The 144,179-nt window shown below is 41.6% G+C and overlaps 3 protein-coding genes across 9 annotated transcripts; all 3 read right to left on the bottom strand.

The window, feature by feature from the left end:
• Positions 1-9,496: 9,496 nt before the first annotated feature.
• Positions 9,497-55,850, bottom strand: lrrc4ba (leucine rich repeat containing 4Ba). 2 transcript variants are annotated; one of them, XM_086290024.1, is made up of 3 exons: positions 55,748-55,850; positions 21,121-21,658; positions 9,497-12,411 (listed from the first exon to the last, which is right to left on the bottom strand). In XM_086290024.1, exons 2-3 carry the CDS (start codon positions 21,364-21,366, stop codon positions 10,465-10,467), a joined length of 2,193 nt encoding a protein of 730 aa, XP_086146150.1. In that variant the 5' UTR covers positions 21,367-21,658; positions 55,748-55,850; the 3' UTR covers positions 9,497-10,464. The 2 variants fall into 2 exon arrangements, with proteins under 2 accessions (XP_086146150.1, XP_086146149.1); XM_086290023.1 differs by lacking the exon at positions 55,748-55,850 and adding an exon at positions 53,688-53,943.
• Positions 55,851-63,594: 7,744 nt separating this feature from the next.
• med25 (mediator complex subunit 25) lies at positions 63,595-96,935 on the bottom strand. Of its 6 annotated transcripts, none has more exons than XM_086290019.1 (20): positions 96,776-96,934; positions 94,603-94,752; positions 94,476-94,521; positions 94,121-94,245; positions 93,924-94,022; positions 92,958-93,078; positions 92,640-92,796; positions 90,420-90,544; positions 90,198-90,270; positions 89,744-89,976; positions 86,854-86,946; positions 82,910-82,995; positions 82,765-82,822; positions 82,561-82,668; positions 81,779-81,955; positions 70,667-70,777; positions 70,375-70,446; positions 68,750-68,920; positions 68,542-68,662; positions 63,595-65,836 (listed from the first exon to the last, which is right to left on the bottom strand). In XM_086290019.1, the coding sequence occupies exons 2-20, from the start codon at positions 94,746-94,748 to the stop codon at positions 65,733-65,735; spliced, it is 2,226 nt and encodes a 741-aa protein (XP_086146145.1). In that variant the 5' UTR covers positions 94,749-94,752; positions 96,776-96,934; the 3' UTR covers positions 63,595-65,732. The 6 variants fall into 6 exon arrangements, with proteins under 6 accessions (XP_086146145.1, XP_086146142.1, XP_086146143.1 ...); XM_086290016.1 differs by having other exon boundaries at positions 70,667-70,780; positions 96,776-96,931; XM_086290017.1 differs by lacking the exon at positions 96,776-96,934 and adding an exon at positions 96,196-96,465 and having other exon boundaries at positions 70,667-70,780.
• Positions 96,936-103,780: 6,845 nt separating this feature from the next.
• syt3 (synaptotagmin III) lies at positions 103,781-143,584 on the bottom strand. The gene is made up of 13 exons (XM_086290015.1): positions 143,311-143,584; positions 135,171-135,478; positions 132,760-133,168; positions 126,196-126,591; positions 123,736-123,838; positions 123,111-123,287; positions 118,046-118,172; positions 113,576-113,794; positions 111,227-111,347; positions 109,812-109,983; positions 108,989-109,118; positions 106,140-106,233; positions 103,781-105,662 (listed from the first exon to the last, which is right to left on the bottom strand). The coding sequence occupies exons 3-12, from the start codon at positions 132,902-132,904 to the stop codon at positions 106,144-106,146; spliced, it is 1,680 nt and encodes a 559-aa protein (XP_086146141.1). The 5' UTR covers positions 132,905-133,168; positions 135,171-135,478; positions 143,311-143,584; the 3' UTR covers positions 103,781-105,662; positions 106,140-106,143.
• Between the last annotated feature and the right edge of the window lie 595 nt (positions 143,585-144,179).

The following is a 144,179-nucleotide window of genomic DNA, read 5'->3' as shown; positions in this document are numbered from 1 at the left end:
GGCCAATTTATTAGACTTGATTTTTCCACAAGGGAAACACCAAGTCAAGTTTTCACACTGGATGCTGTCTTGCATGTTCGAATGATACAATATTTAAAGGTTTTCCCTTCAAAGCTGTGTTAACGGATTTACTTTACTGACTCTAAGGAATGTTGGTCTTTTGATTTTGCTGGTCAGTGCACCACTTTGATTCCAAAAACGATTTGATGGCTTGTTGCGAAGTTTTTTTATAAGGTTCTATGGTCCCAGTGATGGATAGGAATATGTTTTTTTATCCCTTGGCAACACCATGAAGTGCACATCGTAGTGCACATCGTAGTTTAAGGTAAAATGTCTTAAACAAAAAGTGCCAGCATAACATTTCATTTTTGCAGCTATGCTATGCAGGCAGTCTTCAATGCACGTGCAAATTTTAGTTTAAATTTGGCGAACGCTAACCACAACTGTGCACTTTGCCTGCACGTTGCTTGCTGCAAACCACTGAAAATAATGAGTGTCAGATCAGAGCGCAGGCAGGTGCTAGATCCTGTCCGAAAGCACCTTAACAGATCTGCTACCTTGGCTCAAAATTATCATGTTTTTTTAAATATACATGTTGCTGTGCAAGCACGATTTTAGCACTGCAACTTGCAAGACCCAAGACCCATCAAGTCTTTGATCTATTAGCCATCTCCAGCAGAGAATCATTGATTATGTTTCATTCCTGATTACATTATTGAACACGTTTTAAACCTGGACATTTAGAGAACTGTTCAATGCCCCAGCTAGAACACTGAACATTCTTTTTGAGGAAAGAGACATATATGCATGTTATCTGTTTTCTCGGATTAATTGTGCTCAGATCTCGACAGATTTGCGGCAATATTTAGTGAAAAATATCTTTTCAGAACTTTCATCCATAGTTTTTCTCAAATGATTATCTGGTCCAGGGCTGCAAAGCTGTTTTAGTCATAGGACAAGAGGCAGTATGCCCGTCTGTCACATACAATCACATCTTCACCCAGTTTAAAATCACTATTTAAACTAACATCAGTGTCGTGGGGCGATCGTGGCTCAAGGGTGTTCGTCTTGTAATCGGAAGGTTGCCGGTTCGAGCCCTGGCTCGGACAGTCTCGGTCATTGTGTCCTTGGGCAAGACACTTCACCTACCGCCTACTGGTGATGGCCAGAGGGGCCGTTGGCGCGATATGGCAGGCTCGCCTCTGTCAGTCTGCCCCAGGGCAGCTGTGGCTACAATTGTAGCTGCCATCACCAGTGTGTGAATATGAGAGTGAATGAATAGTGGTATTGTAAAGCGCTTTGAGGGGTCCCAAAAAGCGCTATATAAATGCAATCCATTATTATTATTATTATTCTTGGAACGCAGCTGGAGTATCTAGAGAGAACCCACGCAGGAGGGACATATGCAAACTCAGAGTACTTTGGAGTTTTGAGTCCCCAGTTTGGACCTTCTTGCGGTGCTTCATCATTGCACCACTGTGGATGGATGGATAGCACCAGACCTTGGTGCTTTTCTTGTCCACTGTCAGGCAGATAGCCACAAGAATTATGATATTAAAATTGTTTATGATAGACTTTATTTCACAAACATGACAGGAGAATCAGTATCACAGTAAAGCGGATTAAACCTAACACACCCCTACACCCATAATCTGCACCCATACACGCAAACGCACATATAAACGCACACAAATATTGTAAGCCAATAATTGTAACCCTGAGTCAGTACTATTCAGAAGCTGACCTCTTGGCAATCCCCCAGCCAGCACGAGCTAAGTGTTCACCGCAGGCTAAACAACATCCCACAGAACAACACACGCAGACATGCACCCACGTGAACACAAAGACACACAGGCATACAAGCAGACGTAGGGCGCAGGCGTAGGTCAGCAGCTCGGGTCACAATACACACCCTGCAGCCAGCCGGTCCACAGCCTCAGTGTCAAATCAGGTTTAACACAGTGACACAATCTCTTGGAAACACACTGCTGCAGCACGCTGAGGGGAAAAAAATGATGCTGACTGAAGGAAAATAACAGCGACATGGAAGAACACACACATTAAGAATTCACATGAATTCATTCACACATATGCGAGGCAAAATAACCTGCGGAAACAACATTTGTTACTCTAATGATGTGGCACACATGGTCTTCCACTTTTTTTTTCCTGTCTCACTGATTTTCATTAATAGACCTACAGTCATAAATAAGCAACACGATCTCACATTGCAATTTGTGAAAAAACGTTATTTTTATTTCATAAATTTCTCAGTATGGCACATGAACAGAGATCGAATGTTCTGAAAAAGATTTGGCACGGAACCTTGAAGCAGAACAAATCCACCGTTCTCCACACGCACCATCTCTCTCTCACACACACACACGCACGCGCACACACCCCTGTGACATGTTCCTTCAGTGTTAATATGCACATCTGTGGTTATAACAGGTTAAAACACAGTCTTAAAAACAATCACAAGAACAACCATAGTCAATATTGCAGAAGAAAAGCTGAAGAGAAACAAAGAAGCAGATGGAGGCCATGTTTAATTGAACAGAGGGAAGGAAATATCAGAAGCCTTGGTTTGTTGTGGGTTTGTTTTCCATTTTCCTGAGAGAGGATCGGAGTGGTGCAGGGGGCTAACCTGGAGCACGACTGCACGTGTACTTGTTTATGTATGGGAGGATTAAGGGGTTAATGCAGAATCACAACATCTAGCTGCAGGGGGGGTGGAAAATGGCAGTAGGAGAAGGTGGGTGGGGTGAAACACCAAATATGAGGTAGATAGAGAAGAGCGGAGGAGGAGAACAGAAGGGTTAAGGGGATGAGAAGCATGAGGGGAAGAAAGGGGGATAATGTAAGACGTACTCCTGTGAGCAAGCAAGCATACGAGTGTGTGTGTGTGTGTGTGTGACTCAGAGGGAGAGAGAGGGGGGAGAGGCTGTGACTGAGGCTTTAGCTACATTTCTTAAGGAGAGGGTGAGAAAAGGCAGAGAAGCAGGAGAAGTCAGCCATGCTCCTCCTCTGCCTCCCTTGGGTCGGGGACAGAAAGGAGTCATTTCCCCTCTGGCGCTGGGTGACATATAAGCACCACAGCGGCCCTTCCTCCTTCATGTCTTTATCTCTGCCGCACACAATTACACAAACACGGATACCGTGCGCACTCGAGTGCACACAAGCACGCACGCAGCCCACTCGGACGTATGCATAAATATGCATACTTATGCCACTCATGCGGCTATTACACAAGCGCACACTGAGCTGGAGCCTTACACTGGTGCACACACATGCAAACACACTCGCACATGTAGAGTAAAAAAACTGTACAGATATGGAGTGACAGGATGTCTCTCATTGTCAGCTTTCATTCCTCCTGTCATCCTCGTCCCTTTGCAGTCTATCTCTCCTTTCGCTTTCTCTATTTCTGTCTACTCTGTCCTCCCTCGTCACTCTGTTTCCTTTGGGCTCAGAGGGTGGGGAAGCCAGAGGCGACAGAAGCTGTTGCGTGGTAAGCAGGCTCTAGCGAATGTGGCACTGGCATGACGGGATGCACAGAAAACGCCGCAGCTTGAGCACAATCGAGGCCACTGCGGTGCCCGTCGAACGTCGCTCGTAGCCGTTCTCGAGCATCAGGGTTAAAAATATAACTTGAAAGGTTGGTGTCACATAGACTGCGAGCAGAAATGAGAGCAGACATGAAATGAGGGTACTAAGGGCCAGACCGGATAAATAAATCAGCACCAATGAGAGAAGCAGCATGCCTCACTGGCTGACATGAGGGGGTGGAGACAAAAAAGGGTAAAGAAAAATCAATATCTCCAGTAAAAGTTTATTTCATATTGATGACTGTTTACAACCGCTTCATCTTTTTCTAAACTTGAGAGGATGAACCAGGTCTGATTCAAAGCTCAGCCGGGGAAGCCTTAACTGGGTCAGTGCTGATTTCTACTCTAGTTTCACCTCTCCGAGACCAGACACCGTCTGACTTGACACTGAGTTGACATCCAGTGAGGGTTTGACCTCATGTCCTCTGGGGGCTCTGTTGCCTCAGTAGACAGATAAGCGGTTAGACAACTCCATTATCAAACCACCAGCCTACATACATATGGCTGTCGCTATCTCCTCCCTGCCCCCCATAAGGTGCTCCAACCAGACCTGAATTTACACTTCAAAGCATTGAAATGTACTCCGTGGCCCCTGCCCAGCTTCAAACAAACATCACACACACACACACCAGAGTGCGAATATGATGCCGAGCCAAGGCTCCCAGAAACAGTAAATCTGGAAGCTAGACTGCTGTGGATAGCAGGGAATATGCGTTTGGAAACTTAACTGTAAGCATGTCCGCTGAGAGGAGCACAGCTGCTAGGTCAGCACATCCTTTAATAGTTACGAGCTTGTTCAGGCCACAACACAAGTCCCCGAGTCGGCGCTCATCACAAAACAGGAGGGGAGTTTTCCACAGCGCTCGAGGGCATGAAGTCTCTCCAGAAGTTTCCAAATCCCAACACGAGCCACAACATCCCAGATTGTTCTCAAAACACAAATCTGCATTTGAAAGTGCAATATGGTCGCTGTCAGATGAAAACCTTCCACAGCCCCAAATGTCAGCTTTTCAGGATCTAAGAAAGAACGGGCCTCTTTTGTGGAGTTCTGAAAAGGTTTCACTTCCAAAACGGCCTGTAGCGTCTAAGAACAAATACTAAAATATAATCACTCCACTGATGTTCAAAACTGCAGTTGGAAGGTTTTCACACGACAACACTGATATTCTCCTTTATGAAGCATTCATGAGAAGCTCTGTGTTAAGCAGTGCTCCAGCTTTATGATTCCCATTAATCGGTACTTTACAATTACATGGGCTGTGAGCGTGTCCCATTTTGCTATTCACAGCAACTCTGTGGATTTTTCTCAGTTTTCCTCTGAGCTGCAGCTCAGCGGCCCTCTGACCCACAGCTGAGTGACACAGAGGAGATAGTCATCCGGGATGAAACACCACTCATCACTCTCACGTCACGGCCCACACACTCTGACAGCCCTCTCTGACTCCACACAGCTCAAAGCTCACAAGACGGCCAAAATGGACATCTTGCGCCCGGCGCCATTGTTTCCAAGGCAACAAGGAAATAAGCCATGCGCTAATGTCCCAGTCGCTCTCAAATTACGGACACCTTCACAGGATGTAAAACACACACGTGTGGACTGAAGCATGATGGCAGCAGTTCAGAGGTTTGCATTAACCTTCGCTGCACTCAGCTGCAAATTGTTTAAGAAAGCTGCACCTCAATCAATAAATCACTCCTTCAGTCAGTGTCAAGAGGGCACGCGTGCCCTGGTGTGTGTGTGTGTGTGTGTGTGTGTGCACGTGGTTCTTAAATGTATAAGTACCCAAGTGCACGGTCAGGTTTGAAAAGTGGCTGCAGAGCAGGGTTTTCACAGTGATGACACAGAAAAAATGTCTTTGCACATCTCATCTCAAGCTCTGGCAGGAAAAAGAGCATCGCAGTGACAAAAAAAGTTCCTCAGTTCTCTCATAATGTGACTGAACACAGTGACCCGGGCATCTGAAAACTGGTGCCATCAAATCGGCCTTAGACCAGTGTGACGGCGATAAAGCCAGCATAGCGAGACAGGGCTGCTGCTGTTGGGATGGTGGAGTGGAACGGTGTGGGGGGGCTGGCTCGGTGACACAGTGGCACACAAAACACTGCTGCACTTATTAGAATCGCAGCACTCATCATGTGAGGAGACAAGCTGCAACATTTGGCTCCCGTGGACCGTCTTGATGACCGTGTGAAAAATAATAGCTATAACGATGCATATAAATTACAACCCGTTTGATGCTTCTGGCCTCTGCAATGTGGAGAAAATTAGCACTGGTGACTGCACATGCATCATTGACACCCTGTGTATCAATAATGCATTGAGTTCGGCTGTCACTTCTCTGCTATTTTTAAAGGGGGGGGGGGGGGGGGGGGGTGATAAAAAGAAATGAGGCAGCGTGGTGCTCACACGGGGCTTGTAGTGCTGAGGTTAACATGTGTGCGGGGCTGCCCTCGGGGACAGGCCCTGTTTTCAAACAGTGCTGGTCGCAACAAGCGGCAGATTGAACCAGTGTCCTCCCATCTGCAACTACGCAAACCTCACCCACCGCAAGCGAGCTGCCCAAAAATCACTTCATGTGCAGCATTACTGTTATGACTAGTCACATCACCGTCAAGGTGATTAACCACAAAACAGCCACTGAAAATGCACATTAAAAATCACTTAAGCTTCGCCAACAGGCGTTTCCCTGAGCCAGGGCGAAACAATAAAAATAAATGGCACAATCCAAAACGCTAACCTTCATTAGCTGGCTAAAAGTGTGAGGTAAACATAAATTGCTGCTCATCTTGACCCTTGACCCCGAACTTGACAGGGAGCTAAAAAGACGATGAGGATTTGGTGAAAGAGGAGGTCGCCTCGATCGAGAGGACGCTTCATCACTCTTAGTATGCAGAGAAAGAGAGACAGAGAAGGGGGGGGGGGCTGCTTACGCAAAAAATAAATAAAAAAATGTATTTTTACTTTAAGTGTCAGTGAGAGGATCACAAAAGTTGCCTGAAGCAGAGGGAGACAGACAGATCTGGTTTAAACTGGGGATTTAAAATGGAGGTCTGACCGCCCCTCCACCCTCTTCCCCTCTTTACACAACCGAGCTAGCAAAAGCCCACCTGAGCACGCACGCACCTGTGCAGGAGCGCACACACCGAGCAGCGCTGCATCAACAATGGTGTAACATCTCTTGCCATAAACAGCGTACCGCTTCAAATGTCCTGATTTCCTTGCCTTACACAACAGTACAACGGGCATTTTATAATCCAGAGCTGCACATGCACTAAACGCACTCAAGCTTGGACTCACACGCGCACATATTCTGGTGATTTTCACCTATTCCCCGAATGGGTGAATGAGCGGGTCCCTTCCTGCACAGTAAACACAGCATTTCCATTAGATTGTTGGGAGTGTGTTCAGTGCTCTGTGACTCAGACACTGCAGCACTGTGACTGTGTGTCTCCAGCTCAACCGCTGCTCTCTCTCTAACACCGAGCCTCAATAACATGGCCTCTGGTTTGTGCCACTTCACAGGAGCTATAGGGGCTACGCAGCGCTTTCCAAAGTGGCGAGCTACCACAGGCGATAGGCAGGGCACGCAGTATTTGAAGAATTAGGGGGGAAATAGATTTTGTAACAGTCCTTGCTTTCAGCCACAAACCTGGCGCGCGCACACACACACCACACTCTTACCCACCAGCATGCCCACATGATAATTTCACTGTTATTTGCACACACAGAGGCAGATGAATATGTAAATAACTTGTGAGCAGAATATGGATCCCTTGTGCTTGGGAAGGAATATGTTAATGAGAGATGCAGGGTATGAGTGTTAATCACAAGTGCTGGGTGCATAAATGTGTGGTGGCCTATGCAAATTAAACACATAGGGGAGAGTGGCATGTAAATCGTATGATTCACTAAGAGAAAGTCAGCGGCGTGAGAAGTATAGTTGCTGGTGTAAACAAATCAAACACATTAACGAGGAACATTACCGGGGTGAATTACTTGGCATGGAAAAAAAGAAGAGGAGTTCTATACCCTCTGCTCTCGTCTGTTTAGCATTCGAAACCCAAATCAAGACGCTGTGATAAGGGCTGTCGCAGCAGCAACAGTTGCCAGGGAAACCTGATGGCAAGATGCTGAGGGTTGGAGGGTGGAGGGAGTTTTATGTGAGGACATGGGCACAATGCTCAGGTTGATTTGCTACCACTGAAGGAACACTGGCCGGCTCGTCGAGATATGGCACCTCAAAAGGAACGAGACGGACAGGAGAGGGGGAGGGCGACCGGCTGCCTTACGAGGAGCCGATGCTGACGGCGTTTGGCGCATTAGTCTGAGGGTGTAGTCATGGCAACGAGGTGTTGACATAGCGCAATCGCACTCTGAGCACTGTGATGGTGATGACATTCACGAAAAGTACAGAGCGAGTGTGATTGAGCTTGTAAACCGGAGCAGGGCCTTTCCTGTCCCCCTGTGCAGAAAATAAAAGGACCCAGTGCTGACCATTTCACATTCGCTATGTCTCATCTCAAGAAGAGCCAAAGGGACACAAACAGTGATACTACAAATAAAGTTGATTGTAACATAAAGGAGAAAAAAAATATATAGCCACCAAATTTCACAGACTTCCACTGCCATTTTATGTGCCAGTTTTTTTTTTTAATTTTAAAAGTGACCTCTGCTAACAGAACATCTCTCATAATTATAACCAGTGTAATTAGCTAATTATAATAACAATAACAATATTACAATAAAGATAACACTTGATTTAAAAATAAAACAAAAAAAATCAAACTAGATAAAAACCCAAAATGAAAAACACTTATCATAATAGTTTTGTTTCCTTTTTTTTTTAAAAGAGATCTATAAGGTTCTATATTTTTTTTCATTTAATTGTACTTTTTCTTTAGAAAAAAAGTTCCCCCCATCTCTGTTTCCTGTACTGCACGTCACTTCCTTCCTCTTCACTGAACGAGCATCGCTTACCTTTAGAAATGCTTGGCAATGCCTGTCGTCCATTTAGTAGTTCCCTGCTGCCATGAAATCCACGCACACACGATAACACTGAGATACAGTTGCGAGATAATCCTCTGCAAAGATGCAGTCTTCGTCAAAGGTTCGTGTCCTGTCTTTAACGTGTGACAAACATGAGGGTTCCTGACTGCTTGAGACAGTTGGAGGAGTTGGTGAGAACTGGACTGAGGAAGCCATTTAGAGGGGGCCAAGTTATTTCCTGCTGATGCATGTGGAGTAGTGGCACGCCGTCCCGCTGCTGTTCATTAGCCGAAGTCCAACAGGATCAGTCATAAACAACTTCAGCGTCATATACAAATGAAAAAAAGTACTTTTCAGTTATTTGTAGGCACAAGTAGTAATAATAATAGTCGCATGAATGCTAATAATGATAACATAATCCCTTGGATAAATCTCAAATGATCGGCTGAAATCAAATCTGGAGACGTCTGTAGAGCATGCTAAATCAGCATGTGCAACATTTTGTGTCATTTCATGTGCTAATCATTAAACGTTCATTATGACAAATAAAGCTAAACCTTGTTATCATTATTACCGTTCCGATTATTATTATTAACACTCCCGCTAGGCTGTAGCTGTACCAAACGATGGAGAGCCGTTGTCGTATTTCGTATTTTCGCAGTAGAGCATAAACACGTCCCTTCTCCGGTGACCCTGTTTATGTGAATGCGACAGGAGAGGGGAAAACACGCTCTGTGGCTACAAAAAAGTCAAGACCAAAATAAATTCACTCAAACATTTTGTCTGTTTTGCTTTTTTTCGTTGTTTTTTTTTCCCCCACTCTCCCACGTGTCCTTATGCGGCACAGTCAGTGGCCATTTTGTTCCAAGTTGAGGGAAGTAGTAAGGGGGAGGGGGGGGGGGGGAGGGCAGTGGGGTGGGGGGCACTAAAACAACTGTGTGTGTTTTTCTTTTTAATATATTCTTCAGACGTCGTAGTTTTTAGTCAGAAGCTTGATAAAGATTCTTTATAATTTACTTCTTTGAATGAAAATATATTTACGGTATATATAATATGTACTTTAGTCCTTTTTTTTAATACATCGCTCTTTGTCCTTCATGCCACGGGGTTTCTCTCCTCCCATGATAGCCCACTCTGTTGCTTTCTTCCCTCAAAGAAGACAGTAGCCAGTAAAGTGTGAAAGGGAAAAAAGTGAGAAAGTGAGAGAGAAGTGAAACCACTCGGAAAAAACAATTGCTGTTGTTTTCTCTCCCTGCAAAGTACTAGTCTGTGTTCTGAACAGTATCGCTGCTCTGCTCTGTATTTTAGTGCTTCCTGGAAACCTGGGACAGCACTGCTCACCCAAATCATTGTTTGTTATTCGGAGTCTCTGCCAAACACTAATCTGAAAACATGTTCAGTAGCCAATATTATGTCTCCCTCTAAATATATACACTGAGTGTGTCTGGAAATATACGAAGCTATCTGTAAAAAACATACAGGCTGTTGTTCATAGCTGTCCACTGGGTGAAAAGAGTTGGCTTGATCTTGGACTTTGGCAAAGACTATAGCGGGTTGCGCACATGATTGTGATTTTTGTGGTGATCGTTCCATGTGTTGGTGTCTGACTTAGTGTAAAATTATGTTCAGATGCTATTTGTGGGACTGATCAGATGCAGTACTGTCTCCTTCAGTCTTCCTATCTGCTTCTACCTGCCAAGATTGACAATACAAAGCAGCAACTACGAGAAATTTCATCTTTTTTTTCTGAAACCCGTCCACGAGGACGGTATAGGCTACAGTCAGTTCAAATATTCGCGTACTTTCTATATCACTGTCACTATCCAGCATCCCTTTCCTCTTACCTCATACTTCTACCCTCACTTTCACTCAGATTTGAGTCTCTTGCACATTTTCCTTGGAGCCACTCTTAAAAAGTAGTGGCTCGTTCTGGCCTTTCCCCATCAGGCCTTTCAGAGAATTGTGGAGACCCAGTTGAGGAAGGGGCACTGGGGAGGGCAGAGTGCCACCTGTCGGTGTTCCCCCACCAGTGGAGGTTGGAATCTGGGAACAGGATATGTTCTGTGACTGAGAGCATGGTGAGGGGTTGTTATTGTTGTTGAGGCCCACAGATCCTGTGCCCAGGCCCAGGCCCATCATGTTGTTGTTGAAGTGATGAGTTTTGTAGTAGTGGTTGAGGTGCTCCGATCGAGCCAGGTTGGGCAAGTTGACTATCTCTGGGTGGTGCAGCCTGAGGCTCTGGGTACCTCCAATTCCACTGCTTCCGCTCTGTGTCACGGTGGCTCCGCCTGAGATGCCGCTGCCCCGACCACTGGCCCCAGCGCCGAGCTCATCCTCCACATTGATGATCTCGATGGCACGTGCAGGGCCGTGATGTTTGTGCAGCTGGTGCTGCTTCCTAAGCTTGTAGAACACCACCAGCATCACGGCTGCCATGAAGGTTATGGCTACGAAGCAGCCAATGATGATCTTGGTGGTCTTCATCACATCATCCATTAAGGTAGCGTCTGTGATGGGCTCAGTGAAGGTGGGTCGAGTGGCGCGGGGAGAGGAGGAGGACCAGCTGATAGGCAGAGAGGAGTCTGTGGTAGCAACACCGTCTGGCCACAAATCAGAGGGAGTGGGGCCAGGTGGAACACGGATGAAGGTCTCATTGATGGCAACCAACGCATAATCATTACCTCCAACAGTATCCACAGTTTCCACAGTAACTGTTGTAAAATAGGTGTAATTGACACTAACATCAGCAGCAGTAACGTTGAGGACAGCGGTTGCAGTGGTATTTCCAGCAGCGTTAGTCACCATGCAGGTGTACTGGCCCGTGTCTCGCAGGGTTACATTGGTGAAGTTGAGCGTGCCATCGTGCAGGACCGATATCCGCACGCGGTAGGAGCCGTGGGTCATGAGAGTGCCATTAGGGGTGATCCAGTTGACGGATGTTGTGGATGTGCTCGTTCGACACTTCAGCTCGGCAGCCATACCCTCGGTGACATTGAGGTCTGTAGGTGGCTCCACAATGACGGGCGCATAGCAGGTGAAGTGGCTTTGGTCAAGCTCTCCAATGTATTTGCCTTTTAAGAATGGTGGAGCATGGCAACGAGCGCAGCAGGTGGTGTTGCTCGGCACCGTCTCTTTTAACCACCAACTAAGCCAAAGCACATCGCAGTTGCACACCCAGGGGTTGTGGTTAAGGTGTACCCTCTCTAGCTGGTGAAGGGGTGTGAAGAGATCGTGGGGCAAGGAGTGGAGGGAATTATGGGATAAGTTGAGCTCTTCCAGGTTTTTCAGGTCATCAAAGGCATTGCGCTCAATGACGGAAACCTGTGAGTGCATTAGCCACAGCTTGCGAAGAGAGACCAAGCCTTGGAAGGAGCCGGGACGGATGATCTCCAGCCTATTTCCTGACAGCTCCAGCTCTTCCAAGCGCACAAGAGCTGTTAGTTTGGGAATGTCTTTCAGCCCACACATGCCCAAGTTTAGGTACCGCAGATTGATGAGGCCAACAAAAGCTGCGTCTGAGATGAAATCCAACTTCTTGAGCTCACCCAGGTCCAGGCGACGTAGCGAGGGCACACGGTGGAAGGCATAGCCTGGCAGAGTCTCGATGGGGTTGTTGCGCAGCCACAGCTCCCGCAGCTTGCTGAGGTACTCAAAGGCATGTGATGGCACCAGCGTGAGGCGGTTGTCAAAAAGCTCCAGCGTGTTGAGGTTGGGCAGGCCATTGAATGCTCCAACTTCAATCTGACGTATCTGATTCTTGGACAGCTGGAGGATTTCAAGGTGCCTCAAGTGCTTGAATGTGTCCGACTTGATAACCTGGAAGGACAAGTAATGATAAAGTTACTGCAAAACATGTAGGATTATTAATGGAGCTTACTGAAAGAAAGGTATCTGAACAAAATGAAAAAAAGGAAGCTGTGTTTTACAGCAGCTATTTAAAACAAACTCGATTACACCTTTCATAATAACAAACCAAATACACTTATAAAATGTTAATTTGGCTGTCATGCATTAGTTCTCAATGAGAATGAAGATCAATAACAGCTTCCCTAAATGTTTAATTTGCTTTTTTATTTATTAAAGAATACCAAATGATATAAAACCTTTAGCAGACATGCAGCACTAATACTGACATTGTTTATTGTTTATTGTTTGTTTTTTTCCTTTTAGGGACAATGCACATTAATCAAGATTACTGTAATGTGTCAGTGTTTTCATTTTACAACTATTAAATTAATCTTTTAAAATATTTTAACTTATACAGAGAAGATTTTAAATGATTGTCAAACAATACCAAACAGCCATTTAACCAAAAAATGTCTCATTATATTACACATGACAATGGCAGAAAGGACACAGTGAGACAAAATAGAAAAAAACAAAACCAAAACAAAACACAAGCACGCAGCAACTAAGTGTGATAGCAGCTCTGGTTTCTTCTCTTGTGGTTATTTTAAGGTCTAAGATTACTTGCAGACTGTTATGCTCATTCCCACCTGCACATTTTTATCCTTGGATTTTGTCAGAATGCACTGATAGTTAAAAGTTAAAAGTTCATTTTAGCGCTCTCCCTTTAAGCTAAATCTCTTCCGATTTGCTTGTTCTCAAAAACAGGTGGGCTGGACCTCTGTTCCCATGGTCAGAGGGATGAGTCCGAGATGGCTGTATTACACATCGGAAGTGACTGGTTTATATAGTTGCATTAATACATTTAAAGTTGGATGTCTAGGCTTGTTCCTGCAAATATGATACACAGAGAATCAGGTGAGCAGTGAATAAACCTCTCCCCCTGAGCCTACAGGTAGAATCAGAGAAGGTGGAGGGGTTAAAAGAGCCTGCAGCAATGCAGGGGAGCAATGGCACTGACAAGTCAGAGGGAGAGATGCAGAATTTTTCAGATTAAATAGACAGATAAATTCCCGTGACAGATTGGTGATCTGTCCCCCATTGTAGCTTGAATAGTCTCTGGTCACCCCACGATCCTGAATTGGATAAGCTGAAAAGGATGGATGGATGGATGGCAAAACTGGAACAATGTGTTTGATTTCACAAGAGGAAAGTGAGTGGTTGATGGTAAGTATGTATCCATCAGTGATATCCACTCTCAGTGACATCATGCAGAGCCTAGAGTAGAAAAAAACTGCCTGAGCCTGAACATTGAGAGCAGCTTGAATCCTGATCTTTGGGGTCACGGGAATTACTTATTACTTAGTACTTATTTTGACCTCATTACTTGAAATTTTTCTCCGTATAACATGAGGATCCACCAACAGTATGTGACAGTATATATTTTCCAGACAACAATAAAAAGCGTAATCGGCCCCTTTGCTGGATGTTCCAAAAAAGGAGAAAATCCTATTGCGACGGCTGAGTGGCCAAAGAATATTTTCTTCCCTGAAAGACAAATGTCTTCTTTAATTCTGCATTCTGTTATTCTTATGTGTTAATCTGTTTCCAACATGTAATTAAATTATGTTAATCTGTTCTTAGCAAATAATCTTTGGAATTTGGAGATGGTCTAGTTTTTGTAATGTTACAAATCAGTGCGAAAACAAACACACAAAGCAAAGCAAAACAAAAAGAAAAAACATTGCTAATGAATGACTTACGGGCTAAATGTATGTTTAAGTAAAGAAGCCATACATTTAAATAAAAATGTATTTTTCTCCTAATACTGATAACTGCTGACCCTCAGTGATTCCTGCTGCTGTCTGCATTTGAGAATGACTCCCTCTGACTATGGAGATAAACATGATCAAATTAAGGGTTTCCCTGGCCTCCACGTTAGACTTTCTCTTAAAACAATATGCATTTGAGTAATGGAGTTACACTGAGTGCTCTGATTTACAATCAGAGGTTGTAAATAGCAGGGATACAATAAAGCTTAAGTCAACAACTTTGGCTAACACCCACTGAGAATACAAATCTTTAGGACAATTCTGGACTGAAAAGATGGTGGATATCCCACCCACGTCCTCAAAAACTCAATCAACAGCCAACACCAACGAACATATGAGCCAAATGTGTTCACATACTAGAGGTTCATGATAGGGCAAGCTGTGAGGCTGCACCTGCTGTCTTTGTAAAGGCGTCATTGTGAAGCCATAATTCAGTAGACTCACCCAAAGTATGTGACAATGAGTGAATCTGCACAAGAGGTAGTTTATTGAAACTAAAGCAACAAACATCAAATGTACTTCATGCCCAGCGAACCAGCTTTTAAAGCCTGAAATGCCCAGATGAGCTGCATTACCTGACGACCCTCCCATGTCAGACTATTGTCAGTAAAAGGAGGCAGGGACTCCCATGGAGATAGTTGGAGGTACGTCACATTGCATGGAGGCAGTATAAGCTTTTAAAGCTTTATCCTGGGCAAAAATATCAGACTTTTTAAGCTTCAAAAGATCTGATTTAACTAGTGACTCTATATTAGCCAAGAAATTTCTCTCCCTATTCACCAACAATTTAAGGAAGATACTGAGGCGTTCCAAAACCAGCTGAGAGACATAATCTCCCCAGCTTGCCATGGGTTTCCCCCAGGATCTTCTCCCACTAGGAAATGCCCCCAAACTCTCAACTAGGAAGCATCCAGGAGCTTAGACTGCTGCCCGCAGGACCCGGACCTGGTTGAGCTGTAGAAAAGATGGATTGATGGAACGGTGGATGGATGGATTCTGCACATGTAGTTTCACAATTGCTCTGTTTCCCATTCATTTAGAAAATAATTGCCAATTGGACGGCTATGGAATTGCAAGACTTGCTTCTAAAAGGACTGTTTTTGCCATTTAAGTTGGGGTCAAATACACCCAGTGACCAAAATAAAGTTTTAGGAATTTGATCAGTAGCCCACATTATGACTACAGCACAGCTCAACTTGTACTGATGAAAAATGGCAAAAAAAAAAATGGTCACTTTTAATTAGTAGTTTCATGCTTCATTCGACAATATATCACATGACAAAAAGCAGTTAAACTCTTGACTTTTCATTAAATCTGAAAGCACTGTGGTAAATTTACTGTAAACCCAACCCTGTCTTAACCCTGACCATATTTCAGCGCTTGCTGCAGACACAAAAGTGCTTTTCACACCGTTGTTACCGTGAGACTCAGGGGGCTTGCTACTGACACATTATAATCCCTTGCTAATAAGCTGATTATCAGTGTTGGACTACAGTATTCGCATAAAGTGTCACGACAAACCACAAAGGAACTATGAAATTAAATTAATACATTTTTACTAAATTTGGTGTGACAAACAAAAAGAGATGATTTTGTCTGCAGGAAGACATGAATCTGAACTCTATGGGTGCCACGGGCCCTGGACAGAGCACAGTAGCATTGGTGTGGTCCAACTGGAGCTCATTTGGCGTGAAGTCAAAGACACACAGTTTAGTGAGCGCGACTAAAAGCCCCTTAAATCTCTGACTGTTTGAGATATGTGCAGCCAAAGCCCTCAGTGAGGCACACAGAGGCTCCTGGAGTCAGGCCATTGCTTCTTCTGTATGTAGAGCAGGAGCGGGGGGAGAGGAAGAGGGGAGTTGATAGGCAAAAGGAGGGAGGGGGCGAAAAGGGAGGGGTGAGGATGTTAAGAGGGGGTGGGAGCTGTCAAGGCTTTACTCTGAGGGTACTCAGTGAAGGAAAAAATAAGCCAGAGAATCTAGGATGCCTTCAGGTGTTAAAACATTTTTAGATTTTTAATCATTTCAAGTGGGGCTGCAGGATACAACAAGCCGAATCCAAATTTTGTAGGCTAAAAACAAAACGCAACAAATACTCTTCTTATTTCCTTATTTTTTTCTCCCCTTTCATGTTAACAGCATCTCTTAAAGCCTCACGTACCAAATCAAGTGGCGTGATGTCCCATTTCTGCTCCGTTAACGTCACATAAAGTTTAATAAGATGTTTTCTCCGAGGAATAGAGAATATCAGGCTGCTCGGTCCAATGTACAGAGCAATTTGACATTATAAGAGATGCACTGGACAATTTTAACAACGTTTAGGATACTCGTTGCTTTTCATTAGAGGAGATAAAATGTTGTGGAAATGAATTTAAAACCACAAAAGAACAAGGCACTGTCAGGAACATGAGGATGGATCCAGCTACATCAAATGCTGCAGCAAAGACTAAAATCAACCCACTCGGTTTATAAATTTAGAGATTCATGTGCTTTGTATCGATGGTCTGTGGTTAAATGATCTTCCCCTGCAGCTGTAAAGCCACAAATGCTGTCTAGGGACTCGAGATAAATTGGTAATGCATACAAAAGGCAGCTCAGTGTCATGGAAATCTGCCTTGCTTTCAATTCATAAAATATTCCCTCAGTTCACTAGAGGCTTAAGTGTATTTTTCTACCATTATAGCCGCTTACTTTCTTGTCTTTTCTTAGAAATAAAGTTTCCAAGAGAGAACCTGTATCAACAAGTTAATCCTAACATCCACAACTGCAAACGCAAATGTTCGCTCTGATAGCGGGCAAAAAATGCAAACACAAGTGTTAAAGACACATAAGTGTGCTGGTGTCTGTGTATGTGTTGATTTTTAGATGTGTGCATTATGATGTGAAAATCCTCAATCTGCTATACAAGATGCGACTGTGCTATATCATGCAAATATCTCCTTTCATAATAAAAGAAATAAATGAGTTTGTAGAGAAGTGTCAATAGGTTATTTGCTGAAAAGAAATGCTGAAAATGTGGCGTATTTCAAATGCCAGAATGAGTGTTTTCTCTGTGCATTGATTGTAAAAAAGAGAATGAACCATGACCTCCAATCAATTAGTGTTATAGGAAAAATGACTGGCAGTCAGCACCTTCAGAAATTACATCATGCATCATGATGCAGCTTATGATGCTTACAGAAATAAACTGCATGTATTGTATGCTTTTCTTTTTAGCAGTTTATGTGTGAATATTTGTGTCATATTCCAGAGTTTCCCACACACAGACTTTACTTTTTTTTATTAATCTCAGAGAACAACATCATCTGCAGTATATTACTATTAGTATATGTTATTGGACATCCCTTCACTCTTGTTTGGAAAATCCAGTCATTATTAGCCAGCTAGCTCCAGCCCTCCCCCTTTTGTGTTTCCCCATTAGCTTAATGGCTAGGTGACTGGATCACTATTGTGAAGATCTACTATATAGTTTAGCTGCGTGAATCCTTCCTCTCTCACTCTGGTAGACTCCAATGGCTCGTTCTTGGACTGCAGATTGCCGTGGTAGTCCTTGTTCTTGAGCTGAACTGTATTCAATCTACAACCTGTAACAGATAGTGAACCGCTTCCTCTGCTGCCACCCAAAGGTAACCGAAGCAGAACAATCAGTATCAGTTGGGGGATGTGAGAGTCCTTTGAGAAGCAGCTGATTACTAATACATGATACCTTTTGGTAACTGAGATTCATAACAACAACAAAAGAAAGACTTTTTTTATTGTTGCCATTTTTTATAGCACTATAACTACTATAGGTAGCATATTAGTTCCTTGTTGTAGTGGTTAACACATTCCCCTTTACATCTGAAGGATACTGGGTTCCAGACTGGCCGGAGACAGAAACCCAGCCTCAGGGAATTAAAAGCTGGTGCTCTTTTTATGCCAATCCCAACCATTTCTCGATTCCCTGGCACAGCCCTCCCAAGACAAGTAAAATTTGGAAAATCTGGAGTAAAATCCAGAAAATCCAGAAAAAATCCAGATCAAAAATTTGAATCTATCTGCTGTGTCTCCCATGAGCAGGTACTTTTCTAGGTACTGCAATTCTTTTGAGAAGTGAAAGGGGAGGCATGTAGCTACAAGTGTTCTAGTCTACCTATATACTGTATGCTAAAGAAGGAGGCCCATTAAAAAACCATGTGAAACACAGAAGAATTCCCATAGCACCTCAAAATCCCTATGTGGGAGAGGGCGACCAGTGTAGCTGTTGCAATTGCTCTGTCATAACTCATTGATAAGAAAGTGATGATTTATCCTGATTTATCCTTATCTATCCTGCTTTGCAGTCCAAGGAGGAAATCTTCCAATTTTGCAAGAAATTTGGAACTAGTACAAACAAGCCACTGGTACAAACTACTAAATATCCAGTATTGTTAAATCCTACTGTTCATCCGTCATAACATACTTAGCAATTAAAATATTTGCAAAGGAACAACTTATAAACTGTTGTTTAGCTCACACGCCTGCTTTTGAGTGCACATGTACAGGGCTGTGGAAACGTGTTTGCCCCTTTTCTTATTTCTTATTTTCCTTCCATATTTGCTACTGTTTCAGGTCACCAAACAAATTTTATTATTGGACAAAAGCAATATAGAAAATGCAGGTTTTTAATTATTATTTCATTTATTTCATTTGACTAGAAAAGCTACCCAACCCTAGCTGGCTCAGGTTAACACATTTTTCTGGAGTTCAGTTTCCTTAGACACATCCAGGCCTGATTACTTCCACACCTGCTCTTAAACACTTAAAAAGGACTTGTCCGACAAAATGAAGCAGGCTAAAAGATCTGAAAAAGCAACGATCTAAAGAAACTCAGGGACAGGTGAGAAACAAAGCCATTGACATCTATCAGCCTGGAAAGGGTTGCAAACTATTTCTTAGGCCTTGGTACTCCAGTGAACCAGAGTGAGAGCCATTATCCACAACTGGAGAAAACCTGGAACAGTGGGGAACCCTCTCAGAAGTGAGTGACCTACTAAAATTACTTCAGGAGACAGAAGAACTCAGAGCAACATCTAAAGAAATGCAGGCCTTACTAGTTGGTTATTTAAGGTTAAGGTTATTTATTAAACAAGAAGAAAGAGGCTGGGCAAAAATGACATCAATAGGAGACTATCCGATTGTTCAGTCTGACGTCACTAGCCGTGTCTGGGTCTAAACTCCGCTGCAGGTCCATATATCAAACGATCACTATGGCATTACTGAGAGTTGAAAAACTGTCTAAAGTCTTTCATCTTTAATAAAATGATCAGCGTTCTGCTCTACCAGGTGTAACAATTGAGTTTAACATTCCAGGCATCCATGAAAACGGAATTTATGACATTTAACGGAGTTAGAAGTTAGCAGGGAGTTAGCTCGCTAGCTTCTATCTAACTACAATATAGCATGTCCTGACTGCGGAGTTTTGGAAACAAATTCAAACGTACAGCTCTGTTATCACTTCCAACATAAATGAAGACAGAAAACTAAACAGCAGTGACGTTTGTAGGGTTACTGAAGTTTGGCTAGCTGGTATATAATGATGTGCTACGTGACTGCTAGCGACACAGCTATGTTAGCATAATATAAACAAGCTAACTTTTTTTCCACTCGATAAAAGTTAACGTGAGTGTTCTCGGTGGTCAGGAACAAATGTAATCGCATGGCAGGATGCTGTAAAAGGACCAAACTTCAGCCAGGAGAACAACTGAGATAATCCATCCACAATACGAGGTTAGTCATTCATATACTGCTGCATGGGCTGGGCTGTAGTTACATCCTAAGGTTTTAAAAACTGAGCTTAAATAAATGATTAGTGGTAATAAAAGCCGAGGGAGGTCAACAGGGATCACTGACTGTTTTAGGAGCTTTTTGAGATCAAATAGAAGAAAATACATAACATTAAACATGTTAACAACACAAAAGCCATATTAAACGCAGACTACTTTAGGCCCGGAAGTAGGATTCGTCGCGTCATCACTGAACAACCGGATAGGAGAGTTCCAAGCTGAAAACCACTGCTGACCAAACAGAACACAAAGGCTCATCTTCATTCTGCAGACAAATGAGACAAAAGTTAAACTTTTTGGAAGGTTTGAGTCCTGTTTCATCTGGGATTAAACTAACACAGCATCACATGAAAAGAGCGTCATAGCAACATTCAAACACGGTGATGGTAATGTGATGGTCTGAGGCTGCTTAGCTGCTTCAGGACCTGAAAAACTTGTTGCAATTGATGGAACCATGAATTCTAGCCTCTACCAAAAATCCACTTGTGTTATGTAGGACAATAAAACGCACCGAAACACACCGACAAGCATCTCTGAATAGCTCAAAATAAAAATGTAGTTTTTGGAGTGGATTAGTCAGAGTCTGGACTTAAATCTGACTGAGATACTTTGGCTTGACCTTAAACAGGCCTTTCATGCTCTACAACTCTCCAATGTAGCAGAAATGAAACAATTCTGCAAAGAAGAGCGAGTCAAAATTCTTCTACAATGATGAAAGAAACACTTGACTGCAGTTCTTGCTGCCAAAAGGACACAACCAGTTATTAATTTTAGGGAGCAATTGCTTTTTCATATAAGCCCAGTTGGGGTTGAATAGTTTTTTCTCTTAGTAAATGAAATCATAATTTTAAAAATGCGTCTTGTATTTACTCTTTGTCTAATTTCAAAATTGGTTTAATGATCTGAAAAATGTAAGTGTGACAAATATAAAGGAAAAAAAACTTCACAACACTAACATCATCATCTCAGTGAATAAAAACATTAGTCATGCTTAGCTCTGCAATGCAGACTGAAATGATTTGACCTCCGTCCACCATTATTTACCTGTATTGAGTTCTCCTGCAGGTTGAGGTATCGCGTGTTGACTGATATGCTTTCTGGCACCTCCTCCAGGTTTTGCCTGGTGCAGATGACTCGGCTGGCCTGGTTGGAGCAGGTGCAGAGGGAGGGGCAGGTGGAGGCGGCTCCCACTAACTCCGGCCCAGGGAGGAGGAGCCGCAGCAGCAGCTGGGCCAATAGAAAGAGGAAGGGGGAGGGGCCGGGAAGGCAGGTCAGCGTGGCGATGCGCATGGCAACTGGGACATGACCCTGCTCTTTAATCCGAAGGTACAGGTGAGGTGACTCCACACTGGTGGATCTGTTAGAAAAGGTTTGCTTTCCCTTTGGTCCTCCAGTGGCAATTTGTTCTTTCTAATTCCGCATGCTCTGAGATGTTTCGTGTCCTCTGTCGAGCTCTGTGTTTTTCCCTCTTGTTTTTTGAACATAGAAATATGCAGATAAACAGATGTTATTCCCTTTTTTTCTGGTGCTGTCGGGGGATTCGAGTGAGGCTTTTTGTGAAGTGAGAAGAACCCAGGAGTTACTGTGAAGAACAAAAGAGAGAGAGACAAAGAGAAGAAGAGAGAGAGCAGATATTAAAGACAGTAGACAGACTACACTTTGTGTTTTTACCAATAGACAACGAACAGAACAAATAATGGGTAGGCAGCTACGATATAGCTTATCATGGGAGGGATTGTCAAAAAATCTTTCAGAAGCATTAGAACTTCTGTGTCACTGCTCATATCAAATCCCACATAATCCCTGAGCAGACATTTTGTCAGAAATCAAATCCTTACACACAGGGCAGATGGAAGCTGATTCTGTAATTAATGTTACGAGGTGGAGGTGTGGAGATACGGAAACAAACAATGTGAAGTGGGACAATCAGGTATTTTGGTTTTTAAAGGATTGCATTTTGTAAATCAATAAATCAGAAAGAAATTAGTTCTTGAAACATTGGCATAACCGCTGTAAACAGATAAGCAGTGTCACACAAAATCGTACTGAAACAGCATGGAAACGGTGCAGTTTTGCTTTTGAGGTTTTCCTGTGCAGATTTCAACTGCTCAAAAGTTTAGTTAGAAGAACACTCAGAGAAGAAGTGATCTTTGTACACTTGTTTCATGTTTAAAAGAATAAGATCTGTCGCCAAATAAACACGACAACTGTTGAATGCTGTGTTTGGGTGACAAATGTCACTTGCCTGAAATGTAATTCAGGAAAATGAGTTTTGTTGATTTGATGCAATACAGCGCTGAAAATATTAAAGCCTTGAAAGACAATGACATGGATCATTTTGTGCAACTTAAAGTTACACTTGTGAAGAAATGCATATGAATTCTGCACACGTGTTGTCAGCTCGACATGGGTCAGAACTCTTCACTGTGTAAAACTAAGCTCACCTGTATTTACACATCTGAAAAGGAGTAGTTGAACCAAAATCATTTTTATTTAAGGAAAAAGAAAGAAAACCTCAAAGACGTGGCAATGGTGGTGAAGAAGAACTCCCTTTTAACAGGATGAAATCTCTAGCAGTATGTGGGTCAGAGAAGGACACCCATATGTACTGACTAGTTTGGGTTGAGTGGAAAAAGACCCTCAAACAATTTACAGGACAAAACATAAACTACATGATAGTATATTTAGAAGTATATTATGGCTTTTACATTGCTTCAGAAATGGTAGTTTCAGTGGGTAGGAAAATTGTCAGTTTGGTAGGTCGAAGATAAACACAGCGGCATTAACAAATGGTTTGTAAAGTCACGTTCAGACGCCTCAATTTCTTTCTTTTTTTAGTTAAAACAGGTGCATGTTTTCTAAAATGGTCATCTCCATCCATCTTTTATATACAGTCTTTGGTTTGTAGACTTTTTTGACTGTTCAGGGGATTACCTGAATTATTAAAAGTAAGTTATTTAAAATCCATCTAAATTAAACCCAATTAAACCTGCAGTTATATCAATACTTCCAACATAAGGAACAAATTAGTAAACAAAATAGTTTCCATATCAGAAAGGAATTACATATGCAAGAATGTATGCATGGTTAGTCAGATTGAAGAATTTCCACTTAAAATCTCAAAGCTGTGATATTAACTACAATAATCTAATTATTAAAACGCTGTGGAACATACACAATACACCATTCTCTGCATCAACTGCAATATTTCTGCTGTCTACAGAGTGAATAACAATGTTGGGTTTTACAGGAAATGTGTGATTTGTAGGAGCAAAAGAGACAAAAAGCACAACATTTTGCAAAGGTAGACGTCAGAAAGAATGAAAAACAAGATCTAGGGAGCGGTGGGGTTTCTGGGACATTTGGTCTTAATTCTGAGAAGCATTAATAACACCACTAGTGTGAGATAGAGCCTTCCAGTCATCTCTGCTGTGGTCTCATTTGTTAGCACTAATTATTCCAAGGTATAACAAATAATACGACAATGATATATTGATGTTTGAACATGAACACTTACCACCTTTAATTAAAGTTATCCAGACCTTGAAAACAAACTGAAATCAGTAAGCGCTTTTTTTTGTTTTGTTGCAGTAGCACAGACACAGAGGTGGGACTAAAATGCGGCCGTTCAAGTCCGAGATGCAGAGCGCCTCTGTATCCCTCCCTGCAAGCTGTTTAGAACCTGAATAACCTTAAATAAGGGCATCCAGCAATCTTAGATATTAATGATGATAGTTGTAATGATGGGACTTTGACACGCAAACTCATTTGACACGCTGAGCATCCTCACTTGGCACAGTAAGAAAGGAGATGTTGGGGGGAGCAGAGAATGAGAAGGAGAGGAGGATTATTAATCTGATAGATGACTGTATGGCTGCAGGCAGAGAAGGGAATTATCAACACTACAGTAATAGATGAATACTGAACAGCTGCAGAGAGAGGGCCGGAGAAAGAGAGACAGAAAGGAAGAAAGAGATCGAGACGGAGACAGATGGAGGGAAGGGTGAGTGAAAGGGATGATGAGGGATAAAGACCCAGAGAGAGGTATAAATAGTGGGAAGAGCAGAAAAGAGATGAGTTGTTAAAAAAAAGAGAAGATAAAAAAGTGGAAGAGGGAAAATAGGGAGGAAGAAAAGAAGAGACATTAATATTAATCATCTCTCACTCACCAAGAGAGGGAGAAAGAGAGAGAGAGAGGAGAGAAGGGAGGAAGGCTCAATAGAGAGATGAATATAAAGCAGACAGAGATGGAGGGAGGGGAATGACAACACAGAGACGCATATAAAACAGAGTGAAGGAGAGATGGAGGCAAAAGACAATACAGAGGGATGAATTTGAAACAGGTGGAGATGTAGAGGAAGAGATGGAGGGACAGAGCGGGAGGTTTCTCCTGAGTGCCAGGGGAGTGGGAGGAGAGGCAGGCTTGGACTGGCTGGGCCAAGATTGATCAATAATGCGTGTGCTCAAGTTCAATGACATTAAAACACACACAAGGACACGATGACAAATCATATCAGCAGCAGTGGCGGCGGTGTCTCTGGTCAGAAAGAACAGGGCACCAGCGGTGGCAGCGAAAGCAACAGTCCCACTCGTCTGCAGCTGCTCGTCATCAGCCGATGGATGAAGAGGAACTCGCAGTGCTATTTCTGGACCAGCTCTCACCTTTCTACGTATTTTAATTTCCAGCTACCTTTTTTTCCCCTCTCCTTTTGGCGAGATTTAAGTGCCAGAGCTATTTCAGGTAGACGGCATCAGAGCAGGGTGGAAAGGTGCAAAAGGGGGGGGAGAAAGAAAGAGCGCAAGGGGGAGAGCCGGGGGTGACTGGGGCTGAGGTTAAGATGCTAGCTCAGATGTTGGGTCCATCGAGGAGAATGAGGCTGCTTGAAGCTGACAGCTGGTTAGAGGCTGGTTGATTGTATTCTGCCTCACCGCTGTCACTTTCCACATGTTACAATAGTCTCTAACTGTAACCCTCCCTCCTTATCTTCACTCTCCTCTTCCTCTCTCTATCTCCCCTGATATCTTCTTCCTCCTATCTCCCATCTCATTCTCTAAAAGTGGGAACACTCTCTTCCTCTTTGCAAACTCTTTCACATTCATCCCCCCTCCCTTCCCAGCTGCCTCACACCTCCCCTCCACCCTCTCCTTCTCCTCCTCTACCCTACTACTACATATTTCCTGGACCTCCACCCCTCTCCCCCCTCTTCCCCCCCCCGTGTGGCACACTGTAGTGTCCAGTGGCGGGGGTAAACGCTGCACTGACCCCACAGTTTGATGAAAGATTAACCTGCTACAATGATGCATATTAACCCTTAACCCCCACTCTTTCTCTTTCCAAACACAAACACACTGCAGCTTCCTCCCCCCACTCCCCCACTCCTTTTGCTCTCTCATTCCTCTCGCTGCATTCAAATCTTAGCCAACAGAGTTACCATGGTTACCTATTCACCACAGTCTCCCACTCCGTCCAGCTGTATCCCACCGATTCCACATCCACCCCGCTCCACCTCCCCGTCCTCCCTCATTAGCACCCTATACACACGTATACAAATGGCATGGACCAAGCGTGAGCGCAAATGACATCAACGCTGCACAAACCACGAGGTAGGGTAACGGCAGGCTGCTACCGTTTGTAGCAGCGATGTCGATACAGTTTCCTTCGTCCAGCGAGTCGCCACAAATGTCAAGCAACCACAAATCACAAGAACAAAGGTCAGGGCCGTTTTTCCCTGAGAGCGATGACGTAGTGGCACATTAACAGGTGCATAAATCGCATTCATACGCAAAGAAAACAACTTTTTGGAATTTTTAAGGCACATACAGCCTGTTTTCCCAAGCAGCTTCTCACATGCACACATTACTGTAGTTACACAGATCTTTTTTTTCTTCTTATAAGATTTTTTAAATGTTCTTAGAATAATACTAAATAAAGCTACTACAATTAACATGTTTTAAATCATTGCTGATCACATGACAACTTGAATCTATTTGTTCATAATGAAGAACCTGCAGAAATCTATCATGCAGCTCCCCACTCCCCCTGAGCTCAGAGACATTTTAGATTTACTTTATTTAGGTTTGCTGTCACTCCTCTGATAGCTTGTTATTTGTCCACAAAGGGCAGCTTACATTAAAAAATACTTTAACATGCCCACTGTAAATCATCTGCTCAGCACAGTCAGTTAATGCAGTTTTAAGATTTGAACTCTAGTTTTAGGGACTTTAACCATCCATCCATTTCCTTAACTGCTTATCCAGCTGAGGTCACAGTCAGCTGGAGCCTATCCTAACTGACATCGGGCACACCCTGGACATTATGCGTGTCCATCACAGGGCTAACGCAGACAGACAGACGATCATTCACGCTCACATTTATATCTTCGGACCAAGTCTGAATCACCAATTAATCTAACATGCATGTCTTTGGACTGTGGGAGGAAGCTGGAGAATCCAGAGGAAACCCACGCGGGCAAAGGGAGAAAGAAATCTAGCAAAACTGCCAAATAATTCTGGTGGACGTTTAAAAAAATGATCATAAGTTATAGCTCTGTGTTTTCAGTATGGTTTTTATTTTTATTTAGTTTTTCACTCCTTTAAATTCCAGTTCAGCTTCCAGAATGGTTTTGCTCATTTCAGTCTAGTTTTTATTATTTAAAAAATGCCAAGTTTTAGTTTCTGTTTCAGTTTTTTATCTTTTCAGTTATTATGAAGGGAGTATTTGACAGAAGCTAACAGTTTAATTTTCAATTTTCACATAATATTGAAATGGATGGAAGTGGATCACTGGAACGTCAGGTAAAATAATTTCACTTTTTTGGGTCATAATACATCACAGGTATTCCTTCAGTATTCTCTTTAAATTCCCCCCGAGCTACAAAGAGCTGATATATTTGATTTTATTGGTATATTCTGTTCGCACAAAACTTTGATTTTATCAAATAAACCCTGACACCATTCTACACTTAAAGGATTTCCCACATTTCATTTCTCAGTAATTTAAAGTAAAGTTGTGTGCATCTGCACACTCTATGCTTGCCCACTATGAATTTTTAATGCCCGACTTGCTAGAGGCTCTGTAGAGTTGAAAAGGTCAAAAGACCCCCATCTTGATGCTTTTGATCCTCGCTGCAATCATGTATCCTGTGAACCTTATTTCATAAAGACTTGTGACAGCTTCTAAATTTTGGGTAATTGAGTTTGAATAATTTTACTCTCCACTTCATCTCCGTCTGGTTCTTTCCCCCATCAGATCGAATCCTCGAGGAAAGAAGCAGAAAAGGGAGTGAAGCGTTCCCCTTTTTTCACCACGAGAAACGTGTGATCTTTAGTAGTGTATACTGACCAATAATGGACTGTTGCTCTAAGTGATATAAGAAGAAAGAGACAGGATGAAAGACAACCAGAAAGATGCGCTGACAGTCGAACAAGCAGCAAGTCGGACAGACAGGAGCACACTCCTTCTCTGCAGAACCCTGTCTGCACATCAGCATGGAGGCCCATCAATAATGACTCGGCACACACCAAGATGGCAGCTCATGCAGCCACGAGGAAAAAAAAAGAAAAGAGGAAAGCTCATCATGTTGGTTGTGTGCTGTGGGAATAGAGCTATGACCTTTCCTGATCGCTGTGACATCTTGCCAAACGGGGTTGTGCCTGTGAGGCTTTAAGACAGTGGAAAATCTGCTCTCACACACCCCAATTTCTGAGGCAAGGAAGTAATTTTAAATAATAACCTGAATCTGATTTTATTCCAAGCTGCAGAGAGCAAATTTATTTACCTTAAACCTGCAATGCTGTTATCATTTCAGGGACGGTATGCTTCATGGCTGCCGCCGATTCAGTCAATTTAATGAATCAATCTAATCAATTTACCTTTTATTAAAATTCAGTTAGCCGTCTAAGATGTCTGAGATGATGAATATGACAAAGCTTTTTTAATCAATGCACATATTGATCAGCTACACTGCCTGAATCTTTTAATCTGAACTGAATTCATTGACCGGATTCCCCAGAAAGCAGTTTCGTTTTTGTCGTTATTTTGTGTCCAGGGCTCTCCTGTAACTCAGTTCATAGGCTTTATCACCCTGAGAAAAACACAACTGTAAGAAAAATTGGCTTCTTCTATCTGAATTACATCAATATCACCCTCGTAACCTACAACAGAACACAATGATTTCAGTAAAAATTTGTAGATTTTGCAGCACACAAGACTGTCTGCAAACAGGAAAAATGCTTGTAGTCTAATTGCTAACAACTGGCTCTGAGTTAGTGATCTGGGGTGATGAGGGCAAGAGTAGACATCCAAATGCACCTCTTGTCTCATTTACTCCTTCTTTCTCCTCTAACTTTTAGTTTCTGCCAACAGGGCAGAGTGGAGGTCCCTCACAAAAGGACACAAGTCTTGGCACCCCGAGGCATCGCTAGGGGGCGAAGTCTCTGGGGGGGAAAGCAAAGTCTTTGTGCAACAGAGGATCATCCCCTCTCGCCCTCATCTTTTCGAAGAGTCTTTTGAGCTCCGTTTTTAAGACATGCTGGTCAACTCACTGGGTTTCTTCTTTTCTCCCATGACAATACAGCTTCAAAGAGAATGTGACTGATAACAGTGTTTTGTTTAACACCCAAGACTAAATACTTTTGCAATGTAATAAATACATATTTAAATTACAATGAGCTAAGATTTAGGAACAAATATAATTAAATTGGTTTATCATAAAGCAGGCCATCACTGCTGACACCTTAAACAGTACAGTGGCCTGGATTACAGTTTGGGAATCACTAAGATATTTCTTGGAACTTGATGTTCTTAAGATCTGGTTTAAAATATTCTTTAAACTCACGCATCCTTTCTTTAAAGTGTAATAAGTTGTGGAAGTTATTATTCCAAAATAGCACTCCGACACATTGCATTTTTTCAGCTTGTTTCCTAGGTTTCCAAAGCTGCAACCTTTGAGATTAAAAAATGAAGACAAAGCAGAAGCTGACAATGGCTCCAAAAGCGACTCAGTCCTCACAGACTCTCACGTTAAAATGTTCTCAGCATGTTTGTTTACAGCAGAAACAAACATGTTGCGAGCGTAGTATGAAAAAATATTTGTGTTCACTATTTCCAATTTCCCATGTCTTGTTATCTGTAGGACTATCAATTTTCAATGTATTAAGGCTTTAAGGTATGTTTAATTAAGGGCTTCAGCTACTATCTGTCTGCTAGGCTTGAACTTAGCTAATTTCTGTCACTAATCTCGACTATCTCACTGCATTCGTGGTGTCAGTGCTGTTTTGCTATTTGACAAATTATCCAGCTTGCTGTGCAACAGTCTATCCAAAATGTGTGAATGTTTTCAAGTCTTATTTTTTTCAACCATTCTCTTCCACTTATCTGAGAGGCGGGGTACACCCTGGATGGATCGCCAGTCTATCACAGGGCTACACAGACAGACAGACAACCGTTCACACTTCCATTCACATTTAGGCGCAATTTTGAACCATAAATTAACCTAATCCCACTAACTGCATGTCTTTGGACTGAGGAAGCCAGAGCACCCGGAGAGAACTCACACAAACACGGGGAGAACATGCAAACGCCTCACAGAAAGGACCCAGCCATATGGTGAAGTCTCAGGCCATTCATGCTGTGAGGCAACAGTGCTAACCATACTATCATATCATATTTGCATTAATTAGAAGGTTTCTGTGTCTTTCTGAGGTACCTTTCAAGCTACATATGCTAATTAGGGTTAGCCGCTAGCTTGGCACCGCCCAAAATGCCACACGCCAGGCTTCACAATGAAGGCACCATCTTATACTATAAACTTAATGGAGGTTTTTTCCTGTTGAAAAGGAGGTTTTTCTTCCCACTGTCCCCAAGTGCTTCCTCATACGGGGATGTTTGATGGTTGTTGTTTTTTTTATCTTGTTTGCTTTTCGTGTTTGTTTAATATTGTTTAGGGATAAAACTGACATTTCACTAGCTGGGACTGCATCCTCGTTTTAGGTTTGAAAGCATTTCTAGTAGATAATGGCATGGCTTGAATGTGAATTGAGGCTGCGGTTTGGGGAAGGCCTCAGAGGGGACTAGCAGCGGCTCACGGGCCAGGCAGGCCCCCATTTGCTAAAGAGAAGTGAATGAATAGAAAAAGGGGAGGGCGGATAGGCCACGAAAATGAGAACGAACAGCTAGTAGAACCGGTCGGGGTCATATATACGTAGAGAACCAGAAGGGGCGTGTGTGAAGGTGTTTTCTCGCTCCTTATTGGAGATGCTACATAAATACAATTGCACTGAATTAAAATGAATTGCCTCACCAACTAGTATTATATGGAGGGTTGATATTAGCTTGGCTTTCTTTTTTTTGACAGATTGGTTCAGAGTTGGCGACTCTGATGTTGGAAAACTGCAATACTGTAGTCATCAAAGTTTAGATAGCTGTTGCTGCAGAGTCAGTAAATCCTTCCAGTCTGTGGGGCTGTCTGCTTCTTATGCCACAGTGTCTTTCTTGTTATTTCTAAACATTTAATACAAGCTGCCTATGACTATTTGGAAGGTTCGGAGGTCTTAAAATGCAACTGCCAGGTTCTGCTGACTAACAAAAGCAGCTAAATGAAACTGTCTTTCAATAAATAATACATACTGTGCAGATTAATCAGTTACTGCTTTCAAATTACTGTCTGTAATTAATATAAAGTCACTTATTGAAGCTGTTTGAATTTAAAAATGTGTGAATTAGCGTGTAAAGTAGTCAAAATCCAGTCTTTCACAAGTGAGTGCATGCAGCATCCAGCTGTCTACCAGAGAGACGTGGCAGTTTTCTCATCATATAGATGTGATTTGACCAGGAGACAAATGTCTAAATACCAGATCAGCTCAATCATAATTTCTTAAAGTGACTCAGATATCCAAAAGAGGCCGGCCCCTCCAGTGAACTGCAACACACAGCGCCAAACCAAATCAGTCTCATCTCACTGCGTCTTATTAGAAGGGAATATGACAGATTGCAATACAATCAAGTAGGAGGCTGGAGCGAGGTCTTCACTTTCCTAGACGATCGTTTCTTCAGGCCTAGGCGGGTCGAGGCCGTGCTGGTCTATCGCAAGTGTGATCTCTGTGCTGCACAGCTCATAAGAAGCAGACAAATTTAGGATGTGATAAATCAGCGCTAATATGATTACCCCCAGTGTCTGCTGGTTAACATAAAACAACCACTAAATTTTCACTTAGCAGGCACTTCTCACTCAGCCTGCATTGTCTTGTTTATCCCGACCAAGGAAAGCAACTCGTGCAGAAAAGCATCCGAGTATACAGAGGTCAATCTAAATATAAACCGTACCGCCAAAGTAAAACGACAACAAAAAAAGAGTTACAATATTAAAAATCTGAATGCGGGGAAACACATTTCACTTGTTTCAGCAGCCAGCCATAATGTCAAATGGTAATCCCGCCACAGAGACAGTTTCACCATAATCAGCCCATTATAATCCCATCCAGACCTTCCACAGTCTGCTACCAACCAGCATTAATTTTTAGCCCAGTCTGTTCATGTTCATCTAGCCTCATTTTTCCTTCACTCCCAGCCCCGCTTTGGTCCCAGGGTAGTCTATCACACTTAAAGCTTACCCTCTTCACAGGCACTTATACACATTTAAAGCATTTGACTAACTGCCAGGCAAAATTGACTTTGGGATGAAAGACCAGGGGGCTTTTAAAAAAATGAAAGGGGGAATTCTGCATCAGGACACAGGAGCACTGATTTAATGGAAAACAAAAAAAAGAAGGGGGAGCGGGACTGAGAGAGAGAGTTTTATTCCGCAGAAGTAGCCGAGTCACGCACAGGGCTTTCTCTTTTTAATGATGGAGCAGGGGGGTTGGGTATGGGAATATGGGGCTATGACAGAAGGTACTTGTGAATAGTTTTTAAATGGTGGGGGCGCTGAGGGGGTGATGCTGCTGTGTTACATTGTGCTGGATGGGAGAGAGGAAGCCCCATGCTCTCCCACTTCCTTCCTTCTGTCGGCCTCATCCACTGTGTTTACCCTCCCACCCTCTGGCAATGAAAGAAAGCCGGACGAGCACTGGCCTTGCTTGAAGCCCTGACGTCACTTGCCCACACACACACACAAACTGTAAGGAGTGTGACTAATAGCATACTAACGCCCTTTGTGTTGTCTCTGTTATACCTGATTCATGTCTGGCTCCCAGGGGAAGGAGGCCCCTGGGTTATTGAAATATTCAGAGACGTTAGATGTTAGTACAGGTGAATCAATTAAACCAGTCAATAAATCCCCCATCCCCTCAACAGGGACTTAAGGACAGGGGTGTATTACAGCACTATGCTACATTCAAGCAAAAACACCACCATTCTATACTGTATTGAGTTTTTACTCCCTGATATTGCATGTAATGATTTCGGCTTATGGAGCAACATATTCGAATTAGATTGAGTCAATACGTGTTTGATAGCAGATATCATTAAATGGCTGGTATGTTGTAATAGGAGAGAAGGGAGACTGTGAGTGGGAGAGAAGGTGGAGAATTTGGTTTCGAGAGCAAATTCCTATTATCACAGATGAAACAAGCCCAAAGCACGCTGAAGCTGAGATATGCATCTGCAAAGACAAACATGGAAGTACATTCATTGTCATCCCGAGATATCTTATCAGTCCTTATGAGGTAAACGGAATTAATGTCAAAGGACTTCTTTATGCTTTACAGTCAAATTCAAATCATTTCTCGGCTTGCTAGCTAATCATAATGTACTCCTGTTTAATTAACCCCTTAATGAGGAGTGGGCAGTATATAGGGGTCGCTTATCTTATTTGGGATTTCATGTTTTAATTATCACCAAATAGAATCATGGTAGCTAACTGTGTAAGAGAAACAGATAGAAATCAAAGAAAGATCCAAAACTATAAAATATAACCTGACTATATGTATGTCCTCTGCTTAGTTTCACTTAGACTGTCAGATTTTGATTAATAAAAAAAACCAAAAAACTAAGAGGTCTAGGAAATTTGTAGTCGAAGGGTGTGGAGGGGGTATATTTGCTGTTTTTGAAATTTGCTTAGTTCCACTGATTTCTCAGGTTTGGATGAGTTGGTAAAAATAACAAAGTGCAGGGAAAAAAGTAATTTTTGGCATTTAAATGTCTCTGTGAATTCAGACAGAATTCACAGAGACACCCATGGTTAGCACTGTTGTCCACCCATTATACTGAGTCTAAACCCACTTTACCTCAGTTTCGATCCCCTAGGTGGGGTTCGTTACAGCCCAGATACCACAAATGGTTCTGGTATGGACAGGAATCAGGGAAACTAACAGTAAATCCCTTGCCTGCAGGTTGGACTGACAGTAATCGTGGCTCACGAGTTGGCAGTTTGTCTTGTAATCGGAAGGTTGCCGGTTCGAGCCCCAGCTTGGACAGCCTTGGTCGTTGTGTCCTTGGGCAAGACACTTCACCTACCGCCTACTGGTGATGGCCAGAGGGGCCGATGGCGCGATATGGCAGCCTTGCTTCTGTCAGTCTGCCCCAGGGCAGCTGTGGCTACAACTGTAGCTTGCCTCTACCAGTGTGTGAATGCGAGAGTGAATGAATAGTGGAGTTGTACAGTGCTTTGAGGTTCTCGAAAAGCGCTATATAAATGCAATCCATTATTATTATTTAAAAAAAAGAAGCAACCCTAGACAACTCTTTAGCACAAAAAGTTTAGTTTAGTTTAGTTTAGTGAACCTAAGGGCAGGATAAATAATGTACAAAACACACCCTTATTAACACAAATGATATCACAGTTATTTAAGCAAATCCAATACACCTCTCAAATTTATGTGTTAATTGCAATTAAAAATAGTGCGTTAAAAAATAACACATTTAATCACACTTTGCATTCCAAGCAAAGGGGAACTTTTGTCAATGCACGACTTCCTGGTATACCGATTTTACCGATGCACCCATCAGAGCTACAAAGAATCAGAACAAAGCGTATTGCTAGGACTGATCAGAGGCAAGTTTAATTTCAAAAGACTACCCAACAGAAGCCTTGATAAAAGTGTGATTTTGTGCAAACTGTGCAAAAAAGGAGTTGGCATACCATCGAAGCACTTCAACCTTACGTCACCATCTAAATGCAAAACATGTTGCAGCGAGCACAGAAACTGTGGGAACTGTTAGCGCTAGCAGTGCCAGTTCGGCAGCCCAAATAACTGGCTTCAGGACCAAAATTAGTAAGTCAACATTGGACAAACTTACAAATTCTCTCGCAAAATGGATTGCTCTGGACTGTAGACCACTATCAGTGGTAGAAGATTGAAGCAAGCAAAATTAGATGCATTACAGACAGCCCTGCTAATATGGAGGAACTACACCAGGAGCAAACAAGACTGGGGCAAGAGAAAGAACCAATCATACAGGATGTTTCCACAAAGTAGAATTCAACGCTGGATATGGTTTCTCGTCTACTAAAGAATCAAGAGGCTGTTTTTGCTGCTTTAGACAAACAAAAGCACAAACTCCATCAGAGCTGGTAATACTCCAAAAGCTGGCAACTGTTCTTGAGCAATGCAGGTAAATAAAACTATTTCTAACTTATTGTTACTGTTTCTTCAAAAAGCTATATGGTTGAGTTATTGTGTAGATTAATAATTACTTTCTTGAACTGTCTACTACAGATTTGTGGTTTTACCTGCTTTCTGCCATCTGCATCACATCATGGAGATCTCCAATGATGACTCAAACTACATGGTGAAATCCAAGACTGCTTTCACAAAGGACATAGCCCAACGTATAGCACCTCCAGTTTTTTCAGCAGTCTGTGCTGCTAGGCGGTAAGCTTGTTGCAATTCAGTTTAATTATGTATCTGTGATCCGTCAAGCATCTTTGTGTCTCATCCTTGAATGTGAAACAGATGTCCATGGGCAACAGGGCCTCTCTACCAAACATACGCAAGTAGGGTGAGTACCCAGTTGCTTCATTCTGTGTGCAATTGTACACGTGTGCTACATGACTGATGGAATGATTACACATGTATTTCTTCTTGGGATCCAAGGTTGCCACAATGGAAAGTAACGTCCGGTTAAATCTCTCCGGCTGTGGATCTCCTTGGGGATGATAAAGGGTTGTCCGGGATTTCAGATTCCTTACACTCTTAGAAGATCTTGAATCAGCTTACTCTCGAAATCATGTCCCTGGTCCAAATGTATTCATGCCGGAAGTCTGTCGAGAACATTGATTAGTCTCTGCTCATGTTCTTCCAAAGTCCTTCCAAACACTGTCAAATCTTCAAGGTACACTATTACCTTAATCATGTGCATGTCTCCCACCGCTTTGTCCATTACCCTTTGAAAGGTTGCAGGAGCTCCTGTTATCCCCTGGGGAATCCTCTCAAACTGAAAGAATCCCAAAGACATTTGAAAGCAATTTTCTCCTTGTCCTCTTCGGCCATGAAAATTTGGTACTATCCACTTTGCAAATCCAAGACTGAGAACCACCTGCTTCCAGATAAACAGTCCAAAACCTCATCAGTACGAGGAACTGTGTATTGAATAGTACAGGAATAGTTCTGCGATTCAAGGCTCGATAGTCCACACACATGTGCAACCGCCCCGTTTTCTTTCGTGCCAGGACAATGGGGGAAGCATAGGGACTCCTTCATTTTTTTTATTATTCCTGCTGCCAGAAGTCCTTGAAGGTGGTTGTGTAAGTCATCTAAATCAGCTGGGGCGACACGATGGGACCGCTCTCAAAAGCAGGTATGGTCAGCCAGACGGATGTGGTGTTGCACTCCTTTAGCCAAACCCACATCCCATTCATCCGTCGAGAAAACTTTACCTCTCTCTGCAAGTTTCTGCCTAAGCCTCTGTTTCTATTCAGCTAGAATCAATATTTACTTAAAAACTTTGTTCACACATCATTTGAGATATAAAAAAAAATTAAATTAGATTACATTACAAAAAGATTAAAAGCTCATTAATATTTCTGTAGTGGCGAATTTCTGTCCCAAGCTTTGAAAAAATAATTCTTCCCCTTCTTAATGTGAGCTGTCCAGGTTTATTTCTGACTCATACATACAAACAAAGCTATCATATCACAATGTCATAGTCAAAAAACTGTTTGCTGCAACAGCGCACATTTCCAATGCTGTGCTGGCTCATTCTATTCCACTACCACACGTACGGCATACAGTGCTCATCTTACCCAACACAAATTAAACACACAGTATATATTTTCCTCATAACATCTTATACAAATCAAACATGTAACACAATAAACCAAACAGTACCGAAAATATTCTTCTATGGATTGGCTCTAACAATTTCCATCGTCAAATAATAAAACTGATTTCTGGTTTAACTAAATACACAAGGCAGTATTAATTTTGACCCGTTTTCATTTTCACTCCTGTTATTTGTGTTCCAGTTGAGTTACATTTATTTAACCTTTGTCCTTAGCTGAGCTTTTTAACATGCAATGGGTTAAAAAAAAATACAGTTTTCATTCTCATATAATACAGAACACACAAAATATAAAAACTACAATAAATACACAAAACAGGGTACACTGTTTTAAATATATCTCTGAAAAGTAATACTTTAATTTATTAATAGATAAAACAGCTACAGTCCTACTTTGCTCTTCGACAACCCCTAACCTTTGCAGGGAAAGAGCTCATATCTGTAATTAATATGATTGCCTTTTATTGTCTAAATTTAGGTGTGTAGAGTGATATTTTATAGTTGTCATGCTTCAAGTCACTCTGTTACTGTCTTTAGCAATATCTAAGATAAACGCCTTGCAGGCAGCCTGTTGTTACATTTAAGGACTAATTTTAAAGACGCACACACACAAATGAATAAGACTCTCAAAGCTAAGTAGGCTGTATTTTTTTAAGATGTGACAATGATGCCACTGAAGAGGCTTTTCAGAGCCTGACTGCATCAGAATAGGAGTTGTAATAAATATGACATTTTTATAATATCAATGGTAGTGAATTCACTTTTTATGTCTTATAATGTCTTGTTTCCACTTGAGCTAAACTGTAATTTTGTGCTCTTTGGCGTAACCTACAGAAGGTCAATAGAGCTTATGGTGGTGTGATAAACTATTAATTAGACAATAATAATCCCCCCACCCCCCCAAACCCATTTTCTCCCTATTCAATAAACTCCTTAATGTGATCTCATGACAGGACATGCAGTCTGAGATGATGTTACGCTCTCGCAATTTGGTGTAGTTTGCTGCAATAAATGATTCCGTTTGGTTATCGGAGTATTATTACAATAAGCGCTTATTTTTAGAAAAGAGCATAAAAGCCTGATTAGGTTATTCTTAAACTGGAGCATTCAGCGTTCCACATTTTAATCACCACTCATCCTTGTCAAATAGGATATACTGCAGCCCCCTCTGCACCACATCCGTCTCCTACCTCGCCCTCCTACTCAAAATGTCCAAAGACACGGTGTTACTCTCATTAGGATGCTGAATGCAGAGAGGAGCCCTGATCTATTCAGAATTGCTCCTACAAGAGCGGGGACCTCCTCCCCTTCAGAGGGGGCATAGAGCTCCAGATTAAAAGTCACTGTGTTCACCACCCTGCTAAAGCACTCCCATTAACAGACATTACATTACCTACCCCACATGTTCAAATCTCTAACTGGGGGCTTCATACCACTTGTCATTACATGCTGGGATAAAAGTCTTTTTAATGTTAACATCGTCACATTCACTACGCCACCTCCCTACTTAAAATGAAATCCACTTATTACTGTCCGTTCTGTGGCGCTGCCTAGTCGGGACGCCGATTTTGTGAACAATTAATCCGTATTTAAGGTTGTTAAGTGTGTTGATACACTGAATTCCTGCGCGCTGAGGGGAGAAGCCAAAGCCAGCAGCTAATCAAAATGTCTCTCAGCGATTTACAGAGCAATGCAAACTGCACTTTTTTTTTTCCTTTGGAGGGGTAGGTGGGGGGGGTTACACTAAAACCTTTTCCCAGTGTTTCTGAGCTGAGCGTTAGTTGCTCCCAGCTGTTTTGGAGAGGAGGACTTGGTTCAGCATTTCTGGGTTTCACGCTGCCCTCGCTTTCCTTTTTTTGTCGTTTTTTTAGCTCAGTGTAGAATTTCTTGCAGGAGGTCACACTAAAGCATGTCAACTCTGGCTCCATGTGGCTGTTTATGTGTGTGACATTTCTGTGATGGGGTCAGACTATGCCGTGTTCAGTGCGTGTATCATCATACTTTTTTGGTCAGTGTACAATGTGCATGAGCAAAGTTGAACTGGTTTCTTTAAAAGAAACAAAGTTGTAGTACATCTGGAACACTGTATCCGTTGCTCACTCTTAACAAATATAATAAACAGAATACTGGCACTTATAATAAATATTGTTTTTTGTATTTTTATTTATGCATGAGTTACTGCCATCATCAGCTCAATCCAAAAAACAATAATGTGCCATTTTGCTGAAACAAACATTAATCATTGCATCTGCGTGCCCTGGATTGAAGTCAATGAAAAAAAGTAATCCTCAAAAAGTAAAAGGTACTATGTCATTTACAATTAAAAGTTAGGTTCAAACAAACACAAAGGGAAGTTTTGCTCTTTGTTGCTTGCACTATAGTCCAACAGTCAGCTGGTGGAGGCACTGAAAGATCTGACAGAGTGTTTGGAAATTTGTCAGCATGAACTGACCACCAAATTGGATGGGTGTGTTTGGATGAGTATGAGGTCTGTGTGCGATAGAGGTGGAATATTTCCAACTGAAGCAGACATGTTTCCATGATGCACAAATTGATACTGGTTCACGTCTTTATATGCATCATGTGAACATTTTTGGTCCCAGCATACTATATCGGAAATTTCTTTTTAAATATGTATATGTGTGAAGGTGTATGCTGTATTATAATTGGGACATGTGAATAAATATAATTATAAGCGTTTTGTAAAGACAGACAATACAGAATAAAACTGTGACCACAATCTATAAAACAACTGAGCAAAACACGTTATTTCTCTCAGGCATCAGATGGATAACCATAATATGGGAATAGAAATAAATTGTTAACCTCTTAACATCCACTAGCTCACCAGTGAACCATGTAGGGCAAAGGTGGACAATTATTTTTTGCAAGAAGCCTCATGAGAAACTGTGACCATTATGGAGGTCCACACCAACAACTTTTTACAGATATAAAATTATTATTGACCAGAACTGAGTCTATCTTATTGGTGCAGCCTTCCACAACAGTCCCAGTTTTTATGTGACCCCTTGGGCAAATTAATTGTCCACCCCTAAAGTAAGGGAGGGTTAGAGTTGCATTTTAGCCACATGCTAAACAAAAAAAGATCCAGAAACTATACAATTCTACCTTTTAAATCAGATTTCTAACACAGATTTTTTACAGGTTTTTTTTTTTACATCTACAAGACTGAATATGCTAAACAGATTTTTAAAAACTGAAATAAAGGGGTAGATGTAGAGCTGGGCGATATAAGATTTTTTCATATCACGATATGTTTTTTTCATTTCAGGCGATAACGATATCTATCACGATATAAGCCAAATAACTATATTTGTAAGATTTAAATGTGCCGTTGCTCACAAGTAAAATGTGAAATAATCAGCAGCTTGTTTTTATTTATATATTTATTTCCCATAATAAGTTCAACAGGGTAGATGTACTTAAGGAACATGAGACTTTTTCAGATAAATAAAGGCAAATATTGCAAACTACACAAAAGGCAGCCGCTAAAGCGTTTAAGTTTCAAAATAGAACAAACGAAACAGACTAAATTGTCAATTCCACTTAGAAACAAAATATTAATTCTAAAAATAAATCTTAGTTTGTTTTACAGAAGAACAGACAAAATTGACTAACTTTTGTCAATATCAAGTAAACTGAGAACTAAAAGGAAATTCTCAATCTCTCCTTGTTGTATAGCTTAGCTTTTCAAACAGTTTTAACAGTTACTTTAGTCTGACAAAAGCCGAATGACGAATTAGCGCTTCCAGTCAGAGACTGAGGCTACGTCCACACGTACACGGGTATTTTTGAAAACGGAGATTTTCCGTTTTCGTTTTAAAAAATAATCCCGTCCACACATAAAGGCAGAAATGAAGGAAAACGGTGCTATGAACATGCCAAAGCAGCAGGTGGCGCTAGATTCCTAACCGTGCAGAAATGTTGGCCAATCAGAAGTCTAGAAGCCTCGGTGGGAAAAAGTAAACAAAGCTGGGGCATAGAAGCAGAACCGAGTCGTATATGTGGAGGGACAGTAACTGTGTGTATATGTAAGCATTTAAACACTGCAGAGAGTAGAATAACAGTAACAGTATTGTAGAAATTCATTTCACCGAAACAATAACGTGGTGCACAGTGTGACGTCAAAAAATGCGCACACCTTTGACGCTGCGTTTTCTCCGTTTTTCTAGTCCACACGTAAATGCAAAAACTGAGTTTTCAAAAATCTTCGTTTTCAGTGACCAAAAACGCCGTTTACGTGTGGACGAAAGGTGCAAACGCATAGAAAAATCTGCGTTTTCAAAAATACCCGGGTACGTGTGGACGTAGCTCATGCACCAGTTTATTGTATTTCCAGACTTGCTTTCGGCACAATTTACAGTGCACGCTACTCTGTTTTTTGTCAGACTTGAAATAGCCGAAATACCTTCACACTACGGAACTTCTATGGCTCTTCCATTCGACAATCTCTCCGGCATTGGAACCATCATCTGTTTTCTCTTCAGTAACCTTCGGTCACGCTCGGTTGATTTTTCTAGTCGGCACACTCATTTCCTCCATTACCCGGGCGGTACGGTGGCTGACCGCTTCCCAAACAAATACACGTGTGCGGCTTGGCACTTGTGCTGTACGTAACAAGTCACGTGACGTGACGCTGCGGCTGTGATTGGTTCGGCTCTGCGCTACGTAATTTGGATTGGCTGCTCTTTTTTTTTTTTTTTTTTTAAGAGGACAAGAGCGGCGAGGTCTATCGCGATAGTTAAATTTTTCTATCGAGAAAAGGTTATATCGCGATACATATCGTTATCGTTCTATCGCCCAGCTCTAGGTAGATGTAAACCTAACCGTATCACCATCACAAACTCTGGGGTCACTGGTGACCAGGTGGAGGTTAAGAGTTTAAAATGGATAACAGGAAACAATTCAGTGATTTTTTTTTTTAACAGAAATGTGTTTGTATCCCATTTTAGGTGGAGGTACCATTGAAATGTAAGGAAATACACTTTATGGACAACTGAATATAGGATTGTCAAATAAATCGATACAATTGATACAAATTACTATTGGATTCGATGCTCATTTGCAACAGTATCAATACCAACAGGCAGGCACACAGCCCCTCCCCTCACTAGCAGCTGAACACATGAGCAGCAGTCACCACACTGACCGACACGTTTTGAGACAATGTGAGAGGTCAGCATAGCTCCAGTTTCAACAATGTTAAACTCATAAGTGTTAAGCTGGCAGGAGCAACATTAGCCATCTGTTATAATTCGTTATCATTAAGGCAGCAGTTAGCAGCTACAGCTAATAACAAAACCATAATGTTAATGTGGGAGCCAGGAAGCAAACATTATCAGTCCAGCCCATAGATTATGTTAATTTAACAGGATAACATAATTATTTGAGTCTAAAAGGTGTAACTTTCCTCTTAAAGTCCCAGATAGATGCTGTCAACCAACAACTAGAAAGAAACAGTGGCAGCCTACCTTGACAACTCCATGTGAGCAGCAAAGAAAATCATCTGACGTCAGTTTGAGTGTTTGAAATTTTGCCTCTTTTTCATATTTTAAATTTTGTTGTTTTTGGTACTGAAAATGGTTTTGAAATTGGGTTTGAAATTCTAGTATCGTGACAACACTATCCTCTTACACACGGAGTTGCTAGCGCAGTTATCTTTCACTCCTCCATAATTACATGTTCAGCTAAAGATGAATTGATGCTGGTTTGTTACAGTTATTACAGGGGTGTAATCTGCCTGTCATAACTTAGATTACCATGTGTAATTCTTGCTCTGTATTATTGTCATTTTCTAAAATAATCCACTGATTTTTCGTAGCCCTCTATTTGCTTTGCTGGTTTATGTAACAGGATGCATCTGTTAGGGAACAAAAATATTTTTATCTGGATACAAATGGAGATGACTATTTGTTTTTCTTCATTGACACTTCTCAATTTATTGCATTAAAGTGGGTGTTCTGCAATCACTTGTGATAATAGTGACGTGCAGCAGTTGGCTGTCACAGTCACATTATGCTTTTATCATTATGATTCTTAGTTTGGACTAAATACAGACGCTGCAGTTTGGCAATAAATTGTAATATCTGACATTTTTTGAGGTTTTAACAAGAACCTGAAGGCATCAAGTTTATCTATGTTTCATAGGAGTCTACATTTAGTACTGCATTACTGCTCATGAAAATTATATAATTTATATATTTTTCACATCACACTGAAGTCGCGTCAAACTAATGTGCATAATGTCTTTCAGCATGAGGCTTGGCAAGTATAAGTACTCCTCTAATATTTGGGATATTTTTTGTTTGGCAGTTTTACAGATTTGTTGCTCTTAATATTTAACTGTTAACACTCCTTTATCCCTAAAAGTCGACCTTTTTCTGCATATGAACATGGTCAAATTTGCAAATAATGAGGTGAGCGTATGTATAAGTAACAGTTGGTGCTGAAATTTCAGACTGCTCCAAACATTTCGTTTGAAACCATTTTTTTCTGCTAGTTGATGTTTTTAATTTCATTGAGCCAAAGGTCCCTAAAATAGTCACATCAGGCACACATCTGGTTGTGAGCACACAACCCCCATCCACCTGATGTTTATGAGGCACAGCCAATCAGAAGAAGGACAAATTAAAGGGAGAGGATGTAGGATAAATAATGATCATTCTGAACTGTGAATCATGCAAAAGTACTCTTAGTACAGTAGTGAAGTCTTTAAAAACAATGGAGCTGGACATGCTTGCGGGCATTATATATGTTAAAGTCTTCTGTTGAACAGAATGTGTAGATTAAAATATATATAGATCTTTGGGGATATTAGCTATAACAGTTCTGCTGATAGGTTTGATCCTTGATCATTTTCTTTTAAAAAAATATATTGCCTTCACACATTTCCAGTATCAGTGCAGCTGCTTATTATTTAGAGTCTGAACACAGTGTAGGAAAAAAAACCAGGCCTGTATATGACTCAGGTGTGTAAAAGCTCGACTATTAGTTTGACGTCATTGTTGTATAACGACAAAAACATGCCAGAATTGATAATAGCGGGTAATAAGCTTGGAGGCGTTCAATTCCGATAGATGGGATAATTTGGAAATGGTTCTCAGCTGCCATTCCCATCAATGACAGAAAAGGTCACACACTACTGTTTTGCTTATTAAAACTACACAGAAGGCAACTTATTTCTGTGATACTGGTAAAGTGGTGTTAATTAATTAATTTGTTTTGTTTTGTTTTTGTGGTCATTTCAAATACAGTTTCCCCTGGGCATGTTAAAGCAGTGGTTCTCAAATAGCCAGTTTAGAGCCTGCGTATGATTGAGGACTGCATGGGGAAAATGGACACATCAGTGAAAACACTTTCAGTTAGAGTGTGTACCATGTCTGCTCAGCACAGTGCTTTATGTTGTTAATAATCATTTTCATACTGGTTTAGAGTTTTTCAACCATATCCAAGGTGGCTGTTTTTTAATATTGACAGTATCTGTCACTGTTAGGAAGATTTAACCTGCTTCGATGACTAAAACAGGGGAACTGAAATTACAGACATACTCTGTTAGTTTCCTGCTGGGCTGCAATATCATGGTATGACATGAACTATGTGATAACATGATTGCATTGTTATCCTAGGCCTCAGTCCTAGTAGGCGTAGAGATTACTTTACAACCCCGAGGCAACCACTGTTTGCAGGGAAAACTGGTTAGTCAGTGGTTGTTGGAAGTTGCTGGTAGGTGAAATGAGTTGCTAAAGATTCGGTCATGCAGGCCTAAAGTCTAGTGCAGGGGTGGGCAACTCCAAGCCTCGAGTGCTGGCGTCCTGCAGGTTTTAGATCTCACCCTGGGTCAACACACCTGAATCAAATGATTAGTTCATTACCAGTCCTCTGGAGAATTAGCAGACTACCCCAGTTAAATGGTGGTGAAAGTGTGGAAAGTGGAATGCAAATCAGAAATAAAGCTGGTTTGCCTTCAAAGCGAAAATGGGACTTTTTAAAATGTACTGGTTGCAGCAGTAAGTCACAAGTTTTACTTTGACATTTTTCACTTTCCCGTTTGCGTTGCCCTTTCACTACTGCCTGGTGAGTAGTTGGCAAGCGTTTGCAGATAAGTTGGCATCTTTGATACAAACCACAGTGACTTGCTGGCTACCAAAGCCATCACATGGAGGTTTTTGGTTCTGCACTCTCTTTGAAATCTATTTCATCTACTGACAGCGACCAGTCGCCATCCAGTCAGCTGTTATACATTTTTCCCTAGCGACTTGTGGTTGCCAGGTGATCACCGACCAGTATCTAGACCTGTGTGCAGAGGCATTAAGAGGTCAAAACTCCAGCTAGACTTCAATTACTCGACCAACATATTTGACTTTTTGCCTTATCAGAGCACATCATCAAAATCAATCTTATTTAAGATGTTATAGACAACATTTTACATAGGACGGGTACAAAGTCGGAAAAAAAAACAGTCATCTACATTCACAAAGATATCTGAAAGTTAAACATCTACAAGGATGGGCTGATATGGTCAAGTGATTTCAGGTCAATCACAGACAAAGGGGAGTGTCCAAGAAGAAACATGGGTGGAATGATGTTTAAATTTTGCTCCATAATGTCTTTGGACGTCAACACCAAGTGAGCACACAGTTTTGTATTTTTGGTACCTATACTTATTTTATTTAAAAAGTTGATATGTTTCCATTTTGACCCCGGCAAAAAGCCACAAGCCAAAATATGTCAGTCAAGTGAGTGTTGCTGGAGTTTTTCTCTCTTCTGACTTTATTCTCTCCTCAGTGCATCTTGGAAGTGGGTGAATTTGTGCCAAAGACCTCTATTTATTTATTTATTTTCATTCTTATGAAAAAATTATGATAGCAAGGGCTGCACTTTGAGAACCATATGCTAAAGGACAAAATACACTTCAGCATTTCCACTGCTAAGGGAGCTTAATGGTTTGCACTATTTAGGTAGTGGCAAAGCCCCAGAGTGTGCACTTTTTGCTGTGTATAAATGTAATGGTTGGAGCCTGGTTTGATGCACATCCATGTATCAGGACAAAGCTCGCTGCATCTCTAATTGGAGTGAGGAGTCACTGCGATTCAACAATGCTGTGCAACAGCCCCACTTTGAAGTTAACAAGAGCGTTTTTTTATATGTAACATTAAGTCGAGTCCCCCACACACTTACATCATTTACACACACGCACTCCAAGCTAGCCGCTCCGACTGAGCACCTTTAATCACAAAAACGTTTGTTTCTAATTAGAACAAGTAATGTCATTACAAGTCTTCCTTTACTACTCAAGGTCAAAGTGAAGGTCATCAATACATGATTTCACAAATGGAGTTGTGGACTCTCTTCCAGCTACATAGTGTAGAGTAAAAATGAGCAAATGCCTGAGAAATAATGAGAACAGCAACAGTTTAAAATAAAAACGATTACGATATTAACTGCCTGTGCAAGTGAAGTGCTATTCTTTAAAGCAAAGGAGAATGCTATGACTGCATATGTTCTATTTGAAAAACATTTTCTGTTACATGACTGCAACACACCACTCAACTGTCTGCTCACTATAAAGAAAAATAAATTAGATTAGTTATAAAATGGGACGTTTTTAGCACTGATGCTGTCATATTGCTGGTGTTTTGCACATTAACAACATACAGAACAAAGTGAATTATTTAACCAAAGGAGTTCTCTGCAACATATGATGCCAGATTTTACACTGGAACAAGGCTCAGCGTTTAACTCGGACAACACGAGTGGAAAAAGGGAGAATAAGTATTTACTAAGTGTCGTGCAACATGTGGAGCAGAGGTGGGTACACTTTTATTTTGTGTGCATCTGTGTGAATGTCTCCGGCGAATCCTCGCGGTTTTACGCATAAACCTTCGTCTTTTTCCCAAACAAACCGACGGCGTGTGCGTTCATGAGTGAGTGATAAGCAACACGCTCTCGGCCCCCATCCATTCAGGCCTCGCCCCAGCCTTCTCTATGAGTGACACACTGACTAATACACAGACAGATAAACACTCACACTGACAAACACGATAAGGCTTTGCCCACAAAACACTGACACGGACTGACTGATGGACGTCTCCATGGAGACTAGTCACCAAGACTGACACAATGTCTCTCGCCGCTGAGCGCCGTGCCAACTGAATCAGAGAGGTGAGGGAGAAGAAATGGAGATAGAAGGCGCGATAAATAGTGTGCAGCACCAGAAAGATTACAAAACAGCGTTGAAATGTTCCGGCCTGCGTGTGGATGCAGTGCAGATCTGCTCTAAAGCGCCACGTGATCGTCTTCGCTGCCCTCCGATCGGCTCCTCTCACACCCTAGTCTCACCCCACCACTTACACCTCTCCATCACTTTTCCCCCTTCACACTCCTCTTCTCTCTCTCTACCTCCTTTGTGCTCATCTCCTCGCCCCGCTTTCCTCTCTCTACACCTAAGGCATGTTTATTTCCACACCTCACCTCCTCTGCTGATTTCTCCACCCTTCTTCCTCTGCAGGTTCTTCTCTCCAGCCCATCTCTCTCCCTCTCTGTCTCATTCCCCCCTCTCTCCCTCTCTCTTACTCTCTCCCACGCTGTGCGAAATGGAAGCTCTCACAGAGACCTGAGGTTGCCATAGTAACCTGCCATAGTAACCACTCACCATCTTGCGTCTCTCCGTCACATCGGCGGGGGCTCGGGGCGTCCGCGGCCCTGCTCTGCAGCTCCCAAAGCGGGGTGTCAGTTCGCTAAACCCTGCAGTGTGGAACCGTGGAACAGTCCCTGGATCGAATCTGATTTTGGCCAGACAAAAACTCTAAATGACTACGCCTCTAAGAGGAGAAATAACTGCGTGATAACTGAAAAAAAAAACAACAACTATTTTATCTTTGGATTTGTTTGATCGGTCAGGTCACTGTAAACCCACAGCTGAGAGGAAAAATACAACCATTAAAGGAACAGTTCACTCCAAAATCAAAGATACAGGCCCGTCCTCTAGACTGTAGTGTTGTTCATCCATCTAAATTAATCTAGTATGAGTGCCCTGCTTTTAAAGCTATCAGCTGTTCAGATGCCTGCCTTCTCTTGGATGTATTAGAACTAAACGGCACTCGCCTTGTGGTACTCAAAAATCCAAACTCAACAGCAATGCCAGAATTCATGACCCGGGTACTCTAAAAGCCCACAAACTTTGATGTGAGCAGTTTCATTTAGTAACTATTTTTTTACTTTTTTTTTCTCTCGCACTATGCACCACTGCTCTGTCACTCTTAGAAGCTCTACTCATCCAGTGAACACAGCAGAGAGAGGGAGACCTCTGTTCCTGTGCCAGGAGAAGTCGTCGTGATGCTGACCAGAGTTTTTTTTTTTTTTTTTTTTGCAATGCCTTTAAAAGAAATCCTCTACAGGGGTGTGAAAAGTCGCTTAATCTCCCAGCAAAGTCACTAAGTTAGCAGCAGTGAGGTCATCTGAAGTGTGATGCTCACTACTGGGAGTGTGAGGGAGGTCAGTCACACAAGCTGAGTATACAGTCAACATTTTATAAAAAATAACCAAATCTGAAAATTCTGAATTAAATACTCAACAAATGGATATCCAAATGATTTAGTATTTGGCACAGTCTAATTTTTGGTCTTTATCTACCTGCAAAGACAGGTGAATACCCATGACTGCAGCATGGGTATTCATCATATTAGCTAACTGGATGTTTTCTGGATTGGCCGATGTAGACAGTAGAAAGAAAATAGCTCCTAAGGTGAAACTGATCACAGCAAGGTTTGTGGATTTTTAAAAAATTAGTGTTTTTTTTGATAAATGTATCATGACTTCTGGAAAGAGAATTTTACGACTTCAATGGTATTTTGTCATGAGTGTAACAGATCTGTTTTTCCTTCTCCTTGTGGGATGTTTGGTTCGGGTGGTTTAGTGTGTCGATATATGATAACTGAAATGTGCAGGTACTTGGACATGATTGATGTGCCATCTTTCGGCTTGCAGATGATTGGCTCCAGGCTGAGGACAGTCTGGTGCCATCGTGGGCAGAGATTTATTCATCTTCCTCCTATTCCAACCTGCCACACATGTTTCCACCTGTAGCTTTTGCTATGCGGTTTGCTTGATAGACTGAAGGAGTTTGTAGTGGTGGGATGCTGTTTCTTTTGACATGTTTTCCCCATGCTGGGCAGGTAAGTTTATGTATTTTGGTTTATTCCTATCAGTTAGGTCGCCTTCGGTATATTTCTTTAGATAGAACTCTTGGTTATTTTGGTCTTTGGTCACTTTAAAGATAACTATATCAAGTTCAACAAGTTGTTTCTGTGCCTCATCGGGAAAACTAAGATTCTTCACGTTTCTCAACCACCCCACTTTTGCACTTTGAGCACCACAAGGCAAGTAAGGTCTAGTTTTTTGGTATTCATGAGAGGGCAGACGTAATATCTCCAAAAGTACATAGCAGCTCACACCAAAGCAATCTAGATAGATTGGTCTGGGATGTTCTAACTCTTTAAGTCTCTATTCTAACAGAAAAGTTCAAACTAAGCCTCACTGAGGCTTTAGTATGGGAAGTGCCTTACCATATCAACTGTTTTGAGTTTGATAGAGAAACTTGAGCCTGAACACCTCGCCACTGCACCACCCAATCTGAAAGCTACCACAAGAGAAATATGCAAGAGGGGCACAATATATAAATAAACCAGTACAACTGAGTCAACACTCTACATATATCGCGGGGAGTCCGGGGACTTGGAAAACAAACAGTGAAGACGTGCACAGGTTCATGTGATGGCACCGAGAGTAATCGTCCTAACCATACAGCAGAATCTGCGATTTATCACAGCGATGGCGCGTAGCTTTGCTAACTGCCTCCTCTGGGGCCCTTAACGGCCTCCAGGGACGGCTGCTGGCATGTCTTATCGCCCACCCCCACCTCAGGAGCCGCCATCTCACAGTGACATCAGCACAGCCCCCATTGCTGCCCCTGAAAATACGACAACCTCCAACCAGCTACAAAAAGGACGTTTGGATTACGTGTCATCTTGTGCGACAGCATGCCCACGCTTCTCTCCAGGCATCTCATTGTGATCTCTCAGAGCGCTGTGGAAACCAAACCTGTCTGTGTCAGGCTTGAATCACATGTAAAAACAACAGCGGGAGGAAGAAAAAAAGAGCGAGAGAAAACATTTAGCATCACACTTTGGTCATCAGGATTATAATTTCATGCTTCTGTTTCTTGCCATCTCCATCATCAATATTTATACTGTCATCAGCATCAGTATGCCACAACTGTTGTGCCTCCGGCCGGCACAGCCAGCCAGTGAGGCAGACAGAGGAGGAAAGGCCTCAGCCCGACTCTGCAATGCTGTATTGAACTCTTATGCCACCACTGACCCGAAACAAACTCCCTCAAGACTCTGTTCATAGATGCAGCCAAGCCGGCAGTAGCTGTAAAGCAGGGTGGTCATTGAGGCTTGACCGCCTTCATTACCCAATCACATTTACTAATACTTAATCTAACCAGGAGAAGATAATATCTCTTCTATTTGCCAAACTCAATATCAGACACTCAGAGCTGACCGCTCTCTCTGGTGAGCTCATTTCAGACAGCACAAACCGAAACTGCATCCTGACTGCCACTCACGGTGACACGAGGAAGAAACAGCCGCTTTCAGCCATCTTTACTAGGAGATGATCGGATTTTCGAGCACCTCCAGGCAGCTCTCCCAATGTGCCTTCATGAACTCATGAGGTAGGAGGGGGAAGGAATCGCCTTAGTTCATTTTTTCAGGCGTCGCTCTTCACTTTAGGTCATGATGAGAATATACTCCTCAGGGGAAATCTCACCATTTCTAATTATGTCAATTCAATGGATTATAGCTTTCATTTTGTGTCATTAACCATTGCCAATCTTCCAACTATTATTCAATAATTAATGTCTGGACAATCATCATGTTCCCCAAAGGGCCAACACCCAGGCCTGGACAGAAGACTCAATCAAACCAATCATGGCTAATTATACCCACCGCGCCATCATAGGGAGCTTAGCATTTCTGCTCTGCACGGGTCAGTGCTCATGCACTCCCTGCCCCCTGGTTGCGGGGATTCAAATTGTGCCACATCATGCACAAAAACAGAATCTCAGATATCCAGGTTCTGGCGTGGCGTGAGCACGTGGCGACTGTGTGCGATACGATCCCAGCGTCTCAGATGGGTCCCTCGTCTTGCTGCATTTTGAGCTGAACGCCGGAGGTTCCTCCCACAATTCTCTGCCTCTCTTGGCTGATCGGTGACTCTCCCTTCACCCTTCAACCCGTGTACATCAGCAAGTCTTGCAGCCATCAATCAGTGACACCGCCGCTCTATGAAGAGATCAGCGGCCAGCTTGCCCTGATTAGAACAGTTTAAGTGTCATCTATAATCTCTATCTGGCTCTGGCTCTTTGTCACAGAAATGAGTGCGTGTGCATAAACACACAGGTATGCACAAACTCAGGCAGACACCATATTTAGGGCAACAGTTACTCCCTTTGCATTCTAATGTAGCAGCGAATTAATGCAGTCCATTGTCCTTTTACAGTAAGGGGACAAAGAAAGGCAAACTACACTTTAACCAGATTAAAAGCACCCTGGCTTCATTTGGGAGATGCACAAATCATTGGGACAATATTTTAGGGGGCAATCATTTATATGCTGGACTCCTCTCATGCCCTTTGCCACCTAGGGTGTTTGTTTTTGGAGGATTTGCTTCGACTTTTATATATCTCCTCTGGAAATAATCCGCAATGGCTCCACTATTCCGACAACGTTAGAGCAGTGGGGGGCTGAGCATTATCTCAAAGTCACACCTTCCCTCTAGGCCAGGTGTGCAGGTGTAATTTACCATGTCCCTGTTAACCTGCTTGCTTGTTTTCATCAAGCTCATCGGCCATGCATAAGTGGTGTGCCTAGGAAATTAAAGAGCAGCTTGGCCTGATTCCTCAAATGACTGAAATTGCTCAGCCGGTGCTTAATTTGTGACACAGGAAGGAGTCAGTGGGATGTGTGTGTCTGTGTGTTAAATTTATCAGGTGACAGTTGAAATTTGCAAGATGACCCACATGCTATTTCTTTTTTTAAGTGGTCAGACTGTAGAAGAGGTTCAGAAAATCCTTCAGGAAAGTGTTGACTGCTATATTTTATTTTATTTATTTTTCCACCTTTCGCACATTTTAGAATTAAAAAGAAAATCTGCCAAATGTCCTTCCTTTGGTTGCCGACAATTTAGACCTTGGAGCTACCAGTGTCTAAATGTTCCCGTTACATGAACAGAGTCCATGAAGAGGAAATCAGATGAATAAAACATTCCACCTGCATCCCATTTAACTAATCTGTGTTAACCTTTCCTTGTGAATCGTGACATTGTTCAATTTTAATAACATGCATATTAGGTCAAGAGGTGTCATGACTTTGCACCTTCAGGACTTCATAGAGATCTGACCTACTGTAAGTTGTGCATTAGATTCCCCCTATTTCAAGGTCTTTACTCATTCAGTACAGGGTCTTCTTGATTTTATTTAAAATTAAAATCCCAATAATGAGGATCACAAGAAATCACGTCCCCCCATCCATAAAAACCACATCACAGAAACTAAATAGACTGCTGTCTTGTTTGAGTGGTCACAATGTGGCTGTCTTTCAGTAAGTGAGGTAACGCTTCGGTTTGTGGGGTTGGTGGGAGGAGGGTAGCAGCAAAGTTCAAGATGAACAAATTCCGGTGACATTCCGGCCTGGCTTTTGCGGCAGTGAGATGTCTTGATATTTTGAAGCGCTGCCCCGAGCTGGAGCACCTTGGCTTTAAATGCGATATCATGTGACAAGCTTTTCATGAAGCCCGAACCTTGCAGTTACTGGTGATGTTGTAAATACAGTTCACGATCAGCTAAGAAAGAAGCCTCGCTACCTCACTATTGACCATAAACCAATATGATTGGATGAAATACATGCTTTTACGAGCAACATAAAAACTTACCATCCTCTTAAAGTTTTACGTCTCTAGGCTTATTTTGGATCCAATAGAAAGGATGTGCAGTGGAATGAGGGCCCATAAATGGTATATGTCGTGGTCATTTGCTCGACTGTTTAGCTACAATGGTGTAGAAATTTATAGGTACTGTAAAGAGCTTTGAATTGCGGGGTGTAAAATGCAAGCAGCAAACAGTTCTACTTTAGCAGTATGAGAGCATGGGAAGAAATCCATACTGACACAAGCCATCTTCCAGTTAAAAACACACACACACACTTCTTCTGAACCTCCCTGAAATTCGGCTTCATTTTCTTCCTTCCAGGCATGCAAATCTGCTAAAATGTACACTGTTGGAGGGGCTTCTCAGTGCATCAACACCCCCTTCCCCTTCCCACACATAACTACAGACACACGCAGATCCTTCCAACCTTTTTCTTGTCTAATCCTGCCCCAGTGCCCCAGTTCACCTTCCTACACCCCATTAATAACCTATTCTGTCTGTCATAAAACTCAGGAGATCATCCAGCTGGTCCACAGCACACACATTGCCAGCAATCTCCTCCTGCTAGTCCCAGTCGGTTCGGATTTCTCTCAAACACTGCACATTAGCATTTAAATCCCCTCATAACCATATCATTGTGTTGCAGATAGAGGCAGTAGATCTTCATTCATCAGTCCTAATCTATCTGTTCCTTGTTCTCAGCCGGAGGGGCCCCAGGCTCTGACTCAGAGCTTAACCCACCGCGCGTAAGCCGCAAGGTGCCTGCGCATTTTCCTCCAAATCTGGGGTCATCAACAGGGGCCAGCGAGGGTAGCTGAAGCCCAACACACACACATTAACATTGTAAACTGGTCCGATTAGGGGGGGGTTTAATTGAGTATATTTGAGTGAAAGCTGCGCGTTAAACGGATCATATATTAAGCCCTGTCAACAGCTTGTGCTACAGTGGATGCTCCTCTTATCTCCAAGGTTAGATTAACTTGTGCTGAAAAAGCACACAGAACACAAACAGAAACAAGAAATACATCCCAAGGAGCTGGTGCAAAGTTTGAACTGCGCATACGGACCAAATCCAATCATGCAAATCAATAGAATTGAATCGATTCCCTGTGACACACGTCTGTCTTGTTGTCACGCGTAATTCCTGGATATCAGCCACCTTTAGAGGCCTCTCTCGGATTCCAAACGAGGACAGTTCCCAAATCACATCCGGTCATGATACACGCAGATTTCCAACATATTAGTAGTTTGTAGCGCGTGAAATGCACTTAACTGTCCGCCAGACTCTCTCTTGCGCGCACACACACACAAGCGGACACACCAGACAAACACCAGAATGTCACGAAACTGCACCCGGACTCTGAATGTCATCGAGACACTTACCTTTATTTTATTATGCTTCCATCAAGTCCTGAAACACATCTTCGCTCAAAGCGCGCGTGTCGGTACTCCGAGAGCTCTCACCTTCCCTCAAATAACAGCGTATTCCACTGCAGAGCCGCCGACGCTGTCTTCTCTCCCTCCTCTCGCTCTCCTCTCTCTCTCTCTCTCTCTCTCCTCCGTCTCCCTCACTGTTTCTTCTCTCTCTCTCTCCCTTTCTCTCTTTTTCTCTCTCCCTCTCTGATTGATTCACCCTTTCCAAGTGCTGCGCTTCTACCGCTGGTAATGAGAATTGTCTCAGACATCTTCAGGTGGATGGAACCACTGGTCGATTCAGAGGGGATGGGCTACACTGCCGGGACAGTTTTTCTTTAAAAAAAAAAAAAAAAAAAAAAAATTATATATATATATATATATATATATATATATATATATATATATATATATATATATATATATAGTTATTTTAAATTCTTACTTTTGAAGCAAAAAAAAATGTTAAATGAGTGATTTGCGTTGGTCTGCGTTGCACATAAAACCTAAACAGTCAGTTGCAAACGCGCTCGTAGCATTAAACAACCTATTAATAACGCAAAAATGGGATTACATAATAAATAAATGCATCCAATGTAACAGTAATTATCACCTTCCTATGTGTTATGATTATAATTAGTCACAGGAACCCACACTTTCGTTGCATTTCACTATTCAGCTGCGGTGTTTTTTTTTACATTTGATCCCAGAGACAGTCACGCACGTGTCCATATGCTCGCATAATCTCTATAAAATGACGGTGATGGTGCTGTTTACTGCTTGTTACAAGGAACACTGCTGCTTGGTCGGTTCCCTTGGCAACACTCACGCACACGCAGTGCTGAGCCCCACCTGTACAGCGCTACCTCGTTGGATTTGAGTCCTGCTGCCATTGTGGATCCCGTCGTACGTGGGGCATATACAGTATGCGCGCGGGTATATTGATTGGCATCCTAAGATGGAGGAAAGGAGGGGTATTGTGTTGGGCGCGGGGGGTTGAGCGTGTTTATTTCCCAGAAATTAACTTGCCTTTTTAAAGAATGTGAGCACTAATGTGATTGGTTTCAGGTGATGACAGTTTGGGCAAAGCCTCTCTGGGGATAGGTTATTAAATGTGGGAGTGAGGCGAGGTTTAAGGTCAGGTTAAGGTTGGAGGTCTGCTCGGGGTTGAGTTGTCAATCACTTCAGCAAGATATTAGCGGGGAGATGTGCGGTGGGTGGTTGAGCGTGTGTCCATCAGATAACAGAGGGTAAGAGGGAAGAGGGGATGAGTGTGTGAGTGCTGTGGGGGGATTCAGACGGGTGATTAGTGCTGGATTGATAATGTTCTATATCGAGACTCAGTGGATCACTCTTCTCACATTCTTGCACCTCAACGCCAGCACTTCATCACAGGCACGTGTTTTCATGCACACACTCCTCACACACGTGTCTTCCTTCCAGCACTGCTCCCGGCTATCGCACACACACACATATACACACATACAGGCATGATTTAGATGGGGATCAGGGTTATGACTGACCCCTGCATATTTAGTCTGGATGCAGCAACAGGGTGGCCAACCTGTTCCTCTCTCTTATTAAACATTGCACAGTGCACACTCTACGTGGCCTTGGCTGCTCTCTTCCACTTTATGCACAATATGTTCTCGCTCACTTGACCCCCACCCCCCACTTCCCCACCCCCCCACACACAAACAGCCCCACGCTCTGCAGTGAGGGTCTAGCAGCATCCACGCTCTGTCCCAGTCCTCTGTAATTCCAACAACAACGGCTCTTGCTCAGTGCTTTTTGCATTGCGTCGCTCCTTCGCCCTTCTCTCCACCCCACCCTCCCTCCTCCCCTGCTGCCTTCCTGCCTCCCTCTCTCTCTCTCTCTCTCTCTCTATTAAATTTCCAGTCACACAACAGTGCAGTGGATATCCCTCCCTCTCTCTAACTCTCACACACTCTCCACCAACACGTCCCTCCTTCCCTCCCTACTCCCTGTCCTCCTCTCCCTCCTCTCCCTCCTCCCTCCCACATACATACCTCAGTAGTCTGTGGAGGTGTTGTCGTCGTCCCGGATCTCTCCCTAACGCTTGCTCTTGATATTGACTGTTCTCTCCCCTCCTTCACTTTGAACCTCTCAATCTCGCTCACTCTTGATATAAGGCTGCTCTCTTTTCACCTCCAGTTGTCTCACCTCCCCCCTCTCTCCCTTTCTCCTCCCTCCTTGCCTCATTATTTAAAAGAGCCCCCTCACATTTCCTCCTCTTCCTCCCCATCCCACCCTGTTTGTATCTCTGTACTGCAGTGTCTGCTCAGGCTATATGGTATGGAGTATAACCTTCCCTCCCCTCTCTCTCCCTCTCTCCCTCGCTGTGGTGGGTGTGCGGGGCTCGCTCCATCAGGCCAGACTTTAACTGACTGATTGAGTGGACACCACAGGCCGATAAATGAATAAAGATGGGAGCCACTGTGAGGATTAATGTGCCTCATATGAAGACAAAAAGCTTGCCATCTAGTATTTCTGCCTCTGCCCTGTGGATGAGGTTGCTCACGCCTTCTGTGCTCTGCCTTGTATTGCTGTGTGTTATGCTGTGCTGGCATATTGGTTGAGAGATGTGCAGGCGCTCTCTTTGCCCTGGGTTATGTTTAGGTCCTGTGGCCTCGGCGGTAGTTGCTGTGCCGGGGTGAAACCTCTGCCATCGCCTTACTGCGCTGGAATGGCGTGGTGAGAGGAACTGGGGCAGATATGCCGGTGGTGTAGGGAACAGGCCTCCTGCCTTTCTCCTCCTGCCGCTCCCTTCTCACATGCTGTCTCAAGACTGAACTCTTCGCAGCCTCCGAGGCCCTAACAGAGCCCTGATCCGTATCTGATGGCGAAACAGCACGCCACAGGCTGCAGAAATCCTAACCCGTTTGATACCAAATTGAACATTCTGGCTGTCGTGACAAGCAAGCAAGGGTTGAATGCTCCAACGCTTATGGCAGTGTAGACCATAAAACACTTGGCTTTCACCCACAGAAAAACAAGAAGCTCCTTTAAACACGAAGTTAACCAAGCCTGTATCTGCAACACTAAAGCTAATACTCCTCCCTTATCACTAACAGCCCTATCTGGCAACTGCATCCATTAGGGCTCAATGGAGACATTGATCCTCCCACACCCAGGCCAAGTGGACCTCGACCACAAAGCTCCTGAAGACAGATCCAATTTTAGGTGTTATACGCTGCTCTTACCTGCCTCCTTTTCTTTTCCTCATCGTCTCTCCACATGCACCCTAATCTCATCATCACATCTTCAAACATGACCACCGCAACTCATTCGCACTACGTGGTGAGGCTGAATAATAAGACATGTCTCTCGTGCCTTTCTGTCTCTCGCTCCTGTCAACACCACCTCCGGCAGGGCGTAAAGCAAACTCTGCCACAGGCCTATAAACCCCATTATGCCGAGCAGTACTTCTTGCACCATGCTGTATAATCTTCATCTCTAGCTTATAGCCAGGCCAAACTGGCCCTTAAACTGGTCCGCTGCTTTCCTCGCGGTGGCAACGCAGACAGCAATAACCAAAATGTCACCCAGCCATCAACATTTTAATTTCAGGCCCAAACCACTTTGCAGTAAAAAGTGGTCAAACAGCACAGACTATGGGCATACTGTGTGTGAGGATGTGTCCCGGCACGTAAGGGTAACTGCACTTAATATGTGTAATCGTCTTTTTAATGCAAATGTCATAAATCTATATGAGGCACACAAAAGAAAATATCTTTACTCAAATGCTTGATATTGGAATGTTCGGTATAAAGCACTGAGTTGTTTTATGGTTAACTTGCACGTTTCATATCACATTCAGTGTCTTTGTTCCACTTTCATATGCCAGTATTTTAAAGAAACCCATTCTAAAGGTACTTGTTTTAATTTCCCGTTTTTGAAAAATGTTTAAACTATTCCAAAGTGAACTAAACTAATCAACAAAATCTTGCAGAAACAGCTGCTGTTACTGTACATCCAAAAATCAAACAAAGCCCAAATGGTGCCAGGTTGTACTTTCCTTTACTAACAATTTGTACCACAGGACAGTGCAGTGTGATTTTAACCAGACAAGGCATTAAAATGCAAAATCTAACAATATGTATTATATATAATTAAAGTAGAAGAAGGTCAATTCTGCAGAGGGGGACCGCAAAAAGGACATTTAAAAGTTAGCATGCAAAGAAAAAATGTTCTTCTTCTGATGCCCAGAAAACACAACTGGGTCCATTCATGCATTTGATTAATTCTTTATCCAATTCAGGTAGAAAGGGTGGAGAAAGAGCGAAAAAGAATATTATTGTGTTGGAGCTAAAAGCACCAAGAGGAGACGAGTATATGGAGGAGAGTGGCAGGGTCAAGGAGTGCCAGAAGCAAGGCTGGAGGGCAAGGTACTTCTCTGGGTGCTTCGTGGGACAGTTGCTCTGCCAGGCCTACACTGGGCTTGGCATCACAGGAGAGAAAAAAGGCTACAGAGAAAGCGTCAAGATGGCTGATGACAAAGAGTGGATATTTGTGGGCAGCTGCCAGGGCAGAAGTTGCGGTCTGATTAATCCTGGCTGTGTCGCCTGGCTGAGGGTGTATCACGGTTGCATCAGAAGGGCATCCAAATCTTTGCCTAATCAAACATGCATATCATCAACAATATCATTTTCATACTGGATTGGTTGGAGCCTGGGATGAAACACCAACTGGCTCTAGTGCTGTTGGCCAACAGGGTGCCAGTGGAAGACAAAGAAAGAGGAACGGGGGAAAGCATGGTAGAAGGACGACTCGTCGATGTAGTGAAGAAGGACATGCAGAGAGGTGGTGTGACAAAAGAGGACACTAGGGACAGGGTGAGACAGAGGCAGACAATCTGCTTTAGTGATACCTAAAGGGAGCAACCAAAAGAAGAAGAAGAAAAAACATATCTTTGGACTGTGGGAGAAGGCTGGAGTACACAGAGAGAACACACAGGCACAGGGAGAAACTCCACACAGGGAAGCCCCAGTTGCCCTGTGGCTTCATCTCAGAACATTTTTGCTGTCAGATGACAGTACTGCACCTCGGTGCAACAGGTATCAAATCAAAGTGTAACTGTAAAAGACCAGCTTTTAACATGGAAATTCTACAAAAACAAACTGTTTCCCCAGAGCCATTACCAGCGTCTGCACCTCTGTGCTACTATTCACAACACTAGTTGAGAAACTGTCTCAAATTTTAAACAGTGTTACGGCCCTAGCAGGGCCTCCTCCTGAAGGTGCCTGTGTGGGCGTGTCCCACCACCTCTTCTACCTGAGGTGCCACCTTTCCCTTTTGTGCAGCTGACTCTCATCAGTAATTAAAGAGATTTAAGCCCAGGGAAAGGTGAGCTCTGGGCCAGAGTGCCATTAGTGTGGTTGCAGCTAGTGAGCTGTATGTCTGAGTGTTTTTGGTGGTTTTCAGCTAGTGAGCTGCATGTCCGTATTTGCAGTTAGTGAGCTGCTCTCTCTTTTTGACTTACTTTTTACTTTATTGACCAACGCTTGAGTTTTGTTTGTTTTCCTTAAATGGTGATAGCGGCTTGTCCGTCTCTTTTAGTTGAGCTACTTCAATAAAACTATTTAATTTAACCCTTTTGCCTCCTTGACTCCTTTTCCTGACCCGGACACTTTTTGTTACTTCCCCCTCACCGCCTAGACCCCTCAGGGGAACGTAACAACAGTTTCAGGAAATGTCTGGAAACTAGCTGGATATTCAAAACGTGGCAGAAATATTTCTAAATATGCATGAATTGTTTTGTTTTACAGAACATGTTTGACCAGAAGCTGCATGAACTTGCTGAGCACTTGTGGCCATAGGAAGTTTAGTTATAAACTTTCCCTCCAAAAAAAATTCAGCAGTGCATGTAAATGTGACAGAAGCTTTGCCAGAAGCCAGACGGAGCACGGTGAATTTATGAGCTGCTTGTTTGATAATTTAGCAAAAGGTCTTAAACAGACCCAAATGCACAACACCAAAGAGGCACACAGTTACAATTCACTAGCTGGGCCCACGTCCTCATTTTAGGTTTGACAGCGTTTTAGTAGGTAAAAGTGAATGCTTTGACATGAATTGAGCTGCGGTTTGGGGAAGGAATCGAAGGGGACTGGCGATGGCTCCCAGGCCTGGCAAATCCCCATGTACTAAATAGAAATGAAGAAGTTAAAGAATTGAGAACAAGGAGGGAGGGTGGGGCACGTAAATGAACAGCTTGCAGAACAGGGGGAACCTATGTAGATGACAACCGGAAGGAGGGTGTTTGGAGGCGATACATAATCTCAAAGAGAGAGAGAGAGAGAGAGATTTCCATCAATGCGATATTCCAACTAGATTTAACAAGGAAATAAAACTCTAAAAGAGGAAAACAGGAAGTTACTGCAAGGCAGATAACACACTGAGGCATGAAGACAGGGAGAGGGGAACATGAAAACTAGAACTACAAAGGAGTACAACAACTATTTGAATTATTTAAAAAAGGATCAGGACCACATATGTACTTTTTGTTGTCTATACATATTTTTGGGAAACTTGACTGTACTCGGTGTGTTGTGGAATATCAAAAGCTCAGTTACTTCTGCTGACAAGCTTAGCTTTTCTTTTTAATATAATTAGTTTTTGTCATTTGACCCAGAATTAGAGAACGTGAACTTTTCTTTTTACTGCAGTCAGATAAGATCTCCCCGGAGAAAACGTGTTTCACTCTGAACATGAGATTTTTATAAGGTTTGATGTGTGACAACACTGCTCAGCTTGACAAAAGCATCTATCCTCTCTCCGAGGTGTACGCATCCACACATCAAACAATCTTAACGTCTTAAAAGCGTACTGTACAACTGCACAGAGCAAGTTCACGTATCCTTCCATTATCTGGCTTCACTTACCCTAACGTCGGCAGGTCTTAGAAAGGTGGTTATCTATTTAATAAGTTAACCCAGGGTTCATCAATCTAGGTAGAAGCATGTTCATATAAAAAGGGTGATTTTGGCAGCTTCTGACCAATCACAGCTGTAGACAGGCCTACTGACAGCTTAGCCCTGGACTTAAAACTACAATCATGGAAAAATATAAAGAGGTAAAACACAGAATACAGACCAACAGCAACACAGCTGCTGCAGACAAATCAGCGGTATCAGTGTCTATAACAGGACAAGCACAGTGCAGCGGTGTAGTATTGAAAACACACTGTAGGAATGCTGGAAAAGATCGACTATATTAGGTTTAACCTATTTGAAGACCAGACAGAGTTCTGGTAAAAATGCAGACTGTGTAAGTAAACAAACTTATCAGCACGTATCATCTCTTTTATTTATACGTGGGATGTATTAATCTGATGGATTACAAACGTAATTTCATTGGGGGCATCCACTGAAGCTGCTTGTCTGAATCATGACATCGGTGAGCGTTGTCATTTTTACACTGCGTAAATTTGAAAACACACTTTGAAAAAATTGCTAAAAACAGACATTTGCTCGCCGATGTCAAAGCTTTTAGCTCGGTGGTAAGTTGAGGAATCAAATGTGGTTGGATTTAAGACATCATTATTCACAAAACATAGACTACATGCTTATTCTTTCACCTGCAGCTGCAGTGAAATTTAATCGTCTGGGTATAAAAACAATAAACACAAAATACTGGTGGTGGCTAATTGTACCCCTCAGCTTCCTAGTAGATATGGTATGAATTTCAAAATTCTACATCACCTTGTTTTCAAGTTATTGCATTTACAATGCAAGAAAACTTGATCTCTTACCTATGACCTTGAGGCCAAAGTCAATGAGATTCAAACTCGATCAAGATTTTTAGTAGATACACCTATGGTATCCATTTGAAACTCCTAGGTTGCTTCTTTTTAGAGTTATCACATTCACAAACTTGGGTGTCCATGTTGTGTGCTCGCCCACCTGGCAGGTTAAAAATTCTATTCAAGCCACAGCTTACATCATGTGTTCTATGATCTAAGCGTCAATGTAGAACAATAAAAGTGTTATAAAATTATTTGTAGAAAACAGGAAAAAAACCCATCAAGGAACAAAGTTGTGTCCAAGAATCTATGTTTACTACTGACGCTCACCAGAAAAACAGACGCGCGCAACTTTTGACCCTCCAGAAATGCATGAATAAAAGTCTGAAGGAATGGCGATGGCATTTTGCAAAGATCTGATTGGTCGGTGGGTGCTGATTTCAGACCTGCTTATATCTAATCTCGAGGAGGAGGATCATGTATGAGGTGCTGTGACTGCTGTGGCTGTGGTATACAGTGTATACCTGACTGTACGTGGTAACAAAGTTAACTTGGCAATGATCAAACTATCAACAGCTGCAGGGAGCTTATTAAACACCCCCCATCGCAGAGCTTGGCCTGTAACAGGCTGGTGACCTGTCCAGGGTATATATAACACACCTGTTGTCCTAAAATATGTCAGCTTGAATAGTCAAATTTGCACCGACAAAAACAAGTCTGGGTGCTTTTAGAAGTGAGAGTCAAGGGAAGTCTTCTTTTTCAAGTTAACATTTGAATAAAAATGCATGAAAAATGTTACTTACTACACTTTTAAATATTTACTTCTCCTCAAAAATTTTGGAATGTCTCATTGGAGTTGGGAGCTGGTTGCTGCCTTATAGGATGTGCATTTGTAATAGCACTTGATCTCTTTATAAACTTGCAATAAAATGACGAGTTCAGAAGTGGCATGCTCTGAGCTTTATATCATCTGAAGCTGCAGTGCAGCACTGTGATATAGTGGCATTCTTTAAGGTATTTATGGAGCCCATAGATAACTCACCAAACAGGCTCTGTGCTGAGTTTACTTAAGCTACATCAAGCTATACACGTCAGCCATACTTTTTGTTCTCTTTGTCAGGCCACTCTTACCATTGTGACGACCGCTTTCCCCATCTCGTTAAACTAAATGCGCCTGAACTGAAGTCCTGAATGTTTGCTGTTTTATTTTGAAGGAGATCAGAAGTCGACTCATCTCCTTTCATCCTTCATACTTGCACTGCCTAAAGGGAAGGAATTTGAGTTTCACAGAGTTTGGTTCACCATAGATAGTTAGGTGAGTTTAATGGAGGTTGAGATCACACAGCCTCCTTGGTGAATCTGGAAACTACTAGGAGGAGCTCGAGGAAATAATGTAGATGTACATGGGTTACCACGTCCATAATTATGAAACGCAGCTTTCCTAATTATGCCGTGATTATAAGATTTTAAGCTCTTGTGCAATTAAATGTCTTCATTTTCACTCCAGGAACTAATTTGCACATTTTCTAGTTCTAGTTCTGCAGTGCTCATGAAGTTCTTTTTATTTACCAAACTGTCTAGCTCTGCAACTAAATGAATTATATTTTAATGTTTAATTGGCCATTGAAAAATTGTCTGTCAGGGCTAAGTAAAGGACACACTGGTGGTGTATAGTTTCATCTACAACCAGAAGAGAAACATCAAATATTCTTCTTCTGAGGGGTGCAAACTAAAACCACAACACTAGTGTTTAAGCAAAGAAATGTGCAATAATTTGACATCATGTGATCGCCAGATAATTAGTCCATTGCATCATAAGCAAGAGGAACATGACTTAAACTAATAACTCACCAAAACCCTCGTGATATTTTCTGTATAAGACAGTCATCATTGATTTAATGCTTTAATTACCGAATGCTTCTTTGTGATTATTGCTTTCCCAATTGGTGTTAAAGTTAATTTCCTTAATGTATTAAAATACAAGGTTAAGGTTTTCAGAATATCTAATTATAACTCTTTTATATGCTAATATATGCAGCAAGGCTGTCAAAAAACCTTATTGCATCATGTTTATTTGAATGAACCACACGTCATTTTTTGCACAGTGCAAGCATGGAAGGGAAACCGAATTTATTAATTTATTATTCATGACCACAGAAAACACCAAAACAAACTTTTTCTGCAATGTTCCATCTTAGAAGAAGCTGTAAAAGGGTTGACAGCCACACTATTACTTATTATTCTCAATGAAAGGTAAAGGGTCACATGATAACACCCATATATATTCTTCTGCTGATTAATTAGGAGGGGCTTGAGCCTATTCCAGCTGTCAGAGGTTGAAAGATGGGTTACACCATGGGCAGATTTCCAGCTGATTTTAAAGGTACTTTTCGTAATGAGCGCAATGAATTTGTAATACAATATTTTCACCACCAGGGGAGAGAATTTTACCATGTGGGTTCATTAATTTGTTTTCTTTTTTCACCCCTTTAGTCTTACTTCCATTACCTGCAGATGCTTAGTGTTCAACTGGGATGTTATTGAAAATTTTCCTGGTTAAATTAAGTTTAAACAAATAAAGATTTTTTTCTCACTGCACTGTCTTGTGCTACAAAGAATTCATGTTCAGTTATATCAACTTTAGCGTAGTACAGAAATCATGTTTTGGATATGAAGTCACAGCAGCAGTTTCCTCACATTTTGTTGACGGTTGTAATCTCTTTGGAGAAAAAGGAAATGTCCATTTTATGCAATTGTTTTGCATGACTAGTAAAATTAATTTTTGGAAAACGCCAGCTGACACAGACAGGAAATGCGCGAGTAAGAAACACAAGGAAGCAAACTGGGGAATCACCGCTGATGGCATTTGTGTCCATGTAGTTCGTGTACTAACCGCTTGGCTATCAGCTCCCCAAGTAGTGATTTGGTAAACTTATTATGTTTGTCTATACATTTAACCATTTTTATTCCATATGAATGAATTTGGCTGTTAATAACTTGGATACTGAAAAACTTATGAGCCTAGAAAGGCACTAATAGATCCATATTGAGATGGAGGCAGATAGACGGAGATAGAGAGGGAGAGGGGAAGATGAAGTGAAGCTAAGCCGGGCTCCGAGGGCCGGCCAGTGATTAAGGGATGGGAGGGATGAACACCAGCCACTGAGGGACTAGTGTCTATCTGTGCGAGTCCATGTGAAAGCGGGGCTGAGGAAAAAGCTCAGAAACAAGAACCCACTGTCACGGTATCTTAGCAACCGTCTCAGTCTCCCAGGTGACAGGGACTGACATCATTTCCTGTTGGTTAGTGTGTACACACAGTGTCCACGTTCTTTGGGGGGTGGGGGGACTGCATAAACTGACATATGTCATTAAACATATGTGAGAGACTGAAAAGTTCAGGTGCGTCATTCTCCCTTTTCTCTCAGCGCCCGTGCCACCACGAGGTGCACAACAGGCCCGTGTTTGTCGATGTACAGGACTTAACTCACATGCAATAGAACTGATGCGAAAGCAGACTGTGGGCATATATGTGGAGTCCGTGCCATGTGCGCATGCGGCCAGCCTGTTTGTACGTTATGCCAAGGGAAACATGGCCAACTGATGCCATCTGGTAGGACTACTTGGCACGAGGAGACTCTCTATGGTTCCACAACATATTGGAGTAGTTAAAATTAACACTGTGACACTATTTGGCAGAAAAAGACACCGAACTATCTATTACTGTGTTTATTTCAGTCTCACTCTCTCCCACCTTAAGAGTCCAAGCGGCGTTCACACGGGGGTGGTGGTAGGAGTGCGGACTCATCAACAACAAAACCTCTTTGTAGTCACAAACAACTTTGTCTTATACGATGTTTACCTTTATTTCATCTCATAAAACAACATGATCAATAATTAAAAAAAATCTTAATTTAAAAAAACAAAACAAAAAAACACAGGTTTCCATTTCAATGATAAAACTTAGTATAATTTCTAGAAGCATGATAGCTTGTTCTATCCTGTGTGTAGTATGGGGGATTAGCGTGCTGATGGTTTGAACATTTACATGAAAAACTAATGCTCACATTGTGTGCCCCTAATTAACTTCAGCGACTCAGTCCTGTAATTTAAAAAAATAAAAAATAAAAAAAAAATGTTTATGACTTGTTTCCTAATTACGTTGAACATTTGTAGGATTAAAGCGACAGAGCAGACATATGTGTCGAAACTGAAAAATGGCTGCCCAGATTCAAATCGAAAGCCCAGTTCCATCAGATAAGATCCATGAGGACTTCATCCTCCATCATGCTCGAGACCTGTGGCATCCCGGGCTGCGGGACGGCTCCTCTCTGAGCTCCAGACATCATCATCTGACCTGGGATGGGAAGAAAGGATAAGACAGTTTCTGGAAACGCTTTAAAAATCGAAGCGGAGAGAAAAAGTTAAGAGTTTAAAGCAGGATAGTGAGAACTAATATGCTGCGGCACTGCATTTGTTCTCCTTTTTACAGAGACCTACTTTAGAGACACTTTGTTTGAGATAAGTAAACATCAAGGTACTTACTACTGTGTACAGTGAGCTAAAATGTTTATGCGCTGCAATAAAATGTATTGGCTCAGACATGCAGGATTTCGAAGCCAAGTGCTTCCGTTTTATTTTTTCTCAAAGTAAAACATGAACAACAAACCACAGGCAATCGCAGACAAAGATTATGTATATGGAGCCATTTCTATCATCAGGGAAATCTTTGACACCCCCATCCACGTGCACTGCCTGATGGCACTGACAGTGTTCAGACTGGGACGACTGCACAGCGGCTGTGTTTTCTGTTGCAAGCGTAGCTTTGTTTTTGTTTGTTTTTCTGATTACTTTCAGTACGTGCATATCAAACCACAAAGCAAACCAGTGACTAAAATCAATCCATACTCTCAGAGGGTGTAACAAGTGTTGGATTTCAGTACTTTTTTTTTTTTCAGTACTCTTAAAAAAGAAAAGCCACGTCTACTCTGCACTTTTTCAAACGCAACACATTTAATTTATTTACTCCCTATAGAAAGTAATTTGTTACCCCAAACACTAGATTACGATAGTGTTTTGTGTAATTTCGAGTCAATAATAAAGCACTAAACCTCTACAGTAAATTACAAATTCATAAAAACACGAATACTTCTGTCAAAAAAAAAAAAAAAAAAAAAAAAAAAAGTCATTTATATTGTTATTTATTAGGCAAATAATAAACTGAATTCACGAGCCGGCACACTACACTTCTCTGAGATAGAAAACTAATAATTTTTTAAAAAAAAATTTCTGCTTTTTGTAGGTCAGTAAAATTGCAAATTCATGAATACAAACAATAATTCTGTTTGGGCAATTAAAAAAAATAATGGATTAACCATTGTAGAAACATAAATGATATTGGTAATTACCAATATTGTTCATTTAGGGCAGCCGTTAGGGCTGTTCGATATAACGATATATATCGGCTGATGATATGAAAATGTCTATCGTTTCATATTATGCTATCGTTTGTTTTGTGGTGTCATAAAATAAACTGTTTACGGCAATATTTTTCCATAGTTTTGATGGTTACTGTAGAATTCCTTTAAGTTCTCTCTTTCTCTTATACTTAATATAGCCACACTACAGACGGACAAGCCACTGTTTTCAAGCGTTGGCGTTAGCAACAATGACGGTAAAATCATCGCGTGGCTCTGCCGTCCACTTGTTTATTTTCCACATAGACCTTTCACAATAAAGCTGAAGATTCTGTCCTGATTTTTCAAAATAAACTGAATCACGTGAAATACTATGCAGAACGTTTACGGACGAGAAGCTAAAAAGAGCCGCCAGGTGCTAAAAAATAAACCTTAGAACAGCCTTTTCCCCGCAGCATGCCGTGTAATAAATACTCAAAGAAAATTGCGGCCGTTTCAACTTATGTAACACCCGACTCCAGGTACACGCCGCCCAGCTGAAAATACTTCACGCGAGTCGAGTTGCCTGAGATTCACAAAATGTTAAATTTTTGTGATATATATCGTTGTCGGGACGATAAATGTCTTATATCGGGATATGATATTTTGGTCATATCGCACAGCCCTACCAGCTGTGGCATAAACATTACACTGCATGGAAGACAATGGACATATCCCTATAAAGCATGATCCAAAAAGCCTGTTCATCTCACAGCTTCACATCATAAAAGGAACATTTCAGAAGCAGAACATTTAATCTCTACTGGGTCTTTTATTTTTAAAAATGGCCAGATTCTCCATGTTGCGGCTCAGACTTTCTGCCCTCCTCATCAACCTTTTGAGTCACGCCACTTCCTACCAAAATTTAACATCGTTTTACCTCTGCCAAGAAGATTATGTAATTAACTTTCTGGAGTCTATCCAGATGTTTTTCCGGGTATCTTGTGAAGTATTCTATTACCAGACATGATATAATTGGACATCTCTAGTCTTATTTTCACAAAAACACATCAAATTGCATTAAGAAAAATGAAGCACACGTTCATCCTGTTTGAACTTCTATCATAAAAACATATCATATGAACTAACGTGGACCCAGAAATCCTTCTGGTTCCATGGGCTCAGCTCATGCGTGGCATTGAGGGAATTTTCAGGCTCAGCAGAGGCTGACTGCTCTTGTTTTTTTAAGCAATGAAAACATTTAAAGTTTGAAATCAATAGATTAATGCACCAGAACATTTCAATCAATGTGCACAAAAATAAAATGTCACGAATCAAAATTTGCCCAGTACACACAAACACACACTTGAATGAAATCTTCAACTTTAACAAGTCCATGAACTTTTGTTAGATACAGATGGCTGCTTTGGTGGCTTTAAAATTTGCTTTGAAAATAAAAGTCTGCAGAAATATCTTTAATGGAATAAAACAAGAATTGCTAACTTGTTGTCAGTTTCTAGAAATGTGACCTTTAAAAGTTATTATTTTCTTTAGATGTCAAGCTTAATATCCTTCAATGAGCACATTTCCTGACCCGTATTCTAAATGCCTACTTGAGTCAAATATTAGTGAACTCTTTCCATCTCTCTGTGGGATGCTTGCTGACCTGTCATGGGTTGCCTCCACTGGCTCTGCATTTGAGCCCCACTTCCTGGGGCCTGGTGGACCATCTGTTGTCCCAAACCTTGGTGAGACATCATGCTTGGCATGTGAGACACCCCACCCTGCTGCAAGGACAGAGACACACAACAGTTTCAGAATCAAGCATTTACTACAAGGTAATTCATTCGAACAGCTGACTGGTGCACTCTTACTGGCTGCTGTTGGCTGAGAAGGAGACTGCGAAGCTGTGGATTGGCTCCTGGATTTGTGAGGCGAAGGATGGGACCCTGGGGCGGGGCTTGTCCGCTAGTCGGAACTTGATTAGGTGGAGCGCCACTGACGGGCGGCTGTTGATTGGTTGGTCCGGCAGCTCTCATTGTCATCTGAAGGAACGCCACACAGTTTAAGAGTTAAGCCTAAATATTAATTAGAGTAATCACAAACACTGCTATTTTTGAAAGCAATGCTACAGTTAATAGCAGCTGCAGTGGTGTGACAAATTAGAATTCAACATTGTCACATACAAAAAAAAAGCAGTGTTTGTGCAGGCTCACTGAGCACTCACTTGGTTCAAGTGAAGAAAAAGAAAAGTTAAACTTGACCTGCACTTATCTTATTTTTCCATTTTTAGAATAAGTTCTGGCTCTCCAAATTACTGGGTGGATGACCCATAATCTCAGTTTACACACTTGGGGTACCTTAAATATGATCCCCAGCCAACTACAAATACAAGGAGTTATTGGAGTCTGATATTGGCGACTACAGTCTAAAAACCTTCAGATGACAATAAAAGATCAATTTCATTAAATTACACAAACATATGCATGCATGTCATCAGTTTAATGTATTATTTAGCATCAAGGGCATGCGGTCTCAGACGTACTCAACAGGAACTTAAAACATCAGCACACATGCTGTGACAGGAAATTAGCAAGCAGCTGAAAAATGAAGCAATTATGGAATGTGCAGTTCCTCTAGTGGCCACATGAGGCTGGCTCCAAAGGTTGTTAAGATACAAAGAAACAGCACTAAAACCAGCCTTGCTTAGCATGAATAGCATGAATCACTCCTGGCTCAGAAAAACTGACAAAGCTAAAAATTAGGCCTCAAATTTGAGTCTAAAACCAACAGGTGACGTCAACCTCAATTTTTATTTTTTATTTTTTTAAATATAGTCCATGTAAATTAGCTACACACCAGGCTGATGCTGAGCAATTGGTTGAGAGAAATAGCTATCAACATTTTCACACATAAATGTAAGAGAAATCATAAAAGAATCAGGTTGGGGGAAATTCCACAGTCGTCACAATGTAGGAAAAAGTCCTCTGCAGAGATTCACTCTACTGGATATACTCCATGTGGTTTAAGTGAGGGAGCCTCATTGCATTTTTGAATTCTCATGTACTGTATGAGCAAAATTATTTGGTCACACCTCTTAATCTTTGAATTTGAGAGTTTTCACTGGAAAGGGAAAGCATTTAGGAGCTATAGTAATTCAGCCACAAAGTCCCAGACAAGATTACAATGTGTTGTGTAGGTGGCCAAGGACGTTTGTCCATGTAGTGTATGTTGGATAATGTTGCAGCACGTGTGAAAAAGGTTGAATACAAGATTCCTGACACCGTCAAACAAACGAATGTTTCTTGATTTTCAGGACAAGAGATGCAATTGTAAGGTAGCTTTGAATGAAGACACAAGGAGCTTATTATACTATATATTGTATTATAATTGATGTAGCTCAGTAAGACCTACAACTGAATTCTAATATTATAATTATAAGCCCTTGTGAACAACGTAAATACATGTTGGTTAAGTTGAGAGCTACTTTGGGTCTCACCATGTTGTTCTGTCTCTGTTGCTCCTCCATCATAGAGACCTGACTAACAGGGGGCATGCCCACCACCACAGACTGGTCAGATCAGAAGAAGGAGGGAGGGGGAGTGGAGAAGAGTGGTGGAAGTGTGAGGAAAAAAAAAAGAAAAAAAAAGAAAAAACAGTGGAGGAAAGAGTTAGCAGCAACGCATGCAGAAATCCCAGGCAGTTCAGGTGTCAACATCAGGCAGTGCAGGAGGAATCTGATGAGGGAAAACGGGCAGACGAGCCAGCACAAAGAGGGTTCATTTATTTACCTGCTGCTGGACATTGCCGTGGGAAACTGGAATAGGACCTGGGGCTCTGTTGATGAAGTTCTGGTTGGGGGGGACCTGATTGGGCTGCATAGGTCCTGCTGCACTGTTTAACTGCTGAATAACCAGAGAAAGCAAGAAACTGCGGTTATTATAACATTTAACCATCTTTAACTGGTCTCCACTCCAACACTGCTCCATCTCTTTAGTATATGACTTGAATGACACCACTGTATTTCACACATCTCACACACACACACACACACACACACACACACACACACACACACACATAAAAAAATCCACACACACACACACACACACACACACATAAAAAAATCCAACAAAAATCCAGAAAGAAAAAACTACTAATCCAAAAAAAAAAAAAACAAAAAAAAAACCCCCACCCACACAGAGTGGGCACAAACTCTGGATTGGTCACTTAAAAGAACCAGGCCATATTTTGATGGTTCAGGAACTGAACATTAGCACAGTGACAGATCCCAGTTACGCCTGTATAGGAAGTCCAAGTCTATTATCCTAGTACGAACTGCGAGAAACTTATTTAAATTTGTGACAGGGAGACATGTCCAGGTGACTACCCTGCATCCTCTGGTAACACACTTCAACTGAGTAGCCCTGTTAGTTGAATACAGTTACCAGTCCACCGGTTAACGGCAGCTCACCCCTTGATGATATGTACACTTTATGCATTGCTAGGCTTCTACTTTGGTGGCCTAGAACCTGTTAGAACCATTTAAAAAAAGATGTAACAATACTTTATAAACAGGTTTAAACCCTTATGGTTTCATGAAAAATCCAAAAAGCGAGTCCACAGTTTAGCTTTATAGCTTCTACAAACTCCTACTTCCCTTTCTCCCTCCTCTTGGGAAAGCCCAGACATGTCTGCAACATCCAACCATGACTCATACAGCCTGTCTGCAGTTACATCACTCAGCAGCAGTACAGAAAAATAATTTTATTCACTGATTACATTTATCATAATATAACTTGATTGTAACCAAATTATTATTTGCATAATATATAGATTTGCATATATAGTTTTCTTGAAGTCTGTGTTACTTTAACAACAGTAAGGCTTTTATCTGTGATCCTTGGGTGGAGAGGGGTCTCTTTTAGAAAACTGACAAAGTTTAGATAATTTAATAAGAATGAAATCCATGGCAGACAGAATCTGTTTGCTGCATCTGAGAATCGTTGATTAATTTCTTGCAGCAGCACTCATAACCTTAAATGCAGATTTAACAGCATTACAAGCAGACGCTCAGGTAATTTCTGAGGAAAGCAAATCATGGCAGACATAATCTGTCAGCTACGAATGCAAATCACTGGTGAGTTTCCTCTCCCACAGCCACTAATTCAAACCTGCAATTTTGCACTGCGGTTCAGATCGTTTAAAAGTTATTTAGCCCGGATCCTCCAGAAACAAAGTCTCTTGGCCCTCTCCTAACCCAGTCCTCCACAAGCTGGCTATGTGACAACAACCAGCACTCCACAGCGCTACTGTATCACTGGATCTAGACTGGATTCTGACTTAGAGATGTAGCTTTGCAAATTGTACTAACCACAATTATTACTGCTAAGACACAACATCAGTGCCGTGAACCTAACCTATCTTACAACGGTCCCAGCTCTAACTTCCTGTAAGTGTGTGAACAACCCAAATCGTTCTACACAATGATGAGGAGACAACTTCAAATGGATCAATGCTGCTATCAGCACATGGCTGTTACAGACCAGTCAATCCTTGTGTTAGTTTTTCTGACACCTCTTGCTTAAAACCAGAAACGTCAGAAAGCTTCTGAGGGTATATTTATTGTGAAAATTGCGCTCAAGTGACCTGTGGCCTTTCTGTTCCATTGAAGGTTTCTGCACTCTCTGAGCTTGCCCTAGGACACCTGTGTTACAGTGTGACAGGTGAACTGCAGCAGTCAGTCCTTCCACCTGTCATCAGCTAGAAAAGAAAAATAAAAACAAATCGTCATTTGTTTTTGTAAGCATTCCACTGCCTAACTGTCAAAACTGCCAAAAATAAATATATAAATATGCTGTTTTGTTATACTTATTGTGCAAATGGAAATGAAAAAAAGTCCAAATTTAAGTGAATGGATCTTGAATTGAAAACTGCTAAATGTTACAAATATTCAAGCGGCTAAAATTGCTTTTTATTCCCAAATGCAAAATCCAATTAACAAACTGAAGATCAAAATCTGATTAGTGCCCAGATGAAAAATAATGCTTCTCTTCTGCTAATAGGAAGAGCACTGTTCAATCTACCATTCTGTCTTGGCTTCCTTTTGATAATCGTGTATATGCATCTCCGATCCTCACCCTAAAAGCAAACCACATCTGTGTATGCACAACGTAAAGGAGAGCTGATCCTCTTTCACCAGCACCGGATATCCACTTTATGTTATGTGTAAACTATGGCTAAATCTTTAAAGTGTGGGATGTCAAATATTATAATGATATCATGAACGTCACACGATCAAAGTGAAACAGTTCTTACTTTACTGAAACAAGTGGATTTAAAGTTAAACGATTTAGCTTATCTTCTTTTTTAAACATTAACACAGGGAGAGTTAAATAGTAGCTACAAAAAATAAACTAGTTTCAACAGTGTTTACCTAAAAGTGTCACATTGAGACAATCCTAAAGCTGCTGTTAAAAGAAGAAAAGAAAAAAAAAATGTAACACACTTGCTGAATCTGTGTGTGATTGTGCCTACTCAAAACGTGGCTGTGCAGATTGGGCAGATTGTGGGTTGCAGCATTCTGGAGAACTGCTCATCCAAACAAAATGAGTGAGTGATTCAAGTCTTTTGTCAGAGGAATATGAAGGCCAAAGTAAACAAAAACAAATAAAAAACCATGGCCAGTTATTTTTGTAAGAGTCAGTTTGAGTGTTGGGCCCTCTTTTTAAGCCAGCTCTTCTTTTTAACACTCCTTCAAAGGCCTGTTTGCAGGTTAATTCTTGGTTCTCGGGTTAAAGCTCGAAGTACATCAGGGTCAAGGTGACAGTTTGGCAAAATTAACTTGGCTTGGGGACTGTTAATGCCAATGGCTCTCTAAAATAAAGCAAACAATCATCTCTCTGTGTGTTTCCCCAACCCCCCCCCCCCCACCCACACACACACACACACACACACACAGTGGCTACAGTCACTCTGGGGGAAACACTAAGAACAGAGAACAACTTTTAGCCAAAATATGAGAACCGCCAAATCCAATCTACCTCAAACTCAACACAGCACTTACTGGGTCCCCAGCAGCACATCCACTGAGACTGACGGGGTTCTGAACGGTTGTCCAGGCACATGAAGAGCAGACAGATTTCTTGATCATTAGTACAACTGTTTTTGCACCACTTTAAGTGAAAGAAAGTTGTGTGTATTTGTGTCTTGATCCATGCTCATCTGTTCATCTGGGTGTAGAGTTTTCAGTGGGAGAAATGTTTCGTCAATCACCCAAGTGACTTCCTCAGGCTACGCCCACACTAGCCCGGGTAGATTTGAAAACTGCGTTTACGTCTGAAAACGCTCCACGTCCACACTAGCATTTTCAGTCGTTTTCACAGAGTTGTGCGTCCACGTTGAAATGGCCCAAAACGCTTACGTTCCAGTGCTGCGCATGCGCAAAAGCGAGTGAGAATTAAAGAATTTGAAGAAAAGCTATCTGGAGCATGTACAAACTGATATTAATCTTTTTTAGAGCAATCAAAACAACTGCTGTATAATGCACTACGCCATCTTTAATTGGTCACATGACTGCATCACATGACTAAAATGTGTCATCGTTTTAGAAAGTCTGCGTTTTCGAGAGCATTTCTAAAACGCCGTCTCAGTGTGGACGGAAGGCCAAAACGGAGAGAAAACGCATTAGTGTGGACGCAGCCTCAGCCAACTGCATGTTTCCCCAAGCTTATAAACAGTACATCTGCATAATGACTGAAACTAGCACCACCAACGAACATGGGCTGTGAGGTCAGGAAAAAAAGAAATGCAAATGGTCATAAGTACCATTCACAGAGAGTTGGGGAATGGTGCTTACTTGTATGTTTTGTCCGGGCTCATACTTTCTAGAGCCTGTTAAAGTGGATTTTGATCTCAGTGAGATCGTGGCTCAAGAGTTGGGAGGTCGCCTTGTAATCGGAAGGTTGCCGGTTCGAGCCCCGGCTTGGACAGTCTCGGTCGTTGTGTCCTTGGGCAAGACACTTCACCCGTTGCCTACTGGTGGTGGTCAGAGGGCCCGGTGGCGCCAGTGTCCGGCAGCCTCGCCTCTGTCAGTGCGCCCCAGGGTGGCTGTGGCTACAATGTAGCTGCCATCACCTGTGTGTGAATGTGTGCGCTTTTCTAGTCCTTAGGGACTAGAAAAGCGCTATACAAATACAGGCCATTTACCATTTACCTGTTTAAATAAAGGATTCATTAAGTAAAGACTCACAAGATATAAAAGAGGAACTCTGAAACCCTGTTAATGTGTTCAGGACTTATGAAGCTTCATGTTAACTTCATCTGAACCTTTTGAGTATTTTATTTTATTTTTATTTTTTTATATAAAATCGCAGAAGAAAGACTTCTTGTTACTTTGGAGTGGTCTGTGTGGCCTATCAAAAAGACAGAAGAAATTAGTCCAGTCATCAATAACATACATATGAGTATGGGCATGTCACGATCGATTTTAATTTATTCCCTTTAAATAAGAACCTATCCAAACAAACAAAAAACCCATCTAGGCCAAATAAATCAATACTGTTTACAGGTTTCGATATTTTTATACTAATGCTATGAAACCATAATCCATATTTACAGAACTTCATATTTGCTATATGTAGTTGATGTTTACTGTGTTAACAATGCTGAAAGAGTGTGAAACCACATATTGACTTTCTTTGTACATGTGTGTGCACAGACGGCAAGCAAAAGCAAACACAGGACGATGATACACCAGCGGAGATTTAACTTCAAGCACCACCAGCTGAGGTGTTTGTTATTTTGGATTTCACAGTTTAAAACAAACTGAAGCCGCCAGCATCGTCTGGCGGGGTGGGGGATATCATATACAATATGCATCTCCAGTTAAACACAGCAACATGAAAAGAGGAAACCTGTTGCTGTTACTAAGAGAGAGTCTGAATAATTCACAAATATAGCACCTGAAATACTGAAGTAAAATGAACTGCAGTCAGTATCATCTGAGTTTTATCTGCAGAGTCCTGCACTTTAAACAGAAATCAGCCAAGACAGACTATTGCAATATGAGACGAGTGGTAGGTGCTTGAAAAGGCAGAATTTGAAACTGGCAGCAGTGCTCCTGAGTTAGCTGTGCTCTGCAGGTGCTGTGGTGTTTTGTGCGATTCTACACTAAGGGAGAGACGAGGAGGAATGAAGGGGGTGTTTCATCCCTCCTCCAAGCACAAATTATTAACCAGACACTGAGGGAGGAAAAAACTGTGATAGAAGATGGGGGGGGACAAACACCCCCCCCCCCCACCTTAACCCATCCATCTTGCTGAGTCTGAAGAAATCACCCTGGGATTGCACTAATGCAGGGTATGTTTTCTGACCAACAAAAGCAGTGCAACAAACAGCTTTAGGTCTTTTGAGGGAACTAACAAAACAGCTGCCTCTTTCTGTTCTACTGCCTCTGATTGATCTCCTGTCTTTAACCCACTAACCTGTGAAATCCTGGATCAAGGTTTAGGAGCTTGCATTGCTTTTAAGGGAAAAATATTTAATTTTGTCTTGCAGTGAACAGAACAAACTGCAATCTTGTTCCTAAAGAATGCCACTCCAGGGGTTTACACAGAGAAACCTTAACTACGGGTCCAAATTGAAATTTTAATTATGTTAAGATTGCTCTACCGCTTCACTATTAGTAATGCAGCACTGAATATGTGATGATACACAAGAGGCAGGAAAAAAAAAAAATCTTCATTATAATTTCATGTCTACTGCCTAATCTAAATGCCCTGATGCTCACACATATACACGACTTCAAGTTACGTATAAGGCTTATGCGCATTCGCGAAGACATAAAATTAGCAGGGTGAGTAAACAAGCGCTATCATCGCTGATGACAGCAGACTGCGTGGAGAAATGTGATCCAACTCGTGTAAAACCGACAGCGGGCTTCATTTTTAAAGAGAGACACACTGCTTCTCTGGCTAGATGCTGCATTGTTTCAGTTACGCTGCACCTCTCCTCCCTGGATGCTACAAACTGGAGTACAACCCTGTGATGGAAAAGACAGCTAATCCAGAGGACACACTTTAAATCGCCCCGTCTCCGGCGATGAAGATGAGCAGAGAGGGAGAGTGAAATTTCCAAGTCATGTGGACAAAGCAGCAGTGTTTGTAACCTGTAATGAACTCTGCCACAGGAACAGGGAACCTTCGCCAGTGAGATTGAAGGCAAGGAGGTGGGAGGGCGGGCTTTGTCTCTAGACCTCCTCATCCCTGTCCATGAAGAGTGACACACACTTTGCCTCCTACAGCACGTCTTATGTAATGCTAACATCTAGACAGCCTGCAAAATTAACACCCCATCTTCTTTGCTTAAAGCTGAATTTCACAAATTTACACTTTTCACATTATACAAAACATAGCACAGCAACTAGTGTGAATGTTTTGGTTTCACCTTGCTGTATAGCAAAATTACATTACCTCTTAAAGGTACCATAAAATAAGACAAGTTTTCATCTTTCATTAGTCTAAAGATTATTTATTTTTATTTTGATTATCAAGGTAAGAAAATGTGGAAAAAATGCTAATCACAGTTTTCAAGAGCTTTAAAATTCCTTCTCCTTTCCTCCTGAAGAAACCTTAAACCTGAGATGATTCACTCTTCTTCTGTACGGGACTGCCTGTATTTTGCACTACAAACCGGTGCCAGAGGTGGGGGTGCAGGTGCTCTAACTATGCTGGTGTATAAAATGCTAAAATCATAGCCTAGTGAGCTGCAATACGTTGGATGAGGGCTGTGGAGCAAATCAAGACCTGATTCAGAAAGAGAAGAACACAATCTAGCAATTTATAAATGTGAATCATCACGTTTCAACTTGAAAGGTCCACAGAAAATGTATTACTCATCTTTTCCTGGTAGTTTAATCATAGACTGCATATGTGCCTCTGCTTCCTGTCATTTCCCAAAAATGAAGCTAAAACCAAAGGAGGCTGCCATCTTTCATTTTTGGATGCCCAGTCCTGATTTAACGCGGAATGCCCAGACTTGACTCCACGCACCCGCCCCCAACATTTTTACAAGCCTCGCTGCTCCAGTGGTGATGGCCTCTGCTGTGACTGAAAGCCACTTACGCAGTGTTGGGAAGGTTACTTTTAAAATGTATTCCACTACAGAATACATGCCCCAAAATGAAGTTTGTAACGCATTCAGTTACGTTACTCAGTGTGAGTAACGTATTCTGAATACTTTGGATTACTTAATATATTGTCATGCTTTTCTACAACTACATGAATGTACTATTGCTGTGTGATTTATTACCATTACTGAAGGTTACTCGCTACCGAGCTAACATTGTTAGGTTAGTTCATAGACTGCTCTTAGAACTATGCATGATTATTTGCAGCTAGCAGGTTGTTAATGCTATCCATCAATTCTAACCGCCTGCAGTCTATGAACTAACCTCAGCTAACGCCAGCAAACAATGTTAGGTCGGTGGCGAGAAGCCTTCAGTAATAGTAATAAATCACACAGCAAAAGTACATTGAAGACACTGAAGTCACACATAGCCCAGGTAGCTAACACAACTAAAACAAGGTAATTGAACTAGGCTAATGGTTAAGTTCTTAATAAAAGAACTTACTTCCAGATGTTTCTTTAGATTGGAGGTCGATTCTTTGACTGCTGGTTCTGTTGTGCTGGCTTCGGGTCCATTGTGTAACTGACGCCACCAAAATTAACAGGACCCTTATATTAGAGCTTTTCATTTCGTGTTTTATTTGGGTTTCGGCAATGCGTGTAATTACCAAAATTTGAGAGGGGATAGCCTCACATATGAAACAGGAAAAGATCGCCCTGCAATCCATTTATTTCAACAAAGTAACTGCATACTACTAGTCAACTGTAACGGTATACAGTTCCTCATACATACAGTATGAGTTCCGTTACTCCCCAACACTGCTTACAACAAGGTAAAGATACTAACCAGCCACAAAGTCACACTGGACTATGCAATATCAAATGTCAACCCTCGAATATTTAGAACACGTACACTTACTGCCTCCTCCCCCTTTACAAGTCTCAAAAAGCAGAAAAACTGCTACACTTAGCAACGGCAATAATGCCTCCAATAGTGGAGGATCTTTTCTTTTAAAATATGAATACAAATTATGAGTTCATACCACCACTGAATCTTATGTGGTAAACATAATTATCCCTGCCACACACACACACACAGTTGTGATATCAGTCAGCAGCTGCACAGTGTCTCCTCCTCCTCTCTGGTGCTGGCAGTTTGATAACTACAGAGGAGCCAGAAAAAAAAAAAAAAAAAAAAGGTTTTAGAAATTCTTTTTTTCTAATTTACTAACTAATCTCAAGATCATGTTGCCTGTCCTCTTTGTTTTCAGACAGTCTCAATAACAAACATGAGAAGTGCTTGATTCCTAAAAATCATCCCAAAAAACACATGTGCAATGTGCTTTTAATGAACAAGAGTGAAATGAAGGTGCAGGAGTTTACAAATTAAAACAAATTAATTTTTTCACTGACGTGAACAGGTGACGCATGCACGTTTAAGTAAGTTAGTTCCACAAGCTTAAGAAACAAAAGCAGCCTGATATCAGACGTAACAAGCACTTCATTGCACTCTGACTGTCGTGTCTGGAGCCAAGCAAACACAACACAACAGAAGAGGAAATTGTGCTTATATATTCACTGGCCAATTTATTAGTTACAACTTGCTAGCGCTGGGTTGGACCCCGTTTTGCCTTCAGAATTGCTTTAATGCTTTGTGGCACAGATTCAACGAGGTGCTTGAAAATTTTCTGAGATTTTGCTGCATATTGACAGCGTCACGGCATCACACAGTTGCTGCAGATTCGTCAGCTGCACATTCGTGATACGAATCTCCCAATCCACCAAATCCCAAAGGGACTCTACGGGATTGATTTCTGCTGACTGGAGGCCATTTAAGCACAGTAAACTGACTGCAATGTTTGCTGGAAGCAGCCATCAGAAGATGGGTGCAGTGTGGTCACAAAAGGATGGACACGGTCAGCAACAGGTATCATCTGGTGTTGCTAAACAACACTAAACTGGCACTGAGAGGTACAAAGTGTGCCAAGAAAATATCCCCTACAACAGTACGCCACCACCACATACCGGAGTGGTTAACACAAGGCAGGATAGAGCCATGCTTTCATCTTATTTTGTGCCAAATTTCAACCCTTCCACACCGACATCAAAGCACAACTTGACTAATTAGAGCAGGCAATGTTTTTCCAGTCTTATATAACTTTGGTTCCCTGCTCTTAGCTGACGGGACTCGGTGTGGTCTTCTGCTGCTGCTGTAGACCACCTGCTTCAAGGTTTTCTCTGTTCTGCCTACAGATAAGCTTATCAGTATGTTACTGTTCCAGTCGTATCAGCTTGAGGCACTCTGCTCATTCTCCTCTCACTTTTGACATCACCAAGGTATTTTCACCTAGTGAACTTCCACTCGCTGGATATTTTCTTTTTCTGACCACTCTCAGAAGTTTCTGAAATACCCTGACCACACCATGTAGTACCAACAATCATGCCACATACAGTCACTTGCATCACCTTTCTTCTTCATTCTGATGCTCTGTTTGAACTTCAGCAGGTTGTCCTGACTGTGCCTACATGCATAAATGCACCGAGTTGTTGCAATGTGGTTGGCTGAATAGACATTTGCATTAACAAGCAGTTGAACATGAGTACCTTATAAATTGGCCGGTGAGTGTCTGTTGACTCAGCAGGGCTAATATTAAATGAGGAAAGTGGATAATTTTCCGTCATTGTTAGAAAAAAAACAACAAAGAAAGGGAAACATTTGAATGTGCTATTTATAGGCTATTATGCAATAGCGTTAGTGGTCTGGCCCACTCAAGATTAAATTGGACTGCTTGTGGCCCGTGAGCTAAAATGTGCTGGGTACACCTGAATTAAACGAAAGCTGGAAAGATTTGGACTATTATTCCTGAAGGCTTTTGTATTCATGGTTTCTGTATTTATGGTCCCATATAAGTGCATTATTTGCCGTCAGATTTAAGCATACCTCCAAACTCCATTTAGACAAAAAACAAAAAAAAACAAAAAACCACACACACTAAATCAATATATGAAATTCAGCTGTTTGGTCTTTGCTTACCATGCTGGTTCAGTTTTGAGTGTTTCTCTCTTAATAATTGATACCCAACAATGGTTTTCCTCTCTGTGACTTTGATTTAATATGAATATTTGATGTTAAAGAGAAATATTTAATATTTGAAACTGAGTTTACAAGAGCTTTAAACTACGAAGAGACTAACAAAGTCAGAGCCAAATTCTGACAACCCTAAAAATACTTGGAAACAAACAAAGGTGTGATAGTTTCATCACACACACACACACACACACACAGCTGAGTGAAGCACTTAATTTAGGGGCAATTAAACCCTTAATATTTGATGTTTTAGCCAGTTATTAATCATTAACGTGAAATAAACAATTAAAAAGCAGTAACTGTGCATTATCCCAGCATTTTGAAATAAACAAACAGCGCCGATTACTGCAGAGGCCATTGTGTTGTGGTTGAAGCAAATTCGACATAAAGAGCTTTTATGCTTCGCACCTATATGTGCCTTCAGTTAAGCAGCGATAATGAGGTGGGAGTGCAACAGTCAGCTAATGTTGCAGGAGGTAATGCCTGTAGTAGAGTGGCTGCTGTGAAGATACCAGGCTCACTAAATGAAATGTCAACAACAATGCAACTTAACGCCTTAAACAATGCACCTCAATTCCCTGTCCAATCTCTAAAATACCTCCTCATTATCACCTGCTTTTGGTCTCCCCGCTGCACATGTTTTCTACCACACTGAATCCTTCTTCCCACAAACTCCACTTCCACTCACCGCTCTGTGCTGCTGGACCTGCTTGTGGCTGGTGATGACCTGCCGGATGCCATTGACGAAGCCACTCTGGTCGTTGGGGATGAGGCCCATGAATATTCTCTTCTTGGATGAGTAAAGCAGCATCAGCACCCGCACTTCACAGGGCGAGGTAGTGTGGGGGAAGTGGACGCAGCCAGCCTGCAGAGGGTCACAGGGCAGATTAAGACCCTGACATGGGACACTGTTGTAATTATGTGATGGGCTCCGGCTTGGGGACATAACCTTCTCCTAAGCTCCTTTGCCCAATCAAACATGCCAGTTTTATAAAGTGAATGCAAATGATATTAATTCACACTGTTCTTTCCCTGGGCTGCAAATCAAATTTAGGCAAAGAGGTAGAGCTCAGCTGGACCGAATGCCATTAATGCCTCCGCTATTTCTCAAAGGTACCAGCAGATTAAAAATAAACCACACTAACAAAAGTCCTATCATTATGCTACCCCTTTGGAAAAGGATCACAACTAAAAGCTTTTTTCTTTTGCTTAAACTGATGACAAATAATGTTGTAAAATGATGTTGAGCTTTAAAAGAAAGAGTGGCCTAGAACCCCCTCTAGAGTCTTCACCATAAAACTGCAACACAGGTTCACGCTCAGTCCATCTACTGGGTAGAGGTGGAACCTGCACGCAATTTGCACTCATGCAAAATAAATTGAGGTATGCTGAATGATGGACAAGAGCGGGTACAAGCAGAGGACACACATTCCAGGTTCAGAGGAAGGCAGAGGGAGCTCGAAAACTTACAAAACCATTGGCCATAATGCGGTACAGGCCTTTCAACGACTCCACGTCTTTGTTCGTGAAGAGAAACTGAACCATCCGAGAGTTTCTAAAAAGGTGACCTAAGGTTGTCTACGGAGAGAGAAGGCGAGATATGCATCATTCATAAAGGCATCCCTGTTGCACATAAACAAAACAAAAGAAAACAGTATAAACACACGGTCTCACCAGCAACTGCTGTGGAATTAGCTGCATAATGAGCTTCTGTGGCCACTGGTCTGTGTTTCTGTTTAGAGACAAACGTGCATAGTCACGGTGTGAACAAAAACATTTCACCACTTTTAACGTCCAGGGTGTCTGATGAGCTACTCACAGATTTTCTCCTGGGTTGACGTGCACCTGACATGGCAGGGATCGCGTCAGCTTGGTGGCCGAATCCATGGATGAGGCTTTAGGTTTCTGCATGGGTTAACATAGAGGGGCGAGTGTGAGACAAAAAGAAGAGGGGAATTTAGAAAATTTTCTTTAAAGAAGTCATCTAGAAGGGCACAGAAAACATTACTTAAAGCTCACAGAAAGCTTATTCCAAGACATTCGTGTGATCTTTCAAACCATGGCCGACTCTCTTAAACCAAAATTGAAATACAGAGTAGGCAGACAGGATTTAGCTAAACTGTGAAAGTTCTTGTGGCTGAGCACATTATGTATTAAGTTTAGTGTGGACACGCAGAACAAAGAAATCAGTAAGAGTGCAGAGAGAACAAATATATTTTTAACACTTTTATATAAGAATTCGCACCTCTAGCCCAACTTCAAAATAGACCTGATGGTGTGTTCTTACTGTCCCTGAGAAAACAACTGAAAAAGCCCAAGTTCAGCCTGCAGAGTGGACAAGATTTTTACTCTTTCACAAATAATTAAAGGGAACTGGGAATTTTCTATTTTGGTCTGCATTTTAAGCCTGGGAAGAAGTGCATAGTTGCAGCCAGTTTATGGGGTTCGTTGTCGATAAAGCTGTTACAATATTAGATGTTCACTATACAGCTATGATGGCCAAAATAATTTATATCAACTAGAACAGCTTTTGAAATCTGGGAAAAGAAATGAGTGAACAATAACATAATTTTATAAGTCACATGAACTTTTAATCTTAATTATTGTGGTCTTTTGCAAATGAAATACACTCAAAGCCTAAAACGCTCAGCACATTATTCTTGCACTCAGCCAAAGTAGCTTTGCAAGATTCAGTTCAAAATCATTCTTATTTATCGTTTTCTGGGCTTTCAACCTAACAGATGATCCTCTATATTAAAGAAAAAAAAAAAGCAGCTCTTTCCCTTCTGTGTAAGACAGCTTTTTTCTGATTGGCTGCCACTTAAAAATACAAGGTCTGAACAGCAGATAGGTGGGACACCATATGAGGAATATCCACTCTCTCTGACATCATACAAAAAAAATAAGGAAAAACATAATATACTCCCTTTAAGCACCCAAAGGCTAGTGCCACTGAGTTCTATATTTAGACAGAAAGAACAGATCTCTCTGAAAACAATCACTAAAGGCCAGAAAAAAGAAGAAGAAAAAAAACAAGAAAAAAAAAAGTATATTTGATTTGTGTGTGAACACTGCCTTAACAGATTTTTCACCAGAGTCAGATCACTCAATTTTCAGACAGTCTGATACTGAGCATTTAGAGTGGTCTGAAGCAGAGCTTCAGGCTCACCAGGATTACGTGTACATATGCTGACCTCATTATTGAAACCATGCATTCAATGCTGCAATACAGCATAAAGTTAACCATAACTGTGCAAATTAAACAGACAGTTATGGTGCTGGAACATTTGCAGTATTATCACGTGTGTTACTACTAATAAATCATTAAATTCATTAATTGACTAATTAAAATATCAGATATTGTTAACACCAGAAAATCGGAACACTGTAAAATTTAGAAAAGTGACTGTTATGCAACTCTTTACTTATCAGCACACTCAACTCTCAATAATTTCAATGACTGTGATTGCAGTTCATAGGGCCCTAGTCAGTTGTTTTGTAGGCTTAAATACCTCACAGCTTATTCAGTTTGAGCAATGAACTCCCAAAAGAGTGTGCTTTGGAGTGGCACCGTTCCTATTTGGTGTGTAATGTTGCCGTTTTGGATGCGTTTGACCATCCAACATTCAATTTACACCAGAATGCTCTGATGGGTATCTGGGATTTCAAGTTGGCCTGGGAGCAATTGGAGAATATTGCTGAGGAAAAGGATCTGTGGGCTGCCCTGCTCAAGCCTCTGCCAGTGACCTCAATCAGAAAAAGCAATTTAAAGAAATGGATGGACTTTTAAGACCTAAACAAATTGTCAAGAATTAAAAGGAGAGGGGCGCTCTCTCCAAGCACATCACTGCAGCAATCCCACTGGGAACACTGCCAGCACTTGTCTTCAGCGCATCAATACACGATCAATGGTTAATCTATCACATATTAGTCAGGTCTACTATAGACCATTACAAATGTGTTGTGCTGCAGACAAATGGGTTATTTATCTCCAGGGCTTGCTAAGGTGGAGAAGAAAAGGAGCCAGGAATGTGGACAGTAACAAAACAATCTAATCTGCTTTAAATTACGGGTGGATTTAAAAAGTGTGTCAGTAAACCACAGCGGAAACCGCAAACACGCCACATTTTAGACGAGAAAAGCTTTCATAGAATAACAGATTGAAATTCAGCCAAAAACAGAACATACCATATTGATAACACTGTACTCCGAGCAAGCGCCACCCAAGTGTGCTGGCAGTCCTTGAGAGTTTTTATCAACAGCCATTTCTCCAAATGAATTTTAGTGTCTGCATTGTAATTATTCTCAACATTACAGATTGTGCCACAGAAGAATCACTTACAGAGCTGAAAGCCTGATGACTTAACTGCAGTAGGAGGCAGCAGATTAAGAGCAATGTTTCATGCTTCTAATTTGTCCACTCAGATCATTTGTGACGGTTTGTATGGTCATAGACAAGATTTAGATTCTCCAGAGCTTCTTCATTCTTATTCCTGTCCGTTTAACCGACTTGTATAATTTTGACAAACAGAAGACGGGGGCTGGAGTCGATGCAGGGAATTGATCCGAGTCTGTCCACTAAACACAAACACTGGAAGACCTCATGAGTGTCGCATAAAAGGCATTAACATCCATTTTCCTGGTTCAGCAATGCAACTGTAAACTGAATCGATTTGACCTTGGGCAAAAACCAATAGAAGTAGCACAATAAAATGATGTGCAATTAATCAAGCTGTACAATAATCAATGGCAGGTGGTTATTAAGACTTACTGCTGTGATAGGTCCTAGACAGCGGTAGGGCAAGTCTCAGACTGTGCTGGTTTTTATTCTAATCTAATACAGGCTGATTTACAGCAGGGACATCTAATTCACTTATTCTGAAGATAGTTTCAAAAAATACTTATCAATTACAAAAGGACAGAAAATGTAAAGCTGAGTCCAGGAGCCAGTTAGCTTAGCATTAGGAATGGGAACACAAGGAACCAGGTAACTTGTCTGTAGCCCCTCTGAAGCTTGCAAAGACAAAACTTTTTAGATAACAACATACAAATTTGGCACATTAAATAAATGCAACATAATGTACAGCCCCTCTGTCTAAACCAAGACGTCCAAGGTTCTTTTTTTAAGACAGCTCTCTTCTGATTGGCTCCTTCCTACAAACAGAGGGTTTGTGCATGAGATGTGAGGATATGAGGAACATCTGCTCTCACTGACTTACAGAGCCAAGGGCAGTGTTAGGTAAAGTAATGCATTAGATTACCCTCCAGCTACACTAAGCAACACACGTTAGTATTGCATTTGAAGTAATCAGTTATTTACTTTGTTTTTCCAACTTGCAACTCTTCAATATCTTTCCGGATTTCCCTTAATTCGTTTATTTTTGCTGTGACAAAAAGAAAACATTTCTGTTTTCCTCAGACTCATTTGCAGCTGCTGCAGCACACCATTAAAAGGTATCAGACTTTCAATGTTTACTAAAGTATCGGTCAGCTGCTAAAAAGCTCTATTTCACATTTTAAAGAAACATCTGCAAGCTGACTGGTAAATGGAGCTCCACAGTGTACTGGTGGTGAGGCCCACTGAGGAGGAGAATGGTTAGTATTAGCAGTTTTCCCAGACCTCTTTTGTCTGAACTCTGATGACTTAAGTGATTCTTTCCTTGATGGTTTTACTTTCTGATCACAAAGCTCTCAATAAAAGTAAGACATCCATTTATTTCCCATTGAATGAACATTAACTCAAAATCAAAGAATCTGTTTTACCTCTTGCCACTCGAGAACACCAGTCCAGGCCACTACTTTATTGGTGACACCTTGTCCTTGTGGAATTGGGTTTGGATTGACTTGACTTCCAGGCTGTAAGGAAATTAGAGGACGCTATCAATACAACACTTTTCCAGGAATAAAGAATTACTTCTCAATTCATAGGAAAAGTACTTATTTCAATAGTAAAACATAATTCTTTAGAGCTGATCGAACTACGTTATTAGATGTAAGTTTAGACAATTGAATCTGTTAAAAAAGGAACATTAATAAATGAATTGGAAAACGAAGGGGAAAAAAAACGCTACCCACAATGATCTTCTGGGGAATTGCGACTCTTATCTGGTTTTGATCTGATAGTAGTAGTAGTAGTAGTAGTAGTAGTAGTAGTAGCATTTAAAATTCATTTTGATATTAGGCTTCAGACAGTGTGCTGGTCTGAAAACTCAGCTCAAGGCTGCTGCTTGCAGAGCATCACCAAGTAAAGTCCTGAGTCTTTCTAAGTGAAGCAGGGCTATTTACATGTAAAAATATCAGTATGACTTAATCTTTGATAGCGTTTACAGGGGTGAAAACAGCAAATGAAACATAAGATAACCCAATATTTTTTCAGCCAACTTGAGTATATTTGAACCACAGACACTGATGCTCCAACCGCTCAATTAGACAGATTTATTGCTTCCTTAATCAGCAGTTTCAGCTCTGTGTTGGGATAATTGGATGGGGGTTTCCCCCCCCACAAAGATCAATTAGCCTTTTCACAAAATAAACCTGGATTAGGAAACACAATATGCCACTGGAACATGGAATGAAAATGAACTTCTGTATGCAGAGTACTGTATGTCTTCAGCATTAGTCCAACTATTTTTTCACCCTTTTCTTTTCTCTGGGTTTGAACAAAATGTGTAAACAGAACAGAAAAATAAAGGCATGAATGTGACTTAGGTGTACAAAGGCTATGTTCACACTGCAGGCGAAAGCTCATCAAATCCGACTTTTTTGACCCTATGCGACCCATATCCGATCATGGTATGACAGTGTGAACGGCACAAATACGATATTTTCAAATCCGATCTGGGTCACTTTCGTATGTGGTACTGAATCCGATACATGTCCGATGTTTTAGAAAGCGACTGCTGTTTGAATGGTCATGTCGCATTAAATCCGTCTTTTACGTCACTGACGCAAGACAGACGGCAATTATCAGCGCCTGAGAAGACATCGCGAACAGTTCCTGGCCATCCAATGAAACTGTTGGGAAGACAACGTTGGAGAAACGTAAACATTTTATTTGTACTGTATAATCTGCAGATTCTGACAGAAATCTGCAACTATCCTTTGAAGCACCGCTCCTCTCTAAAACAGCAATAAGGATCATTATTAGGCCATTTGTAAATAACAAAATAACTTTATAACTTCAAGCAAAATTGGGAAACGTAAAGTCCGAAACAAGTCTTTATATTAAGGACCATCAGTCAAACAATACTGTTTGGTCTGGGTCTAAACAGAGCGCGTTGTGTGTGACGTCTTCTTTTGCGCATGCCGGCCGCTTTGAGGGTTCACACTAGAGCGCATTTGCTGTCGCATTTTATTTGTAGTGTGAACAAGCAGACAAAAAAAATAAAAAAAAATAAAAAAAAATAAATCAGAATTAAGCATTAAGACCTGCAGTGTGAACGTAGCCAAAAACACCGCTGCAATTAATCTGATGAAAGTGTTTTGCAATGTGCAACTGTCAGGACAAGTCAGCATTGGAAATAGGAATATATATGCTTGAAGGCCAATGTTTCCAGTGCACTGGACAACATGGAAGTAATTCTTTAGTTACATGATATCACGATTGATCGCTAATATCCCCTATATAGAAAAACACTTCTTGTTTTTAGTAGGCATGTGTGCGACTATACGACTAATTGTCACTACTCAGCACCAGACTTACTACTCATTTAATCCAAGTCTTGTTAAGATTTTAATTGATGTGAAATACCAGTAAATTGTTGTGTCCTAAATGTTATGCAGATATCTTATTGCACCATTATTGCTAGTTCTTTTAAAGGTGAAAGAATGAGCTCATGGATACAAGTGGAAAAAATTAGCTTTCTCCAAAGGGCAGATGGGCTTTCCCTTAACAGTATGGTAAGGAGTTGAGTCATTTAGGAGGGGCTCAGAGTAGAGCCGACACTCCTCTACATTGAAAGGAGGCAGCTGAGGTAGTCCTGGATATAAAGTTGTCTGGCCAGGCATGTCCTACTGGCAGGAGGCCCCAGGTTGGGCCCAGGACACATTAGAGAGATTATATCTCTTGGCTGGACCTGATGTTTCCTGGATAAGCTGGAGGAAATGGCTCGCGAGAGGGGCTGCTGCCCTGCAACCCAGAACCAAATAAGTGAATTGCTGGATGGTTTATTGTTTTGCTATTTTAGATTTTAAATTATATTGAAGAGGTTGTCATGAATTTTAGAGCAGCGTCCATCATGTTCCACACTTTTTGGTCGCAGTTTATTCGTTTTTTTGGATGTTAATTTGTCACCTTTTAATAATAGGATATGAAAACATGTTACAAGACGTTCATGTTTTCATATCCTATCTAATATCGGTTTATTTTAAGTGTTTTTCTTCTTCAATGTCTGAAGTATATTGAGTTTGTCATCGGTGGTCAGACCCAGCTCCACTGAGTCTGTCTGAGCTACCAGCTTGATCTCTGCAGCTTTGATTTTTCCAGGGACACATTACAGAGCTACGGTTCTTCTAATCTAACTCTTAGCAACACAAGAAATACGAACAGTTTCCCAAATGTAAAAATAATGCATTTATTGCCTTGTTTGCAAATTCCTGTATTTTTAACCCTTAAAAGGGGGTTGGAAGTTGAAGAAGAAGAAACAGAAATTACCATAGTGGGCGCTGCAGATGGTTGCGTGGTCTGATTTCCAGAGGGTTGTGGCTGCTGAGGGAGTGGCTGTGGCGGCTGGCTGGGCACTGGCTGTCCTGCGGGTGGGACTGGCTGCTGATTGGGAGTAACTGGTTGGATTGGCGTATTTACCGTACTCACTGTTGATAAACTCGGCTGAATGGGCTTGACTACAGGGTGACTGGGAAATGGAGGCCCTTGGCCCATTCCTGGGACTGAAGGAAGGAAAGAAGGCATAAAAAGACAAGACTGACCAAAAAAAAAAAAAAAAAAAAAAAAAAAAGCATAAATCCGAACAATATCATATATAAATATGCTGTAGGGTTAAACACCAAGGCATAATCACACATGGTCTATGTAAACACAGACACGCTGCAAGTAAAAGCTTGGCTAGTATAAATTGTTCAAAGACCCAAAGAGCCCTCTGGTAACTCACAGCGACTCTTCTGGTTGTTGGCTGCCTCCATGACCATCTGTGCAGCCACCTGAGCAGCAGTCAGAGGCGTATTCTGTCAGCGGGCAGATTAAAGGAAGACAATGCTTGGTAAAACGTTTTAAGGGAAGAAACATAAGCACCGCTGTCTGAAACTGAGCCAAAAGCAGGCAGCACGAATTAGTCTCCAGCCAGCTTTACACTATATGGCTGCTTGCCCATTACCTGATAAGGAGGGGTTGTGTTTATTGGTGGAGGGGGCTGTGGAGTTCCAACAACAGGCTGACTACTAGCCAGCACCGGAGGAGGGATGACAGGTTTGTGCGGCCCGGGTCCTCCACCTGCAGAAACTAGAGAGAGAGATGGGGAGATAAGCTCATAGTCTGTACATAAAAGATGGCTGCAGCCATCGGGACATCACCCATTGTTTAGTGAAGTCCAGTTGAAAAGGTACAAGCGTTTTTTTGTTCTGTTTTGCACTTCTTACAACTGGAAGCATGATATGTATTTATGACTCTGATCACAGAGATGTGTCGGAGTAACCTTGAACAGTAGCTAAGTCTTTAGAAATTCCTTTAAGAATTACAAATAAAGAAGCGCTCAGAGTGAAATAAAAATCTTATATAAATGGATGATTCATAAACTGATATACAAAGTTACAGTCATGTTTCAGTAATTTTAAAATTAGACAGAAATAACCAGAAGAAATAGAGAATGCAGTTTGTAAAAGATGATGTCATCTATTAAGGGGAAAAAGCTATTCAAACCTGGCTCTGAGTGAAAAACTAAACTTAATAACTGGTTGTGGCACCCTTGGCAGGAAGATCTGAAATCAATCATTTGTGATAAATGTAGAATTTTTATTTATTTTATTTTTTTTAATTCAGCAGCATGGGAGTCATGCCAAAGCATTTCTGATGGATTTAAGTCTAGACTTCAACTAGGCCACTCCAGAAACTTCATTTTGTACTGTTTTTTTTTTTTTTTTTTAGCCATTCAGTAGCAGAGTGACTGGTGTATTTTAATGCATGCTCAATCATCGAGGTAAGGAAAACCCAGAAAGTTCATTCTGTTCATCTGAATTTAGTGGGAACTTCTTGAGTTTCCGCTAACAGCAGGTATCCCCAAACTTCTAAATGGTATAGTTGCATTATGACAAAAACTAGCACCATTGATGGTTGTGAGCTCAGTTTCATGATTGTTAATATGCAAGTTGTCATCAGCATGGACAATGGCGATGACAAGTGAGGTGTTTCAGATCACTTTCTGCTGCATAACCTTCAGGGTAAAAATTGATAGTCAGACGTTCTCCTTCACGATTTTCAGGAAGAGAGCAGAATTCATAGTTCCTCAAATTTTGCAAGTTATCCTGGTCCTGAAGCAGCATTATACTACCACCACCACGTTTGACTGTTGGTATGAGGTTTCTTTTATGAAATGCCACGTTAGTTTTATGCCAGTTGTATTCCACAGAATATTTTTCCTAAAACTCCTGGGGTTCATCAAGACATTTTTTTAAGCAAACGTGAGATGAGCCTTTGTGCTCTATTTGGTCAGCATTGGTTTTCACCTTACAATTATCCCATTATGCCACGTCTCTTTCTTTTTGTTGAATCATAAGTGTAGCCACAACCGTAACTGAAGCAAGTCAAGCCTGCAATTCTTTAGATGTTGTTTTGGGTCCTTTTGTGACCTCTTAGATAAGTCGTTCATGCTCTCTTGGAGTAATTTTTGTAGGCTGGCCACTCCTGGTTATGTTCACCACTGTTTTTTTCATTTGTGGATAATGGCTAGCAGCATGGTTCACCAGAGTCTAGGCCTGGGTTTGGCCAATAAAAGTGAACTCAGCTTTCAAAAAATGTGATTACTCACAGTTAATTCATGACTTAACAAGGGAGGAAATAACTTTTTTTTTTTCCCACATAAGGTCAGGTAGGTTTGGATAACTTTTCTTCCCTTAATAAATGAAATCCTCATTCTAAAACTGCATTTTTCTTTGATCATCTTTGACTAATATTAAAAATGTTTTGAAAAGGTGAAACATGTTGAAAACAAGAAGGAGTCAAATTGTTTTTTCACAGCATTGTACACTTGTCTACTCACATATTAAACATCAACCTCCAGGGCTAAAAAGGTCAAAGTGCCAAAACTACAGTTCCAACCAAGCGGACAACTTAGCAGTCCATTCTCAAATCTAAATAAGAACAATTCCTCCACCCGAAAACCAGCGTAATGGCACCCAGCGTGTAAAAGCTAAGGCTTTAACATGAGTCCAAATACCTTTACATATCACTGTGTATCAAAGAAGACTTAAAATTGAAAATTCATCAAGGCTTATTGTTCCACAACATATCTTTAGTATAAGAGCAAAAAACAAACAAACAAAAAAAACAAATAAATGAATAAAAACATGTGCTACAAGTGGACAAGGCATAGTTTTCTCACCAGGAAGCGAGATGCCTCTGACTAGGACCATGTGGAAGGGATCTTGACTGTAGTCAGGAAGAGATTCAACTGCCCCCCCTACTGGTGACGCACGTTCAAACAAAGCCCTTAGAGGGGGCAGTTTCCGAGGAGCCACAACAGAGAAATTAATTCCTCTCTAAAAAAAAAAAAACAACAACAACAAAAAAAACAAAAAAACAACAAATATATATCAAGGTTAATACTATGATCATATCTAACCCAGTAAAAATAACCTTCACCAAAAAAGCCAGCCTGTCCTCCAAGTATCTACTGAGGACAAAATCTGTGTTTACTTACATCTCTGATGATTTTGACCAGGCTGTCTGCTGTGCAGCCAGTGTAGCTGACACTCTCCACAGCAGGAAGCAGGTAAGGAGGGGAATTACACAGCAGCACACACACTTTGTGGGTCTGACCTCTGCAGCAGCACACAGAAAGAGGGAGAGACATAAAAGTTTAGATTTTCATCACTACTAAGCTAATTCAAAAAAGAAAACTGGCGTTGTTGTAATTGTTTTTTTCTTTTTACTTGAATTTCATGAGATATTAGAAACTTTTTAAAGATGATTTTAGCAAGAAGACCCAGTTATTTTGGGGATAAAGGAAGACTTATTATACTGATTCAGTAGTTTTGCCTCTTAAAGAGAACCTATTATACTTTTCCTTTACCATTAATTTGGTGAATGTTCATCTATATAACCAAAATTACATATGGTCAAAGTTTTGAAAATGAGGTCAGTTTATGTGAGTGTAATTTGTGTGAGGTGAAAACTCAGATTTCAAAACTGATCTAAACACTCAAATTAAATTTTTTCTATTTTTGTCTCATAATAATGTTAATAACAGCAGACATCCGTAATATATTCATCATAGACACTGAGAGCAACGAGGCCCCACCCATTTGCCATTTTAAGCAGGTATTTCAAAGAGGGAGCCAATCAGAGAAAACGGGTTAAAATTACAGGGAAGTATGCTAAAACATGTCGTTTCAGAAAGAAGATGAACTGACGGGATCAAATATAAGAAAAATAAGGATTATTGAACTGAGAGGTAGCAGCTAAAGCAGCTTGTTTGAACTTGCTATTCTAAAAAAGCTACTCTGGTAGGCCCAATACAAACATGGAGCTGGAAAAGAGAAGAATATGTTATTTTAAGGAAGTGCCAAAATTAGCTTCTCACTGTCTTTTACCAAGTTACCTTGGATGAAAAGATTCTGCCTCTAGGTTTGTTTTATCAATGAAGAAAACACAAATACAGGCTTACATCTGCTCCCTCATTTTCTTAAAGTCATCGAAAAGCTGCAAGGCCACAGAAAGTCCCTCTGCAATCAGACTGCAGCTTTCTGCTCCACCTCCCATAAACCTGTGTGGAAAAGAAAAAAAGTGTGATTTTCTACGATTTCTCTTCATGATTAGAACAAAGGGGCTGTTTAAAAGGTGTAATAGGAAAATAATTTTTACTGGATGTTGTCGATCCAGGAGACAAATTCGAAGGCTGAGCTGGTTGGCGCGTGACACTGGACATATGACTCCGGAGCGCAGTCCACTGTGTTGAAGACCACAAGGCCATACTGTGTGCCCCCGTACTAGAAAAAAATAAAATAGTAATCATAAATTATCCACAGAATTCAAAAAACATATTCGAATTTCAGCAAACAGTGACAGGGAATGCAAGCTAAAGAATAAAAAGCAGAGATTAGACTGTCTACAGTGTACCTTGCCTCTTGCCCTATGTCAGCTGGGAAAGGTTTTAGCCCAACCTTAAGTTGGATAAGCAGTTAAAAAGATAGAAAACAGGAATTACAGCAACACTCACATCTCCACCAAAATCCGTTTCTGCTGGAGGCCCTCCATTAAAATACCTGTGGTGAATGAAATAAAATTAATTCATGGCTACATGACATTAATGAGTTAGGAAACAATGGGTAGCTTTAGATACTTACTCAATAGCTGGAAGTATGTAATTTTTTCTTAAAGATTCAAAGTATGGTCCAAGGTTCGCTGTCCCTTCAATGACAAACACCACATCAGCCACCTGGTTGGGCCCAGGTTTACTGGATGGCTCCATGAGTGCCGAACCTGCCACCATAGATCTAGATACAGAGGAGAAGGTTATTATAGTTTAAAAAAACAAAAAACAAAACTACAATAAAAACCAAAATTAGGTGTGAAAAATATTTCTTGGTTAAAAATAAATAAATAAATAAATATAGTCTGACTGATTTCTTCAACACCAGCATTAGTAGGATTTCGTACATGTAACTCTTAAGCCTCTTACCTACTGTTACATCCCTCTGCAGCCTCTAATCTGCTCAGTGTGTTCAGCTGGTGCTAATTGGCCACACCTAGTCAGGTGTGGATAAAAGCATACCTGAGGCAAGCTTCCCAGGGAGCTCACTTGTCTTTGCCTTGGTGGCAGCAACCATTTTAGCCAACCTGGTTTTCCATTTTAAGATGAAACCTCTTCTCACCGATACTCATCTCCTTTTTTATGTTGCGCCTTTTGAGCCGTGTCGTAACACCTACCTTTCTATTTGAATGCATTTCTGATATTCTTAAATCTTGATTCAATAAATATAATTCATAAAAAGCTATAATTGACATTGAAAATGACAAAACAATTCTAAAAATCACTTTTGTTAAAACTCGGATGAAAGGCCCTTGTGGTCTAAGGAGCTTGGAAAGAAAAGCGTCTGGACTTCAGATCTGGGACTCTCCACCATTTGACCTTAGAACTGAAGAAGCTTCTCTGATGAGAGGTGAAATGTCTTCAAGCAACTTAAAGTCCAGATGCTTTTCTTTCCAAGCTCCTTAGGCTACGATGACCTGGATGACTGAGAACCTTCACAGACAAATGCCTTTGTGGTATTTATGGCATCTATTATGATCTGTACGTATACTCTGCAGCACAGTGAGAAGACAGACACATTGGGCTACAATTTAAACTACAATTTTCCTTTAAAACTAAACAAAAGCAAAAACATGTTAATTTACTGCTCATTTCATATATATTCATTTAGAAAGCATTACATTTTAATTTTTTAATATTGTCTTCTTATTATCGGAACTAATATCTTTAGTGTCTTGATGCATGCTGAATCATCCAGGTAAGTAAATCCCAAAAAGTTGATTCTGTTCATCTGGACGTAGCGTTTTCAGTGGGAAAAACATTTCATCACTCATCAAAGTGACTTCTTCCGTCACAGCTGATGTTGTGTTTGTCATTGAAGAGACAGCGAACCTTGTACCATTACTTTGAATCTTTAAGAAAAAATATATACTTCCAGCTATTAAGTACCCATGGCTTAAACAGTACTGTACTCACCCCACAAACCAATAGTCACCAGTGGTGTTAGTTTTAGTCAATATGCAAATGCACTGTTTATAACGTGCAGTCAACTGAGATTAAAGAACTCACTTGGTTGAGTGACGAAACGTTTCTCCAACTGAAAACGCAAAGTCCATACGAACAGCTTCAACTTTTTGGGATACCATCTTTAGCGTTACCTTGTTTAATTTCCTGTTTGATTTCTTACCTTAATTCGAGCTCGATTATCTATGTTATTTGCTTTTTTTGAGTTTGTTTTGTCAGGTACACAAGTCACTCGGAGCTGAAACACCCCAATGTAAGATAGTGATTTCAGGGACATCCAGCAGCTACAGTACGATGGAAGCATGTGACTTCACCTCTGTGAAGCTGTAACAGTCTGCTATTCTTTCTCAAAGAAAAACAAAAACAGCACATGTGTTTTTCAGTGTAGCACACTTGCGAGAAATGTTTTATTTTTTGTTTCTTTTTGTTTGTTTGTTTGTTTTAAACCGGTGATAAAATACCAGATGTTTGCTGCGATAGCTGTGCGCTCCAGTTTTAAAGGTAGGACCTAAAACCAAGCTTTTTTTCGCTAATCATTAATCCATAATTAATATTGCTAATCGACATTATCGCCAAGGGGAGGTTAAACGCAAGCTAACGAAGTCAACAACAGCTGAAGTGCGCACAGCTTTCGTTTTAGCGTTAGCTAGCACAGCAAACGTCAGTGAGCGATTCAAGCTAATATAGTTCAAATAACCCCAATTAACAAGCCTTTTTCAAGCTGTTAAGTGATGTAGACTGACCTGATGGACTGTGACTGTCCGACGAACCGCTGAACCGGTTGGACCAAACTGTAACTTTAAAAATTAACTTGAATTACACAGCACAGTTAGCGTGAGCGTTTGTTGTATTTTTGGCGGAAGTGACGAAACGACATGCCCACAAGAGTCCAAGAATTAAAAAAAAAAAAAGAAAAACTTTATTAATAATAACAACAAAGCGGAATATGGCATACATCAGGTTGTCAAGAACACCGAAAGGAGTACAAGGAAAATAAACGAAAACGATACAACTTGGGAATTACCATAAACACAAAATACCAGGGGTTTCAAGCCGTTCTAACACAGAGAATTATAGAAGTATACTAAAATCTTTAAGACGGTGACACGGTTTTAAGGTATTTTCAATTCTTGCTGTCCATTATTGAGAAAATATAATGCTTTAATATCAAAAGTAATTCAGTGAAATTTGGCTTACGACTGGAGAACTTGGATGTGTGAATACACTGTCAATATCACTGTAACCAAGAAAACGTTTTTCGAGCATAACGAAAAATTAGGGTTACCATGATCAGAAACAAAACGTGAAAATATGCTCTAGAGATGTTTCGTAAACCAGCAATACCAGAATAAATGAACCACTGTTTCAATATCGGTTTCACAAAAAGTAACAATTCACATCAATACCCCTTACAAAGACTAAAACCAACCCCTCATAGTAATACAAACTAAACTAAATCGAAACATTTTCAAATATTTAAAACTAAACAAAAGCACTGGCAGTTCCCTTAAAACACAAAATAAAAATGAAATAAAAATGAAATCTAATTAATAGAAAATACAAAACTAATAGCTTTGGTCCTCATCAGTCAAAGATGTTTTTGTGTGGTCCCACATAGCAGATATGTACCTAAATAAGTGGGTCTTTGCAAGCTTAAAGAAGTCCAGTTACCTTGTCGAATTTATTTGTTGTCTTCTTAGGCTTACTGAAGGCCAAGACCCTGATTATATCCAATTCATTTTGAGTTTATTTTATTCAAATAGCACCAATTCAACAACAGTCAGTTCAAGTGTGTTCTAACACAATATTAGACAGAGAGAATCCCAACATTCAGATGATCCCCTATGACCAAGAACTTGGTGACAGTGGGAAATGGGAGCACGGAGAGGTGAGGATAAAAAACAAAAAGGGACAGAAGACAAAGTTGTAATAGCATGATCTGTCCAGGTGTTTTCCTAAATGCTAATTTCATCTAGTTCTATTTTGAATAAGAACAACAACAACATCAAAACAATAACAAAAGAAACAAAACAAAAAACAGTCAAGCCATTAATTCTTCACACAGTACTGTGGTATTTTCTTGCTTCCAAGTGTTTGGGTCACTTCCAGCCCACGCTTAACTTGGTGGAATCCACTTCATGACTTTTTAGACCACGTCTGGCCCATAAACATTTGCCATTGCCATAACTGATGTGTAAGTGCCCAGAGCAGGCCCAGACGTCTCTGCTATCTGGCTGCTTGTAAGCAATTACTGAAAATGAAATGCCCTCAATATATATTGCTCCACATAATGAAACATGGAGGTGCAGGGTCATCAGTGAATATTGTCTTGGCTCAGACTTCTAAACCTCATCTTTGCTTTTCAGTGCCTGAGTGATGAGGAAAGGGTCCAGTTAGCTTTCCTTAAATCTATCTAATGACCAACCTGAGGCAGCCAGAGGGCTTTCCCCAAGGGTAAAACTGAAATCTACACAAGAAAAATCCAGACAGCTGACTATTACAGATAACAATGGCAGGTGCATTCAGATGAAATTTCCCGAAGTCCAAAGGACAGGAATCACACATTAATTTGCTTAATGCAAACTTATGCTCAGTACTGAAGAGACAGAAATTGAAATCTTTGAGTGTTGCCACAGCAACCCCCCCCCCCACCACCACCACCACCACCAACCCCCCCCCCCCCCCCCCAAAAAAAAAACAAAAAACCCCAGACTATTTTCTTTTTTGTGTTTCGAATAGGGTTCTGAGTACAAACGCTGGAGATATCCAAGTGCTTGTGATCCAGACCTCCAGCAGATGTCAGCAAATATCTAGTGATGATGAACCGATGATGGTGTTATCAGAGAGCAGGCTACACATTTTAACTTAAAGTTCCTTTAATTTAGTGTTAGACTGTTTATCTATATTCGGTATATGTTTAGAGTAAGTTACATATAGGAAAAGATACCGAGACAAAATCCATGGTACTGAGAAAAACATCTTCACCACAAAGCATGGCCTGTGATTTTTCGGCTTGACATTCTTAACCTAGTTGTTGCTTTTTTCTGGATTTCATGGTTTCATAACTTCATTGTTCTATAAAAAGGCTTTCACATTCCCCTTGCAACCTCAGTGCTGGAAACAAGACCATAATTACCACAGCAGCTATCGGCACATTAACTGCTGTCAGATCAGCACAATACACCAGAGGCTAACCTGTAGTTGTAACACATCGGCATGCTGCTTCTGTGGGTCCAACAATAGCATCCCCTTCCCTGTGGTAATGCCAGCCAGTCAGTCAGCTTAGCACAGCATTCAGCAAAGCGCTTCAGAGCTAATCAAGCTCAAACCCTCCCACAGAAACAATGCTCCACATCAATTTAACCTAAATTCTAAGGAGGGCAACAAGCTGTGGGCTCAAGCAGCTTTTCTATTTGGGCGTCAGTAAGCAAGAACACTTCAGGCGACCTAAAGAAAGTTCATCTGAGGGAGGGTTTATGCCCAAGGCTACCCCCTGGATGCAAACATTAGCTCCTCCACAGAGCTTTTTTATTTTGAATGAGCATCATGGCCAAATTAAACTGACAGAATGGATGGTGTGTGTGTGTGTGTGTGTGTGTGTGTGTGTGTGTGTGTGTGTGTGTGTGTGTGTGTGTGTGTGTGCCTGCGTAGGCATCCCTTTACTTTGCAACTCTGATGCTTTCTGCCGCTCAGAGGAATATACAGTGTGTCTCGCTGCTTTGAACTTCAACACACACAATGCCAGCAGTTGCCAAGCAATTACAGAAGGCCTGCTTTCAGTGTATGCCTTTGGAAGACCAGACAGTGTTTTCTTTTCTTTTTTTTCCTCTTATGTTCCTTGTTTGGTCACAGAATTACATAATACGAATCAGAAATATAGTTGGTGCTGTAGCTATCTATGTCTGCAAGGTCCAGGTGGTATGGTAAAGACAATCCGTCTCCTGACATTGGTACCCAGCTGGGATGCTGAGGGCCAGATGGTCGCCTCACAACAGGTAATCACAGCCAGCATGCTGATACAATGGCATCCACACAAATAGGTTACCAGACAAATAGGTTACCAGAGGCGTTTCCATGAATGTGAAGGAAAAGTGGCCAACAGGAAATCGTAATATTTGATCAGAAATAAATCCAATGTAGAAAAATTTATGTTGAAAACCTTAGGTGTGATTTGTAGGCTTTTGTGCAACCTGAAACAATGTAATACGTAAAAACTGTGCTGCAAAAGAGCCTGAAAATTCTTCAGCATTGAATAACTGTTTTGCAAAGTGGTGAAGTAGCAATGTCAAAATCTGACTTAAGAAAGGTTTTAGCAATAAATAAGGTGCCTGAAGTAAAGGGAAGGGGCCTTTCCAGAAGCACAGGCATTATATTGTTAGATCACAATTATTCATTAATGTGTAAATCACTTTAAACCATAAAAAACTATTAAAAAACAAAAAATAAAACAAAAACATATAAAAAAAGGCAACATTTAAATTTGTGTTTTAAAATCATATCTAAAAGCTTTAAAATAAATGACATGGAGAACAAAATGCAATATTTGGATCCAACATATAGTGAGGTGGAAGCAGAAAGTGGAGTAACACAGACATATTTAAATGAATGCGTTAAAATTTATTTGTGTCATTAGTTCAAAGATAATTAATTCAGTTATATTTTGGTTAGACAGCTCCGTCCCATGAGCTCCGCTGGACACACTCCTGCCCAGAGTATTAGATCTGATAGTATTTTTAAAAATCTTCATAGAAAATTACCTTTTTCTGTCAAATCATGGACCAGCAATGAAAAGTAATAAAACAGAGTTTAATTATGGATTTTACCTCAGTTTCTAATCTTGTACAGAACTTCCCGAGCATTCATCATTTAAAGCCATGCATGCGGCAATTTAATGTCAGTGGATGTTTTACATAAGTTTGTGCTCATCAGGTGAATAGCAAGTTCCTCCATGGCAGCAGTTTGCAGAGAAGGTCAGATCCTGGGGCTCACTCCTGTATTAATACACTGCTCCCCTGCAGAGGCAGGCTCCTCTAATACCCCTGCTGGCTGAAGTTTCCACTTGCATGCATTCATTGAATTCATTATTTTGAAAGGTTTCGGGTATTATTTATAGTTTTGGAATAAAATGTTAAAAACTGTATACGTGGCATAATAAGTGGTTGGCGTACTTTCAAAATGAGAAAGCAAAAGTTGGGCGTTTCCGGCGCGCTGGAGACACAGGTTTAATGTCGTGGCATAAAGTGAATTTCAACATGTTACATAAAGATTGGGCTCCATGCAGATGGCCCTGTCAAGAAAACTATAAAACCAAAGCATCACCCAGAGTTACAGCATACATCTTTAATGATGCAGGTGAATTCATTATCATTATGTTTAATAATCAGATATATTTGCAATAAGGGTTAATGCATTGCTGTCAGCTTTTAGATACCTTTAGATCTGTCCCTCAAGCGTGATACACACAGCTCTATGCTACACACACATACACACACACTCCCACACCCAGTGTCTCACTTGCTCCCCCCTCCCTCCTCTCTGCCTCTTTCAGTTCAGTGAACTGAGTGAAATGTCTTTCCGACTAAATGATTTTTTTTACACGGTGGGAAAGTTGCCATGGAGACAGCACCCCCCCCCCCCCCCCACCCAGCCCCTCCTCTCATTTTTTGCTCAAGAGCGTAGCCCATTAAAGCTGTGCTAACTGGTCGATGTCACGTGTGTGTGTGTTTTTTGCACTTCTTGAACTGTTAACACTGTCAGTATGCTGCAGGTGCCCCTTTATGAGTGTGTCTATATACAGAACTAGCTTCCTCCACCTCCTCCTGTGTCCAGTTCCACTCATCCTGCAAGCAGCTATCGCCTCTCTCCTCCAGGTTTTCCCATTTGTGTTCTCCTCCTCCTCCTGTTCTCTTCCTCGCTGACATTCTGTGGTTCTTCATCCTCCTTCATTTGTTTAATCCCCCCCTAATCCTCCTTCTCTGTCATTCCTCTGCACATCTGAGCTTCCTCTTCCTCCTCACTCTGCTTTCTGCCGAAACACCGGAGGTGCAGCTTGCTGCTGGTGGGCTTTAACGAGGGATAATAACCACATGACAAATGATATGAGTGATTTTTCTAAAAGAAAGGGAGACAAAATAGAAGTAGGAGTGCAGATGTGGGTGCGCACACAGGGCAGGCGACGGTGCTCCACGTTGCATTTAGGCAAAATGTGGCTACAATAAAGAATTCATGACAAAGTGGCTGAATAATTACATGCGACGTAATGCACAGCTGAAAGTCCAAAAACTCAAAAAATAAATAAAAAAGTTCAGAGTTCAGGCAGTCTCTATCCAGGTCTTACCTTCTATGCCTGAGGCAAATATACACTGTGGACATGTGAAATGCTCAGAAGTTTGTGAAGTTTGTATATTATATATAGCATGTAGCACACTGCCTGGCATCTGTGACAGCCCAGTGCATCAAGGGAAGTAAGAAACACGAGGCTGGATGATACATATCCTTTATTTCCATGATCATTACTTCAGCCACACTGTTACTTACACATTCACAGACATCCTGCGACCTGGTACAGCTATCTCGACTGAAACGATCGCCCTGGCTTAACCTCTCAATCAAAATACTCAGCATTAACCAATAAAAAAGTAAACCTCTTGAATAAATTATATATAAAAAGAACAAATGAAAATCAAAAGGAATACCAATTCGAGAAAGATAAATACAGCATAAACAATCCTTTTTCTTCAGTGTTGTTTTTGACCACAGAGATAAACATCTGCTAGATCTCCTTTTAGTCGTCATTAGTAGTATTAGTATCAAGTTCTTTGTCAGATTTTGCTTAAAGCATCACTTATATAATTTTCATTGCATCAAGTTGACATCATTCATGTTAATATAAGCATGCAAACATGTTTCCCCATGACCAGTCGGAACTGCACAAACGAGAGAAGACAGCGAGGGGGAGAATAGGGAGGAGGACGGAAAGGGTGGGGTGGGGTTGTCATACACAGAGAGAAAGAAAGAGGGCAAGATGGGGGGAGAAAGCTGAAGGAACTGGGGAGGAAAAAGTAGAGCAGGAAAAATGGTTAGGTGATGGAGAGTTGCAGGAGGAAAGGTAAGGATTGCTGGAGGAGAAAATGAGTAATCAGACAGACAGAAACAGAAAGGGAGGGGTTTAGATGGGGTGCGGGTGGGGGGGGGGGGGGGGGCAGAGGGAGGAGGAGAATAAGGGAATGTGCTGGCTCCAGTATGAGTTTTGCAGTCTATCACAAGGCAGTAACACTAGGGCTAAATAGGGTAGACACAAGCAGAGAGAGAAGGAGAGAGGCTGGGAAAGGAGGAGAGTTTATGGGGCCTCTAGACCGATGGATCAATACCATATCTACTTATACAAGCTGATCAATAACCCCCCATCTGACAAACAACACAAAATACTTTCAGATGTAATTATAACCTCCTGCTACCTTCACTGATCCAAAGGAAAACTAGACCCCCCCCCATCCCCAAACTGCACGCACAAAATACACACACGTGTGTGTTTGTGCACGTGAGGATGAGACTGAAATGGCAACAATACAAGTAGCTGCAGTGAGGTGTTGTACTGTTTTGCTGAGGTTACAGTGTGGTGACAGACATGGCTTTGAAAAGTCTGTATCGGTTTACACAAGTAGTGCAGATATTTCAAGCGCTCGTTTCTCACAACACCTCCTCCCTGATGTCTCGCCTTTATGGGGATCTAAATTTATCTTGATCTGTTTTTTTTTCCCTTAAACCTTTTATTTTTTGTTGTCTTCCTTCTCATGAATGTAATCAAAACACACCCAACAATTAAAATGATCAATCCCAGTGCCGTCCTGATTTTCCCTCGGACATACAGTACACAAACTACTGAAAGAAGTACACAATCAACACAGTTACTTACATCAGGCAAAGGGTGAGAGAGGAGAGAAGGGCTGAATGATTGGCAGCTGATTTCAGAGACGACATAGACAATACAAACTAATGTCTATGAAAGACAGTGTTTCCCCACCTAGTGCAATGAGGCACGTATAGTACATACACATTCACTCACTCACACACACACACACACACACACACACACACACACACACACACACACACACACAGAAAATAGCTCCTTGTAAAGACACAACACAAAGTTGGCTCCAAGACAGTCTGTGGATGCCGGGATTCGAGGAGCGAGGGAGGCAAGACAGGAAAAGGACACGGGAGAGGAGGAAAAGGAGGAGGTGAGCACAAAAACGTGTCACACACAAGGTCACAGTGACACGCAGGCATACACACACGCACAGACACACACGATACAAAACAAACACGCCCACAAACACAGAAACACACACTAATAAAAGCAACACGGACGTGTGTGTCCTCCTAAAGTCTTGTCGGTGACATGATATGGACTAATAATTTTGTCAATTGAAGCTTGAGGAACAAAAACAACAAAAAACACATTGTCCTGGAATGATTGAAAAATAAATTAGAGTGGTGATATCCTTCGGTGTGGGATACATCCTCCAGCTAGTGCACTCCAAACAGATGCTGGTCCAATCCTAAAGCCAGGATTCGTTGAACCCGTTTTGTCCTACATTAGGAAAAGTCTGGCGATTTGGCCTGAAAGCCAGTGTCGATCAAATAGTTCGTGTCTCGCATCATCTCATCCTCAGTGGACCGTAAAAAAAATGGCATGAATAAACTCATTTCCGCATGGTTGCATGTATACTGTTTCACACAAATGACAGAGCAAAATAATTTAAAAAATACTAACGAGTACCATGAGGACTGTGACAAAAAGCATGAGGAAGAGGGACACATTTCAAGGCTATGTAACATGCTTAGACCAATGAGTCTGTCCTCATTTTTCGCTCTTCTGACATCAATAAAGACCACTGGATGCCTCGTCATCTTTCCTCTGGGGAAAATAAGCGAGTTAACTCTGAAACCAGAGGGTAGGAACCCTGGAGAAGGCGTCCAAAATGGCCGAGAGTATCCACGGTGGATATTTCGCCCTGCTAGTACTACATGAGATGTATTCCTATACAGTACGGCATATACTGTACACTAAAAGAAAAATATTGACATAAGGATTTTCTTCTTTTGTAGTCTGTACAAGGGCATGAACCTTTGGTCCTGTTTGAAATGACCATTCTACGATGGCTTACTTTTGACTTTTTTTAGTTTTCAAGAGAGAAAAAGTTTGTCACGTCACACTCCTTCTAGATGAAATACTACACTAATCTGAAGCACACATGGACTACTCACATACTACAAACTCTGTATTTGTGTATTTGTCTGTGTGTGTGTGTGGGTGGGTGTTTCCTCGCTAGATCCCAAAATGTACACCTGATTTCAGTCCACTGTACCGTTAAGTGTCCACATGTGTTTGTAAATGTGTAGTCTGATGCTCAAAAGTGTAGCTTGTGATGGATGGAGCTGATTTTTCCCCCCTCCAGCTCAGTAAAGACAGCACAGGAGTTGAAGGATTCATTAGCAGGAGCAGAACAGCACTAGCAGTTGGACACTAGCAGTGTCTCCACGTCTCTCTTTCTTTGATGGAGAGAATTATTCACAGATGAGAAGAAAGAAAGCAAAGTCTGGAGCTGTAGAGATGATGATGACCTGAGGAAAGAAGGAATAAGGGGGGAGAAGCAGATTAAGGAAGAGCGTGAGTTAGGGGGAGGGAGGGGAGTCGAGAAGATATAAACAGCACGCAGTACTGTACGTTTGTAGGGAGGAGGGTTGAGATGCATTATATAACCCATAACATTGAGATTATACACATGCCTCTGCCTTACAGCTCCTACATCTGACAGCTCCACAGCTTCCACTTTATCACACATTCCCAGTCAGGTCATGCTTTTAAAGACTTGACTAGTTTTCCTGTGTAAATCTGTCTGGAGAAGCATCTGCTGCACATTTTGTAGATATGTACTACACTTTCAGATTAAAAAAAAAAGTGCATCCACTTTACAAGCTGAACTCCAGGAGATATTTTATTGCTACCGGAGTGATGACACAAATTACCATATCCTGATGACAAGAAAATAATAGCTCAGAAACCATGGCGTGGAAAGAACGAAGTCAGGAGAGACTCACAGTTTTAATCGGAGTGGGGACTGTCCACCACGATGTGTGGCTTCGGGGAGGATGTGGTGGAACTCTTTGACACAAATGTACCGATTGCTTTTTCCTGCAAGGAAGAATACGTTTGACAATTATGTTAATTCTTTGTGACAAAGAAAACACTTTTGATACATTCAGTTAAAAAAAAGGAAAAAGAAAATGTAAATTTTAGACATTATGCTGAAGTACCACGGCTACTCATCTTACTTTGTCTATCATACTTTTAGGTGGAAAGTGTAGTTGCTTATGTGTTATGCACAGAGTTACAGTGCAAAGCAGTATTAGGGCAACATTAAGGAAAAAAATTATTAACAGCTGCCACGGCTGATATGCCCTCTGCAAAATGCCACGCGTAGAGTTATTGAAGCAACTTGATCGGCTGTCTTATTGTGTCTTGTGACACAACATACATTCTCTTTATTGCACGAGGGTTGTAAACATCGACATCCTTGCATCTGTCCATATTTAATTTTGTACAAATCTGGCCAACTGGTCCAAGTTTGTGTGTTTTTTTTTTTGTTCTGACTAGATGCAGCTTTCTGCGTCTCTTCAATGTCCTTATACTTATCACCACACTGTGTGATTGCTACTGAAACCATTACTGAAGTACGATTTCACTAACTCATGTACACGAAGCGTTTTGTAGAGAGTTGGCAGTCGCTTGACTTGAAATGACAGCTTTAATCTTCACATTTCGACTTTTTTCTCAAAATAGTATTTAAGGTTTTAGTTAATCTCCAAATCTAACACCTATTTTATCTGTGGCTTGCAGTGCTGTTTAGCTATTGTTTTGGTGTCCAGCTGTACAGACTGCCTTTTCTTTAACCTCCTAGGACCTGGCGTCCACATATGTGGACATCACATTTTGGGTAATTTAGACTAAAGTATTTTGCTCTACAAGGGCCTGATATCCACTTATGAGGACATTATGCTGCTACTGTTCTATCAAAATTTTAAACAAATATCCTCATATGTGGCTCTTATTTTTCTTAAAAATAAAAATAAGGTAAAAAAAAATCTGTTAATTCTTTGTTTTTACATTCATCGGGCCCCAATGTGCCCGAATACCAAAGAGAAATTAAAAATATATGTGGTGGAAGAGTTCGGGTCTTAATATGGTGGCTTTAGATGACACCTCAGGCGTCTCTAAAGACTTGATTTCAGATATTCTTTCTACTCACCAACCCTTCTGTGTATAAGGAGTAGCCAAGAAGAAAAAGTTGGCTTAAACGGAGGGATTGCTTCAAAGTAAGACTGCCAAAAAGGCTTGTTTCACACAGAGGATTAACTAAGGTACTGCAAACCCCAGTAAAAGACACAAAAGGATCTTTGAATCATGCAAAACTTTCCAGTAGAGGCAACAAAAAAAACTAAAAAGAGTTGAAAATTCACAGAAAAGATGTCATTTTCCAGAAATTGAAAGAGATGCTTTTTTTCTGTCTACTGAACTACACCAACCGTAGCAGAGGGAAGGGTGCAGCCTCCTGTGACGAGAGGCTCACGCTTGTGAAAGCGTGGCAGGATGCAAACACTCAGCTGAGCTGTAACATTAGCTGGCTGTACGCTTCCTCTGGCTGGCAGGTGTTGTTTCATAGAAAGAAAATGGCTCCTACATGAAGCCGCTCAGGTCTGAGGATTTTTTTTTCCTGAATAACCAGTGCATGTCTTCCAAAAAAAGACATTTCTGCAGAGTTTTTTAATATGGCTCTTTTTTGGCACATCAAAGGCAAAGCAGGCAGAAGCCAGACATTTCTACAGTCAACAGTCAAATCTCCAAAACTGGATGACTCACTCAAATAGATGAACAGCACTACATGACGAAGGCAAACATGTAGGTTTAGTTTGGGGTGAACTGCCACTTTAAAGGAACAGTGCAACAGTGTGCGAGGTATATACGTAAATATGAAAGAGCCAGCAGCTGTTGTTTCATATGGTGGATGTGAGCAGTGTAAGGAAACAGCTTACCTGACTCAGAAAAGATAAGAAAGTCTGTCTGCTGGAAATGATGACGTTTATCTAAGCTTATCTACATATAATTATGCATTATAGAGATTAGGAGGTGTTTCACACAATGGCACATCCTGCGTAATAATTACTTTTAACTCTCATATGAAAGTGCATATGTTCCCAGGCAGTATTTGTTATTACCTCTTACCTATGGTAGAATGTTTTTGAATTTTATTTTGCTTCTTTTTCTAGACCTCTAAAGGCCTTTGCTTTTGTTTGACATTTCCACCTGAAAATAGATTCCCAAATATAATCACTAACAGTGGCAAAACCTAAACAACTCTGAGCTCAGTGGAATAGAGACGTTTGGTCAAGAACTTTGAAATGCAAATAGTCCTCTTAATCTTACCACCAGCAAATTCTGAGGATTTAACCTTTCAAATTTGACCTAATAAAATCTATAAAAGAGAGCAACGCTGATGTTTGTGAGCCCATGTTTGTGAGCAAATCCACTGCAACAAATATGAAATTCAGCAACAGCTGCTTCACTTTAAGTCAAGGTAATATTATACGGCTTCTTAAGTGAATGTGTCATGCTCTGCAGCCTGTCGGTGCTCTAATAACAAATACTGCCTGGGACCATCAGAGAGGAAGAGTTTAAACAAAAGCTGAGTAATTATTCTATCACTGCTACTCCTTCCACTCAAACTGTACCATTTCTTCCATGCTAATGTCACTGTTACTATGCTAATGCTAAATCATTTTCATCATATTGTATAAATTATTATAGTTATGCTCAGCACCCAAGCATATGTACTCATAGTGAAAGCACACAGATGCACACGCATAGACTCACACGCTCGTATGCTCATTACCTCCACAAGCTGATGCCAGTGCTCTATTGGTTTGCGAGGATTGGCCAGCATGGCAGCCCAGTGCTCCCTCCCCGGACCTTCAGCTTCGCTCCCTACACGACACATCCCTATAACCTCGTTATGACCGATGCTGATACGCAGCAAGGGCAGGAGGAGTGGAAGCGAGGATGGGAGAGACAGAGAGAGAGAGAGAAAAACAAGCAGTTAGAAAAGGAAACGGTTGAAGAGAGGGATTAGAAAAGCAGAAGGAGGGAGACAGGGCTTGTAAGAAGCAGCCGCAGAGTCTCATTTATCAACCTTGAGTATTGGGAAAAGAATACAGCGGTTGAGGAAGGGAATTGAATAGCAGCTCACAAATACACACAGCTCTGTATAAAACCTCTGTCAGTGAGGAAGCAGGCATGAGCACAAACATACAAAAGCACACACCTATAGAGATGCCAAATGGAGGGCAGGCTACATAATAGGGAGGCGGTACATTTGTACACAAACACATCAAGCAGCCAAGTGTTGCTGCAAGCGTCAGACAGCCCAACGCTGGCAGGGTTACACTTCCTTCTTCGCTATTAGCATAAATCATTCTTATTCATGAGGTGCCCGTCTATGTAAAACAGGGAACATCCACAAGGAGGCTGACTCACAAGGGGCCCCTCATCGTGTTCAACACAGCTGCAACGCGTCAAAATGTGATGACCCAAAAGCAGCATCGCGCCTCATGCGCAAAAAGCGCACATTCAATAAGCAGCTACTTCACAGCAATGCTTGAATTGATCTGAAATCCCCTGGAGCGTGCTTCACTATAATAACACCTCAGCGTGCTCACCAGTCATAGTCCATCACTGCGATGATGATGGATACATTTTCTATATTTTCATTGGGAATGTCAAACACCAGCGCCTCGTTGTACGTGGGATTCAGCGTGTTCTTCTTGATGGAGGTCTTCCTCTTTTTTAGCCTCCGCCCGTCACATACCAGAGAGGCCTTCACGTACGGATCTGAAGCAGAGAACGGGGAGGGGGGGAGAACAAGGAAGATGGGAAGGGAAAGAAAGCAGGTGGTGGGAAAAGGAAGAGGGGGAGGCGTGGAGAGGAGCAGAAGAAGAAAGAGGTGGAGAGAGCCAGAGAGAAGCAGGGGGCGGAAGCAGAGAGAATAAGATAAGAGGGGACTCCTGTGAATGCTGTTAGGTATTATGTTCACAGGTATCCGCATCTGTAACGCATAAAAGGCATGAAAATCAAGTCACCTTGGCAAAGCTGGATTAAGAACACAAAGGGAGAAAAGCAGCACAGGTTGAATCACCTCAGTTATCCATTCAACATGTGCAGCCTGGTGACAGCAGCCAAGGAAAACACACACACCCACACGACTCTGTTTTTATGCCACGTTTAAGCATCTTTCCAGGCCCGCAATCATGTCGGGATCAGCGAGGAACAATAGCAGCGTGCGATCATTAACATTTCAGATCTCATTTAATCTGAGAGGGCAATCATCAAGCCCTTAAGTGAAGGATAACTCAAATCTCTTTTTAATATAATTGTTAATTAAATATCAGAATTTGGATTCGCATTTCTACGTCTGCAACGCCTCCAGGTCAGATGGTTGAGGTGCCTCTACCCCTTGAAGCTCTGGTCACACAGTTAAATACAGTCAATCTGGTGATGCTCTATATATTCAGGGAATATTTAGCAAAGATTTGTAGTAATTTGCCTCGTCACGCTACGTCTGCTCCTGTAAGTAATTTATTAGGTTTTGGGGAATTCCTTTCTGACAACATTTTTTATGCACGCTTGTTGGTTTTATTGAAAGTGGAGATAACGGTAACGAAAGAGGAGTTGGCGTCCTCCGTCATGTGTTACAAAGCCGCATTACACTGATCTGTGGCGGCGGCCTCTGCTGGAGAAGACTTTCTTCTTCATTTGTTGCTAAATGGCATGTAAATGACTATTTTATCGAAAAGGATCTAACACCATGTTTACCAGTGATGTTTACCCACAGGAGAAAAATATCTCTACAGGGCTTCACGCCAGTTATTATGGTATACATCTGGCCAGTGATCAGTCAGATCAGGATATAAAGCTAAAAGCACTCAGGAAAGCAACATATATCACCAGCAGCTGTTTTTGCAGACAGCGCTTAAGCTGTTTTCTGTCATATTTTTCCTCTAAATGAGTTTCCAGTCAGAGTGCTTGCTGGAGGTCTTGCAGCAGCATGATGTGTGTGAATGCATTAATTCTTTACCTGAGAAACCAGTCAGGTCCATGGCTTTGAGGTTGGTGGCCTTGATGATTGTAGCGGTGAGCCTGCCTGCAGTGGGCAGGTAACACAGCGAGAAATTAAGTTCCCCGAGATCGGCCTTCTCCTGTAGGTCAATATACACGCAAACAGAGATCAGAAATGGGGCGAGGTCAGACAGATCACACGCAGCATCAGAAACACAGAGATAAGAATTCTGTGGTTTGCTATCTGTGCTTGAAACGAGTTAGATCTGTGACTGACAGCGCGCGACAGCAGGTGTCCCGATGTGGACAGCAGGAGTGTTTGGGCACGGGGGAAATGCTGTCGCTGTAAATGAATCATACACCGATCTGCTGAAGTCACTGACTAGGAAAGAGTTAAATACAAGCAACGACATGTGGGCTTTTTATATCTCTGCCTCTAGTGCTATCTGCTGATCTGCCCGTGCTCTCAGTGGCACCTCGGTAATGACACCGGTGGTATTCAGATCACACGGTGATGCGATGGCTCCTTAGTGGCTTTGAGGCTCACTAATCAATACTTCCCAAAGTGAAACACTGAAATACGCCGATGACGCTGATGCTTTAAACTTACTTAATAAATTAAAGCCCCTTGCCAAAAAATGTTTAAGACTCTGCTCCATCTAATTTGCTAATAGCCTTCTATGAATATTTCATATAAATCTACTTGGACATTGCCTAATATAAAGTTTGGAAGTGGCTAGCATTGCCCTTCCAGTAATCTATCTGGACTCTTCTGAGCTGCTTTGTTACTTTACCAGACTGCGAATTAATCTGTGCTGCAGGCCATTTCCGCTCTGTACCATTTCTATACTTCTCCTCCTCCTACATATACAATACAAGCTGGGTTTATTTTAGATGATTCCGACATGTGTTAGTATTTGAGTCTTAATTTCCCCTGCAAAACCTGAGTAATAAAACATTCTTGACTCGGTCCAAAAATTGTCCAGTTTAATTGCAGAAGCCTTAAAGCATCTTTTATTCATATTTATCAAATATTTGAAACTTTTAATGACATTAAATACAAACCACATCAATTCAGAAAATGATTTTCAAAGTAAAAGAATTCAGGTATTTAGACATCCACATTTAGTAAGTGGCTGTCTTTAAGAATAAAACTATTGTGGCTTTTCATGCTTTTGTCATTTTGGTAACTGAATGTTATTTTTTTTGTTAACATAATTCTGTACTCTCAGGGAAATCTGGAAGATCTGGGGAGAGATTGCATCATACATGACCATCAGAGAAATGTCTGACTGGCTTCAAATTATGTCTGAAGCAGGACGACGAGCCCAAACAAACAGAATCCTAAAGAACTATCTCGAGTCACCAGAACAACAAACAGATGGTGTGGGTCTGGGATTACATTAAGACAAAAATGCAGCAGAGACAACTTGAATCCACAGAACTGTGGCACGTTCTTCCAGTTGCTCGATAACCTACCTGCAAATTATTGTGTGCAAGTGTACCCGAGAGAATTCACGCAGTTAAAAGCCAAGGATTTACTACTTTTTTCAGTTTACTGCACTTTTGTTGTCATTATTCGAAAAATGCAAACAATTCATGGCACGTCAGTCAATTGTTGCTTTACTTTCAGGGCCATAAACTTTTTCACTGCATCTTTTGTCCAACAGGAAATACAAGACAGTGACGGCCAAAGGTTTTGTTAAACGTTTGAGTTATTGAAAGTTCTAAAATCCTTGAGATTGTTTTTCTCTTTTGTCACAGAGACATGAAAAAGAATGTAAAACTGAAGCAGCAAAGTACAAGAAAAACAAACAGTGCAGGTCCTTTTTTTCCTTCTTTCAACTTCCCAATATGTTAACCCTTTAATAAATATTGAAACCTTTTAGTTAACTGATATAAAAATAACATTTAACTGGCAGAACATTATGCGCTCATATGTGAACATAAGCTTGTTTTGATAAAAACAAAACTGAGATGACCAAAACTGAAACTAAGCTGAACAAAAGAGGTTTAAAATGCAATAAAAATAAGAACTATTGAAAAACAGGTGTAATAACTCTGACTCACCTCGTGTCTGTGTCTACCTTTTTGTACCTTCATACAGCTATATTTGTTTTCTCTTTCTTCCGAGGCCAAAATTGAGATTCATTTTTGTAACGTTACGGCACCCACTTCTGCCTTAAATCTCAAATAGAAGCTGTCAGATTTCCCATTTCTGTTTCAGTTCTATTTATCACAGCTTTGGCCCATAATTTGCAGCTGCAACGGCCCAAATGCACCACAAGGCTCATTCAAATTTCATCAAATCTAATCTACAGTGGGCATCTCCTCCAAATGAGCATGTCTATTTTGGGTTATTTCTTACCGCAGTGCCCTCCACAATGTCCCTCCAGATGGGTTTGTCCCCGGTGCCCTCGCTGAAGTCCAGCAGGTTGTCCACCACTACCTGGCCTATCAGGTCGTGTCTGGAGAAGCGGTCAAAGTCGTACACGGAGAAATGCAGTTTCCTGGAATGTAGCTCATTCAGCGGCACGCCAAACTGAAATGTCTCATTGAACACTGGGTTTAAGGTCTTCCTGTGGACCTGAAAGACAGACAGAATTTACTGTTTAGATCATAGCTGCGTAAATATCTTGTACTCGTATTGTAGTAATGAAATAATTAATAGGTAGGTAAAAAATTTTCAGGTGGGAATGGGGAACGAAGGGGTAGCAAGGGACTACTATATTTTACAGCCCACACACCCTGGACTTGCACTGTAATAAGAGTGCCACTGCCTATATTTTCATTGCTGTCTCTCAATAGTATGCTGTCAGTAAAAAGCAATGGCAATTCCATCAGCTAGAATTACTCAAAACACATTTAACCTGATGTTACCTTCTGTTATTAAGGTATCAAATAAGTGCAAGGAATACTTATAAGCCAGTAGTTCCTGCCTAAGACAACTCCTGGAAAAAAATGGCTTGAAGGGCGCTAGTCTGGCTTATTTTAGTCCCACATGCTTACAGAATTGTTGGCAACTTCTGGAGGCTGCTGAGTGAAAGCGGTTGCTAGGTGAGTAATTGACATGTGCAGAAAGGCTTGTGCGACTCAGGCTATTGAACTGAGGGGCGATACCAGGACGAAATAAATAAAGACTATTTTAAATTAATAATTATGCAGAACTACTTTGATAGACTAGTAATAGGTGAACTGCACTGTAGCTACAGACTTATATCTTTTTAAGGGCCGTTACCTGATGTGTTAATTTATAATACAGTAATAACAATTTTTAATATCATCATTTCATCCATCCATCCATTTTTGTTTTATTACCGATTCTCTTTATATTTGTAACTTTTCATGCAGAATAATAAGTACTTGCAAAGGAATTTTTTCTGTTTTAATCTGCAGATTTACTCTTTTATATATAAGTTATTTTCACATTTGAGTCTTTTTTATTGATTCTTTCATTCCAGCTAAAAACACAAGACATTTCTGAAGATAAATTCATGAAAACCAGCGACTTGTTTGGCAACTCTTAATGCTCTATTGAAAATGCACCCAGAATCCTCTGCTGAATTTATGAAAAATCATTATAATCTGCCGCAAAGTAAAATGTATTTTTCAGGCTGTTTCACAAAGTGCAACTATATTTCTTCAACCAAACAAACAGGATGTTTTCTTTTTTCCAGCAGAGGAGAGGAGTCACTGAGGATTTGTGGCTTCATAAATCCTCAAACGACCTGCTGAATGTTTCAAAGTTTGTCTTCTGGCTTTTATGTGTGACTTGAATGAAGCAATGCAAAACTTTCAAAATGCTTTCCTTGGAGGCAGAAACTGAGCTGCATTTGTTCAGAATTCCTTTCCTTGAAAGCAGTAATCTACAGGATCCTCGTGTTTTAAAGCAACATCTTTGACACCGAGAGCTTAGCGCTGTTTTTTGGTATTTAAACTTTGGCTGAATTTGAGTTTATGGTGTTTTTTCTCAATCCTGGGCTTTCTTTTGTTTCCCTATCTAAAGCACAGATATTCTCCACTTTCGCCCAAAACAAATTAGAAAACAGAGAGCTTTAAAAGCTTTAAGGGTGAATCTAAACAGCAACATCAGCCCAGACTTGTAAGCATTAGCAACTTCTTTCTTTTTTTGCTAATGACTGACATTATTTCAAAAACATGACAGAGGGATGTGTTTAAAAGTGTGCCGCGTTTGCTAAAATGTCCTCGAGCCACATAATTATCATCTAACACACTGGCTGACCTTGTTCCTTTGCCAGGGTGAGAAAAGTGAATTTCACCTTTCCCTTTGGGATGGAAGACCCAATCATAGTTGTGAAATTAAATAACGACCAAAAACTAGATTTAAAACTGAATATTTTCTTTTTGTCAAACACGCACAGTTCTTTCCTTAACTCTCGTATCTCGTGTCACATCAATTCAGTCTCACGGAAAGACGGCGGCTATAATTTCCTCCTCATCACATCTCAGCATATTGTGGGCTCCGTTTGTAAATTTGTCGTCAACCTCATTCCGGCTCCAACACATAATTTTGCTATTTGCTGTTTTGCCAGTGGGATTTATTTGCTATGAAAGCATTTGATGTGGATGCTGTCATGTTATAAAGCATGTGCAAATTAAAATGTGATGAACACAGTTTTCCAAATCCAACTTTTGTGGCTGCGTGAGCGGCTCTGTCACTTCGGCTTATTAGCACTTGATGATTACTTGTTAGCTTTGGATTAAACAGGCAGCTGATGAAGGCTCTTTGAGTTCTGCAACCCGAACACAAGCCCTAACATCTACATCGAGGCGTTGTGTTTCTTTTTTTGAAAACGGTTGGAGGCATAAAAGCATTGCAAAATATGAGTGGTGTAAAAATTCGGTGTTAATGAGGATGTGATTGAAATTAAACAATCACCTACACTCCAAACAAAAGAGGAGCCGTATTATGCAAATGGATGAAGCATTCATGCTTTTCAGTGGTTGAAGGGGCTTTTGATGTGCCGGAGACAGTCACACAAAAGGGAGAAATTTCCAAATCATACAGCTTCACTGTCACTGAAAGCTTATTTTTCTCACTTTCCCAGCCCTCTTTGATTCTTTTTATCCCAACACGGCAAAAGTACAACCCCATTTCCAGAACATGAAAGAAAAATTTAAAATGATTAAATATATATATATACATATATCCTTTAATCTACATTTAACTGAAAATAGTACAATCAAAAATGTGACAGTCAAAATGAAATGCAGATTGTACAACTATAACATATAGTATTATATAGAAGGCATTTAATAGGAGGCACAGCCTTCTCTGGACGTGATGTAAGCACGCCTGCAGCTGTGCAACCCTGCATGTCCCAGACGTGTTCAGCAGCAGACATATTAGGCCTGAAAGGCCTGAACCGCTCTGGCGGCGTGGGGACGGGCTTTGTCCTGCTGAAACAGCCGCACGGTGGGGTGCCGCAAGAGTGGCACAAATACATGTGCAAGGCTGCAGCAACGTACATGCCAACGGCCCAGCTTTGACCAACTTCAGCCAGTCGCAGGTGCTGGCAATGATGTTCATTTGCACATTTGTGTTTGGTAAACTAATCCTGCCACTAGTTAGCTAACTGATCAGCTGGAAGGTTTGGGTTTTCTGAGAGATTAAGATGATGTGAAAATGAAGACTGAAAATATTTCACAGCATAAAAAAGACCAACCCCCCCCCCCCCAGAAAGTTAGGTGAAAAGAATTTCATCATTTACAGCAAAATATAATTTAAAAATCCAGAGAAATGTCTTTAGTAAAGACCAAGGCCCCAAACCCTGTTTTACAGCCATAATCTTCAGGGCTTTAGACAGCAGTATAGCCGAGTGTAAAGAGAGGTCCCTTTACCCATTTCCATGAGACAATTTTGTGTTTTCAAAGAACATCCTTTGCCTTGTCATTTTGACGGTTGAATCCAGCCGAGATATGGAGTCACAGACTGGGAACAGAGGCTTCAGAAAGTCGCTGCACTGAAATGCAAGTACAGCGACTATGGTTCTCCGAGCCCAATCTCAAAGTGATGGAGCTGTAAGGCCAAGTTTCATTTCTATGAGCAGCCAGTTTCACAGCAGCCGGCTGTATAATACAGGTGATCATAGATCTTTTATTTATTTTTTGAGTAAACGTTATAAGGGCTAATAAACTGTTGTGTGGACCGGTCGAGGGTCAATAACCCTTGACGTGATTAAAGCATGTGTGGGCCTTGATGTGATTCTCATTTCCCATTGTGGCCTTTAGTGAAACTGAATTTGAAACCCCCATACAAGCAGGAGCGGTGTTAAATGCACATCATTTAATTCTGTTTTCTCTTACATGTTACACAGGTTCACAAGTTCAGAGACAGGGCGCTACTGGTGATATTTATAGATCTAACACAAAGAACAACAACTCACATTTGTGAGGCCACAGAGCTCATAAATTCTGAGCTTTTCCACAGAGAATAAATTAGAAGACAGGAGGATTTTTCAAGGGCTAAGGGTACATTTCCTGGTACAGAATGTCCCGGAATGTACTCAAATATTGACTGAGCTGTCCTCAAACACCAAAATAACACGCAGGAGTTGAGTAGCAGAGCCCTGTAATAGTCAGAAGAACATTATCCTGAATAAATTATGCTCCAGATTAGATTAGATTACATTAGTTGAACTGTAACGATTCTCCACGGGAAGGCTGGGCCATCAGTGCATCAGGAAACAGGCCGAGAGAAAACAAAAAACTGATGCTGTTTAAATCTTAAGGGGATTCTTTTATTGTGTGAGCTTTTTCCACAGCATCAAGTGAGCAGTTTGCCACTAAGGATGAGTGTGGTAGGAGTGAGAAGCACCTTTGTCTGGAATTTCTTCTTCCTGTCTGGCAGTAGGTAAATCTTCACGTACGGGTCAGAGAAGCCATTGGCATCCTTCGCTGGCAGGTCCAAAGCTTTCAGTATCTTCACCACCAACTGCTCCGTACTGCGAGAAACATACACAGAAAACTCCATTAAACTCGTATATAAAAAGCCAAGATGCCCAAATTTGCACGAACACGTATGAGCCCTAGACAGGGTCAGCCTCCCCACACACCCAAACACCTCAGCAGAACTCATATACGCGTATAATAGTGTGGGAGGTTCAGTGTCTCTGGTGTAAAGAGTATCCAGAATAGCTTGTGTGGTGTGCGTGTCTGTGTGTGTGTTTGTGTCTTATCCCTGCAGCTGTATCTTGGTTGCACTATCAGCGATGTAAGCACAGCAAGCACAGATGTTCAGCCAGCGCGCCTGTCCAGTGCTGAGCTCATTAATTAACCTTAACACAGTACCCTTTAATCTGTAGTCACTTGGGTCATGGAGATGTTGGTGCATAAGAGCCGAGCAGAAAAAGATGAATAATTTATTAGCCAATAACAAGAAAATGAATGTATTTCACAGGAGTACGGATTAATCATTGTAACAAGTGCATGTTTAACATTTGCTCGGAAAATGCGAGAAACTGCAGCTTTTCTACATCACGTGTGATAATACGTGACCCAAGAGACAGATTCAAAATCTTTACAAAAAAAACCCCTAAAATACGAAAACATGCAAGCACCCAGCTGTCAGAGTTATCAATGTAAACACATTTATTTGACTGATTGCATATTTCTTGTACATTTAATCAATACTACAGTGATTGCCTAAGGCAGTGGTTCCCAAATAGGGAGCAGGAGCTCCAGGAGAGATGCTGGGGTGAATTTAAAGAAGTTGTCAGATGACTCCTGTACTCCTGTAAAAATGAAATCATCCCAAAGAAACACCTTTTTTCAGTTGGCAGCATTCATGCAGATGTTATATTTGTTAACAGAACGCTACTCCCAGTAATAAGGAAAAAAGAGAAAATCACGTTACACACAAACAAAATTAGTAAGAATTAAGTTATTAACATATAAATCAGGTTGAAAGCTACAACTTACCAGCAATACTAGCAATTTTTTTCTATGGTGAAAACCTTCACCTTTTAGTGACTGTGAAATTATTGAATTAAAAATTATTTGCAACCCCACTGATCGCAGGTTTTTCTGTGGGTTTGGAAACCAAATCAAAAGAAATCCTTGGTGTAAAGCGATTATCAGAAACACACATTGTGGTTTTATAATCCTTATTTAATCCAGCAGTAAACAAAAGTGTACCTCGGAAACGGACATTTTAAATAGAAACCTGCATGTGTCCATCACCTCCAAGGTGACTGATGGGTCTTTTCATGCAACTAAACATCACAATTAATAGTTTTGCTGTTACAGGATTGTTTAATCAAACAACTGTAAAACAGGCCCGTAATATTAATTATAACTCTTATATAAATATATAAAATAAATAAAAACAGCCTGCAGCTAACAATTACTTTCACTAACAATTTATCTGCTGATTATTTTACCATTATGCGCCACAGAATCTTTAAAAATGAGTCAAACAATTAAATTGTTGTTGTAAGTTCTGATTATTTTTCTTCTAGTAAACGAGTCAAAGTATTAGCTCCTAGAAACCTCAACATTTTGATTTCTTATGTGGATTTATGGTTTTTCTACCTTGTATTGTACATGTATGTTACATCGGTTTTTCTCCAAACAGAAAAATAATGCTATCAGCAGCTTTGATCTAAAAATAGCACTTTTGACACACTCCCTTATAAATGCACAAGTAAGCACTATAACTGGAGTGTGAGCATTTTTGTTTTTTGTCATGGAAACAAACATGCGTGCAACATGCCCACAAACACACACACAAACACAAGCAGGCTGATGCGCATGCCCTAACATCTAAACGCTCCATCACACCGTCATGGCTGCATCTCCCAAGTCGTTTGTTATGTATTTAATTAGCAGATGAAGATGAAGATGGCTCGGAGGCTTTTAATCAGACCTCGTTAGACTGTGTCTCTACGAGTTAACCAGTGTGTCAGCACTTCATTAGCTGCTTAAGGAGAACAGCGTGAACTTTGGGGCTGAGGAAGGATCAGCAGGGCGAACGCTGGCAGTGACCCTGGCAGTTATGTCTTCTCTGTCCAAATGCAGCATTTAGTACAGCCGTGGCCAATCCAGACACATGTTTACCTCCGTATCACATCCAATTAAAGCAATCAGATAAACATGCCTACCAGTCGGCAATCACACCGAATAAGGGAGAAGATGTGCGGCGCCAACTGCTGCAGGAAATTACATTTCCAGGCAGGTAAATATTTCAACATGAAAGCCCTGAGTCATTTAAAAATGCATCAAATAATCATTTAATCCAGTATGATTTGTGGATATGTTGGCAGCAAAGATTCTGCAGTCACCTCAATGCATCAGTGCGCTTTAATGACAGGAAGCTTGTGAACAAAAAAACCCAAACAAATCTACCTCTCTCTTATTATTATGAATTTTCCATTACCTGTTAATTGATAGTTTAACATGGCTGCGGGTTTTCCTGCACTCATATGTCTTACTACAGAGCAAGACATGAGCTCGAACCAAACGCCAGGTTTTTACACAATCCCCGAGGCAACCTGCAGAGAATATACCTATTACTGCTTGAACAGGGAGTGAAATTCACAGCCTTATTCCTGGCAGACAATGCCCGAAAGCTAGCTGTTATTCCCACAGTGGAAATGTGTCAGCTTTTAATGGGATTGTCAATAGAAATGCCTTTCCCACAGGATCTGAGGAAGACTGACATTGTTGTTCTGAATGTTACACTCCAAACAGCGGGGTTTCGCACATTGACATACCAATCTTATCACTGCCGCAACACTAACACACCAACACCTCGCGTGTGCATCTACACACCTACCCACACTTGTTTTTGCTACATCTCAGACCTTTCCCCCTCACTTACATCTGCTCACTGGCCTTAATGAAACAACGTGATGCATTACAAGCGACTAGAGAAAAGCATAAGTTAACATGTGACTTTATAAATGGGGGGAGGAAAAAAAGGGCACACGAACCGTTTTCGTCACTGCCCTCCGTCTCCTACCAGCTCCCATGCTAATTCTTCGTATCTGTAACTTCAGCTATAACACAGCCTGGTGTTATTATGTGTTGACAGGGTTGCTGTTTAAAGTGGCTCTCCATATATAATTCATGACCGAAACGGCCTCTCGCTCCCTTTCTTTTCTGACCATCAGCACTTTTGCCCATCGCAGTGCTTCTACATGTCAAAGCAGGCAGAAATGGGGGCTGCCAGCTGAGCAGCCGACTCACTCCTTCCCACAACCCACCAGCACCTCGACTTACATTCACATTCATGTACACACCCAGCCCGCACAGCATGGCAGCCAACAGTTACATACTTAGAGCCAGCAGACCCGTGCTCTCCAGCAGAGAGCATTCAACTGAGCGTCGTCAAAGGAGTAAAAAAGGAAAGTAAGTACAGCAGCCTGTGCCACACAGTATCTAAAGACACAGATGCCACTTTCTCATTTTAAAAACCTTAATATTTCAGTTTATTATCATAAACAAATGAGAGCACAGCTGAGAAAACAACTCTCACATCTCCTGCTGGTGATAAGTTAGCTCAGAACGTGCTCGCTGTCTCAAACTCAATTTCTCTACTTCAGTTGGAGGATTTCTTTTTGTGTCTACTGAAGTGGATAAACACGCTGGAAGATATTTTCCCAAGAAGCATCCTCTTTGTTCTGTGCCATAAAGACATTCAGCAAATCAGTGCCTGTTTGCGGCACCTGACTTAGTATTTGAACGACTTTACAACCTAGCGTGATCAAAGTGGCTGAAAAACAGATGCATCAGCATTCAACGGAGACGTGCTGGTAGTTCGAACCAGTTTTGGTTTCATCATGCAAAGCTGAGAAGTTGTTCTTAGAGATAAAATTCTACAAATATATATCCCTGCTATCACAAGAATCTACAGGGTGCTGGATTTATTTATCTACTCGTCTTTTAACCAGGCTAGCAGTCTTTTTTTATGCATGGCACCAGTGGTCTATCCGCCCAGGCCAGCCAGCAACTTCCAGAGCCAAAAAATGAAAACAACGTGTAAGTGCTAAAAATTATAGTACCTGCAGCAGCCACTCGAGGCGAGTCATTCCCCATAGATACCCATGTTAAAATACCCACCTTTACAATACTAAAAAGCATGTTTATAGCCTGCTAAAAAAAGGGTTTGGGGCTCTGGAGCTTATTTGTTCTGTCATAAAAACTGTGCAGGGTGTTATTTTTTTCTAACCCAGCCAACTTAATTAGGATGTCTGCTAGGCTTCACCTCCACTAAACGAACTGCTGAACCTTATTTGTGCTGTTGACCCTTATTAGAGCATTAAATTAATAATTTGGCTAACTTTGACTGTAGTTGTACTAACAGCCTGTGGTTCTGTTGGGTTTACACCCATACACTCGCGGTCACCAACCTGGCAGTCGAAAAACTCACAAAACAGATCTTAGTGCTTACATCCATCTTTAATTTACAGGCTATAGTCCTGACTAAAATATCCCAACTACTGTAAGATAGATTGCCAATCTTAGTACTAATTAATATATGTGCATATTAACACTAAACACAAATGCAAATGTATAAATGAAAATGTAAAAATGCGTACATATTAGTGTGATAATTCTCAAAACTAAAGAAGCTGTTACATTCTGTGGTGGTTTGTGTTGAAAGTCTTATGACAGATGATTTTATGATGGGAAAGTCTCCATGCTACTGACTGTGTAAGTGTGTATTTACTGATTCGTTGAAAGCACTGTATGCCCACTCAATAACAGCCTCACAAAGATACTAGTGCAACCCAGCTGTGTGGTGATGTAACAGCTGCACCATTCACCGTTAAACTATGTATGGTAAATGATTTATTAATGTTCAAATTCTCCACTTTTTACATTAGAAGACATTGGCAGGGTGAGAGTAGGTTGCCTTTGGTGCAAACTTGCTGACTTACTTGAAGGCGTAGCGCAGGAGGAAGCTGATCTTGCCGCAGGTGTCGCCCTGTTTGCCTTCGCCCTGGTCGCCTTTGGGTCTGTAGAGCTCTGGTTTAATCTGCCCAATGCTGGTTACCTGTTCCTTCTCCTCTCCGTGGAAATCGGGACTGGAGAGCTGGTGAGTCATGGGCTTGGGCCTAAACAGAGATAAAAGGGCTCAGAGGGTGCATATTAAGGGAAGCGCACCAAATGCACACGTGTAGTCACTAAAAAAGTGTGATTTTGCAACATTATCAGAGATACAGAGACGGATATCATAAAAAAAACATTCAAAACAAGCAGTGCAGACGCTTCGCTTTACAGACCTCAAAAGTGTTCATTAAAAGAGAGCAAGATTAAAACCGCTGTAACCTGAGTAATGCGATTTTTACGACTGTGTTTTCAAAAACACATTTTATAAAGGTAGAGTCCTCCTCTTATTGATGTACTGATGTGTTTGTTAAATGGATGTACGGTAATGATCACCAGCTCGGGGGTTAAAGTTCACTCCTGTTTTTATTTCCCACTTTGCCTCTGAATTTGGCGACAAAAACGTCAGCGCTAACGGACTTAAATGAAAAACAAACACACACACTCGATACTGACCGAGGGGTGACCTGCTGTTGGGAGTGAGCGTTCGGCAGGTCTTTATGGGCTCCACCCTCTGAGTTGGGAACGTCTGGAGATGTCTGACTCAGCTTCAGAGTTCCTACAAGAGTATAAAATCTTTGGTGACTCACATGCTTGTTTTGTTTTGTTACAGTGCCACTAAAGACCTGCATTTTTGTCAGCAACATTGATCTCATTGATTGTTGTACTTTGATTTAGCAGGCAGTGATTTACCAGCTGAGGGGAGTGAAGGAATGAGCAGACATATTTACAATAGCAGAACATGAGCCAGCATTAAAGGCATACAGAGACGTGAAACAAGGCTACATCAAACTGCAATAAAGGCAGCCAGCAAACATTTGATATTGAATAATGATAAACAGCGTGCACCAGCGTTGACAGCCAGCATAAATAAAACTCCAGGATGAAAACTCAGAGCTGTTTTTATAAACTCAGGTCCAAAATATCTCTGACAACAGTTTCTATTTTAGCTTCTTTTTCTAATTGCTGCCTGTTTTTGTATAATGTTGTGCTCAGCTGACAGGCCAGTTCAAAACACTCCATCATCACATGCTGTTTGGACAGCATGGCTTAAAGTCAGGTGCATGTTTTAAGGCTGTCTTTTATTCCTGCAATTGAGTCAAAACAGCACAAAACAGCAAAAAACAGCGAGAATGCATAAAAATGGCAAATTGCCTGTATTTGTATAGCGCTTTACTAGTCCCTAAGGACCCCAAAGCACTTTACACATCCAGTCATCCACCCATTCACACACTGGTGATGGCAAGCTATATTGTAGCCACAGCCACCCTGGGGCGCAGTGACTGCCGGACACTGGCGCCACCGGGCCCTCTGAAGTGTCTTGCCCAAGGACACAATGACCGAGACTGTCTAAGCCGGGGCTCGGACCAGCAACCTTCCAATTACAAGGCAAACTCCCAACTCTTGAGCCCAGCTTTAAGTCAGAGGTACATGCATAGGAATAATGGTGTCACATTACCATCTACTAACTGTGATATGTGATACTGACGTTGAAATATCATTATGGATTTCTATAGTTATGTAACTCTCTTGGCACCGCAATTGGATTTTGAATTTAATTAATCTGCTAAAAAAGACTCAATAAGCAAAGCTACGGTTTAATTTGATAATTTGATTATTATCATTAGAATTGTTATCATTTTATGAATATTTATATGTTATTCTATTATGTAACATTACTTCTCTCATCTTCATATAGTGCAATATTATCATTATAGTAATAAAGGCAATAATAATAAAGGCAAAATCCAATGAGAGTCTTCAATATATTTAATATTAATATTAATAATTTTAATTCGATTGCTTGTTTGTTCAGGGCATATCTGTTTTCACTTGGGTTTCAGTACGCTTAATTTATTTTCTACAGCAGGTGTGTTAAACTAAGAGCCTGGGGGGCAGAACCGGCCGCTCGAATGACTTTGCAAAGTGTGAAAATTGCAGAGGAGGTCATAGATTTGGGAATTTTCCCTGTATTTTGCAAAAGGAAGCATTGTGCTGCAGCTCGTTAAGAATTGATCATGTGCTTCTTTAATTTAGCAGTGTTTCTTTATAATGACAGTATACTGACTGAATGTGGGAAAAACTCATATATATTGCTGAAATTGCCCTCATTTTTCTTGAGACATCTCAGGATGTTCGTAATCTATTATCTAAATGGACGGCTGATTAAATCTGAGTGTTTTCAGAACGTACTTGCACAGCTATACACCAAAAGAAAGGGAACTTTTGGACAGAGTATTTTTTACAGGTTATTAGGCAGCGGTTTTACCAGTTCATCCCCCTTGAGATGGAATTGGGCTGTGTGTGGCTCATAAGCTAAAATGAAATTGACACTGTGGTCTGCATGCAGGTGTTTTCTGCAAGCATGCTCTGATAAAACTAGCTGCTAAGGACAGTTAAGCAGCCAAGGAGCTACTAGTAGAGTTCCTTCAGCATTCAAGAAGAACAAAACAGAGCTAAATGGAAAGATATATTTATCAGGTGGCGGGAATCAGAGGTCTTTAGGTTGTAAATCAGCCACTCACCTGCATCATATGTTCCAAAAATTATTTAAAAAAATAATAAAATAACAAATTTGCACATTATATTTTTTGTCATTTAGATCCTAAAAGATGTGTGTACCACTTGTTTTAAATTTTACTACTAAATAAATGTCTGTAATAAAAGACCACGCCAGTACGATGAAAAAGTAATATTCCTTGAGTGTAGCACCACTGAAGCCCATTTATATACACGCAGTAATGGTCAACATTCATCATAGTGCTACAGTTCAGACAAATTATTTTACAGCATGTAGGTAAACATATTAAATTCACTACCCTGTGAGTATATTAAAATGAGAGGGTATTGACGGAGACATTGCATCGCTCTTTCAGCCTGGCTGAAATGAATGTTTGCGTGTCTTTGCTCTCTCACCAGCATTGTTGGGGTAGGTGTCCATGTCCAGGTAGGAGTGCTCCTGGGTCTCATTTGGCCCTCCAACCACGCCTCCGACCTCACCCCTCTCCAGCCCCACTAGGTCAGAGAAATGGGGGTGGTGCTGGCCCTGCTGGCCAAGGGTGGGATAGAGCGAGGACGAGGAGTGGCCCTCTTTCCTCTGCAGCAGCGGGGGTAAGAGTGACGAGCCCCCGGCAGCTGCAAGGTTTCCGACACCGGCGGTTCCAGGAAGCAACCCCGATGTCAGGCTCAGACCTCCGCCCTCCTTGTCCCGCCATGGTAGCCAGCAGAGCTTCCAGGAGACGAAAAGGGAGACGGAGAGGAGGACGATGCCGCAGAATGTCACAATGACCGACAGCAGACTGACAGAGATCTCTGCAGAGGACCACAGGAAGAAGGTAAAGAGACGAGTTAACACTTACAAGTCTCTAGCCAAGATAACACTTCTGAGAGTGCACTTTTTTGTAACCTCTATTTAACCAACAAGTTAAACTCTTGAGATTTTTACACGATTTTCCTGCACTGAGCCTGGCAGGGTTAGCCCTGAATGTTTGTGTTTTTTTTAAAATCTGAGCTCCGAGAAAAAAAATCTTTGCAAGCACAGCCCACTCCCACACTGCAACACAACAATGCTAACAATGCTAAAGAAAGCGCTGCCAAGGGCCATAGCTTGGATATTAAAGATGGACATCTGAACCGTGAAGCCAGCTTGGAAGTACCTTAAACCTGCAAAAGGCCAACAGGGGGCAAATCCTCTGCTTGGAGAAAAACTATGTGGAAAAAGTCCTTATTATGAAAAGCTCCCTCATTCTCTCCTTTTTTCAGGAGTTTATGGCCTCATTTGCAAACTTCAAGTCTATTTGTATACACCATGACCTTTATTTGGTACAGTATGGTCCCCATTGGAATAACAAAAACAGCAAAGTAGGGTATGCTGTGATCTCTGTTGGACCTATGTGCAAGCTGCAAACTTCAGTCATACTAATAATGTAACAGTCAAGGTAGAGACAAGCAGCGCATGTGTTTAATAACAAGTTTTTATATTTTAATGAGTTAGGAGGACGGACACTTGTCTGTTTGCTCTATTGATTTGGGGTTAGGTAAGCTTAGTCTGCAGTGCTTTAATTGCTCCTGAAGTCAAAAGCTAAATAAACCCATAAAAGGCTAAAAAATGTTACCTGGTTTCATGTTTCGCCAGGATTTCCCCATAACATTGCAAGTTTCTTAGTAAAATGCAGCATCCGCTTATCATGTCCAGTTTACCAAAAACAAGACTGCGATGGTCAAAATGCTCAGACCAAGGATGCACAACTGAACATCACAGTGGTTGCGCACATTTTTGTATACAGTCTATGTTTAGCAGTGGTTTGAGCATGCTTACGAGATCAATTCTAACATGATTGTGTGTACCAAATGTAATCCAATAGCTGCTGAGGCATTTTTTTAAAAAGCGTCTTCATCAGCATGCATCTGGTATTTTACACGTTAACATGTTACGCATACATATGTCTGAGAAATCAACAATAAACCACTGCATGATGAACAATCCACACGCGCACACACGCACGCACATCGCTCCCAACATCACCACATTATCTACAAATCACGCATCACGGAGCGGCAGAGGCAGGAAAGGGAACCTGCTGTAGGCGTAAATAGCAATATGCAGCCATCCCCTCAAGCTCACATCCCAAATTTGAATCCTGAGCTTAAAATGAGGGCAAACGCTGGCAGAGTGGATGTTCTTAGAGAAGGAGAGGAGGCGGTGGGGTGGTTGGGTGGGGGTAGCAATTAAAAAAACACCAACACCGACAGTGATGTCTCTATGCAGTGTCATCCTGCATTTCCTCACGGTTATGAGCTTTTTAATGTGTGATGGCTCGAGGATTGTAACTGTGGAGTGAGGGTGGGGTTGAGGGTTTTCTGCGTGTGGATATGTGAGGGTGAGGATGTGGGTGTTTGGGATGGTGAAGGGTGGAGTATGACTCATCCGTATGTAGAAAGTGAGCAGAATAAAATAAAAAATACAAAAAAAGAGCCATTTCAGCACCAGACTGCTGGACAGTTCCAGCAGCAGCAGCCGCTGACAGAGCTCTTGGGCCGGGAAACTTTATAACTTCTGCTGAGGAGTGGGCACATGTGCGCATGCTGGACACTCTGACTTGTAAATTCATTATAAATTAATACATTTGTAAATACCTTATAAATATTATATGAATATTAATTAATAAATAGACCGAATATACAATGAGTATGTATTCTTATCCCGGACCATTTGAAGTCTTTTTATAAATAGCATCTTTTGGTCTGACGACTTTCATGACAAACGGACCAATCAGAATCAAAATGAACTACAGGCCCAGAGCCCTGAACATGAATATTCAATCACTGTAAGCAGACCAAGTAAGACACAGCGTTCAGATTTCCCAGACTGTGTACTCCTCTGCACCTTGCGGCATATAAGTAAAAAATTTTTTACCTTTTGCCCTCTTGAGCTGCATCCAGAACACGAGGTCACCAATTAAGAGTTTTTTCTGTCCGCAGGCGGGCCAGGCACGACCTTTGCATACTATAACTTTGTCTCACCCACAGAAGGAAATGTTTTCCAAACCTCCACAAGTCTCACACAAAGGCCTTAACCTCCCTTTCGTCTTAATTTACTTTGTTTCAGAGTGCCTTTATGGGCATGACAAAGACATAAGCACTTTTAAATCAAACAAAGAAGAATTACATTTTATCTGTAACCGGCTGACAACAAGACTGAGAGCAAATGAATGAAAACAAGACAACAGAAGCCAATCCTTCAGCCCAGGGCTACATCTTCTGGAACTTGGTTCGCCTACTGTCTCCATCCGCCCTCCCTCACGTTCTCTTTCACTCTCTCGTATGTAATCCCCTCAAACACCCCTCTTTCCTCGCTGTCATTTTTTCCCCCATGCTGTCTGCCTCTGCATGCTCTCTCTCACTCTCTTTGTTCGTCACCCCAACCTTCTATCTGTCTCCCCCCTGCTTTGCCTCAGCTTCTCTTTGGTGAATTATTCATCAGCCTGTATGTCATTAATCAGCACTTGTTCAAAAGATATGATTGGGGGGCCGTGGAGGTGGAGGATAGGCGAAGGGACATAGATCGGTGGTGGAGAACACGATGAGGTGGGAATTGAGGAGCGACGAATGGGGGGGAAGGAAAAAAGCAAAAGCAAAGCACGAGAGAACATGATAACTGAGATCAGGAGACAGGAAGGAAGAAATGTTGGAAGGGGGGGGGGGGGGGGGGTAAAGGAATGAGGCAAAAGAGAAATAAAGACAGCCGTGATGAGGGGTGGGAAAAAAATGTAGGGCTGCTACAAACATAGAAAGGCTTAAAAACAGATTGGTGCGCATGTTGCAACAGACATATACGATGACTGGGTCAATTCTTCCTTTTTGTTTCTAGAGAGAAGAGGGGGTGGGGGGTTGATAAAGCTGATACAATTACCACACCATGTGTGAAAGGCTCGAAACCACACAGGAAATGATACAAAGAGAGTGTGAGAGAGAGAGAGCAAGGGAAAAGGAGAGATTGGGGAAAACAAGCTGACAGTGATTTAGAGCGAAACCCAAAGAGGGGAGGAGTTTGAGGATGAGAAAGGTTAATGTATTGATCTGGAGAGGGGAAAAAAACAAAGCGAGGAGCTAGAGGAGTAGGTTGTGTGCAGTTGGCAGATCAGGGTGCGCTGATAAGACGTGGCTGTGATCAAATGTGTGCAGGGACTGTCGGGGGCCAAGCCACTCGCCTCCATTTGTCTCTCTTTAGGGCAGTCGCTGTAACTTCCTGAGCGCTGATCCTGCCAAAGATCCATCGCTAATCCACAAAGCATAAAAAGCGAGTCAGCAGGCGGGTAGGTGTGTGGGTAGAAGGCCTCTGTAGTACGCCGTGAAGAGGGACTGAGACTTCCTGTCAGTCAGCGACTGATGCAAGCCCACTGGGAGTCGTACATTGCTCCACATCAAACACATCTCCGCTGCTTACAAGTCATTCACTGACAGCTTTCAGCGGTCGCGATCCTCCGAGGGACCGCGGACTTCCATCAGCAAACACCGAAAAATCACAGCTGGTAAGCGGTGGGGGCCAGCGCCTAAAACCATGGCATGACATTTCTTCTCAGAGCCATCCAAATCTCCGGAGGCAACACACAGGCAATCCAGGCTAATCTACACTGAGCCACAGATCCATGCTAATCTGCATAACAGCACAGTGCACTTCCAAATGGCTCACTAAGAACCTACACACAATAATCTCATCCACAGTGCAGCAGGGTGTACCTATTCACTCTGGCAAAGGATGTGATGATATAAATATATATATTCTTATAATCCAGCTCTGAGATAACAATCACAGAATTCTACCGAGACTCTTTTGGGGATCATAAAAGAAATGGGATGGACTTGTACCTTAGCCACTTCAGTCGAGAACGTGAATATTTCATGGTCTGTTGTTGTGAGTGCACAGTACCTCTAACCATCCTTAAATGTGAGCACTCTTCTTAACATTTTGCCTCATCATACCTTAAAGTCACTGTGACAAGTCAGTACTAAAAAAGAATCTTTTGCTCTTACCTCTTTCGGGACAAAACCTACAAAAAAGAGTTCCAGTTTTAGAAGAAGGCCTTTGGTGTAAAACTTCATTTGGTCCATAATGGAATACTTAAACCTTCAATCATGTCTATATTAAAAAGAGCAGTTCCTTAAAGCAATACCCCAAATCTTTTTATAGTATCACCATTCCCTTCGCTGTAGGCTTGAAAGGTGTCTGCTAAGTTCACATTTTCCTCCCTTCAGAGAGAGTCCAGCCACTGTGGTCCTTGTGAAAAGATTAAATTGAAAATCAAAGCTGACTTTAGTTTGTTTTCATGGCGGGTGAGAAAAAAAGCATCAAAACATACAGATCAGCCATGGCAAGTCTCTGGATATTTAGGCATATTTTGCTAAGATTGTGAGTTTTTGAAATCTACTGAGCATATGGACGCGCAGCATAAGGGTTATTTATTCTGCTGCAGATGTTTGGAAAGTTTTGCTACTTTGTCCACGGTGAAAGCTCATTTTCTTCGCAGTACATTTAAACTGATTCAAATCAGGCTGTTCCTGCTCTGCGTGAAGGAGTAAATTACAAACTGCAGGGTTTGATGAGTCTTTGATACTTCAAGGGCATTTCTTGAATAAGGTGTTGCTTTAATGCTGAGCACAGGCTACCTAATTTCTGGTCGCTATGTCAGATCGGGCCATTATAGAGTAATAAAATCTTCCTCTTTTCTGACTGAAGGACAAGACAGAGCATAGGTGGCTCCCTGATCAATCATTCTGTCATTCACAGTGTGTTTGACGTCATCAGGAAGGAGGCACTAGCTCGCGATTTCACAGCCCCCCTAAGCTACAAAAGCAACATCACTCCTCTTTTGCTCTGTAATGTTTACAGTTGCTGGCAGATCTCTCTTTGTGAAATTCGAGAACCTTTGAGGACTCAAAGACATACTAACATGCCAACATCCCTAACCCTAACACAGGGTTCCCAGATTCAACTTTGGTTTTCAATCAACTGTAGTGCAACAATAAACAATTTCATTTCCAAAGTCAGCTCCTAACCAACGCCTTCCAGATTTGGCTGTAATCATGCTGGTATTGTGTAGACTGAACTTGGCATAAAGCAGGAAGCAGTAGGCTTAACTGGCAATTTTTGTAAAACACAAAATTTAAAAAAAAAAGGGGAGAATCTTGAAAAATCAATAAATTGCAGAGAAAGAAAGTTCCTGACTGCTGACTGAGATCTCTGTGCTTATATCGGTCAAGCTTGCAGAATTGAGGGAACCAAGACCTTAAAAGCCTCCGTTTAGTATTAGAGCAGTTCACACTGATCAGAAAAGCAGAAAAGCTCTACATAAATATCAGCCTATTTACTGTTGCAAAAAAAAGAGGGAAAAAAGACTGCATACACAACATGACAACCACTTTGTTACCAAGTGACACCTTATATCTTCTGCATGATCAGGCTCATTTCATGTAGTCTGTTCCCAGAATAAGGCAGATTTCACTGAGGTTTTATAGAAATAATTATAAGTTTAAAACAAAAGAAAAATAGCATTAAAACACCAATGAACTGCCAAACTTGATTCATAAGCATAGATTGTATTTAAACGCCGCTGTGGTGTTATCCACTGGTTAGAGGAGTCACATTCGTGTTAAGGGTTTCCAGTATTGCTCCTGTGTTGCTTTGACAAATAAGGGGTGGATCTGAGTACACAACACACAGCACTGACTGCTCTGGATACTCTGGTTAATCCTTCTCTTATAATTTTAGTAAGTGGAACTTGTGGTTGAGCACATAAGGTTATCCAAAAAGTGTTTATTGAGGTCACTGATGAAGGGAACTGAGGGCCTTTTTTCTCTCTCTTTTTTCCAGAGCATGTAGGTTTAAGTCATTTCCACGTTGACTTCACTTTGCAAACACGCACGTTACATCCATCTTTTATTGAATCACTGTTTGTAAGAAGCACCAGGTGTGTGTGTTACCTGTATCAATCGGCCTGTTGCCCCTCCTCAGGAAGATGAACTCCTGGCAGCGTTCGTTCTGGCTGTAACCCCTCGTGTTGAAGCACAGCTCCTCCACCAACACCAGCGCCTTCTTACACAGGTCTTCATCCCAGTCCCCTGACATCCTCCAATCCGCATCGCACTCTCACCAGCAGTCAGCCAATGACAGCGCAGCCCTCGCCGCCCTCACCTATCGGACGGCGCTTGGGTAAGCACAGTTTTGGGCTGTCCACCTTTTACAAGGTGCGAGCTGAGAGCGATTAGGCAGAGGAAGTTGAGGGGACAGCTGTGATAAAGCAAGAACACGAGGGGCTCTGCAGGCTGGATCGCAGAGGCCAGACTGATGTGCCCATGAATGAGTGAGCAGCACCCGCCCCTCTCACTTTCCCTGAAAGAGATAAAATGAGAGAAAGTGGAGACCTGAGATGTGAGGACATAAAAGGAGACAAATCAAGTTTCTGGCAGACTGGTCACCTTAGCCATTAAGTGTGAACATGAATGCCAGAACCATCAGCAACTCCCTGATAGATGGTTGGCTCTATAATATTGCTTTAGCATACACTATGAAGACCGATTAGAGAAAAATGAAGAAAGGGTGAGAAAATTTGATCTTGTTGAGGGCAAAACTAAAATTTCTGATGTGTGATTAAGTATTTAGTTGCTGGTCGTGCTGATGAGGACTGTTGATGATTTTTTTTCATCTGGTAGACAAAACTTGCACACAAAAACGTAACATTTACATGTGTGGACTTTCTTGAACGCTCCTACAGGCAGGACACATTGCTCAAATTTCATCCTCCCACCTCCTCTAAGCACATGGCAGCAGAAGGCTCTTGGGCAAATAAAGGCACCACAAGGTTAAATGACATGTTAATGTATATGCAACTATATTAATGAATTAAACTCTTAAGTCAACCCTAAGTTTAACCTTGTGTTTCTATTACACCGGTTTCAAAAAAGTTGGGATGGCATGTAAAATGTAAATAAAAGCATTATGATGCAATTATTGTCAACGTCAAACCAAAAGGATGCTGCTGGAGGAACATTTAGCAACTAATTAGGTTAATTAGCAACAGATGAGAAACATGACTGGGCATAAAAAGAGCATCTAAGAGAGCTAGAGTGTCTCAAAAGTAAAGATGGACAGAAGCTCACCAGTTTGTAAAAAACCTGGATCTACAATTGTAGAACAACCTCAGAATGATATTTCTCAATGTAAGATTGTGAAGACTTTGACAATGCCATCACCTACAGTATACAATATCATCAAAAGATTCAGTGTGCAAAGGGATGCCCGTGACTTTCGGAGCCTCAAGTGGCACTGCATTCAAAACAGGTATGATCCTGTCGTGGAAATCCCTGTCTGCTAACACAAGTTACTGAGTGATTCACAACTGGAGGTTAAAGCTCCATCATGTACTGAAGATCACCCCCGTCTTCACTGGAAGCTTATTTGAGATGGACTGAGGAAACTGGAAAACTCTTCTGTGGTCAGACAAATCAAAATTTTCAATTCTTAGTGGAAAACACAGACATTGCGTCTTCCAGACAGAAGGGCAGAGGGACCATGTGGCTTGTTTTCGGTGCTCAATTCAAAAACCTGCATCTCTGATGTATGATGGTGCATTAATGCCTATGGAACTGGCAGCCTGCACATCTGAAAAGACACAGTGTTATCAATGTTAACAAGGGAGTTCTTCATCCCCACTGTCGTCAAGTGTGTGCTCTTTCACGTTTTAACATAAAACACCTTGAGATGACTATAGCAAAATTAAAACTAATCAATTTACAGTAAGTTTAAGCCTCAACGCACCTTGACGTGACTGTTGTTGTGATCTGGTGCAATATAAATAAAATAAAAACTGATTAAGATTAGACAGTGGATGGATGGCTGTGCATTTACACACCACTTGGTGAAATGAAGAAATTAAATTATGACCAACAATATACAGCTAAAACTGTGTATTTTATAGAGAACTAAATAGAGCGAGTTTTATTTCCTATCCCTTAAACAGGAGCCTTTGAATAATGCCGGATCCTTCACTCAATATGGTGCGCCCTTAATTTCACAGGGCCTTGCTGTCAATTATCTCCTGGGGAAACCGTGATTAGTTTGTTGTCGAAAACTGACCAGTGGGTCAGTCATTTTGGAAACGTATGTCATGTTTCAAACTAAAACACTTTTTACTGTAATTACAGAGTAATTCAGATAATTGTGAGCTCTCTTCCAGTGAGTCTCTAAAAGATAAATATACTGAAACCACAAACACTTTAAGAGAGTGCGCCTGGTTTCTGGCTTTTTTTTCTTTTCTTTCATAGATTAAAAATTGTGTACCAAAAGTCAAACTGAAAGAAAAATCTAAATTAAAGATATTACTTATGTGTTTTACCTTTATTGAACTCAGCTCTTCAGGTTGTGGGCCATGTTGCAAGGCCGTGTGGAGACACTACGTGTGAAATTTTCTTTGCAAACAGATTTGGCTGAGGAGCGTGGAGTTATGCCTGCAGTGCATGCATAACCTTTATCTTGTTATTTTCCTAATGTTTCCAAGATCAGAAATGGGAGCCTGTTGTGCTGAGCTCTTAGTCATCTAGCTCCAGCAGGAATTGGTGGAATGCATCGGGATCCTTGGCCTTGCCAGCACATCAGCGTGGACTGGATGTCACTGTCAGTCGTGGAGATCTTTTTCAACAGAACCTGGAAGAACATTAGGAATCAATCAATCAGTAAGGTGAATGAAGACAACAGGGGACTCAAAAATCCCACAAACATCAGATTGAGATATAATTAGATGCATTAAGTCTGACTCTCTTAAGTGTTTGCTCATGAGCCTTTCATTCAAAGGAAACAGGCCTTCTTTAGCATGCTGCCTTTAATTCCGATCTCATTCTGTCAAAATAAAAACAGGTCAGTGCCCAAACTCCAGTTTCTCACAGTGTCTGAGTCTCCAGGGACTCTGACCAAAGAACGTGTGCAAACTTGTGTCTGATATTACAGATTTGCTCCAAAAACCACCAGTATTGAACATGTCCTGGCCAAAAACCTTATCTTGTACAAGTGGTGTGGTCGGAAAATAAATCACTGGCAAAACAATGTTCGTGGTGAGAGGTCAGCTCACTTTTCCACTGAGCTGTTTTGTCCTTGCAAAGCAGCGGCCCTATTTCTCAAGCAAGGTACCTCGTCAGACAGGGGAAGGACTATTGATCATTTGATGTATGTTGTTCTGTGAAATGTCAGCGTCAGTCTTTGTGCACTGAGTGGCACCTCCCTAGCAAAGTGCTCCTTATGTGTCCATCTGTCTCCCAGCCTTCCATCAATCACTGCATTAGGCAAAGACATATTTCACTCCGAACAAGATCAGAAACAAGAAATGCTTCCAAACCCTTTCAAGTTTTCTGTCCCTCTGCTTGAAGACAGAAACACACTTCCCCTGTCTTGTTTGCTCTCAGTCACATAATGAAAGTCGGTCAGTCTATACACTAAAAAAAATTAATCTTAGGAAAAGAAGAGGAACAGGGTTAAATTAGTATCATGAACTATAACATTGTAACTGTATCTTGACTAAACCCCAATATCTTATTTTGTTAATTTTTTCCTCTTAAAGAAAACCGGTCATGGTTTTCTTCACTATTACTTGAGGCGCTCAGTTTCTGACACTTCTCTTCTTCTTCTTTTTTTAGGCGTCACCACAATGAATCATCTGCTTCCATCTCACCCTAATCCTGCCATTCTCCTTTGTCACATCAACCCTCTGCATTTCCTTCTTCATCACATCCACAAGCCTCTTCCTCTTTTTCGCCTGCCTGGCATCTCTCTATTCAGCATCCTTTGTCCACTATCTCTTCTGTGCACATGTCCAAACCATCTCAGCCTTCCCTCTCTAACTTTGTCTCCAAAGCGCTCGACATAATCTTTCCCTCTGACATAGTCATTTCTAATCCTGTCCTTTCTGGTCACTTCCAGTGAAATCTTAGCATGTTCAACTCTGCAACCTACATCTCTGCCTCCTGTCTTTTTGTCTCACTAACATCTTGTAAACCTTCCCTTTCACTCTTGCTGCTATACTTCTGTCACAAATCACCCCCCTGATACTCGTCTTCACCCACTGCACCCTTCCAGCGCTCTCTTCTTTGCCTCTTCTGTGTATAAACTAAATGAGAGTGGATATTTTCAATATGGCCATCGTAGGCACATGGCCTTTGCTATGGGGAGAGAAGCCCCCAAATCACCCACTTTTCAAATCTTCTGTTTGCGAGAGACAGCCACTCAGGAGTAAGATGGCTTATAAGAAAGTTGCCTTTATGGGGGAGGAGCTTGAGGAGTGAGTCATGCAAAGCTACTCTAGTACAGCCAAAATACAGTTGTGGAGTTAGAAATGAGCAAATAGGTGCCCTGTCGAAGTGATCAATTTATTTAAGCCCAGCTAATCTGTTCAAGTGCAGGCTTTTCAGGCCGCAAACACAATGCTGTTCAAGTTTCTCTGTTCAGTACAATCACAAAGCTGGAGGAGATGGAGATATTTTACCCCATCTGGAATCTTTCTTTCAACAGCAAAAAAGCATCATAGCTTTTTGAGAAGCTGTGTCGGGCAGTTTGTAGCAGGAAAAATGATGCACGTTAGTTACACTTTTATGCATTATAAAAGGAAATCATAGCACTCAAAGAATCCCAAGCAGAAATCTAAAGTAGAAATCAGTAAAGGAAAAGATGCTGCTGCCCCCTCAGAACCAGTCAACAGCTAAACTGGGGGAAAAAATGAACCAGCTGTGTCGTTGTTGTGACATATTTGCACTGTAGAGGTTCATGACTATCTCAGATTTGTGTTATCGGATTATCTAATCATTATATCAGTATGTGGTTAATTAGTAAATGTGTAGGAAAGTGTAATTTCTGGGGGTTTTTTTGCTACCTACATCCAAAATGTGAATTAGCATTAGAATTTATTTAGCGTACCCAAAGAATGAACACTGATGCTGTTGACTTTAGTACTCTGGATTGAGCCCTTAATAAATTAGACCTTTGAGCCTTTGCATGTAATTTGTATATTCCAGTTAAAGTTAGTTAGGCCCTCATCCTGACTAACCCTGCCTTTACTACCCATTCCCCTCTTAGTCCTGTCACTTTGATGTCTGCGATGAGGTCCCGACACCAGGTCTTTTGTGGCGGTGCGCTTTTTCATTTTCATTTTGTGTTCAGGTCCATTATTGATGTTGGTTGCTGGCTTTTTAAGGATCTCTTCTTGCTTGGGACGTTGCTCTGTCTGCCTTGTTTTGCCATCAGACGGAGAGGATTTGTCGCAGGGACTGGCTCAGAAAGTTTGGACTTTGACCGTGGCAGTTTTTATAGCTCTCCATGTCTCTGCTGCGAGTTGAACAAACATAGCTTAGTGTGTATTGGATGATCTCCCTGGAGCTCAAGGCTTTTCTCATCTGGGTAAACCCAGTATTACAGCAAAACGTGTAATAGCTACGCCGGTCCAGTGTGTCTATTTCACGCTTTGATTCTAAAAAGCGTGAAAAAGATTTGCATGCAGAAGTTGCAGGAAGTTGCAGTAACAGCAAAGGGAGATATTTCGCTATGTCCTCGTGCTGGTAATAAAACTTTTGTATACATGTCCACTTCATGTTTTGGAGAGGCAAAGCATGAAATACACACAGCGGACTTGTGTGTCTATTACAAGTTTTGGTGTGATATCGGGTTGTCTGGTTAAATGTTCCCCAGGCCTTGCTGATATCTCAATAACCATCAACATTAATATCGAGCCTCTCTCGAGGCATTGCCAGAATGGCTGCCGAGTGGCAAGATGTGCTTCTAGAAGGACTTTATACTAAGCTCAGTAGACATCTGGATACATTATACCAACACCTGCTTTTTTTCTATAGTCTGCAGTTTCCTGTTAATATTGTAGCCTTTCTGGGGGGCATTTGGGAATTTGCAGTGGCAAAGATTGTGGATGGATGTGGATATTTACAGTTCACTTGCCCAGGTTGAGTTATATTTACTTTCATGTTAGATTAGAGAGGCTGTGACACCTTGAGTGCAGTGGGTTGCTGGATTGATCTCAATCCCAGTGTCAGCATGGACTCGTGTGAGCAAAGGGATGGTGCTCTTATCATTAAAAGAGCTGGGAAGTAATGCCATGCCATGATCTCTGTCAACAGTGACTCACTGCTCTTCAAAAGTCAAAAAGTAATGAGAAGTTATCCCATTTGAATTTCACTAATTATCTTCATTAATTTGAAAAGATAATTAGATGCATGTTACTGCCAAAAACCGTGTTACTACCAGCATCGAATTTCACTTGTTTTAATTAAAAATAGACAATTGAAACTTTTAAAGTTAAGTGGATATCGCTTTTAAAAAATGACCAGATGAATATGAAAATTTGATTTTACTTGCAAATATGTTTTTTTCCATGCAAGAAAGCTGATTGTGCACGCACTGTTTTGTTAGATTTATGCTGATAATGCAAGCAAGATTGTTTTATCAGTGCAGGAAACTCAGTTAATGCAGATTCCATTTATCTTTCCATCTCACCGCAACCTATTACAGAAATTAATCCAAAATTGGCAAATCAAAAAGCAACACAAGCCCTCCTCCAACAACCCCACCCTTACTCTCGCCCATTAAGATAGCAAATCTGTCTGAGTGACTTAAAACCTGGGATATCTCAATCTGAGAAATGGCTGTCTGGCACAAAACTGTACGCCTCAAATGCCAGTGAAAGCATCAAGAGGGAGAGGCAAAAAAGAAATGGAGGAGACAGACAGAAAGAACGATTGTATAGCAAGAGACAGTGGAATAGGGAGACGGCGAGAGAGGGATAAGAGAGATGCTGACATTAAATTGGAGGCGAGACAGATAAAGAGGGAGGGGAAAAAATTGGAGCAGAGAAGGGCAGGGAAAAAAAACAGGAAGCTGGCGGCGAGGGTGACACAGCAACAATGGTAATCAAGGTTTTGGGCGATGCAATTTACTACAAGCAAAATATTTACAGAAGATGGTTATTCGCCGATGAATATGCCTTTAGAAACATGGTGATGGAGCATTCAACTGAGATAGCAGCATGCCCAGAAATGCGCCCTACTACTTTACTGTACAGAGCAACACTAAGCCTCCCACAGACGCTCCATTGACTGCTGTTCTGCCTGGGATCAATACACACAGGGAACGAATACGCCACAACACAGACCAGTCGACCAGTAAGGTCACTGTCCGACTGGGCAGAGGAGACAGGACGCAGCGCAAGGTCACAGCGTAATCACTCCACGGAGAAAAAAAAGCAATCAGTCTTGCCAAATCACGTTAACGGGAAGGAGATGGGAGCTGGATGAGATGAAGCAAGCCAATCAGATCATGAGCTAAATCTGTCCAGGAAAAAAGGGCCAGTCGCACCAGACACCGGTTAGTAGCTTTAATGGATGTAAACCCAAATTCAGGGCTGTATCAGTACGAAAGAGACTGCAAGTTCAAAGCTACACAGGTGTCCTTCACCAAGATGCCAAACCCCTGGCTGCCCCCTCCCGTTAATCACTTAGGATAAATTACTCATTTTTAAAGGCTCATTGCAGCCTTTACATCCTCATTGCGACTTACAGGTGATAAAGCAGATGAGGCATTTATATTTGCATCCCCTTTTAATGAAGGGATTTCTTACATTTGCACAGTAAGGACAGATTTGGGGGCTCCTCTCAGGTGCATAAAATATCCAAACTATAAAGAGAAACCACATCCAAAGTCTGAGTAAAAGCACCAAAAAAACAAACCAACCCAGCACTACTCCCATTTCATATGGCTGGGGCATAGTGTAATAAATATTTATCTAATATTGAATGCACTCTCTCTATATTTTTCTCTTTTTCTTTTTTTTTTTTTTGGGGGGGGGGGGGGGGGGGGGGATTGGATTTCTTATTTTTTAGCGCAGCACCTCCCTCACACAAGAATTACAGTGGTTTTTCCTCCCTCGCTCAGAAATTCCACCGACAGCTGCTACAAACAAAACAGAAATCCTTGAGTGTGGCGAATGTGAATTTGATAAAAACCCAGGGGGCAGGTTTTTCAGTAACAAGGATCATGTTGGAGAGCGGGAGTGAAAGCTGAAATCTGTATGTGGAATCTGCCTCTGAAGGAAGAATCACACACCTCAGCCGGGTTCGGGAATTACAGTGATAAGACATGTGAGTCGCTGCTGTCTGCTGAATAAGAAGCAGAAGACATTCAGATGCTTACCACAAACCTGTGATCTTTTGCAACCCAATATGGTCATTTAGCATAATAATATATTTGTCTGTGTGCTGAATGAAATACATCACATGTGGGTCTTCTACAATTTTCGTTTTTCCAGTTCAAAGGCACCTGGATCGATATCATCAGCAGTGGAAACAGCAGTTGTAGTATTACCTTGAGTTTTTGGTTGTTTTTTTTTTCTGGAATTTAATTTCTCAGTTCACCCCACAGTCTGAGGCGGTGTAAGATCATAAAACCCTCTTTTCCTCCTATTCAGCTCCTTTCTCTCTTAAGGTTGGTCTAAACAGAATTACTGTTTATTGCTAAAATGTCAAACTATTTTCATGGAGGTAAAACTGAACACCTTCATAATTACAAAACTGAGACCAGTCAGAACCTTTTTATGTCAGAACATAATGCTTCTGTAGACAAAGGAGACTAATCCATTGGTTATACCTAATAGGATGTTTCAGGCGGATCTCATTGAACGTGCTTTCAAGTCTTTCTATCTGCTGCCACGCGCCTTCTTTTGTTTTCATCTGTACCTGGAAGTCATCTCTAATTGAACCTCTCGTTTTTGCCTGAAAGGTTTTGTTTATGTTTTTGTTTTGAAAGTCTGCTAATTCGGTTAAGTGTTTAAGTGAATTTCACACTTCTGATGTTTTGGCAGTTTTCACATTAACTTTTTTTTCTCTCATTTCAAGTCAGCCGTACTCCGTAGACTGGCATCTTGGCCCCGTGACCCTATCCTCTCTATTCTGGACTTTGATGCTATCAGCTGCGCTCTACCCTGCTGGGCTGTATCATGTTTTATACCACCTCAAATCGATGTACTCTTGTATCCTCAGATCATTCCCTATTCGTCAGGAGTATGCCTGATGCACTGAGGTCATGACCTCTCTCCAGTGCCGGCATATCCTCCTTTCTGTTTTGCATCACTTCCTTTTGAGGCCACAGCGATGTCTGCCTGAGACAATGCTATCATCGCTCCTCTTTGCTCACTCGGCTGTGACGGATTGATGCACAAGGGTAAACAGATAGGGCTACTACAACACATCTTTTTGGTTACTCCATTGGAGCGGTTTCACGGGGACAGACTTGGCGCTGTATGAGGCCGAGATTGAGCATGGGGATATTAATGTCTATTGACTAGAGGTAATAGCTTTGCTCAGCCTCAGCCTCGAGGTTGTTCCAATTTAGCCAGTCCTATAATAGCTCCTGGACACCCTCTCAGCAAATAAATAACATGAGGTGGGTGAGTGTTAATATCAGCTAAAGACCATATATCTCAATAAACATTCAACCAAACACCCCTTCGCTTTCAAAAAGGCAGTGTCTCCTTTCATCCCCACTTATTTCTATCCTCCATTCACACATATCAGGGTTTCTGTTGAGGTTTTCACAGCTTTCTGCCACTCTGGGCCTGTTGGAGCTGCAAGTGTTTAAATTATCTATAACATGGGACAGGAAATAGAGAGCAAGTGGCCAGCCAGGAACCGTGGGATACTGGTACTGTTCTTCCTGTCTCTTGCACAGCCCGTGGAGCTGCAGAGCGGGACCTATTTACAGACAGGGAGTGTAATCACACACACACACACACACACACACACACACACACACACACACACACAGACAACGGGCCGCCTTCACTTCATTTTTCACCTAGCACCATGTAAGAGTGGTGAGTCAGTGTGTCTCAGCGGCTGTTTTTTTCTCTCCTTTTTTTGACCATTTGCATAAATATGGTTCTCTGTGGTGGGAAGGAAACTGTGTCTTTGATGGTGGTGAGGGGGAGTGGGGTAGGCTGGTTGGGGTGTGGGTGTGGGTGGAAGGGGGATTACGCACGTCAACCTGTCTTGTGTGTTTTCTGCGTGCTCGCGCGCGCACCCCTCTGTCTGTTCGCCTCATACCTCATGTCGTTCTCGTGGAAAAAAAAAGTTTAATCACTGTCGTCTGTGAGGATAGCTGCCATTAATACACTTGTGACACTGGTATCTGTCATATGGGCTAGACCAGCCTCCGTTACCTTATAGACTGCCTCCACACAGCATGCATCCCACTATAGGCTCGAATATGCAATGGCAGAATGCAATACAGAAGAGCCAGAGTGATGCACAAATAATCTACATTAAATATTCATGGAAAACAGACACATGCTGCGAGATTTAGGGCACATTCAGCAGAGCACGGTGCGGGATGCAGGATCAAAGGAGATATGACGCGAATAAAGCATACATCGCGGATATCACAGACCCGCATGCATGCTGCCTGAAAGGGGGCAACAAAAGGGAAGGTCTCCCTACCTTGGTGTTGCAGAAAGCAGTGTCCTCCTATCTGACCAATTTCCGAATTACGAGATTCTCCGCTGTTCTAGTCAGATGCGACGCCTGTAAAGGGGCATTCCGCCCTCTTTCGCTCTGTCCACCCCTCCTCTCTCTCGCTCTCTCTCTCTCACTCTCTTTTCCTCTCCAAGACGGCACCGAGCAGTAAGCCGCGCAACCGGGATGGCAGACTAAGAGAGAGAAATGAACAATATGATATATCTCCCCTCCCCTCTTTTCCCTCCCGTTTCCTGTGTTCTTCTCTTATATTTTCCCCCTCCTTGTGTTTTTTCCTCCTCTCTATTTCACTATCCCCTCCCTCTCACTCTCTCTCTCTTTCTCTCTGCTGCTTGCTCGCTCCCTCTCCTTTTTTTCCTCACTGTGCTCTGAATACTAATACTCTGTCTCTTCTCTCTCTCTGCCTGTACAGCCCAGCCAGTGCTAAAGACATACTGATGTATGTGGGGCGTGTAGAGGAAAAGAGAGAGAGAAGTGGCCTGTGGGTACCGGAGTGTGTGTGTGTATTGGTGGGAAGCAGGGATGGAGGGGGGTCTATAAATGGTGTGGAGGGTACTGGCCTCTCTGAGCCTGCAGGGTACATGGAAGCACCCAGGATCTTGTTTGGACTTATTAGAGCTATGATTAGATAATGATACTCCCGCAGATGCCCCTGGAGAGGTGATGTAGTGCTGGTGGTGAGTGGGTTGGGGGCCACATAAAATGTTGCCGTTTTTTTATGGCAACATCAGTGGGATGAGAGGAAGAAACGGTGGGAGTAGAGGTGGGGATAGGGTAGTGTGAAGAGGAGGTGTTGCTAGGATGTCAGGTGGTGGAGAGCAGAGATGGGATAG

Source organism: Aulonocara sp. 'chitande type north' Nkhata Bay, linkage group LG4 (assembly GCF_057382095.1).
Source record: "Aulonocara sp. 'chitande type north' Nkhata Bay isolate Kocher_YH1m ecotype deep benthic linkage group LG4, A_spYH_male_GT1.1, whole genome shotgun sequence".
NCBI classification, from domain to species: domain Eukaryota; kingdom Metazoa; phylum Chordata; class Actinopteri; order Cichliformes; family Cichlidae; genus Aulonocara; species Aulonocara sp. 'chitande type north' Nkhata Bay.
This window is presented reverse-complemented; position numbering and strand designations above follow the sequence as displayed.

Bases quoted from the DNA above. Each gene is read 5' to 3' on its own strand.
- syt3 (XM_086290015.1), bottom strand. From the start codon at position 132,904: ATGTCAGGGGACTGGGATGAAGACCTGTGTAAGAAGGCGCTGGTGTTG. The intron at 118,173-123,110 runs GTAAGTCAGCAA...TGTTTCTCGCAG, and splicing joins CTCCTGCGCTACGCCTTCAA to TACGGAGCAGTTGGTGGTGA. The intron at 111,348-113,575 runs GTAAGAAATAAC...ATTGACCTACAG, and splicing joins ACATTGTGGAGGGCACTGCG to GAGAAGGCCGATCTCGGGGA.
- med25 (XM_086290016.1), bottom strand. From the start codon at position 94,748: ATGGTGGCAGGTTCGGCACTCATGGAGCCATCCAGTAAACCTGGGCCC. The intron at 94,522-94,602 runs GTAAGTATCTAA...CATTCACCACAG, and splicing joins TACATACTTCCAGCTATTGA to GTATTTTAATGGAGGGCCTC. The intron at 68,663-68,749 runs GTAAGAGTGCAC...CTGTCCTTGCAG, and splicing joins TTCTCAGCCAACAGCAGCCA to CAGGGTGGGGTGTCTCACAT.
- lrrc4ba (XM_086290024.1), bottom strand. From the start codon at position 21,366: ATGCGCATCGCCACGCTGACCTGCCTTCCCGGCCCCTCCCCCTTCCTC. The intron at 12,412-21,120 runs GTAAATAATGGT...TTGTCCTTCCAG, and splicing joins TGCAGGAGAACTCAATACAG to GTTATCAAGTCGGACACATT.